The following is a 104215-nucleotide window of genomic DNA, read 5'->3' on the forward strand; positions in this document are numbered from 1 at the left end:
AATTGAAAATACTAGCTTACATTGGGTAGACTTAAAATACTGCTCAAGAAAAGTGGCTTTTCAGCTTTTTACCTTTGCATTTTGGAAATCTTCTCTGCAGTCCAGAGATAGGCAATGGAGAAAAAAGCAACTCCAAAGCAGGTGGAATGAAGAAAGAGGCACATTAGTAGAAGAAACAAAGGAAACGCAAATCAAACGAGAAGAGAGATGCTCCGTCAATCACAAAGTCCAAAGAAATGCATTTTGTGGGATTTTCAGAAATGCATGCTACTGTCTGTCCATCCATCCTAGCTGGGTACACGAACCACACTCCACAGTGTTTAGTAGTCTACATTTATACTTGCAATATAGAGAGCCCATCTCTTGTACGGTACAGTATTCCTTGCCCCAAAGAGCTTACAATCTAAGTTCATATAAAGAATGCATCAAGTAGCTGGATCAAGATCAAATGGAGAAGACAGGGAAATAATTTTATAGAGGATTAAAGTTGGGTTACATTACTAAGTGAGGTAACTTCTGAACATCACTGGCAGTGATGTTCTTAAGACGTAAGTAAGTTTTCAGTTAGAAGCTCTTCTGATCATGAAAAACTGGTTTAAAACGTACTGAATGATGCATTACAAGTAATCCACAAAAATTCTTAAACAGACTTGTTGACAAGACACAAAAATGTTCAGATTGCCTAAGTTCTTCACTTGAGACACTAACTTGTCATTCTACTAGCAAGATATGGATGTTACAGAAATTCATATGTACATGTCACATTTGAATGTAAAAGGCTTCTTACATTTAAGCTTAAAGTGTTAAATTCTAATTTAAGAATCCTGCTGCTGTAAACATAGGCTTAATACTTAAACATTAATATGAAAATAGTTCTACTTTAAAAATGTATTTTTAACTTTAAAATAAAGTACGGACAAGATACAGTTGGTTTGAAATCAGCATTCTGACTACAGTAAGTGACCCACTTTTCCCACTTTAAATTTTAAACACTGGTTTTGCTACTTGGCAGTTATAATAGAAGAGATTAGTCCAATTTTAAAGGTTTTAGGGTTTTTTTGGGTTTTAGTTTGGTTTTGTAGGGGTTTTGTTTGTTTTGGTTTGGGGTTTTTTTTGCATTTCCCAAGCTTTATCTTATTTTTGAAGTCAAAGTCTTGCACTTTCTACTAACTCGCGAAACATAGTTGAAATGTAATTTATATGTAACTTTTGTGCCCATTTAGCTGTCATTTCTTAATCCCTTTACATGCAAATAGAAAGTACCATCTTTCATGCAACTATGACATTCGTGTCTTTCATACCAGGGAATCTTGCTTTGGATTATACACATAAGCCATCTGCAACACTTCCATGACATTTGAAAAAAATGTTGGAATAGTTATAGCAATAAAAATTAACCATAATAATCCAGTTTGTGTATGATAACAAAAAAGAGAAATACTTCTTTTTCACTGAACAAACAGCATATCCAGTGAAAAAAATCTGGACTTTAGCTATCCTTTTGAAAGGGAAGCAGATGTTAAGAGAATTTCATTTAAGCACAGAAGTGAGACAGTGAGGATAAGGACTGCTAATAAGCAATCCATTTAGTTTTAATTTGGAAAGATACTCTCAAGGAAATCAAACTAGAAATGAAGACTGAAGAACTAGACATTTCTTTGACCCAAGTCAATACCAGCATTTACTTTTTAGAAGTTACAACTATATTAAATTTGCTTATTGGAGGATACAAAAGGAGTATAGCCACAGATTACCAAGAGAATTTGATCACTTCTGATCTCCCCTAAAAAATGAGGGAAGAAAATGATGAAGGGATTATGATCAACTGTTTCTCGTATATGCCACAAAATTACAAAAATTTCCTTGTAGACCTGTAACAAAACCCTCCCCCCTACTTGAATTAGTTTCAATTCCCAGGTAAAGATGAATCAACAAAATTAAAATATTGTGCTGTTTTATTGGTGTAAAAATCACACAATTGCTAGTTCTGATTCTGCAGAGATACATCCATGCAGTTAAACATCTATGATCCCACAGCCAGAAGAAGCCATTAAATAGAATATCTGCTGTTAGTCAGCAATTAATGCAAATTTACATATGAGATCAAAAGGTGTGTATCATACAATATACAACAAATCCTAATACAGTACATCAACCTGAATAGCAGGATACACTCAGGGAACTCTGTTAATTGTGAAGCCTGTCTATATGCCAGAAAAATAAGGCCTGGAAACAAGATGACAAAAGGTACCCCAGAATTCCTAAGAAGCAAACTGTTCATTTTTTGTTTTTGTTTTTTTGCTGGGAATTAAAAGTTCATAGAGGTATTGACACATTACTTGACAATACAATCTGTTATAGTGAAGACTGGTGGATGTGATCTGTTATTAAAAGGTAATGTGTGAAACATGCAATTACAAGTGGTGCTTAGGTAACGTGTAATTAACATGTTGGGGATTTACACCCAACTCTTTTCACAAAAGGGAGGACTGAAAAAGGTCTGTTTGATAGACTACCAGTTGTACCATAAATCTTTATATGCATGCGGCTGAATCAGGATCCTGAACGGACAAAATGTGAACACCTGGCAATCTGTGGTTACATACTCTATAATGTATGCAACAAAAACACAAAATCAAATCCAGCTGATATGGCAAACAGCCTGCAAGAACTCTGTCAACCTGAATAAGTTGGTTTATTGCAAAGAGGCAGGCTTTCTAGAATTGTGAACAGTTTTCCAATTGTGAAAGGCAGCTTGGGAAGTAACATTGGCTGATGACAGATTACTAGTTTTTCTCCTTTCTGGCGCAATAAAATGAATGCCATAACAAAAGAAGGGTTTATGTGCTTAAAGTTTAAAGTCAACTGATTAGCAATCCTCTTCTGCAAAGATGTTTCAACAGGAAAAAAGAAACCACTAAAAAATTCCAGTTGGAAGTTTTGGCGACAAACTCTGCAAACTCAAGTCCAACAAAGAGCACGGATGCCCACAGAAAGTGATGTGAGAGGCAGTGTCACATTCAAGGAAAAAGTTTTTTTTTCTCTCTGCACTGAAATTAAAATACTTAAATACAAAAGTGAACAAATTGACAAAACAGAACCACAACACTTAATGTAGAATAGAGTGCACTGAGCTAGATGCATGGATCTTTAAACAGGCTTTGAAACCAATACCCCTTTCAAAATTAGTAAATTCACAGTTAACGGCAGTAGGCTTAGAGGTGAGAGAAGGGTCGAAGTTGTTCCAGTTGGACTTCCAGGGAGATTCTCTCTTCAAGAACATCCTACAAAAGAAAGATTTTCTACTGACTGTCCACAGAGAATGAGCACAAAAATTTTCCTCATCCGATCAAAGCTGGCAAGTGTCAGCTTCAGTTCTAAGAACTAACATTCAAGTCTCTTCTAGAATCTAGAGAACTCTTCCCTTAATCTGATTAGAAGATTGGATAGCTAGTAATTACTCATAAATGAAAAGCAATACTTTGTTCATAGGTGAAGCCATTTAGTATTTCTTAATTTCTTTCAAATCACCCAAACCCACAAAGTTGTAACCAGCTGCAAACCCAACTATAATATTTTCAAATGAAGTTTAAAATATTAAGGGGGTAAGCTCTCATCTCGGTTAAAGGATTGGAAACTCCCAGTTTTTCTTATGTGAATTTTACACACCTCAACTCTCAAACAGTAACAAGTGAAATTCAGGCTTAATAGTTTTTAAAATGGCCTATCTTCCAATATAGACAGTATCACATTAATTCATGTTTACATTTAAGGTGTTTTTTATTAACATGATCATTAAAATTAGATATCTGAAGGTAAGAAAAATGGCAAGAGAAAGATGTTAAGATGGTGCCTACAGGTAAATCCAAACCAGTAATAGCTGACCTAGACAAACAGATGACTATCGTTGTTCTTATTAAGCTGCAAGTTTTGTATTCCAGATTGTATTTGTTTAAAAATATTAATAATTGTATTAAGACTTTAAGGTTTGTTTTTACCTTCAGAAGAAAGCAAGCCACTTCAACTGCTCTCCTCAATATTGCTTTTAAAGTATCTGATGACCACAACAGCTACCTCTAATTATTAATACCAAGACTTCTGCTTTCTTATTTTTAGTGTAGGTGAAAGCAAATCAATACATTGAAAAGTGTGGTTTGTAGAAATAAGTGTTCCTTGTAATTTCACAAAGTTTGTCACAATTAGGGATATTCTATGATCTACAAAAACAACCAATTTTATATCAATATCCTCTGCTATGTATAGCATTGGTTTGCAGAGATGCCTGTTACATCACCAACATCCTACCCTCTCAGGCTCTTCTCGTAAACAGACAAAGTTTGTGGAAATACCTTTAGTTGCTGCTGTAGTTCACTATTCAATCTGGCCAAAACAGTGTTGGTTTCCTTGTTACGTCTGATTGATGCCTGAATTGCCTTCTTGTCTTTCCCCACTGATCTGAGAATATATTAGAAGTATTGTAGTAAGTCATTTCGTCGCTTAGTTGAATATCTCATTTATAGTCCCTCTTTTTTAAATGAGCAGAATCTTCTTTTCAAATTTTAACTTGTTACACTGTTTATTTTCCCTCTTCTACTCCACTGGCTTAACCTTGTGAAAGCTACACATACTTAGTTTCAATGAAACAGCAAGCAGCACATTTTAAAAACTTGTCATAATCAATTTTCTGAAGTCCCAACACACCGTACCACATTCATTTACCTCAAAGTGACTAATGTAATAGTCCACTTTCATGCTAGGATACAAAGACTACACATTTTGGACTGTTCGTAGCAACCATTATTTAAAATTAAACACTACATCTTAATACTTCCACCACTTATTTCCAACATACTTGCAGCAGTTAAAAAGAGTTCACACTCCAAAATTCAAGATCTCTAAGAGGTCTCCCAGTAGTAGAGGCTTTGGGATGATCTTATTTAAAAAACAAAAACCTTTAAACTGTTAAATTAATCTAATTCAAACACACTCAAATTGTTTGCAACTCCTGGAACAGAAAGCATGTATGCTGTTTAAATGTAAACTTTCCAGTAACAGATGTATTTATACACTTCTTGGGTTACCTAGGAATAGATGGCTGTGAAGCAAGAACAGCAGCTATGACACCTGTTTTCTGTGTATGTTCCTCAGCTTCAGGTCTTAGCTCATCTTCTGATTTTAATCTTCTGCGAATAGGCTTTGGTGGTGGAGCAAGTGGGGTAGTGCCTTTACCCTGAAGAGGAAAACACAGCTTATTAATTCTCACGAACTGCATTTTTACTTGTATTATAACCTGGTAACTGGTTTGCGTTATATATTCTTAAAATCATTTACTGACCTAACTGAATTTACAACCCATCAGACATTTTCTGACAGACATCTAGCTGCTTTCTCATATGGTCTGGAAAAAAACTTCACCAAATCCTACCCCCAGTGAAAGGACAGTAAGTTGCTACGCACTGACAAAGAACTGTGCAAGCAGAAACACCATGGTACGACTGACAATTGCAAATACACATCTCAGAGCACGCTTCCCCCCAGTAATTATGCATCTGTAACAAAAAGAAGCTACTGTTAAGCAAGCTCTGCATTAAAGTTTTGCTCTGTTTCAAAAATTTGAACACAAGTATCTTAATTTTCTGCTATCTCAAGAATACAGCTAATCATGAACATCTGATACAAAAATTCACCATACATGTGCCTATTTCAAGCACATATTTGACCTAAGAAAACTGAGTTCAAGTGTACAGCATACAAAGTTGCTGTTGCAAATCAGAACAGATGTATAATTTCATATACATTAGACAACTGCGCTCTCCTTCCAAGTGTACTTTGCATACCGCACTAGTGGGGACATTAGCAGGTGCTTTGTCTTCAACTCTTCCATCTGCTTTGGCAACTCTAAGAGAACTCGCAGAGTCAGTGGCCTTTTCAACCTAAACAGATATAAAGTATGTTTAGAAAACTACTACTTAACAAATATCTCATTTGGCAACAGTTGGAATAAATACAAGTATGCTGTGTTTCTGATACATGAATATAGTTAACACCTAAAATTCCAGTTCAAGTCTTCTTGAGAAGCACAAGCTGGAATACAACACCACTTGCTTTGGAGCAAAACCATATAAAACTATCTTGGTCACAAACACTGTTTGGCCTCGGAAGAGCTTACCAAAAAGGCATACAAGTAAAAAGCTGTATGTTCAGAATCAAGTCAAGCCTGTCTTTTGATAGAGAAATTAAGATTCGATACAGAATCTAAAATCACTATAAAAAAAGATGAAATAGTTACTTGAAAGTACTCAGCTCTCAAGCATTGTACTCTGGATGTTGGAAGACCTTAGAATAAAATCAAATCCCCGATGTTATGAGGCACTGTATAGTACAAGAGAGGCTGTTGCCTGATGATAAACTGCTACAGCTGTTTCTGCTATTACATTACCACCATTATCTATTTGTTACTGCCAAAGGTTAATCCCTCCAATGAAACACAATGCAACTGTTCCCCATCCACTTCAATGCAAAACAATCCTCAAGCTTAAGCAGTTTTCAGTGGCAGCTTAAGCTAACATAGCTGATTTTGCAATGAGGTACATGGAGAGTGCTCAAACGGTTCTACATCATCGACCTTCCTGATTAAAGGAAGCAAGAACATGCTGCTGATAGCTGGGAGAACTTTAAAGCACTACAGGTACTTTTGCAACAGAGGATGCAGAAGTGCCCCAGACAACTTACAATCTGGATGAATGCTACAAATTATGAAAGGAAAACATGAAGTAATCCATATAATAGCAGTAAGCTATTATGACATTAATAGGGATAAACTCTGAGGCTTCCAAACTTTTAAGTCCTGTGCCTGTAGTAGGAAACAAGGTTTTGTAAACATCTCTAACGATCTATTAGGAAAGGATGCCAGAACTCTATTCACTTTAGCTGTCTGTCTGATGGCGTTGAACAAAACCAAATTAATGGAGTTTTAGCAGATGTTTACAATACTTGACAGTCATCTCATTTATTAAGACAAGACTAATTTAAAACTTACCAGCAAGTCATTTGAAGGGCTGGCAAGAGTGAGCAGAAGAAAAGTTTTGCCTGTGCTAAGTCTTAAATGCACCAATACAATTATGTTTGTGCTCATATATGCTAATAAGTACAAGGTCTTTTGAATTACAATCAAGAACTGAGAAAAAAATTTCTTCTGCCTAGGTGTTTGGCAATTACTAAATAAGTGTAGCAGTGCATAATGTAATTGCTTTCTAGCAATGGACTGGGACACCACAAAAAAGCCACTGAGTTCAAACAGCAGAAGGAGGTTTTAACAAAGTCTCCGAAGTGTTGGTGGTATTAAACAATTGACAAGATCTTAATTTCTTCTCACCTGCAAGACTTCTGAGTGCATTTCAATTTCATCTTCTTCCTCTTTGTTTACACCTGAAACAGCAAATGCCTCAAACTGGCTGAAGTCTGCAAAATTTGGCTGTTCTGGTATTTGTTGAGGTGAGGTACTGGTATGAGCTATTAGGCCTTCAGCATCTACTGGGCGATGCACGTGAGGACCTGCACCCTGCAATAAAATAACAAAGATATTTAGCAACATGGTTCTTAACATAGTTATCTGATGCAAAGAATCTCACCAAACAATGGTTTGTGAGAGAATGTTAAAAAGATTATTTGCCCTTTTAGTGGACAAAATTTATGTCCTGTCAGTAGGACGCAGTGCATCCCATCCAAGACACAGACAGACCACTCTGTGTTTATAAAAATAGAGAAATACTTAAGAGAAAAGGAAGTTCAATCAGATGTGCTATTATCCAGAGAATGAGACCAAAGATGGATGCATTGTACAACTATCTAGACTCATTGGACGGTAAATGTTTCTGCTGTTATACAGTCCAGCTTGGCTCTTTCAGGCTTAATACAGATTTTTAGTCTAGTTCCATAGGGAAACGTGCTTATGTGATCACACTGCATGGAATATGCCAGTCATTGTACCCTCTTTCCTTGCAGATGATTTCTGGATCCACTGACTTCAATTGCTGGTAACTCAGATTCTAACCAGCAGCTGCTGCTGAAAACCAACTGAAAATCAGTTTTATCTGGCCCAAGTCAGATCTGCACAACAGTTGAAGGATTCAGCTGGTTGAGACAAAGAAAAAACACTTTTGCAGGATTTGTTTACTACTAAATCAGCCAACTGAACTGACTCAGACCAGGACTGCAAAGATCTCCAAGTCCATGACAAAGTAAGAAGTGCGATCACTCCTTTTGGAAGCAGGCATGTTATGTAAAACTATACCCTGTGCTAGACACAGATGGAAGACAAACACTTATTTTGCAAAACTTTGAACAATTGGTCTCAGTCTGTGTTATGGACTATCAGCTACACAGGGACAGGTAAAGAAATGTGGAAGCGTAACTTTCCTCTCTTTCCTACAACTCAGAGCTCCAGAGCCACTTATTCCTCCTCAATCTCTAATCCCTTCCCATGGTTCCACCAGAAGCAATTCTTTATTCAGGAAAGGTTAATATTTGGCTGTAGTCTAGGTTTTGCTATCAGCCACATCATGGCAGTTTCAAAAAAATACCAAGCAATACTACTCATTTTAGAGGTAAGTTAAAATTCAGAGTTAGATAAAAATGATGCATCAAGTTAGAGTATGATTTTTCAAAAGTGACATCACCTGCGAAGGCTGTGGTCTTGGAGGCACTGCAGGGGGATAGGCAACAACTCCAGCCTGTTGCTGTCCTGTAAAAGAGGCATCACATTTGGTCAAGATTGTTACTCTTCACATTATAGTGCTATCTAATTTTTTGACTTGTCAACATGAAGAAATCTTGCATTTGACCTACATGCTAGCCTGTCATATTGAGGACCACAACTGTAATGTCATCTTTCAAATCTGCAAACAGGCAAAACAAGAAATTGGAACATGGATCTTGCCCTTTGTTCCAGCTCAAAGTACAAACATGGTTATACTTTCCTGATCTTAGTCCTTTTTTTCTTTTACCCTCATTATACACTGTTAACATTCTCATACTTTGTGGTCCTGAACTGAAAAGTACTGATGAGTCAGAAGTACAATAAAAACCCTTAAGTAGAGCATCAAAAGTGACCTTTAATCATTTCCTCTGAAGTGAAATACTTAACACCTGTCTCTAATACATCTGACACCAGAACAACTCCTCTTGAAAATTTACTGGCAGATGCAATTCATTGCATGTGGGTGCACTACCAAAATGTTATTTCCTGACTTTGCTTCCCACACTCATCCAAAGGACTACAAAGCCAGCATTTAGAATTTACTTCTAAATAACCTGTTTAAGCAAAGTGGAGTACAAATTTTAATAGAAACAGGAAGATTGACAACATTTTCAGCTTTCTCATTCAGAAGCAGTATTTTAAAAACAGACTCTAAATCTTTCTTCAGAGGGAAAAAAAAAAGTCTGCTTCAGGAATATACAAGCTGAAAAATAATATATACTAGGAACACAGTATATCTACCTGGGGTAACCGAAAAAGACCTGTTCATATCTAAAGATGATGATCGAGAATGAGAAGGATGAGGCCTTGGAGGGGGTGGCGGCGGCGCAGTGTTATCTGGAGATGTTCCTGAATGTGATCTGCAAAACATATAAGCTTCTGTAGTCATTTTAGGCAGCTACAACAGAATTGAAATTCAAAAGTTCTTCAAAGTATGCCATTAAAAAAAATAAAGTTTGACAGATGGAAAAGAGCCTGATTGTCACTGACTTTGAAGATTGCAAAATCAGTTTTAACCTTCTGGTATTCTTTGATTTCACAATTGTTTTTATATTTCTATTTACTTAAATCTCTGTTATCCAAATTATTCTTGTATTACCACGAGTAATTTATCTTTGGAAAACCAATAGCTTGACACACATGCCAAACAATGATAACTCAAGAACAGAGAACCCTAAATATGGTAATTCCATCCAGATGGTAGTCACTATAATTTGCGAAGTATATAAGATGTAGTAAATATCCTGATCAGATTTTTAAACCGGTTAAGTTCAATGTCATTGAAGAAGAATAATATTCTGCTGGACCTGCCTCCATGTATATTGAGCTTAAGGAGCATCTCAGCGTACAAGATAGCTATTTAATTCTCTGCCTGAAATTTTCCAAATCTGTATACTTGGTAGCACCTTCAGAAATTTTAACTCATTCTTAAGTAGGATCACCATCTAGTGGATACCTGTTGTAAGTTCATTGACCACACATTCAGAAAGAAGGATGAAGTACTGCACTGAGTGCCATTTCAGTGGGATTTATTGTATACAGAATGTTTGTACAGCTTTCATTTAAAAACAGCTTGCAGAAACTTCCTAACTAGTCCAATTTGACCAAGACAGACTTAATGAATCACTGACATGAATACAGCTACTCTTTTATTCAAGTCATAAATAAGTGATAACATCTTTTCTACAACTGACTTCTGTAACATTCTTCTATAACTATCATAAGAGATAAAACTGGGAGAGGTAAGAGGAACCTAAGTTTCACACAAAACCTGAAATTCCTCAATGGATAAGTCCAGATGGAAAATTGAATTACTGCAATAAAACACTTCGCTTTCTCAATATAGTGTCCAGGACAATGCTTCCGTAACACTGTGTAACCCTCCAGCTGATCAAATACAAATGTAATTACACTGACTCCTAGGGTCATCCCTCTAGCTAGTCTAGTATAAAATGCAAAAGTAGGATTACGAAAGGGAGAAAGTAGTTTAAGGATACTCCTGAAGTATCTGTTATCTGACAGCCTTGTCAGTTTTTGCTTTTTGAAAATACAAAAAGTACTCTGGACTAATGGTAGGGTTAAGTAAAAATGTCATTTCTATAGATAAAGTTGCAATTGGTGGAAGAGATATCAGTGGAAGGAAGTAAAAGAGGAAGTGGAAGAAAAAAAAATCCTGTATGCACACTGTCAGAATTGCCAGATCTGGACTGAAGCTACCTGTGCTGTAAAGCAGCAACTCATCAGAAAGCTTCACTCATCTACACAAATTCAGCAAGAGAACTCAACTGAAAATCAGAGATGAAAAGAACATGTTGGAACCATCATGTTGACAGTGCAAAAACATATGTGGAAGCAGGACATACAATCAAACTTGCCATTAAGTAACAACGGAGGAAAGAAGTTTTCAACCTGCTGTACTGAGAGGCAATTCCAAATCCTTCTTTGCTATTGAAGTCACCCTCATTATTTTTGGTTTGAAACTTACCTCTGAAACTGACTGTAAGATGGTTAATGGCATAGTTGGTTTTTAATCCTGTTCAGGCAGATTTAATGGGAACAATTAGCACCAGCTAGTACAGCACATTCTCTTACATGAAATGATGCTGCTGTTGGTTATGTGCTGGCATAGCTTCCTCCAATCCCTTTATTTATGTAGGGCCTATGCTCTTCATTTATAAAAGCCCATTATTAAAAGAGATTGAGTTACTGCTGTGATATTTCCAATTTATGTTTTATTCTTCTTTTATGCTACAAAGTTACAAGGTCCTTCTCCATTAATACCTAATGGATATTTTTAAAAATACAAAAAATTGGTTTCAAGTAACATCATGATCTCCTGTGCTTACATTCCCTTGTGTTTAAGGAGAAAGTCTTCATCAAGATTTCTGACTGAACGTGGAGTTTCATTTCATTGGTCAATCCCAAACAACTTTTTAGACTACAGTATTTTCTGAATTTTCACTTTACACATTAACAGGAACAACATACATTGTTAATACATAAGAAAACTGTCTCCAGATTCCTGAAAGTTCAAGTTAAGAATCCATTTAGCCATCATTTTATTACAAGCTAGTTGTCAAACAACCAGAAGCTCAGAACAGGCTTCTTTAAACACCTTTTATTTATTTTTTTCCAGTTGCTACTCTACTGACCGTTGCCGTGTTACAGTGCTTCCAATTTGCTCTGGATCTGAAGCATAGGAGTCCGAACTGCTGTAACCATCTGCTGGTAAAAGAAAGTATAAAGTTTCATATTTGTTTTGCATCATCAATATACCCTAAAAGGTATAGGTAATATATAATTTCAAATTTCGTATTTCTATTTTTAAAAAAGATTTATGTCCTTGTATTGCTTCCCTGTAAGGTATCATCTGGGCAGTATTCAAAATCCTTGAGTCTGAATAATTGAAGGATCCCACACAAAACTCCCCTCACCCAATATTTGTTTGTATTTCAGTTTGGAGGAAGGTAATTTAGATTATCCTTTTCTTCTGATTGCAGTATTCATGATCTTGTTTATATCATTTAGCAGGAGTTTAAAATAACATATTCAAAAATTGTCCTTAATGACATATTGAAGTAGCATGTTGCTTTAAAGTTAAAACAATTTGGGAAAACAGCAGTTATTTTTGCTGCTTTTATTTTTACTTGCATAATAACAGTTTCAACACTGTGGGCGTCCAGCAATCAGAATTATTGCCGAACTTCAGTAGTTATCACTTTCTGAAGTTATAGATCCTCCCTCCTTTGTTCCAAATCACACAGCTTGCACAGAAAGACAATTGTGCAGTTCCTATGCCTGACTTTTCTTATCTCATGCAATGGAAAAGTTTGTCTCTGCTTCTTGGCTTAGGTCTGAGCTGCTATTTACAAATTCATAACTTCCATGCTGACCTACTGTTGATGTAAAGCGTGGAAAATAAAGACACAACACTAATTCCTCAACATCAAGATGAAGCTTATAAATCTCCACTGATTCTCAGTTCAAATACCATTTTAATATATTGATCCATAAGCAGTAGAGTGTGAGAAGTAAAATAATTAACCTGCATCTAAATTTTGATCAATAAAACACTAAGAAATCTGTACTCTTCTGCACAATGCAGAAAAAAGCATGTGAACATATGAACAAAATATTCTAGAAGAAATGTTAAGAACATCCATTTACGAAACACTTCCAAAACAGCGATATATATTAAAAAAATCAAAACCAAAACCCTCTTAGAAAAGGATTTGCTTAACTTGAGACTCCCTATTCTCAAATGAATTCTGGCATGGCAATTCAAAACCAAGCAACTAAAGCAAACACTGAAAAATGACTCCAGCCCAACAGCTCAAGGAAGCACACTACAGATGTCGTCACTGATTTAGAAGGTGCTCAGATACACTATTAAAGTATGACACTAAAGAACATTAAGAAACATAATTACCAAGACAACAAGTCTGCACAAAAAAAGTCCTGTTAGATTTGTAGTGGTTTTTTAGGCATCAGAAATTAATTTTCTAGAATTAGCTTGTATGACATGATTTATTCGGGATTCAGCTGAAAGGTGTTAACCATCCAAATTACTTACAATATTGACAAGAGGCATTTCTTCAGAACAAGGATGGGCATCCCATGGTAACTCCAGTTTGAGATACTACAGAGTGGCATTACATTACACTGCAATGAGGTTTGTTTTATTTCACTACCTTCTTCCTCTGAGGGAAGAATACTTATTGGTATAGTTACAGGCCCTTTATCAAAGGTTAAGATATACTCGGATAAGGAAAAGGGAGTACAGAAGGGCTCTCAGAACCTAGATCCTGCATATAGTAGTAGTTTCCCCACTAAAAGACTATGTTTGCTCGTTCTTTCTTTTGCATCAGAAGACTACCTAGTAAAAACAGAACTCTGCTTGAAAAGACAGACAGGGTCAAGACATTGCTCAGAATGAAGAGTACCACTGAAACAGACTTTGCGAGGAAAGCAAAACACACTGCAAAAGGCACTTTCTAAATTACTCTTGTATTACAAACCAAAATACTTCTGTCTTAATAATGCAAAGGACTCAAAGTAGAGAGCTCTTCAAACCTTAGTTTTACCGAAGAGAAGTTCCCAGCTTAAAGAAAACAAAAAAATCTCAGAAACAGACTCCCGAGATTCACTCAGGCTACGTATAATCTGGAACCTCTCTCAATATTAGACAAGTAGACTAGTCAAAATAATGCAAAGTGTTTTGGACACAGGAGATAATGAAAATCAAAAAGGCTATTAGAAGCAAACAAACAGTTGAAAAGGTGTACCTGAAAAAGAAATCTAGAAGTCTATCACATTTTCTTAGTAGCTAAACCAGATGAGAATTGCCTGACAATTTTGTGGTCAACAAATTTTCACTTTTCAGAAAATGTGTGGTTACACAGTTCTGAGGAAATAGAATCAAATGCTATTTAGTCAATTCCACTTTCCATACATTTCAATTTCTCATTCTAAGATTAGAAAACAGGAAGATGGAAAAGAGCTGACAAAAAATGAATTTTTGAACACATATGGTAGGAAATCTCCAGTGACATCAGCAGAACTTTCTTAATTACCATTTCTAATATATACTTCACATCAGAAATGTCTCTCTTAGCAGAAGCTCTAAAATGAGATAAACTTATCCTATCTAGCAAGATTTCATTCATTGAAGAATATATCAGATCTACATTTTGTGTAATGTAAAAAAAATGAGATCAGAAAGTACTTTGGTACTTACTAACTGTATTTCCAGCTGTAAATTTTACAGATGAACTCATTTTATTTTCTTCTGAGAGATCAGGTGGTTTCACAAGTAGTGGGCTAGTAGGGTTAGCATGATCTAGATGGAAAAACAAGTTTAAATAAACAAGTGTATTTGAACTAGCCTTTACTTCTGATGCCAAAGCTTTACATTAGTTTTCAGCCCTTATCTGAAGGGCTGTACTCAAAACTAAAATTGTTGTATTTTAACACTTTTGATGTATGAATTGTTTTAACTTTGAAGTTTTACATTGTAATAGTGTTATTTCTATTTCTCAGTTTTAGGAGTTGGGAATCTTTACCTATTTAAAAGGCTAAAGAAATTTTAAAAGAAATGTGTTGTGGATACTTGCTTATTCTTGTATGCCGAGTATTGTGCATGAGTTACGGGACTTTAGGAAATATTGGCGTATTGGGACACATCTATAGATTGAGAACTCCACTGTTCCTCAAGGAAAATTATCATATATCTTACTTATCATTGACCAGAGTATTAAAAAAAAGAAGAAGAATTAAGAAAAAGGCTTGTCAATACTCCCAAAGGCTGTCAGGTTTCAAAATAATAAACTCAGTATTTCTGACCACAGACACACCTAGCTTTATCAATGCAGGCTATGCTCTCCATCTTCACAGTCCCCTTCAGTATTTAAAAAGGAAACCTAGACATTCTCCTGGAGGCTCAAATCAAATCTACATTATGATGCTCCTAAACTACTCCAAGCAATGAATCTCCTATAGATGGCGAAATCCTCACTGCGCCAAATGGCCATTTCAAACTCTGCACCTGTCTGAACAGTAGTCTAATTCTTAACTCAGAGAATCACATTAATTATGCTGGTTACAACTCCAGATATATTCATCTAAGGTAAAGAAAAAAAGGCAGCATGGTTAAGGAAGCAAAATCACCTCTGATTATACAAAACTTTCCTCTTTAGCAAGAGAAAATATCCTACCACTTCCAGTTCTTTTAAGCTCCATTTCCTGCATGTGGATTTTGCTTGGAGTCATTCTTATGGGAACTGGGTGCACAATTGCAGTGTCCTGTGGAGCAGATTAGAGTTAAGTGATGTTAATCTAGTTTTAAATTCTTCTATTAAGAGTCTCTGACACCATGTGAAATGTCATTTCTGAACAAAATTTCATAGATTTAATTTTTTACGCAGTTCCAGGGAATTGAATATACCCATAAAACCAAAGCTGTATAAGCTCAAGTTTCTCTAATGATTTATAAGGTGTAACCTGGCATACTACTTTAAAAAGGCACTAGAAATGTTTCTATAGATAACTGCCTTGTAAACAGGACCTGAATTTTACCAGCTTTCTACCATTTTTGGTATACCAGATATCCATTACTTCAAGTGCATCTTCCAAAAAAAAAAAAAAAAAACACCAAAAAAACACCCCACAACAAAAAACCCACAACCAAACAACCAAACCCAAACCAAAAAAAAACCCCACCCAAACAAACCAACCAAAACCAAATCAACAATTTCAAAACCCTACTCCTTGGCTTGACTTATGATGCCTCAGAAAGTTAGAGAATCACAGAATGGTTTGGGTTGGAAGGGATCTTGAAGATCATCTAGTTCCAGCCCCCCTGCCATGGGCAGGGACACCCTCCACTAGACCACGTTGCCCAAAACCCCATCCAGCCTGGCCTTGAACATTGCCAGAAAGGCCTCTTTAAATAGTATGAGTGATTCTCTATAAAATAGGTACTTCATAGTAGTTTAAGACAAATAGTTTCAGGAGTCTTTAAAACAGTAAAATCTGCTAAACTTCAGGATAATAAACCCTCTGGACTGTATCTCTAGATAGGAATTGATCTTACACTTAGGCATTTTCTTTGTAGTTCAGACAAGGGACTCCATTTTAATGTACTTTATAGACAGCCCTTTCCATCTGGTTTGGAGACTGAGTGTGGATAGCTTAAAAAAATCTCAGGAAAGACTTATGTTTGTTCACAAGCAACCTAAAAATATGGACGTAGCTGTCTGAGGCTTTTTTTACTGTCATCTATATTCAGAATATATGAATGGGTGGGACAATGACAGCACAAAAAAAATCCCAGAGTATATTCTGTCCCTAGAAATAACAAGAAGTTTCAAAACTACCCTTGTATCAGAAGTTTATTTAATCTGTTCTGACTACTCAAGTAGATCAAATTTACAAAGCATAATACATTTACATTAATATTTTCTAAAATTGTTTGAATTGACTTGCACTACTCTTGTTGCAAATATAAACTTTTAAAACCACTTTCTAGTAACAGCTTAAACACTCTTGTTGCACCAGGCTGGAATTGTCATGCGACAATCACTCTTGCTGTAGGTACTTCAGTCCTCCGCTGAAATCTAATCTGCAGCTACCCCAAAAACCATGTCTCAAATAGTTACATGGATTTTTATACAACATATTAATTCAGATCATGAATCTAATTTTACACCAAACAGCTTAACATGTTATGAACTTTCACTTACAACAGGCAAATTATGCTACCATACCAGGGGATGAATGTACTGTTTTACTCTTTCCACTTATCTTTTACCACCAAAGCATCTGCTTTTCCAACAAAAGGAGAAAAGAACTGGTCTAAGAACTTACTCTTTAGTTAGTTACTAACAACTGCTTGAGAAAGCTGATTCTCTCCTTTTGGAAAGCAGGAGTTGTTCAATAAATCAGTCGTATGCATCACTAAAATAAGAAGTCTGCACACTGCTACTGAAAATTTGCTGTCATTTGTTCCTATTTTCACAGGAAAATAAAAACTTTGAAGTATCTATTCCCAAAGTCTGTTACCTTAGCAAAGCATCAAAGATGCTCAGCATTCTTTAAATTTTTTCTCAACTACAAGCATTGTAAGAAAATGACTCAAGAATGTGATCTCCCAGTAGATTTTTTGGATTTTTATTGAATTTCTGTTTATACACATATGCATACACACACACACATATCTATGGCTATATATGAGTTTTCCATATATCATCACTGTTCTACTTTTAAAGTTATAAACGTATGGGAAAAATTTCAAACTTCAGATTTCTGTCATCTACTAATGTGTAAAAATAATTTACTATCTTATTGGGAAAACAAGACAGTGATAGCTCTTTACTGCCAAGCAATTATAAACAGTAAGAAACAACTATAAACTGATTTCTATCATGTTTACTTCATTAAAACATAAAAATGCAGTATATTTAAACAAAAAATGTCTTTCAGATGAAAAAGGGCTGGAGCACTGATGTATTTAAAATATATGTATATTTGTACTGTATCTTTTCCGAAGTGGCCTGTTTTAAATCAAAAGCAGTTAAATGCTTATTATGTACACCTATTATTTTGTTATATAATCAAATGGACACTAACACCGTAATTAAATAAAATGGACACTAAGAGTGGTAATTAAATCTGTAAGAAAAGCAGGATGAAAGCAGCAGCTAAATACTGAAGTAGTTTTAATGCAGTTCAGAACTGCTTCAATGTCCCATACTGTGAAGTGTAAAACCAGCAGAACTTGAAACACTGTAGCGAATTTCTGGCTCCCAAACTTGGCAAGATACTTAACTACATAATCCTTCAGAGCACTCCTCACTGGGTAAAGCACAGAGATTTAGCTGGAGAAACTCTAAAAGCCTTATTAATAAGTAACTTGGTGAAAACATTAGGAGCATGAAATACCACACCCACTGAAGCCCGGCAGGTTTTTTTGTTCCAATAAAGTTGGCATTGTTAACTCCTAAGACTCTGCAAGCTCAAGATCAAGCTCTGCAACTTGAAAAAAAAAAACCAAAAACAAAAACAAGAAAACACTGAAGACAATCTGAAACAGGACTGGTTTATCACTGGGAGTGGCCCTTGTGTTGACATATACCTATTTTCAAAAAAACTTCATGTTTACAAACTTTGTGTAATACAGGTTTTGATAGCAGTGTCGCATTACATCAAAATCAAGGGGAAAAAATCATTCTTTGCAGTCAGATATTAAACATGAGTACTAGAGAATTTATATTCCTAATATAAGCAAAAAAATTAAGAAGCCTGCCACCATTCCCCCAAAAGCAGTCCATGGAATCATGCATAACAGCTAAATACAATGAATGGAAATTCAGTGTTAATAAAATTAATTTCAAACAAGCAAGCTAAGTGATTGACTTACAGGATCAGCTGGTGCAATGTTAGAATCAAATTGGGTCAGAGTTTGTGAGCTTGAAGAGCGTTCGCTAAATGTCTCCCACTGCTGAACAGACAGAGGAGAGAAGTCAGCATGATGAGAAAGATGAGAGTAAAAGATCACTGAGGAGATTTAGCATAGTAGTTCGGAGGTTGCACTGGAAAGTCCTACATTTGCCCTGGGCAGTACTGGACTTGGAAAGCACATTAATACACATTAAGTATTTCTATTTCAGTCAGACTGTGTGCAACCAAGTTTGTTACCTGTCAATATTCATTTTTACAGTCACATTCCATAATGAAGATACAGGTGCACAGTCAACACAAAAGTACCTTCAGAGTTCATGCTTGCCAATGAAAATCATACAAGTAAAAAAACTGGTTAAGGCATTCAAATACTGTAAAGATATAATCAATGCCACATGTTGCATGTATTTTTAATTACAAAATCCACAGAAAGGTTCCTCAGCTTTGTAGCTGCCGAGTTTCACATTTATTTTGTAAATGCTGATTTTCTTACAAAATCCCAGACAAATGAACAGAGTACTCCAATTATACCAGTTCAGCTTGCCAGTGCAACCCCTGAGAAAGGTTTCTATGCTTTAAGAGTATTTTTACAAGTCTAAATCAATGACAAGGCAAAGAATTAAATTCAAACATACTGTTGATTGCTAAAAGCAAATAAGTCAATCTCTGAACAATTTTATAAGATATAGGCATGCTGTATCAATACACGGTTGTCAAGAGTCCTCATGCTTGGTAAGTCAAGCTACAGCCACAACTGGATCAACAAAGTACCGAAGTACATAAAATTAGTCTGTGATCCAGAAACCAGATTACAATCACAATAGGAATGCTAAACTTGTTATATTTTGATAAAGTAACAAGTAAATATTAACCAAGTTTCAAACACTACAACAAAAATTACAAATACAAAATTTTTAGTGCTCATAAAATTTGACAAAAATGGCATTAGTATAGTTGTGAAAACAAATCAGTATTTTTGTCCCATGTCTATAGGCAAATCAATGTAAATGATTCCAGAAGATATAGGACAAACTATGTGGTGTTAGTCAAGCTAATCTCATGTGCTCCTCTACACTGAGCTATATTGGGTGAATGGCCTGTACGTGAACCTAGTCTAAACCAGTTATTTCAGAAATAACTCTTTAACTGTTTACAGTCAGCTAAAATTAAATTCAGAAAACTATTAACCAAATTTCTAAGTGCTTTCATGCATGGTGGCACTGCTCAGAGACAGAGCCTTACCTCCTCATTTCAAACTTTAAATTAAGGCAAAGATTATGGGATACTGTTTATATGGTTTTTTGGTGGTGGGTTTTTTCCTGCTTCTTGTTGTTAGGTTGTTTGTTGTTGTTTTTAAAACACACAAAACTGCTGCCTTCATGGACAGAATCTAACAAAATCTTTTTAGTAAGGATGAAAGGTTTCCCTTCCTAATTGCTCTGTCCCACTCCCTGTATTAAACAGTTCACCTCTGCATCACTCCACCCCTTCATGAAGAGGCAGCATTGCAAGTAGTTTGGAGCTATACAAACCTGTTGAGTGAACCAGTTTTTACTAAGTCAGAAACTTAATGGCCAAGTTCTGCCAGCCTTTCCCTTCATTTGGCCTCTGGCATTTACACAGCTGCTCATTTTCATGGAACATGCCTTAATATTTATTTTAGGACTACCACTACCCTTTTAAACTTGACTTGGCCAGTGACTTCAAAGTTACTGGTGAGACTGGCAAACAGACCTTTTGATTACAGAAATATTATCTTAATTTTTCAAAACTTCCAGCATCTGTTACAGTTAACAGTTAAGATCAATGCTAAAGTATTGCTGAATTGACTCTTATTCCACTTCTCCAAAGCCAAACTGCAGGACATTTATTAGTTGTCCTCAGGGTCCCTAGCTGGGTACAGACAAATGAAGAACACCTGACTGCTCTGGGGAATATGCTATTTCTGCTCCATCCTGAAGTACTATGAGAAGCTAGTTACTGCTAATTCCCTGGTTAACAGAAAGCTACATGTATTAAGGATCTACTGGACTTCATCTCAAACTGTGCAAAGTTTAAAGAGCATTGACAATACAATGGATTTGCTGGGATAAAACTACTAGCTGAAACTAAAACACTTGTCTTCTAGACTTGCAAAAATGTTTCAAAAGGTTAATTACTAGAAACACAAACTCACAGCAACCTGAACCATTGCTAAAAGAACACCAAGACATTTGAAACAAGGTGTAACAGTTGTGAACTCAAAAAGCAAATCTCCATATCTGTGTCAAAGCTAATATGACCACATGGCACTAGACCGTTTTCAACAAAAATTTAGTAGGCTTTTCAATTTTTTTTAAGCTCTCAGAACATAGTGCTCAGCCTTGAGACTGGATGGAAAGGATGTCTGAAGTGAGAAAGAAGTGATGAGAGAAGAGAGGAGAATGTGAAGCACATAGTATCCAGAGTTAGGTGGGTTGTCACAGTGCTCTTTATTCTGAACTTTGAGATTCATGCCTTGGTCCATACTTGTGAGCTTACAGTAACGGAGCCTGGTCTAAAAACTAACTGCAGTCTAAAAATCAACTATGAGCTAGAAAGAACAGAGGAACCAACAGTTTTGAAACTAACAGGGATGAAAGTGCCTGGAAAGGCAGATGATCCAAAGATGCTATTTCAAGCAATTAATTTGTTGATGACAGTTATAAGAGGTTCAAAGAGGAAACAATCAGACTGGTGCCTGCAATAATACCAGAAATTTTTTCATGGCATTAAAACCTTGAAGACTTTGACCTGACTCACGCTGAAAAGAAAATGCTGAGGAGCAAGAAACATGCACAGCACTATAGCTGAAAACTCAGAAATTCCTTTATGTTAAAACAAAAAACTGTTAACATTTAATAAATGTTATAATATTTAAAAAATAAAAGCTCTTAGTATAGTTAGTATCTGGTAGTATATTTAGTGTGAGAACTTTTCCAAACCTCTTAAAATTTTAGTAGATTTTCAGAAAAAATACCACATTATCTATCTGAATTGACGAAGTCAGTTTTGTAAGACAAGATTTTGGCTGACAGAATTGTCATTAAGTTTGTTCTACTAGTGCAATTATCCTATTCAATTGGTTTGAGCTGCACTGGACACGGAAGGAATCTGTTCAATTATGATGCAGCTTATCAAATGATTAGCTTCTTAAATCTGTATTGGAAACATGAGGGCATGTATCAATGCAAGCTTTAATACAGTTGCAGACATTTACAGCTTTTTTGCAACAACTGAATATCTGCTCACCTCCCTCCTAAAACAGCTTCCTACCAGCAGCCTAAGAGTTGTTCTGTCAAATACAACTAAGAATCACTAAATCATTTCCTACATTTTTTATTTGTTAAGGACATCACTATGAGGCTAGCATTTGCCCTTAAGAGGAACAGCAGACTTTGTAAAGTCCTTCCTCCTGAGAGAGGAAGAAAATTTCCTCTGCTCCTAACTTTAATCCTCAAAATTTGCCTATTTTCTATTTCTCATCAACTCTCCTTTGGTTTGTCTAAATATTTCACTACCAATCTTCTATTCACTTGAAGTCTAATGAAGAAAGAAGCAAGCCACAAAAAACTCTTTCAATAAGAGAAGCAGGTAAGATAATAGCTACTGAAAGAACTATCTTAGATGCTAAAACAAGTTTTAGATTCTTCCTGAGAGTCTCAGATTATTAAATGAAGACAGTTTTCAAAAAATAATTCAATATTTTCCCTTTTTTTCCCCCCTTATAATGAAAAATTAGCCTACATTGTTTTTGTAGTATGGCTGCAGTCAGGAACTCATTCTAAGAGCTACTTCAGAGACTCAAACAAAACATTGGTTTATTCTAAGCCAAAGGCAAAAAAGTTAAAACAGCAACAAGAAGAATTCTAGGAATCAAACCCTTACAAGCTTTTTAAACAATGGACATTCATGGGGGCAAAAAAAAAATCCTGTTTGGTAACTTCAGTTTAAATTCTGATAAAAGACTGCTTATATAGCAAATACGTATGGTAAAAGATAAAGCAACAGTACATAACAGCAAAAATTTAAAATTTAAAAAGATTTAGCCAACAGTTGGTTTCAGATTTAACTTCGAGTCTTTACTTTTGAAACAAACCCAGAGCTATGACTTCTCTACGTTACTGGTGAGATATTTTATATTTCAGCGTAAAATCACCTCCAGAAATAAGTCTCAATGTCCACATCTGTCAGAAATTCATTCTGAAGTTTTGCAGAAGTGTTGGCTATAATAGCCTTTCAGAGGTAACAAAAAACTCCAACCAAAACCCCACCCTAAATGAAAAAAATCAGGCATGAATTCAACTCTTCCTATAAATGCTAGGAGATAATTTTGTGATTAATATAAAGCTTAATCACCTTTAGCAACATTTCAAATAGTAGCTCATCTCACAATGAAACAGAAAAATCAGAAGGAAAACATTACCTTTTTTACAATTTAACATGTGTAGAATCTTCCTGTGTCTACTGTCGTGCTAACTCTTTCACAATTTGTGATCAACAATCCACTTATGATGAATTAAAGATGCATACACAATTCAGTTATGACAGGCAATGAAATAACTCTTAAATAAAAGTGCTAACCTCACTGCTCTGATTCAGTTCTGGCCAGGTCTGGTTTAGGGATGGCATTGATGGAGACTTGCTTGGAGGTGCTTCTGCTGGAGAGCTGGAGTAACCTACCTCACCAGTCTGTTCCCCAACTTCTGAAATGACAGGAATCACTATAAACCAAAATCATGAATGGCATTCAGTTTACTGTCAAGAGCTGCTCACATCTCACGGAAAGTGCAAAGTATGCTTTGACTTCATCTTTTCCAAGTAAATACTTAGCAGCAGACAAAAAAACACTCATTGAAGTCCAGTATACTATTTATCAGGTGCCACTCCTATTCTGAGGATCTTTCTGAAAATTGAACTTTGAAGATTATACTCTGTACCGTACTATCTCCCTGCACTTTGGCTTTTAAAGTGTTTTTAGATTTTGATTGCATGTATAAGTAAATATAATTCTTTCTTACATTATGAGAAAATAACTTAATTCTAATGTTTATTACATCAAATTCAGCACTGAGAACTTTATCTTACAGAATAAAATACTTCCTTATAAGAAACGTCAAAGCAAAACCAGTATATCAATGCAAACACAAACAAAAAATGTGAAAGATGAAGAAAACCATTCCCTTATATTATTCCCCAAAGAATATTTTAAGTTTTAAGCCTCCTTACTAAAACAATGGTGTTTTCATTCACTACATTTTGCAAATTGAACAAGTCTAGCAGCTGTCACATTGCAACTGTACATAGTTATTTCAGTTTTCTCTGAGCTTTCAACAAATACAGTCCCTTGCAGAAATACTCCTCCTTCAGAGTTGTACAAATTTTCACGATGCAGCACACTGATTTTTTGTTCTGTTCAAACTACAAGAGAATTGGGTAAAGTAAATCCCAACAGTAGATCAAGTATTCTGCGTAACACAGTAACACTCCTCACAGTGTCTTCTATTTTGCTAGATACCATAATACGAGCTAAAGCAATACATTGAAAGCCTCAAAAATCTGAAGTTCAGATTACAGCTGTATAATCTGACAGGAACAGTTGAAAGTGTGACTGATAAGTAGCTAGACATATTAACAAGATGTTTGTAGTCTAAAGAATTAAAAAAATCTGAACAAGACAAAATACTGCACAAGAGGAAAGATAGCTTAATTAAAATTACCATTTAAAATGACTGCTTGATAGATATGGGACTGAAGACAACTGCAACAAGAATGTGCGATATGCTGTACCAAAAATTGATTAAAATTTATAAAAAGGACTGGTTTCAGACTCTTGAAGAGCTGAACTCTGCAGCCTGCTCTTCTGCTAGAACAGCTCAATATACTGTCTCCTGTCTTCCACTCAGAAGAAACTCATAACAAATCCAGTGTCAAACTGAACTGGAAACACTTGAATAGCCAATGGTGACCAACTGCACCTTTAAAAACCAACAATTAATGTATTCAAAGTGCTGCTGGGGACAGCAAGAAGCACAGCCTAAAAAGAATAGCAAAAACACTGAAGTCCAGAAAGAAATTACTTGTCCTATCTTGAGGACAGGACTGACTGAAGTGCTACTGACTAGAAAAGCCATGCACAGAAACTCATCAAAATTTCAAAGGTCTTGTAAACTTCCCATAAATAGTCAGACATCAGGTTGAGATTCAGCGTTCCCAAAACTGCGTCCAGCACCAAGCACCTCGTACTACTGTCTTTTAGGGGAAAATGACTTTACAAATTATTCCAAATAGAAACTGCATCTAATATGTGCTTCAGGCAAAAAGCATCTGGCAATAAAAAACAGGCTACATCAAGCTGATATTTACAGGTGTAATGATGTCACAAAGTAGTCAAGATGACATGATGTGGTCATTGTACATAAAATAATACACTAAGTTCAAAATATACCGGGGTAATGTTTTGGGAATTCAACTTGCATATCAATTGCTCTGAAGTGTAACATGCATAAAAATTTTCTGATGAGTTAAAAAACCACTCAAAATTGTCATTTCAACAGTGGTGCACTAGATAACTGAACTAACTACTGGTGTTAAACACAAGGTCAAAAGACAAGGCTGAAAACTGCTGTGGAAGGACTATGCAGCTACCTTTAATTCAAGCAATTTTGCAAATATCTACATGAAACATGCATGAGACACCTATGAAAAACTTCAGAGGTTAAAGTAATTAAGTTGTGTAAGACACAAAGCATGGCAGATTCTTTTTCTTACAAAGAAATGGCATTGTTGCAGCAGCTCGAATAAAAATTCACAGAAAAGCAAAACTTGCTTTGAGTTTTGTAAAAGGTTGGTAGCTTTTACTAACTGAGATAAAATTTAGTTTAAAGAAAATATTCACATTTATTTACAGAACAGGAAGTGAGACTAGTACTCTTTTCAGCTGCAGATCATAAATTCCACCACGACAGATACAGTTGCTATGAACAGTATTCAATTCATAAAATAAGTGTATAAGGACTTAGAGAAGTGTTTGTACAACTGCCTGACTTCATGCTGCCGTTTTCATTCACTGCAGTTTTATCCTACAGGTTGTTCTTATGCAGACAGATCTTGCTCATTCTGAAGAGCTGACATTACCTACCTACAAATACCACAACACAACGTTAAATCTTAAGTGGAGCTGCTGCAATCCAAATAATTCTTTGAAGTATACAATCCAATTCAAAATACTAAAAACATTCAAAGATACTGTAGCATTACCACATTATTCTGAGAACTTAAACCACCTCATTTCTCATCCTAGTCAGCAGAAAGGTATTAGCACCTCATTTAACATTTTTTTCTATTAAAATTTTGCAGAGGTGTAGTGCTGTAACAGAAAAATGACCAACTATATAAATGCTTTATTATACAACAGGTCTATGTGAGAGAAATAGATATCTCTGGTCATGAAACCAGACATAAGACAAGACCAATACGTTAATGGGTTTGGGACACCTGCAGCTGGTCACATAACAGATTCCCAAGGGCTGATGAGGGAGAACCTGCCAGAGTAGACCACAAGAGAAGAGTTCTTCCCTCCCTCTGTCTGAACAGAGACATAGGGTGCAGGGAGCCCCCTCTTACTTTTCTTTCTGCTGGCCACTAGTTCAAAAGTCAAAATGAAAGAAACAGCAAGCTTCAAGCACAGAGCAGAAGCGCGGCAGATCAAGGGGAAAGATTCTAACAAAAGGGTATTGTTAACACTCTTGAAATAAAGTTTACCATCTTGCACATTGGTTTAAAAAGACATTCAAGTGATTCACCTTCTTAAACAGTTTGAAAGTATGTTATTCACACTGAGGCTTGACTAACAATTTCTTTCTTTGAGAAAGTCGTATCCCATGAAAAAAGTGCACTCAAAAAGACACTCCAGTGCCACACTTTACAGTTTCTACTTCTGATAAGGCTGTCAGAAGCAAGCTTTATCAAAATACAGCTTTTATGGGAACTAAAAGGATTTTATTTAAGGCTGATTTACAGTCCTTAAATTGAACCCATGTAATTTAACATTAGGCTGCACACAGAACTATGAGTTAACTTTTAATTTAGATTAAAATAGTAAATGTATACTGGAGATTTGGACTGTTCTAACTACAAGTAAAACTATAGCCATGTCAGTAACTTCTCCAAAAGTCTTTTATTCAATATACAAGCTTTGGTGATAAATCACATTAGGTGCTAGAAAAGATTAGTTATTTCCAATAGTGTTGGCCCAAATTAAAAAAAAAAATCTAGTTAATTGGATAAAAACCAACAAGTTTGCAAGCACTGGCACTTTTCATTGTAGATATTAATAACAGCAGAACCAAGTATCAACCAGAACTTTTTTTTTTAAGCATAGCTTACACAGCGTGGTAACCTTTTAACATTCACTACAACAGGGTATCTTCCCTTCCAGAGGGAAAAACATATTTTTATTTTTTTTTACTGCTTTTAAAAGTAGTTTTTCCTCAAATTTAAAAACCACTTTAACTCATGAAAGTAAGTCAAAGTTTTATATTAACAAAGTTGCCTGTAAAACAAGAACAACAAACATACACATAACACTTTTTGGTTTGATGTCTAATTTATAGTTTCCAGACAACTTCAGTTAAATCATAAAAGTCTTGAAATCTACTACCAATAAAGGCAGTAGGTCAGGTACAGATATAGTAGTAGTAGGTTTGGTTTTTTTTAAAAAACAAAATCAACAATGGTTTACACAAATAAATGTTACTCCATTTCTTATCAAGATTTTTGCTTGGCCATCATCTTAACACAAAAATAGAATGGTTGGTTTAGACACTTGCTAGTTATTCACCCAATTAATTGTAGATATTTCTTATGAATGTCTTCATCATAGCAAAATGCTTACACCTACTGAAAACACTTCAATTGCAGCTGACTGCTGTTGGAAAGGTTCTTTGAGGAGCCAAGCTATCCCCACAAAAATGGTTTAATTATTAAAGTAGAGGTAGTAAGAGCCACAGTATCTCGTTTAAGAACTTGTCAATAATTGTCAGATGAAAGTCTGACATCCTACAAACACAGTATGAAGGGACCCCCTTTGAAGTATTTAGCAAAAAGAAATAAAATTCTAAGAAATTATAGCACCCGTGCACCCACAGGATAACCTGACTTTCCAAGCAAAGACTGCTTGTTAAAAAGTAATCTAAAGCAGTTTTAAAATATTCAGTTTCTTTTATCTGTTTTAAAATAAAAAAGGAAGATGGCCACAAACATCCACTTTTACATGGAACAGTAGTTTGCTTCTCAGTTATGGGACTGAGGTTTTGGCACATATTAACAAGCAGAACTCACACTCAATAGTTTATCTAGGAGCATCCCAAGGTGAAGGACTATGCACAGAAAGACTAGGTGCCAAAGCAATGGAGGATAGATCCTGCTGTCAAGTCAGGAGAAGAATTTAAAAAAAAAATCTGTGCTACTGATCCTGTACTTTTAAACTACACAGTCCTACCTCTAGCAATGAATCTGGAAATATTTTCTAAGTATCCTCAAGACTTAGAAACTCTTGTTGTATTTTCAGAAATGAGGGTGAACAGAAAGCATATTCATTTGAAAGCAAGTCTGAAGTACGCTGGATTGGGAATTTGGAATACAATAGCCGATTGTGAATAAAATCCATATTGTGACAATTTTGTTTTCCTTAACTTTTAAAGGACACGGGCAGTATTTCCAAGTGTAATAGTCAATGCGTGTACTGTTCCTAAATACCATGTCCCTGTACAGAAATACGTACACGCCGAGATTAGCTCTGAGCACTGATCAAGATTTCTAAAAACTGCACATTGCTTTACTTCATACTAACGCGTTATGCTCATACAAACCTATAAATATCTGCTGATATACTGTAACAACTATGCCATCATTCAAACATAGTGAAACCTGTGCTGAAGCATGCCTTACCTGTCGAGTCTTCCAAATCAATGAGTTTGGGCATTAAACTTTCAGGTAACTTTTCTGGCAAATCATACCCATTCTTCCTAGCAACTACAAGATGAAATGCAGCACAGAACTCGTCCAATGTCAGTGCACCATCTTTATCAAAATCGGACAGTTCCCTAAAAAGGAAAATTTAGTATAAATAAAAATTTTTAAGGTTATTTTATTTCCAAAAGGCATACCTCTGTTGTGCTACTTGGAAGATCAAAGAATGCAGTTTATAGTTCATTTTATCCTTCACTTCACATTAGCACTACATGTTTTGCTATTTGAAGAAGATGAGCCTTCATTAGTAACATTTCTTAGAGCTTAAAGATCATTTAAATCCACTTTTATCTTGCCAGGTTTTTAACTCATTTAAGACAGTACTACACAGTATTATTCGCCTCAGATTTTTGCAAAGTATACTAAAGAAACAACAGTGCTGAGGCAATGTGATTTATTTTAAATGGGAAAATACGTGAATTAGAAATCATTACACTGAAAGAAAGATCAAATCTAGCAAGGTAAGCCACTTAATGATAGCATGCAATGATGCAGTACAAATTCCAGAATACAATGAAATACATTTCAAGCTTTGCACCAAGTCAAAGCGAAATTTGTCATCAAGTCCCACTAAGTGCATTTAAGCACCTGCACATTTCATTTAAACTTAGACTTGAATAAATAAATAAAAATAAGGAATTATTTAAATGTAAATGCATCTTTAACAATAAAAACCTCAAATAAATTACTACTTACTCCAAAGTATTTGAAATTTCTGCAAATGCCCAAAATGCCTTGTAAATAGTGTCAGTCTAGACCACTAAAGCCCACTAAAGTAATATTAGCATAAATGTGAGTAGGACTGAACATACTAGAGTACCAGTGAAATTTCACTTAACACCTTCTAATAAGTAGAGTATTAGATGACTGCCAGATAGCTGTCATCTTTCTAAATAATTATCTGGACTAAAGACACATAACACTTACCAAATATGAGAAAGTTCAAGAATAGGTAGTTTTGACTTAGTGAAAAATTCTTTAGCTGCAGATCCTGAAAAATTACAACAATCATTCTTAATATTTAAAGCAAGTTAAATCATTAAAAGACTTAAGAGTTATGGTAAAGGAGATGAGGTATTTAGCAAAGGTTTTGGGAAAAATGGCACTAATTACTAGGGTTAAATGAAGGAGAAAGGCAAATTAGTTTCAAGTCCTTTCTTGAATTACACTGGAGTTTATTAGAACATTATCAGTAAAATGCAGAACTTTCTTCAAAATGGTATGCAAACCTAAGTACACAACAAAGTATTTGTAACACAACTGCTGCACCCACAATTATATTTTTTAAAGAGTAACTTACCTGGTATAAATCCATTTAGATCAGGTTGAATGGTTTTAAACTGATTAACATAATACTGCCTTTGTTCATCAGTTATTTTCCAGGGGTCATCATAACTACTTGATTGCCTACGAATTTCATTTGTTGTAGCAGCTGATGCTACAGTTCGTACTGTTGTCTGGTCCTGAAATGAAATATTTTTCCTCAGTATTATCCACCTAAAATGCTTCTATGAATTTTCAACTTCTTGCCTTCAAAAAATAAAGCATAGTTAAATCTTGCAGTAGTTTAAAAACTGCAGGAAACTATCAGCAGATTGCATCTACAGGACAATAACAGGGTATTTTTGCACACTGATACATATGGATAGGAATGACTGCAGGTACATAAACAGAAAAAAAGTATGGCACATATGCAAAAAAGCTAAACACAAAAGTTTTAAAGTGATAATTGTTGACATTTTTTTAAATTAGCAGCTTTCAGTTAATCATTCCAAATGTAGTCAACTCAATGAAACAAGTATCTGTTGCGTAAATAGCACTGAACAGACTACAGCACAGATACACAGTAAACATCTGCAATGAAAATTATTTAAAAAAAAAGAAAAAAGATTGCAACATTAATCTGAATGAAGCAAATCAAATACCAATAAAGTGTCACACCTGGACAGAAGCAGGATGCATGGCTAAAATAGCACTGGTTGGTGGGGTATCTGCAAAACTGACCCAATTTTCTTGATGGGGTGGTGGTGAATGGCCAGACCATATGGGATCACTAGAAGTAGATGAGCCTGAAAGTAGAAGAAACATTTCCTTTTCAAAAAGACAACCTTGAAAACTGAGTAAGAACTATGGATATGGAAAGCAGTCAAAAATAAAAAAAACTCCAAGCCAACAACAAAATCATCCTGAGACACATGCTCCTGTCGGAGATATACACTTGCAGAACAGTGAAGAAAACGAAAACCAAATTGCACCAAAGGTGACAAAAGTTCACCTCCTGACAACTCACTCCTGTAGATTTTTACATTAGGTCAGCTTAAATCTGTACTGAAAAGACAGAAGTGAGGAACTAGCTTACTGCAACATGTGTAAAATGTAAACTGGATTTTACCCATTTAATGGGTTTTGAATGAGTTAATACTCCACATTTTCACTTAATTGAAATCAGCAACAGTTGCATGGACAAACAGCTATTTAAAAGTGGCATATGATAGTTGCATGCTACTTATTATTATTAAACTTTTTTCTTCTTTAGTTTTTATTTTACCATTCAAAGAACAAAGCCTTGGAAATTCCTCTTAAGAATCAGGCTTTTTGGCACAGATAAGTTAGTCTAGAAATAATTTAGAAAAAATTTAACTCAGTTGCTTAAAAACAGGCCATGAATAATAAAAGGCATCCATATGGAGTGCTGACATCTGCTATGTATTAACTATCTGGAACACAACAATTGAGATTCACCCAGTGCCCTGTTATAATCTACTTCTGAAGTGCTGCCGATGTTCAGTGTCTTTTAATATTAAAATAATGATGAAGCAACTATCGAAAGATTTGACCACCCACTGCTCTATATACCCTCAAAATCCTCTTAAATTGCGGTTGCAAATTAAAAATTTAAGGAACTCGGATCAGAGGGAAAACAAACCATCAAGAACAAGTCTAGAAGAATCCCAGGACTCCATTCTACTCCTTGACTCCTAAAAGAAATGCTGACTTCCTTAAATTTAAACAGCAGTTATGAAACTGATTAATCTACTCTTCTTGCACAACTAAACACTTTCTCTTGAAATATGTTAAAGTAATACTTAGATAAGAATTTCTGCCTCATATGTAGAAGCAGATTTCCTTTTAAAAGGCAGGCCAACTTCTTGTGAGTTTCTGTAAGCCCTCCACACAACCCACAAACAAGAAATACAACATTAATGTCATAATTTTAGTCCTGCCACTAAGATCTAAATTGAAGCAATAAAACCCAATAATTTATTGTCAAGATGCTGACTAAAAAAATATTGCTATGAGATGTCCATTTATAGATAGGTAATCTATTTATGAAGCTGACAGATATCAGCAATTTCAGGTTCCTGGAGACTGATGACACTAGTAATACACAATCTGCAGTAAACAGTCAAGGAAATCTGAGAATCAGTGAGGCACACCAAGGGCTAACATCTAAAGTGACAGCAACATTGTTAGTATACAAAATTTCTATTTAATATTTGGCAGTATGCAATTACTTTTATTCCATAAATGATCCTTTTCCTAAGATAAAGTAATGAGAGAAATGCTTAGAACTAGCTTATCTTTGCTTTTCTCCTACATACGTTTGAGTGTGCCCTCAGCAAGTTTGCCAACAACACCAAGCTGCATGGTACGGTCAACATACTGGAGGGAAGGCATGCCATCCAGAGCAACCCAGACAGGCTCGAGACATGGGCCCATGTCAACCGCATAAAGTTCAACAAGGCCAAGTGCAAGGTCCTTCACGCGGGTCAGGACAATCCCAAACACAACTACAGGCTGGGTGGTGAATGGATTGAAAGCAACCCTGAAGAAAAGGACTTGGGGGTGTTGGTTGATGAGAAGCTCAATATGACCCATCAATGTGCGACTGCAGCCCAGAAAGCCAATCACTTCCTGGGCTGCATCAAAAGTAGCGTGACCAGCAGGTCGAGGAAGGTGATTCTGCCCCTCTACTCTGCTGTCATGAGACCTCATCTGGAGTACTGTGTCTCGCTCTGGGGTCCCCAACATAAGGACATAGAACTCTTGGAGCGAGGCCAGAGGAGGGACACGAAGATGATCAGAGGGCTGGAGCACCTCTCCTGTGAAGACAGGCTGAAAGAGTTGGGCTTGTTCAGCCTGGAGAAGAGAAGGCTCCAGGGAGACCTTATAGCAGCCTTCCAGTACCTGAAGGGGGCCTACAAGAAATCTGGAGAGGGACTGTTTACAAGGACTTGGAGTGATAGGACAAGGGGTGATGGGTTTAACCTGAAGGAGGGTAGATTTAGATTAGCTATTAGGAAGAAGTTCTTCACTGTGAGGGTGGTGAGGCCTTGGAACACATTGCCCAGAGAAGCTGTGGCTGCCCCCTCCCCGGAAGTGTTCAAGGCCAGGCTGGATGGGGTTTTGGGCAACCTGGTCTAGTGGAGGGTGTCCCAGCCCATGGCAGGGGCGTTGGAACTAGATGACCTTTGAGGTTGCTTTCAACCCAAACCATTCTATGATTCTGTGATGTTCAAGCTAGAGGAGAAGGATATAGAGCAGCCACAGGAATTCAAGTTATGTCTTCATACTAAACACAGCACATTAGACTTCACCAGCTAGTTCAAATCTGATAATTAGTCTTTGGCTTACTGTCCATTTTACGTGCCATTAATGGCGTTCTCACTGATGAAAATGCAGAGACCACTGAAGGCTGTTTCTTCATTGGCTTACAAATCATAAAATAAAAACACACTGATTGTTCCAAGTCTTCTCTGTGACTCAGTTTTCTTCCACCTTCCCTTTCTACCTCAGTGTTCCCAGTCTGGTTTTGTAGTGCCTCACCACCCTCATTGTACAAAATTTCTTCCTTATGTTCCTTCTACCTAAGGTATCTTACTAACACATTGATAACTTGTGGAAAATGATCTCATTTCCTGTAGGAGAAAAGTTAATCCCTCACTTTAAGCTACAAATGTAATAAATGGTCTATCTAGATAACATTTGAGTAGCTTGTACTTTTCAATAACTATACAAATGTGGGTTTACTTACAGAGAACCAAATCTTCAACTAACTTTGTAAACTAGCAAGAGCTCGCCTTACCACCTATTTGTGGTGAAACAAAACCAGAAGACGAGTACAATTTTGGTAGTAAGATAAAATGCTGCAGAGCTCTTCCCTCCCTTAACAATCACGTCCAGGTAAAAATAATCCTTAACTTGTAATGAGGCCCAATTATCAACAGTTATTGAAGTAGTAACTAGGAGACAAAGGACTATTCAGTCCCCTGCAAGCACAGTAAATATCTTAGGACTCTAAAGATGCAAGTGAACTGTTAGTACAGTAGATATGTTCCACTTCCGTCCATGAAGTTTTCTGGTTCTTGATTTCATGAATTGTAGCAAAATCTCTCCCAGTGAGGAAAAGAAAGAAGTGTGGCTTAAGGCTGCAAGTTCTAATACATATTCAGACATCAAAACAGGACTTTGATGAAATGCCAAAGAAAGCTAACAGAGGTCTTATGACTGAAGAAAAGACCTCAGATTTTTTTACTAGTTTGAAATCATTATTTGGATACTACCAACATAAATGCTCTGCTTTGCTTCCAGTCCAAACAGCCTACAAGGTAATAAAAAATAATTTCTAACCCCTATTCTGACATGCCACTCAACTACCATTTGAAGTGGGGAAGGGGTTCTTTCTCCCAAGGTTGTTGCAGTCAGCACCCTTCTAGCAGCTGAAGCTGTAGTGCAAAATGAGCTGAAAAGGTTAAAGTATGAAGCATTTTTTTTCCTCTCTTGTAACTATAGGAACAGGAGGTTGTCACCTCATATAGATTTCTGTTTCCTACAAGGGGTTCAGTCATCCACTGTATTATTCTATGAAGACTGATCCAGATCAGAGATGCAAGCCAGCACTGAGACATAACAAGATTTTTGAACAATTTTATCTTAAACTGTTGAATCAAAGATACCTGGAAGACTTGAGAGACTCAGGTTTTAATAGAATTGACTGTGACATTTAAGGATGAGACTTGAACTAACTATAAACTTCATTCTACACAGGTGATCAATGTCTGTCACCAAACTTTTAATTCCTGATATTAAAGTAAAATACATGCACACTTTGGGTCTCTCTTTACAAAAAGGCTTGAAGAAAGATGATAACAAGTCTTGGCTTCTGATTTCATGTGGGTAAGCACACCGACCTAGTGATGACAGTGCCTCAGAGTCCAGCTACTTATGAAGCACGACTAACACTATCCTAACATTTACTGGACAACACAGTGGCAAAAAATGTGTGAAATCCAAATTGTTTTGCTCAGTTGAGATGAGAACAGGTTTTCTTCCTCAAGAAATTGAGAACTACTGCTATGAGTTATGCTTAAGACTTCTGATACAAGACAAAGTGTAAGATTTTAAAAACAATTGAGTCACTATCTAACAATCATTCTACAGCCCAATTTGATACAGAAAGCACTATTTAATTTTGTTCATGGTCGGAGTATGACGATGCAATGGAGTGTCTTTACTATGCATAAATCAGAATCTTGCTGTTTAAATACATCTTTCTCCAAACAAAAAAAAAGTTTTGATTTTTGTCCTTCTAGTTTAAGGCAACATGCTGTTTATTATTAAACCCATCAGAAACACTTTCACACTTGAGGTTCCATGCTTTCAGCTGACAGCCACATTACCCTCAAACAATGTTTCACATAACATGAAATACAAGCAGGGAGACCTGGGTTCTTATTTTTCTTGGATCACAAGTGAAATGGCATAGTCCTGCCTTAAATCCTACTGAAATAGTATCACATACTTGCAAATTACCTGATTTCTCAAGAACATCTTGCACTGGAATCAAGATGAGCTTGCAGCACTGATTTTAAGAAACATAACCAACAGTCTATCTGGTTATACCTAAATGTCATCAGAACATTGTTTTTCTACAAAATATTCTCCTTAAAAAGTAGGCTCAAGAGAGGGGAAAAAGAAAGATGAACTGTCTACAACAGCTGAAATTCAAAGGAACAATTAATCATCTACAGTGCAAAATAATCACCCACAGTGATTCACCACAGTGAATCTGGATGACAATTTTTGCTAAACCAATATATGAAGATTCACTCTATCCTTAGCACTGGCAGAACAGACAATCTTTCTATAACAGTATCTCCAAATTACTTTAAACACACTATGAATGTGTTTCAGTATGAAATATAAAATCAACGAATCTTGTGCTAGTTCGGAAATATTTTCAGACTACTAAATTTATCCATTAGCCATCACTTGAAAAGCATTGCCAAACTGAAATATTAACATGCTATTACAACTTTATTTTTAAGAGGACAATATTGAACTCTTCAAGAGTAGGAATAATTTGCATACTTTCCTGGAGTCCTTGACTTCGTAAGTTAGAAAAGCTTCACAAGTTAGAAATCAACCACCAGACAAATTTGTATTTCAGATTGCAAGAAAAGCAAATCAACTAAACTATGCAAGAAAAAAAGCCAAGAAATTGACTGCCTGGACTAAACCTTTAGAAGTGATTATATATGCAATAAACAGACTAATAAGCTTTTTTAATCATTCCAAATTGACTGGCACTAGCAAACAATGTTCAGGACACTGGCATAAACCTCTGCATACAACCCATTTCACTTCTAAGTTTTATTTCCTTATCCAACCAATTCTAACAATAAAATCCCTGGTCCTCCATGGATATTTATAACTACAGAATGATGACAAATTGAAAGGTAACAGATCAATTTTGGAGTATCACAACTGAAATAAACACACCACGGTTCAATTAAACTACAGCCTACAAAATGCAAGATAGTATTTAGCAGTATCATCAAAACCAGAACCTAAATTAGAATTGCTCCGCTGTTCCCAAATTTATTAAGTCTATCGGATATCACGAAACAGAACTTTATGAAATATGAGGTATTAAGGGGGAAGTTTTTTAAATCTGAGCACAGCGATACAACAACAGGGAGGTTCTTCATGTTAAGTGAAGAACAAAGTATGGAAAGCTTTACTGAAATAAGTGGTTCTACCTTGACAGATTGGAGATACAGTAGCTTCAGTTTTGTTTACAGAAACTTGAAAGAAAGAAAAAAAAAGTTAAGAAAATTAGGTGTTCTGACAATTCATCTAATCTACCAGAAACATAATTCAAACAAACAAGATATTATCTGCTGCTTTCCCTTGAGCTCCCCATGTTTTTGGGTATACTGACAGTTCCTGTACAATTTCAATAGGATGTCAGTTTTGTATCAGAAAACTTTCCACTGTGAAACTTTCATGCTCTCTTTCCCTCCCTCCAAACACTAAGCATTTCCCATACAACACCAAGAGACAGATCCACCACATGCAAGACCACAGTGCTGCCATCAACATGAACATTTGAATCTGCAAGAAAGTTTCCAGGATTGGAAAATGCAAAGATAAACTGCCCTAAACTCATTTAATATACTTAAAGAATTCCACAACTTTGGGTTACAGCTGAAGCATAACAGAAGACATTTATACCTGGTTGTGCTTCACTAAATGGAGCCCAAAAAGGCCCAGGTCCAGCAAGAGGTCGTTCATTATTCCCTCCGCTGGGATGGCGGTTGTGCTTCCTCCATGTATGTGGAGAGGTTGGTGGGGATTGCTGTGGTGAAACAACTGGAGATGTGGACTCCTAATAAAACAAAGGAACCTTTTAAGTTTTTTACTAAATAACTAAATACATAAAAGCCTATCTAAAACCATTATTTCTAGGAACAACCATGACTGAAGTTCAAGTCTCATTTTAGAGAGTAAAAATTTTAGTACTTATTAAAATGAGGGAATAGGACAAGTCAGGTACAGTATGACTGGCACTGGACACATTCACTTCAAACACCGTCATCTAATATATTTTTAACTTGGCATTCTTAAGACAACAGCAACGCCAATCTGAATGACTTAGCTACAAAGGAAACTAGATTATAAGACTCACTTTCACTTGTGATAAAAGTTACATTTGAACCCAGGTCTCAAAACAAAACATTACTTATTGTATAAGTTATTATCATACCTAATTTTCATCAAGTGATTCACAATCAGTCACTTTCATTTAAAAAACAAACCAGAAATAAACATTGAAAAAAAAAATCACTAGATAGGCCATGTTTTTTTTTTTTAATATGCAAAAACATAAATTTAATTTTTCAAAGAATGATGTCATCTAGGCTATATTTCTCTACTGTACAAATTACAAGGAAGTTTTGCCCTGATGTTAAGGCTCAAGCTTCTCTTTAATCCCATATCGTACTATATTCTCCCTGAACAGGTAGGAAAATGGAGAACCATGCGTGCAGTTTCAACTTGTCTCACGAGACATTCAGGTTACCACATCATTCCATTTCAAATAAAATATAAAGGGAAAATCATTTATATTGTACAAAGTATTTATATAGTAGAAAGTATTTTCCTCCCTATATCTAGATCTTTTAAAACGCCCGTTTGCCAGATCTAAACCCTATTAATGAAAACAAGTACAACAAAAAAGCAAAGCTTGAACTCAACTTTCCTGAAAAGTAAAAACAAACCTAAAAATCTCAAAATCTGTTTCAGCAGTACACCAAAAAAAAGTTTGGTACTCTATGTTAACAGTTCACATACCATCAAGTACCAACAGCCAGACTGACTGTAGGCATCCACATGATTGCCAAAAGTGAACTGGTTTACTTTGCCAAATATTCAAATGTTATAATGCTTTTTAATCAATATTACTCCTGCAAAAGTCTAAAAGTCAATGAGAAAGTGCCATAAACAAGCTTTTCTCCAAGCAAGGAACATACTAAAACTACACGCATCCTAACAAAAATGTTTGAGGGACATAACTGGTTACTTTCTAATGCATTGATGTAAGTTTTCACTCCCCTCTCCCCCGCCCCAGATTTTCATAGTTCCTGGCATACAGGGCCAGCCTGGTTGATTCTGCAACTGAGGTATCTTCTGAAAGTTCTGACCACTGAGTCAGGTTTACTTAAGTAAGTTCCTAGGCCACAAGATTTTTGAACTTCCCATTCAAAGCATTTAAATGATGCCCATATGTATTGGTTGGATGGGGCTTTGGGCAACCTGGTCTAGTGAAGGGTGTCCCTGCCCATGGCAGGAGGGTTGGAACTAGATGAACTTTGAGGTCCCTTTCAACCCAAACCATTCTGTGATTCTATGATGCATCACTAAAATCAATGAAAAGCTTCCTCTTCCATTGGCTTTTATACAAACCATCTTTTACCAAAAAAGATTTGAAGGATGTTTGAATTTTTAGACAAAATATCATGAGTAAACCTAGGGAAAGCTATGCTTGGTCACAGACACTATTCATTCACTCCAGTACTCTTACTCTGATAAGTCAGATGGTCCAGAAAGACACAGAAGAAAACCTGAGGCAGACAAACGTATGATAGTCTACCTAAAGGAAACCACTCACTACTTCTAGTAACCGCATGTGAACACTAAAACTGTTGACATAAAGTCCTCGTGAAGTAGCCTTGCCCTAATGAAGCTGACCACTGTCAGTATTCAGTAAGCCTCCGTCTAACTTTAGGCCTTATGCTCAAGACATAGGAAGAAATTGTAAATATGATCCTCAACTTCAATTCTTCTAAATGTTTACATGTGGTTCACGTGATTCTGTAAAGCATGTAATAATGGTAATCAGATCATCAGAAGTACAAGCATAATAAATAATTAACTTGGTTCTCAATGTTCCAGTCAACGTTATATCAGAATTCTGAACACTAACAGTTTTCCCACAATTTATTTGGAGCTTCAACTTACAGACTCCAAAATTATTAGACAGCAAAAACATGTCACCAGCTCTGATGTCAAAAAGATTCTGAAAAAGGGAGAAGCCGTATCTTCAGCTTTACCATCATTAAAAGACACACATTCCCAAAACAGTTTAAACCAAATTTAGATGGCATTACTGTGGCAGCATCTTTTCCATGTGCAATCCTGGTCACACTCATATACCACTCATGGCATTCATTGATCCAGCTTACTAGAAGCTTAGGAGAGCTAAACTCCTTTTTTTTTTTGTTAAATGTATATTTTTGTATACACACAGACATGTATATAAAAATAAAATGACTTAGCCAAAATATTAATGGCTCAATGCAAGTGTAAAGAAGGAAGATGCAAGGCAGAAAAGATTGGGGAGGAGGCAGGACTGCAGAAACATTTGATTCGGATTCAAAAGCAGTCATGGGAAAACAATGAGTAAGGATTTATTGAAATTGTACTTACATACAGGTTCATTAACCCTTATATATAGGTTAACATCAACTATGTATCTGTCTTTACAGTGGGTAAGAAATTGCCATTTTCATATAGTCATGCCTAGAAAACATGGTTTGTTGTACCAAGTTTCCACTTCAGTTTTGCACTGAGCTTCACATTTTAGTAAACAGACGCAGTATGTTCATTAAAACCACCTCTGCTCCTCAACTGCAACATACACTCTCACAAACTGACAGTGTTTTGAGAGTTTATGAGAGTGTATGTTACAGCTGAGGAAGTAGGGTTGTTTATTTTCATCTGATCTATTAATAAAAGAAACTAATTTTGAAAGCCTGAAATATCCAGGATCAGGTTTTTCTGAGAGTATTAGGGTACAGAACCTAACTTAACTGTTCTTCAAAATCCTAACATGTAACAACTAGAACAGTTTACCTAATTTGGGTTACTGATACCTCAGCAATTTTGAATTTCACCAATTTTCACAGAAGTTACCCGCTTAATCTCTTTGGGAACTTTGACAATTTTCCTTCCATCTGCATACTGTAGTTGATGTACCATTTATTAGACCAGCTACTATTAAAATCTTATTTTGATTAATTTTTTTAGCACTTTCAGTGCAATTATATGTAAACATTTAAAACACTAGCTTTTAATTTCTCTCCAAACAAACCTCAATAAAAATGACAGCAATTAAAACATTCTGGTTTTTACTATCTTAAGACATTTATTTTTCCTCTTTGCATTATTCCAGAAAACAGATCTAAATAAAAGCATGTTGACATAAATAGTTAATAACTATTCAACATTTTCACGTTAAACTCCTGAGAACAGTTATTCTTCTTCTTAATAACTCATAAAAAATGTTATAACAGGCAAAAATTAAGTAATCCATCTTAATAAAAAAATACATTTAAAAAGTTGTAAAAAAGCATGATTTTTGTCAACTGGAATTATGAAACCAAGACACTATGAAGGACTCTGAAATTGGACATTTTTGGACTGAAGTTACTAAAAACAGCATGTTCATTAAAAAGGTGATAAATATATGGCTCTAAAAAAAGAGCCTTAGTGAAGATAAGTCAAACAAACTGGTGTAAGGCAATGCAAGACTGCGCGCTAAAGCAACTCTGGAGAGATCTCAACCTCAAAAGAGCATTGCAAGCATACATGAGTCAAATGAGATTATAAACCTGGATCTCACACCTCAGGCCAGAAGAAAGCCTCCTAAGGAGAATTCCAGACACAATGAAGCCAGACATGGTATCCGAAGGGTAGCTCTAAGGGTGTTGTGATCCAGGTCCTGATACCACACAGCCTGCATAAGAGTCAGGGAACAGATCCATCACGAAGAAAGATTATGCTAGAGATGGTAATTGCATTGCAGAACCCATGTTTTTGTAATCAACTAGCATTCATACTGCAGAATAAAATAGTCCAAGGTTCAATGTGAACTTCTCCACATGCAGCACTACACATTTTCAGAGAGGAAGGGTGTGTTTCAGCCAATTACAAATTGTTAGTCTGACCTCAACAGTTTGAAAGAGTTTAGACTAGGTTTTGAAGAAAATAATAATTAAAAACACAGAGACAAATGGAAAAGGGATCCATCACAGCATGGGAAATTTTACTTAAGTTGACTGATACTATTTTTGTGATTTTCTAGACAAAAGAACTACACTACATTTAACCTGAACCTCAGCATACTTCAGTGGGGTGCCACACAAGATAATTCCAACAACGTGGAGATTAATACAAGAACCTAATGTGCAAAAGAACTGGCTACAGAAGGAACAAAGCTGGATTGTATTAGAACAGGAACTATGGGATTGAAGGGAAGTTTCTAATAATGCTCCCGAATGGCTGATTTGGGGAATGACTTAATTTGATACTTTAGGTAACTGTTTATGCACACTAAATAGCATGCTGATGAATTCTGACAACAAATGTAAGGAGGCATCAGACAGATGGACTCCTTTCAGGACATAGGTTAACATTTAACATCTAATATTTTAAATACAGTTTCTTGCATAGTGGAAATTAATACCAAAGTGCATAACGAGAATCAATCAGCTAAAAACAGAAGACTGGATGCACAAGTCAACTATCACACCACTACAATACGCCAAATATGACAGATTTGCTTTATTCACAGCTGCTAAGGTATATGAGGTGAGATATATTAAGCAGAAGCAGGGAAATATCCTAGAAAATAGTATTAATAGTGGTGAAATCTCATTTGGAACAAGAAATACAAGTCTACTAAAATATTTTCAGCAAGAACAAATTCAAATTGGTTCAAAGGCAGAGAAGGACTATGAGGATTACTGGTAACTATGAGACAAAACTGAGACTATGGACTGTTTTGTCAAGCAAAACAAAGCTAAGGGGGAATGCAAAGGTTTTCTAGTAAATACGGGTGGTGTTCTGCAGCAAATACTAAGGACAAAGCTGTTAGAAAAACAGGTATTACCTGATCTAAGTAAAGTTTAGCGGGAATTCCCACCATATTCCCACAAATATTCCACTATATTCCTACTAAAACGCTGGAATAGTTTTCCCCAACATGGCCAGTGTGGATAAAAGGTTGTGATTTCAGGAGAGAACCCTGACTATTTTTTTAAAACTCATTATCTAATACAATTTCTCAAGATAATAGAGGGTTAGACTCAATGCCACAAGAGGTCTTTCCCAGTTCTATGCTCCTAAAGAATTTATTTAATACCAGATATATTTTATCTGGAATTATCTGTTCAATCTATAAAACAGAAGTGAACAGAAATGGACTACTGGCAAAACCTTAAAGTCACACAACTTCTCATGTAGTTAAAAAAGTTGAAATCAAATTTTGACTGGTACAGGTACCAAATTTGAGCTTTCCCTCCTAAGGCTGCACTGGTATGGCAATAAATCAACATGATGTAGAATACCAGTATTATGCTTAATGCACATATAGATAGACAAGTACTTTTTATTTTCACTCATATAGCAAGATTCAGCCTATGAGCATTTGCCAGATACATGTTTTTCAGCTGTTAGAGCCTCAACATTTATTGAAACTAGATCCCCCCCTTTCCTGGAAAAGGTGGTAAGCCAGGTGAAAGTATTCTAAAGCATGCCTGATCAACATCTGGATCACACTTAAAAGACAGTGGAAAAAGTATTTGCTTTTTGGCTTTAACAAGAAGACACAAAACATCCAAGGGCAGTATCTAACAGACTGATATGGAGAACATTTAGTCACTTGTAACCTACTTTCAGAAGACAGAAAATACTTTCTAATCTCAACATTGCTGCTGCTGCTTCTAAGAAACTGCTTTCAGTATATTTGTCTTATTCTCTTAAAAAAAAGCTTTCATCTACAATGACAGCTCCTAATTCTACTAGGAGGATTTCTTTTAAAAAAAGCACAACAACTCAACAGAATCTAGATTCTCTAGACTGGCCTAAATTAACATTTTTAGTAGCATAGCTGCTACTACCAAATCATAGACAAATGTATATACACCATGGTTAACATACATATGTCAACAAAAGTGCTCGTATAGATATTGCATTGTCAGCAGAAGTTTTCAAATCTACTTAGCCTCTATTATTTAGGAAGAAATTACGCCAGCAGAAAAAATATTTTCCCCCCAATTTCATCTCCACTAGGATGTGTTGTCAACATGCCATCTAGCGAATGAAGGCATCCTTCATTATTTGGCTTGACTCCTAGGATCAGTTCTGCAGCTTCCATGACTTCAGGCATCTTCTATTAACACTAACAATATTAAAAAAGATATAAACTTCTGGCCAGTGCTATATTTACATAATACTTAGCCATTATAAACTAAAAATGCCACCACAAAAATGGCTAGAGATAGAAAAAGGATGTTACGGAACTTAGCTCATGCTTACTTTAAAAGATGACCTCATTTATAGCTACTCTTTGGAAACACAACCTGATTCTATTTCCTGACGCCTTGCCTCCAAGTGAAGCTCATTGAGGGGAACTGCCAAAATAATGCATTGATAAAGAAATAGGTTTAGCTAGGACATTTCAGTAGACAATACTCTCAGTATTAACTCTAAGTTAAATTCTTCTACATAATTTATTTGTAATTATATAAACGTATGCATGACAAATCTCACCAATATGGAAAGCTGCACATGAACAAACCCAGTTTTTAAAGTTGAAGATTAAGATATCTCATGATTTCATACAAATAATATTTCAACCACAGTATTTTATTAAATCAATGTATTTTGAAGTGCCAGGTATATTATCAAAGCCAGGAAACAGTTTAAGAAAAAAAAAATCAAAACCCAAACTCACTAATGGAGTATCTAATACCTACATGACAAGCCGTACAAGTGAAATATCCAAGTAACTTTGATGCTTAAATTTCTCCAAAAAGAACAGTGATCCCTAGGAAAATGACATACTATAATTTACTTCTCAGACTTCAGCTCTTCTCATCCTCATCACTGAAAGCGATGATATATAATGAGGATTCACAGTCTGAACCTCTTTCCAGATTTCGTAAATCCGAGCGGTATCTCCAGGTGAAGACAACTGGATCAGCCATTTCTACAAAACAATGGCTAAAAGCTGTATCCATCTTTTGGAAAATATCCCAAATCGAGTATTTATTTGGTTAAGCAAGAAACCTGGGCTCAAGCCCCTTTCTCAGCCTAAGGGAATTCAAATTCTCAGCTTATTTCTAACATGGTGTCCAAATCACTAACTATTAGACTGAGACAAGAAGCCTGTTTGAATGGATTCATTGTACAGTCAGAAATGTAGAATTAGCCATGGAAAATTCAGTTTTACAATAGGGTGCAAAATCAGACAATACTTCCCTGATGTTCTAGACCATGAATACAGCTTAAAACTGCTGGACTCAATACCTCAATGCTGTGTTGTCTGTTACATTTGCTCCAACAACTCTCTTTTCTGGGTCAGATGTCTCGAAGGACTTATACACAGACTTTATTCTGATGATCCCATACAGATTCGTGTGAAAGAGATACCAAGCTGTTCTGATAGAACAGCCAAGATGGAGAAATGAAATTTGGATGCTTATAGACCTTTGTGAATATGTGGCTTCTTTATCCAGAACTTGAAGACCTCAAAAAACAGATTTTTTTTTTTTTGTTATTTCAAGTTACACCAGCACAGATTCGTGTATCAAATTACAGCTGTTCACTAAATAAACTCAACACCATGTTGGAAGCATACAAAATATTATTTCAACCAAACTAAAACCCCATCATCAGATCAAGGAGATCTGCAATTGTTGATTTCTTCATGAAGCACTTGGGAGCTCTCTCAAACACACCTATCCAAAACTGAACAATGACAAGCTATCTTCAGATCTACTGCCAGCCCTCTCCTTTCATTACAAGTCCCCATCTCCAGTTTGGGAGAAAAGTGGCAGCCAAACACTGATTATGGATGGCCTCTGCTAAGCTGCTTTTCCTTTATATTGGATCAGTCTGGGCTAGTCCCAGAGAGATTAATAAATGTTTATGAGCGATGCCTTGATTCCCAGAGAGATTAAGGGATGTTTGCAAGTGCCTCAATTCTTTACAAAACAAGCCCAGAAAAAAGCATACCATGGGGAAGAAAACAGGTCATTCAACAGTTATGCACAGACATACATACATCCAGCAAAATTTAGTATTTGCACTCAGCGTTCTTGCTTGTAGAAAAGACAATCAGAAGAGATTTCCCCATGGGAAGAGTGTAAAGACTTATAAAAAAAGAAGGAATTATGAGGAGATAGAAAGTTGTAAGCCTTTGCAGTTTTGATTTATTCAGATATCCTGTAGCTGAAGATGAAAGAACCAGTGAGCAAAAGGAAATCTGTTTTCTCGTTATTAGAACAAAATAAAAAACTATGTAAAAACTTCTGTCTTATTTCTGGTTCTCATTGTCTCCACTTAACAATTAAATAGTTGAACAAGAAAACTTAAGGCAAAGAATAGTAACTGTGAGATTTAAAAAAAATTCTAAATAAAGTATTTCAGATTTAAAGGTATTGGAGCATGTTGAAGGACTAGAAATCCAGTCTTCCATAGCAATCAGTATCGCTGTTCCAATGACCAGGAAGCCGATGTGAACTATCTAATAAATAGGTATTAACATTATAATGATTTCAACTTGATATTTGCTATCATATCTTACACATTAATTTTCTTTTATGTCTCAAGTCTTTGTCCTTTACCACCAATATTTAAAACACAGATTATAAGACTTCATAAAAAATACGTCTCCTACATGCTAGTATTTCAGAAGAATATGTGGTCTTCACTTATAATATACACCACTATGATTTTTTTTTTTTTAAAGAAACTATATTGAAAGTAACAAAGCTTAGTAAATTGAGACCTATGCAGCAAAGTAGTGGTTAAGAGTCTCATTTAATCTCTTAAGTTAAATTACCTGTTGATCAGTTGATGTACGTTGCTGAACTGCATCATGGCTCACAGAGCCTTTTTTGACTTGTATCCTGCCAGGGGGAGGAGGAATCACACCTGAATATGAAGCTGGGTTATCAGCATCTGAAGAATACAAGGCTGTGTGTCTTGATTCTTGTTCATTCTTTGACACAACAAATCTGGGAAGAGGGAGGTCCTTTACTGTTTAAAAAAAAAGTAGAACAGGCCATTTACTGTACAGAAGTATGATGCTTAAAATTAAAAATAAGGTTCTATTTTGTAGTTAAAATTCCAATTACTTAAACGCTGAGACTGCTGCTATAGTCAAGCCAATATTTGCCAGTTGAAAAAAAGCCAATACCCTTTCTGCATTATACTTCTTGATTCTGCTACCCAAGTTCTGGTTTTGGTATACAAAGAGGACTTCACATAACTCCGTAACAGTTGTGCACTACAACTCTGCATTAAATGCAGCAGCAATCAGGTAATCTCGATTTAGCTGATTTTTTTCTTAGTTTTGCCAACATCTAATTATTTAAGTGTGATTTTCAAAACTTATCTACTATTTCTAGCACATATCTAAAATTAGAGAGTCTTCATACATAACAGCTCACGAGCAAAACATGTTAAAATACTGCAGTATATTCAACATCTTTTAGTAACCTCATGCCATGTTTATATTTGCAAGAGATAATGTAATTAGTCTTATTGAAAAAAATGCAACTACTGCTAAACACATCTGTGTACATCTTTCTACAACAGAAGCTAAATTATCTGTTTTACTGGGACACAACTGGGAGCACTCCAATATCACCTCACTTTGTTACAAACACCTGTAAAGCAAAGTTTCAACAAAACACTAGGAGGTCCTTAGCTTTATGTACCACAGTTCAGAGTAGTCTGATGTAAAAATGAGGCTATGCAAGTCTTTAATTTTTCACTGCAAGATTGCTACCGTTTTTCTGAATCCCAACCACAACTTTCTTACTGGTCCACTGTGAATACAAATAAATTGTGAATTTGCTGTACAGCTTGCTTGGAAATTATTTTTCCAACACAAAACAGATTTATAAGCATGGCTCAAATTTAATTTCTCTTGTTGACTGCTTACATTGATTACTTTTGGTACTGAGTCAGTGATACTACCAACCATATGAAATTGCATACAGTTTATTACATAAAAATTAAACATTAAACTCATCTGTGTTTGAAAATTGTCATTTGAATCCATAGCATTCAACAACTACAGACACTTTTACGTATCCATAGATACCTTTATGTATCCAGTATTAAAGAACAACACTCCAGCAAGAACTTAAATCATTGATTTAAGCCCCTGTCACTAAGCATGATTCAAAGCACCAAACAGCTTTCATCACAGGGAAGGAGCATGCAACAGTATCTTTGCTAAATTTGTGGTTACCCATCACGTGGAAACACCGTTAAAGCAATTCCTGATGCCTTCCTCATTTCTGGATGCCCATTTTCACATTAGCATTGTACCCCATGTTGCACAAGGAAAGTTATTCACGTAGCTAAACAGTGAACTACAGCCAGCCAAACAGTGAAAAAGTCATTGCATACAAGTGAGAATTTGTATGCTTGCTAAACAGGATAATACAAACACTAGAGCATCCAAGTGACACAGGGGAAGTCTATGCAATCAGCTGTTCCAACATGAGGCTTTGGCATGAGATATCTAGCACTGTTTCACAAAATAACATAGAAGGCTCAGAAGGAACACAAAATGCTCTATTCTTGTCTTTAAAAACAAGACTAGATAAATATAGGTTCGTTTTGCTGTACTAAGTTTCTACATGGCCAACTGAAATCTGCCATTTTTACCTCTCTCCTCTCTGCCTTGTCCCCATAACAGCAGAAAAACCTCATTTTAAGACTACAACACTTGCTACCATTCAGAAATCCCCCAATTATAAATGCAATAGCTGTTAGGAATCGAGTTAAATCTTGATATTGAATAAATTAGAAAGTTCTCTGTACTTTTTATGACCACAGCATTGTTAACATTTTCTTCCACCAAAACCTGTATTCCATACTTAGAAAATAAACATTACTCTGAAATAGACACTGGTCATTAATGTCTCAATTTTTAGCTTCCTGGAAGGAAAATTTTCTGGGACAACAAAGGAACAACAGATTTAGAGGCTTGTAGTATACTAACTAAAGCCAGTATTTTTACTACACTGCACATCTGAGTAATCAAAAAACCACTTAGTTAAATAAAAATCAACTGGATGACACTTGTGTTGGATGGACTTAGTACTCAAAATTTTACTGTAGTCTCCACTCAGCAACTCACATAAAGCAAGCTTCCTGTTTACTGAAGACACACAAAGACCCAAAGAGCAAAAGAAACAAGAACAGCAGTGGAGAGAAAATACCAAGATTAAAGAGTGAATAACATTGAGACAATCACTGAATGAAATGTGCATAGAATGCAGAGCTAAAAAGTAGATGTCTTAAAACAGAAGCTTTAACTAATTTTAAATGTTTTACTTTGAAGAGAGGAAAACTATACAGTTTAGTTTGGTACGGCTCTAACAGTTCCACTTCAAGCCCTCTTGGAGATGGACTGTGGACAGAACCCAGCTGGCCAGGCTGCTGAACCCCAGTTTTCAAAGGAAGGTAACCCAAGCTCAGACCCATTTTATGGGTCTTCAGCCTGCTGTATTTTAGCTGTTTAGTAGCTGCTACACCACCACTTGAATCATCCTAGGAGCAGGAACCTCATAGACAGGACTGGAACCACTGCAACCAAGGCAACAGACAACCAAAGCTAAAACCAGTTAGGGTAAAAATAAATGTTCTGTCAGTTGTACTTGTATTTTGTAAGTTTGGAATCACTTACAGAAAATTATTCCTAGAAGTCTAGACACCATTACAAGCATTTCTAGTATTGTCATGAATCAAGGAAATGTATTCCATTATAAAAGTTCCAGTGGCTGCTAATTTTACAGCAATATATTTTATATTTTGAATTAATTCTGTATCTTCATTTTAATTCCTTCCTTCAAATTTCTTCTGATAATTTTTCTTTTTTAAATAGAAAAGCTCCTTCTAGTTAAGGTATCTTGCATTAAAATAAAACCAAGCATATAAAAACCCTGGAGAAAGCTACATACACAGATTTTAGTCTTTGCCTTCTTCAACAGGCATTTGATGAGAAATCTCACAATTGTTACATCAATTCCCAGTTCTATCAGATATTAAGAGTTGAAGGTCCCTCTTCCAACCTTCTAATTCTAAGGCATTCTGCCACAACTTGCTGAAGCTTTAGATTTGGGAACACTCATCAGAAAAACTAGGGAAATAGTTTATAAACATAGGGTGTCTTATGAGCAGAAAGGAACTTGAATACTAGCAAAACATTGACTGAAACCATGCACTTTTCCAAAAAGCTACAAAACAACATGAAAGCAGTATATACTGTTTGTACCAGACTAGCATAAACATAACTGTAAAAGTATACATGACAATTCCTTTCTTTTTTATAGCTTTGTCAAATACTTCAGTCCTATCAGATTTTAGCATAGTCTCTATCTACTCTGTTTAATCTTTGTCCTTTAGACACAAAAAACTCCTAAGCTTTGTTTTAATTACTAGCATGTATAAATTAGATCATAGTATGTATTCTACAGACATAAAATCTACTAGGGAAGTCACCTTAATGCAAAGCTGTGCTCCAAAGATATTTTTAAGCTGTGAGTTGTGTACTACGCTGCAAAGAGCTACGGTGGCTTGAAACTCTGTACTTCATCATCTTAAGTTTCTTTTCATCTTACAGAGCAACAATGACATGGATCCACTTATGTCACTCAGAAGCATCATATCAAAGCTCTTCCTGCTGTTCTGAACCATCTTCCTAGAGTGAGCCTTCCTCCTGTTCCTATTTCACTACCCATACCACAGCTGACCTTTGGAAAGCAGGATAACAGGTGTTTTGGCTGATAACAGACTTCAAAGACCTTTTACAGATCAAGTTTTTAATTAGAAAAATCTTAAACCACTAATCTTCCTATTTACACTAAGGGAAAAAACTGTCAAGCCAAAAGTGTGAAGGAATCTGACTTCAGAAAAGATGACCTTTCATTTGTTGCAATCAAGGCTTCAAACTCAGCAACTACAAAAGCCTGCAAATGTTGCATTCTTCTTTTCCTTCCACTTTACGACTCCTATTAGTACTTTATTCAGACGATATAACATGCAAGTTCTCACATCAATAATCTATAGAACGAACTTGTACCTACACAATAGTCAGTAGTAGTTGTTCATTTACCTCATGATGAACACAATACTTACTCAATAAAAGGTATTTCATCTTATATTTATTGCATAACAAGAATATATTCCCTCGTAATGTCTCCACAATTTTTTTTTAAAGTTAGCAACATACAGAAAAATGCATATCACACTAGTTTACAAGGTTACTCTACAAGAATCCGTGAGCCAAGTACAATAATTCTGCTTAGCAACTCAATTCCCCCATCCAATCCTGTGATTTACCTGTATTTAAGCTTTCCACTCTTAGAGGGAGACCAGATTGGGCCACAGCAACAAGTTTCAAAGCAATGTAAAACTGACTTCTTCCAAAATAGCCAAGTCTTGTTGCACCACAGAGCTCCATAATCTGAAATAAAACACATAGTTACTTGCATCAAAACTTCAAACACAAACTGCTCTACAGAGGCAATTTCATACATTTAAGAGCAGCATGCCTCGTATTCAATGTTCACAACAACTTACTATTGATATGAGTTGATGTGAGAGAGTGAGAGAGTAACTGGGTTCACCTTCCTTTAAAACAAAAACAAACACCCCCCCAAACCACCAAGAAAGCACATAATAAACATCCTAGGTCACTCCTAGTTATTCCATTAGCAGCTATATTGTCTGTGTTCAGTAATTGCAACAGAAAAGGAATAGCATTCAACATTTTTAGTATTGTCAGATGTAATCCAGAAACACAAAATACAGACTTTCAAATAATTCTCACTGTGTTACTGCTCAAGGTCGAGAAATGGTCTGCCTCCTGAAGAATTCCAATGACGAGGTTAGGATTTATAAAAAGTGAAAAAGCTAGACAATTGCAAATGATACCTTCCAGCCTTTTCTCATATAGGCTTGCTACAACTCAACTTTTAACTTATAAACCAAAACTTTAAAGCATTCATTCAGAACACAAGTATCCACACATATGCATGGATTTCAGCATTGAAGGAGGATGCAGAACTTCAGGTTCTCCAAACAATGCACCACAGATGTTGTTTCATTTAAGAAATACAACAAAGAAGTGGTATTATCTTTTATTATTCCCTTTTCTTTCCCTGGCATTCTACATAACAGAAAGGTAGTTTTGTCTTTTGTTATGAATTTTGAAAAATTTTGGTCCCTCCAGACAGCAGCCATTTATTCAAACATACTGAGCGCACACCCCTCCACACTGAAGCCCTGCAAACTTGCAGAGGATGCATTCCTGCTTGTGCCACTGGTAAGATCACTAAGGTCACTGAGATACGAAGCATAACATGTTCCAAATCAGACTCTCTGAGCTGAATGATCCAGACTGTCTCATCTAGACAGTAATGTTCCAAATGAGATACAAGGATGCTCCTGGACACCATGGTGAAAGCCTTGCTGAAGTCAAGGTAGATGACATCACTACTTTTCTCTCCTCAACCACAGTTCTAGTCTTTACATCACAGCAGACAATCTGGTTGACAAGTATCCTTGGTAAATCCATGCTTGCTAATCCTAATCACTATTTTCACCTTTGTATGCCTAGAAATGGCTTCCAAGCAGACTTCCTCCACAGTTTCTCAGGGACCAAAGTGCACCTGACCAGCCTGCAGTTCCCCAGATCAACCTTCCTGAAGACAGCTGCAACATGTCTTTCTACAGTCATTGAGGCCCATCCCTATCTCCACAACTATTCAAAGAGAAAGCTGGCTTGCAATGACATTAGCTACCTCTCTCACCACCCTCAGAAGCATTCCATCTAATCCCATGAACGTGATACTTCAAGAGATCCATCTATCTTCTTGCAGTACTACTAGTTTCTCTCCTGCTTCAATCCCATCTCCAGGCACAAAGGCTCAAGAGACCTTGCCTGTGAAGATCAATGCAGAGAAAGCACTGAGAATCTCAGCCTCATCTACATCCATGGGCGCTTGTTTCTCTCCTTACCCTTGCCACCACAGCTCAGTTGTAAGTTCCCTGTTTGGCAAATCTGGTCTCCTGACACACACATTCATTTTCCTAACTACTGGGATGGACTATCTCTGGGCTTAGAGAAAGCTGTCCTGAAAGATTTTCCAGCTTTCAGAGGACACAATTCTGAAGGGCAGAGGAACCCTGCTTGTAGGCAAGTTCCAACTGAAAAGTCAACCACACTTTCACACAGCAGCAGCTGAACCACATGATCCACAAGGAGTTAGTCTGTATGCTTCAGCACTGCTGAAACAGGAAACAGACTTTGGTAACTCCATACAATCAAACAAAAGGATGGGTTTATTAACTACAGCTGAGCTAGATATGGTTCAACAAAAAGCTGCTTTGAGTATTTCCTTACCATGCACAAGGATTCTAGGACTTCATGAAAATAAGCTGTTGTAAAACCTGTCACAGGAAGATGTGGGAAGTTGACAAACACTTAGTCCCAAAAGGATCAGCAGGTCTAGAGCTGTGCATGCAGCTCAAATCCTGCTGGACAGAAGCTAGCTGCATTAAATCACTTGGCTATGTCTGCATTACACTTCTCACATTGTCCTAAAGCACCTGTGTTATTTGTATTTTCCCAATATAATAGTTCTGCAGCGTGATGTCTGGACAGAAGTCAGGGGATAACAGGGTATTTTCTAAAGTTCATTAACTAAAAGAAAATAATTCAATACAGTTGAATATATATACACACGCATTAGTTTCAAGAGGTTGGACTACAAAAAGTGCCACAAGGAAAGAAGCGACAGTGTAAATTGACAGGTGACAATTAAAACCGTAAAAACTCTGAGGCATCAACATCTAAAGTAAATTGCCTGTACCCAACCTAATGCCAAAAATAATTACACTAAGTTTAAATAACTGGCAGAACTAAAGCAGTGGAGACTCAAGAGACAGCTAGCAATCGAAATGAGCGTGACAGCAAGAGCAAATTCTTTTTTAAAAGCACTATATCCTAGAAGACTGATGAACATCCATGTACTTGACTACACCTAACACAGAAAAAGCTTGTGGATACAGTGGCCTAGCACTGACAGATGAGTAACTCAGCAGACTCTGGAAAAGCTTCTTATGAAAGGAAGCACTGATGCAGGGATTTGGAGCCCAGGGAATCATTAGGCAGTAATGGCTTTGGGCAATACCAAAGCCAACGCTGGACTAGAAAGTACCTTGTTCAGAGCTACTGAGTAATGCCAGATTGAAAAAAAACTTCAGTTAAAAACTGAACTAATAATTAAGGTACCATGGCAGGTAAGTATTAGAAAAGAAAGAAAAGCATGGATTCAAAATAAATAGATATAAACATAGAAAATACACCAGATGTAACGCCGTGATTTAACCCAGCAGGCAGCTAAACAACCACACAGCTCTTTGCTGACTCCCCACCCTCCCTGTAGGATGGAGGAGAGAATTGAAAATGGAAAACCAAAATAAAAGTCATACATTGCGATAAAGTCAGTTTAATACGACAAAAAAAGGAAGATACTACTAATAATAGAAGAATATACGAAACAAGTGACGAACAGCACAATTTCTCACCACCCAAAGTCGATGCTCTGCAAGACCCTGAGCTGACCCACCTCCCAGCCCACCCCCCCAGTTATATAAGGAGCATGACATCATATGGTATGGAATATCTCTTTGGCTAGTTTGGATCAGTCAGCTGTCCCAGCTGTGTCCCCTCCCAGCTTCTTGGGCAACTCCCACCTTCTCGTTGGCAGGCCAGTATGAGAACCTGAAAAGTCCTTGATTGCTTGGCAACAACTAAAAACACCAGTGTGTTATCAACATTATTCTCATCCTAAATCCAAACCACAGCACTATGCCAGCTGCTAGGAAGAAAATTAACTCTATCCCTGCCAAAATCAGGACATGTAAGTATTGAGAAAAGGAAAGAGCTATGGATATAGAAAAAACTCAAGCCAAGAACCAACAAAAAAGAATGCCCTTATGCTACTGAACAAGTAGCTATCAAATCCACCCATAGATAGCTAAAAGTGTCCTCTATTTCAAACACAGAATATAACCCAATCAAAAACATGACTGAAGGTTGAAGTAAAATCATTAAATGCCAACATCTAGTGGAGACTCCTCTGCTGACTGACAGCATGCTTGAACATACTCAAAACAGCCTACCTATAATCTCCTTGAAGAAGGATTTAAACATTCAACAGGTAGTAAGCTATATTGACAGGGTGGGAGGATGGGATAATAATAAAAAAATAATCAAGGGATTGGTTCTTTGAGATTAATGTTTATGGCTTTTATCTTCTTAGGAAGACAGAGGATAAGAAATTTCCTTAAACTCTTCAAAGAATGCAAAGCCATCTTCAAGACAAATGCTCCATGACTGTTTTCATCTCCTTAGATATAAAGAGTAGTCACACTACTGCAATTAACCAGATTAAGTTCAACAACTCTGTGAAGCTCCAGAATTGCTGGCAGCTGTTGATACAAAGGAAAAAAAACAACTTGGTGCAGTAGCTGTAAATAATGAAATTGCACACTCAGTCATCATACTGCAAAGGAGTAACAGCAGCATCAACAATATCAGGAGTTGGTGCTTATCAGACATGCATAGGAAGCAGTATGTTGACAAAGGGCACCATTTCAAACACATACTTTCTAGAACTCTTATAGGTTCCAAGTAAGAGGTCCTTGAACCTGGAAAGGTTTGCAAACCAAAACTAAGACTTGAGAACCTTTAAAAGTTCCAGGTGAAGTGGAACAAATCACATCTCTCTCAAATGTGGTGAAATGCACTTTCCAGAACTCTCTGGAAAACCTCTCTGGGAGAGTCTTCCAGAATATCACAGTTCTTCTGCCCCCAGGTTCTTCTACAAGGCGAATCAAGTCCATTATCTGCAAACATTATTCATGCAATACAACAGTATTTAAGCAGAGCTAACTTCAATGACAAAACAATAAATGAAACAACATGCATTCCACCTACATAGCAAAGACAAAAATATTTCATCTGCTTGGAAAGAGTTAATAAAGTACCTACTGTTCCATACCAGAGGGTGGCAAGAGTCAAGATTTTAAGGCAACTTTTGAAGGCTGGAAGTTACAACACACATTGTGTATGCTGACAGGAGTGGGGAATGAACAAACTCAAAAGACGACCTTTTGTATCCAAACTAGGACATTAACACAAGTCTATCCACTAAAAAAAAAATTTAAAAATCACATATTGATACGAAGCAAGAAAGAACTTGGATTCAGAATATACATTTTGGTCCTGATTTTATTAACACATTCTTAATTTGAGGTATTCTAGTAGTCCTGCTGTGACTTGGCAAGAATTTTCATGTTTGTATTGTTAGTGTAAGACTTCTTTGTGTTTATTAATTAAAGAAAGTAAAGCCCTACAAAGAATTACAGAATAGTTGAGCTTGGAAAGGTCCTCTGGAGATCATCCACTCCACTCCCCCGGTCAAAGCAGGCTCAGCTACAGCAGGTTGCTTAGGAACATGCCGAGTTGGATTTTGAGTATATCCAAGGAGGGTGACTCTACAACCTCTCTGACCAACCTCTTCTAGTGTTTGATCACTCTTACAGTAAGAAACTTTTGTGTTTAAATGAAACAGAATCATATAAACCATGGACCAAAGGTGCAAAAAAAGTGCTCACATTCATTATACAATATTTGATACAAACTTGAGCTAAACCAGATCGTGTTAATATACTTGTGCTTCAGTATTTAGTACATGTTTTTTCAGTTTTACTGTGCATATTGACAATAACCTTTTAATGAAAAATAAACAATACATTAAAAAAGCCAATGGTTTATTTCAGATTAAAAACGCAAAAAAATTAAAGATAATAACTTGCATTCAGTTTTAGGTTAATAAAAATGTAACTATGATTACAGATTGATTTTGATTCGCAGTTTAAAATGAAAAACATTATCATGCCAACAATGTTATTTCTGTATCCCATAGCAATTCATTGATGAGAATTCTAAAGATCTTTGCGAACTTAAACAAATATGACAGGATGCTTTCCAAATGAAAATTTTATTGGAATACAGCCTCGAATTGGGCACTAGAATATGCTATCCTACAAAGGTGCTCTCCTGAAGTCATGTAATCCACTGACCTCAGCTACAACAAAAATTAACCATATCTCTACAGTGTAATGTAATCTGGGGATATGTAAGGGAAGCTGAAAAAATGTTTCCTCATCATTGCCATGCTAGCAGAAAAAACCCTAACCATCACTACATACCAAAGACCTATGAAAACCTTCTTTGTGCTATTTTTCTAGACTGAATACACTTCTTTCCTCACAATTTGTTACCTTCTAATCTTGTTATTCTACAACCACTGTTCAATAGATCAACTCCTGTCACTTCATTTATCTCAATCTGTCTCACTAATTGCAGACACCAGCCTAAAAGTGTGTCCTGGTTTCAGCTGAGAAGGTTAATTTTCTTCATAGTAGCTAGTATGGGGCTATGTTTTGGATTTGTGCTGGAAACAGTGTTGATAACAGAGCGATGTTTTTTGTTATATGGACCTGTTGTTGTTGAGCAGTGCTCACACAGAGCCAAGGCCTTTTCTGCCTCTTGCACCGCCCTGCCAGCGGGATGGCTGGGGGTGCACAAGGAGTTGGGAGGGGACACAGCCGGGACAGCTGACCCAAACTAGCCAAAGGGGGTATTCCATACCATGTGACGTCATACTCAGCATAGAAGGGGAGCTAGTCAGGGAGGGGCAGCTCCAAGGTGTGTGGCTCGGGAACAGTCCAGCTTCGGGATGAGTCTGAGCATGCAGTCTGAGTTGTACAGTCATTGGATGAGAAACTGCATTGTGTATCACCAGTTTTGTATATTCTAAGTACTGTTGTTGTTCTTTCTCCCTTTGCTATCCCAGTAAACTGCCCTTACCCCAACCCACGAGGTTTTGCCTTTTCCTTCCCATTCTCCTCCCCATCCCACTGGGGGATGGAGTGAGCAAGTGGCCGCGTGGTGCTCAGCTGCCAGCTGGGGCTAAACCACAACACACAGTTTTCCAACTACAGTCTCTTACCTATCATCAACTGGACAAAGCAATACTGATTAGTTATTTGTCAAGAATTTTTAACATTTCTTCAGAAAAATCTCACTTGACAGGTAGCTTCTCAGCTGCAACAGTTGTTGACAGCACTGCGTTGCAGGAAGAAGACAGAGAACTGACAAAGATCCTTCTTTTGATGAGTTATTTTTAACCAAGTCAAGTCTCTGACCTAGTTCTCCGCAAAGCTCCACAAACCTTGGCACATCGTGGTACTCAAGAAAAAAAATTGGACAGGACAAAAAAATTGCCACTAAAAACCAGTTCAAGTATTGCTCTGAATTCTGTTTCAGCACTATTAGCAGTATATGACAAATATGTCAACAGTCTCAAATCTATCTGAAGATCATTCACAAAATGTATTCATGGACATCAAGAACTGCTGTATTTAATTCAATAAGTGTGAAGTAGGCAATGTTCATGTGCTGAACAGCAAGTATATTACCACCTCTAATACATATATTTATCTTATTAGGTACTTAAGCAGCATAGTAGTAAATATACTTAATTAGTTGATACTAAGAATTCCCAGGCACAGGGTATATTTGGGACATTGTTGCACTTTGTTGCACAACAAATAGTAAGGTCTTCCTTTTAAGTCTTACTGACTGTTTCATGAAGATGGATCTCAGTCAATGCCACAAACCTGGATTCACAACACAGGCCTTTAAAGAAATAAACCCAATAGTATTGGAGGACTTCCAAGACAACACATGTTCTCTGGCAATGAACTATTTAGAGTCTCCTGCTGTCTGAGCTTCTCCTAATACTTCTCCGCCCTTGATTTTCACACTGCGCATATCCACAGTGGAAGCAGACAGCAAAAATACCAACAGGAGGAAAAAAGTACTCATCAGCTCTGACAATTAATTCTCCATAGATACTTAGAACTAAACTTTCCCATTCCACAGGTCATTTCAGGTTCAAACATACATATGTTTCATCAAATGAAATTTCAGAATTAATCACATCAGAAATAAAGAAGTTAATTAGCTGGTCAAAAAATGACCCAGTATTATAAGCCTTAGAGGAATGATTCTGCCCTTGTACTTTGGGATCTGTTGTACAAGAGTGTCTACTCCCTGAGAAAGGGTTAGCAGATTCGGAGTCATGCTTTCACCCTGTTAATAGAAAAGCCACAGACAAAATAGCACTGAAAATTTAAAAACTCTGCTTTATAACAGATGCACATAATAAATACATATCTTAACAAGTGAATATGTCGAACACCACACACACAAAAACCGACCCACAGAATTTTCACTTACTGTAGTACTTTTTGAACCAATTATATTTGTCACTCCTGACTTCAACCCATTCGAAAAAGTGATTCGCAGCATCTCCTATTGTTCCTGGTAGCATGTATGTTCCTGGTGGATTAGCCTCACTTATCAAAGACTCTTCCTAATGCAGTAGCTTTGATTTTTCCATTTGCGATCAAAGTTTGCGGTCTTGCTAACAGCTCCTGCAACAGCTGTTACAAGCCATATATATGAATCTTACCTGCAGAGCAACACAGCTCTCCAGAGGTCAGTGTTTCCCTTCTTGATTTGGTAGTACACGGTAACCACCATCAATCAATCCACAAAGATGAGGCAGATGCACGCTACATAAAACTACAAAAAAGTTCAAGATACTGATTTAGAAGGGCCATTTCTCCAAAGTTTTAGAGCCACAGACTCTCCTACTCAACTATAACTTTCAAACAAATTATTGCCAAATACTCTCAAAAAGGACAGAATAAATAGGCGTATTCCTTTCTGACATGTTCAATAGCACCAACCAAGGAAAATCCAGAGAGCCAGATGAACACTCACTTAGAAAGCAACTACTATCATCCCAAGTAAAAAGTCATAGCTGGAAGACCTCAAGGCAAAGTCACTCTTTGCTTACATTAAGATTCTCTCTACTGCTGTTCTTCTGGCAGAGCAGGTGCTCATAAGAAAGGTACCTTATGATCAGTAATGGTAATAAAGCAGCAAGAAGAACTGGAAATAAAATCTGAAGCAGCAAAAAAACAGCCTGGGGACCTACAAGAACCATTCTTAATTCTTGATGCATAAAGACAGGTTATTTTAAAAGGAGATATACCTGTCTCCTCTTCCTATGCAATTTTACATTACTGCTTAACCTAAATAGCTCCTCCCTCCTCTGCTCTCAGCTGCAGTTCCCCGTTCCTGAGCACTGTTGCTCATCTATGTGATCACACCATATGATTACTCCACTCAGTAAGCCAGCAAAAAGTTACTGTGTTATAATTATCTGCTCTTTTATCAAACTGAATCTGTCTACTGTACAACCAACGAACACCTCAGCAGCTACAAGACACATGGAAACATGCAGCTGGTAGCAACAGTTTGTTCATTTGACTCTGAACTTCTTGTAAAGCTGCAGCCTCAAGAAAGTTGTGTGCTTTGCATGTAGGAGAAGCAGAGAAGGTTGAAATGAGGCAAGTGAACAGAACATCACACCAAGAACACTTGCGACTCCAACTTCTTTGCCTTGCCCAAAGAAACCCTCCTTAGAAGGGAAGACATAAATTCATGTATTGGGCTGCTATGAATTGCCTTCAAAACAAGGGTGTCTCCTTTCTCCTGGTGGTGCCATGAAGAGTTCAAGCAATAGGAGATAAAGAAACACACTTTAGCAAGAACTCTCAATGCCTGAGCCCAGTCTGTGACGATTGGAGACTCTAGGATGATTCTACAACACTCAGGTGATTGTGTTTTCTGGAACAAATGGTAGCAGCCACAGGATCTATATAAGCACCAAGATAGCATCTAGCTTCAGCAGGCAGAGATACTTTACAGCAATAATATATTTAGTATTTCAAATTATTACTCCAATAACAAAAAGTGCAAGGAAGGTCACATGAATGTTCTAATTGTGGATGTTCCTGCCATGCAGCATTAACTTGAATACTTTTCCTGCAAAAAGTGCCGAAGTGCTAAATGCTTAAGAGAGCAGCATTTATATAGACATTTTGATTCCTTTCAGATCTCCTTTATAATTGAAGCATTCCATGATTGATACTCCTTGCTAAAATTATTTTCTCACTTTTTGATTTTAGTATTTTCTCCACATATCACCTTTCATCACTATGCCAGAACAAACATAAGACAGAAAAGCCTCAAAGAATGAGCACAAGCTTCTGGCTTTTTGCTAATGTAAAATGAAGATGAAGGCATTCTCTTGATCCCAGAATTAGAGGTTGTGCTGTGGCCTGGCCAAACAGGACTGGTCAGATCTGGTCTTATTTCTGAGCACTTCCATAGAAGTTTACTTGAAGCTACTGTGCCCATTACTTTACGCTGCCTTCCCATCTCAATCTGTTTTCCTCTGAGCATCAATCTGATCAGTGTTAATTAGTACCTAGCTTTGCACTGCTCTCTTCCCAATACGGCCTTTACAAGAGTTAACAATGTGTCTATGTGTCTATCGAAGTTTAAACAAACCGCAGTTAAAATTCTAAAACCTGCATGTTTACAGAGCTACATTTGAGACTCAAAATACAGCTGCTAATGCTAGGTTTTAAATTATTTAAGACATTTTAATTCAGAATAAAACAAGTTGTACACACTATTGCAATAAGAACGGACATTTCTACAAATTTCACAACTAATATAGTCTGAAGCAGGAAGAAGTTAGCACCTAATGCTAAACTTTACACAGCTCAGTCCTGGTCACTGTGTTCTGGGATTACTGAAGTTGAAAAATGTTATTTGAAACTGAGTCTACTAATTGCTCTGTTAGCCTACTGCAGGAGCATTTTAGATGTCAGAAGTCAATCATTCCAGAAGTTCAGGTCAGATTGTCATCTTTTCCAAGTCCTTTAACCTATGAAAACATAGTTCCTGCACACAGACAGGCACGCCTGAGTTATTATGTATTTTTTGTATAACAAGTGCAGGGGATAATTTAACTCTTTAGACACCAACCCCAGTTGGAAAAACAAGCAAGTCACAAACATGATCACCAACTCAGTATGTTAGTTTAGAAAGAATGACACTGCTGGCTTAATAATATCCCTATGCTCTAAAGAAACGGTAAAGGAAAAAGAACAAGCGTGAAATATATTCTTACACTAATTGTTACTGGAACTCCAGCAAGAAAAATCTGATAGTCAACATATTGCTCCCACACTCACTTCTGACTTGAAACTCATTTAAGCAAAGAGCAGAACTCCAAGGAATTCTACAGGAAGGACTAATCTAAATGGCAAATACTTATGACCTAACAGGTGCGAAACTTGTCTGTAAGGACTAATATTTTGAAAGCTAGGAAATATAATTGAAAAGTCACAGAGACTGCCAGCAAAGTCCTTTAATTTCACAGTATCTGCAGTAATATTTATTGAAGATTAGACTAAGATGAAGGCATGTTTGCAATTTTTCACCAAGAGTGGGTGAAGTGCTTACAACTTTTAATACAAAAGAATCATCTTTACAGGAAAAAGATCATGTTTACAATATGTAATTTTGCATATCTAACTTGAGTTGAAGACAGCTGCATTCACCAAAGGCCCTGATATTTCTGAATAATTTTAAAATTCTATCCAGTCATGTCAGAATGGATATTAATCATCCCTGCTGTCATCTGACAGCACATTTAAAAAGAAAAAAAATAAACTGTTTTCAAACAAAGCTGAGCTGTGATACTTGAAATTAGCTGAGTGCTGTGCTGGCATATGGAATTAAGAAGGAATTATTTACTATGTAAGTGCCTATACAGTATGAATGCCAGTCAATCACACTGAGAAATTAGCTGAAAACAAATGTAAATCTAACAGACCTAATCTACACTCCTAAAGTTTTGCCATTAACTTCCTGCCTTTCGTTTCAAAACCAGTGATTATTCTCTGACTAAACGCTGCTGAGATATGAGACTACTCAAACTAATTAACTCTGAAAAGAAAACAATTTGCAGCCCACTATAGTCTCTGTGAAGGTAACATCATTAAAGTAAACATTTTTACCAGAATTCTGCAGAAAACTCAAAGCACAATTTGCAGGATACAAAGCAGACTAAGAGCCATTTCTGGCACTAACACAGAGTAGACTGCTTATATATCGCATCATTACAGAGAAACAAAACTAACCTACTGCTTAGCTGAGAGGAAAGAAAAAGACTCAATTACAATAACATTTGAGGGGAAAAAAATACGTAATTCACAAATTGAATATTCTTAACTGCAGATCCAGGCACTGTTTGTATTTACAACAGATTTCTAACAATTCTTATTTCCTAAACGAGAACTGAGATACAGCATAATGTATGTACAAACATCCTTTAAATATATATTATAGATAAATGTTATATATAAATTACATATATATTATAATCCTAAAAGGCTACAGACTTATCAATTTTATTGTGCTCAGGCTAACAAAATATTAAGAACGAGTAAGAAAAATGCTATAGTTACACATTTCTACACTGGAAGAATGCCTTAATAATGACTTGTTGTGAATATTGCCTCAGAAAAAAATCTAAACTAATTTTATTTAAAAGTGTCATGTAGAAAAGTTGTAAACATTAAAATAAAAAATATAAACCCAAGATGTATGGGTTGGATTCAATTAAGTGATTTCTTTTTAAAATCTGGGCTTGTTTGCAGATTAGATAAAGGTCAGTATTAGGATAAGAAAGCTTTTTACACAGTGTACTTTTTTGAAAGATCTGGAAGTGCTATGTATTTTTAAACACACTCCAAATCCAAGTCACTGAAAGGAAGCCGTGGGATTTGCGGTGTATAAGGAATTCTAAGTTCTTACCCCACCAGTTCTGAAAAGATAATAAATTCAGCAAATTAACCAGAACGAGGTTGAGTCTTCTGCATGTCTCCAGCACACAGGTAATCCTAAGCATGCCTTGGCTCAGCTTCCATTTACAGTTGGCATTTAGTAACTTCTACTGATTTGATAAATAGGTAGTCTTTGTGTAGGAAAATTCACTGAAATACTAACTGTAACAATAACATCACCTGTGAACAAGTTTTTATTTTCTTAGATCCCTTTCTCTCTGCATCCATTTTCCAGCAAAGAGGCCAACATTTTAAATCAAGAACCTGCAACTTCATTTTGCCATGTTCTGCCTATGGATTATAATTCCAATTATAATTGCACCGCATGCCACAGATGAGCTCTGGCATCTGAGGAAACTACCATTCCAGTTCTCTGTTCTCTATGTTTGTCAAAAGCTATCACCCCAATAACAACAGAAGACAGCATATGCCTACACCTTAGCTGTTTTTCTGCACAGTGCAGAAATCGTAGCTCATGAATAAGGCTTTATGCTAAAAGTCTGGACTTTACAATGAATCAGCCACAACACAGGTATGCACTTTCTCACAACTTTTGATGTGACGGCAGCAAACTCTGACAGAGAGTTGAGGTAGACAGAGACAATCAATGACACAAGAACAATCAAAACTAATCTGTCTGTAAAGATTCCTTAGAAATTAAAAAAACCAAACCAACACCTCGAAATTGGCTAACAAGAGCCAAAAATAGGCTTTACACTAGGTTTTTAACAGGTTAATGCAAGAGTACTGTATTTGAAGAAACTGGGCATAATTGTACAATTCATACATTATTTCAAAGACTTTCTAACACTGAATTAGAAGTCAGGCAACTGCAGAATGCCAACACTGAAGACGACGATTCATTTGTTTTAGAGAACACACATGCAAATGCTCGCATATTTGTTGTTTTATGGTACTGTTGTATTTTAAAGCAAGATGCCTTGACTCACTAATTTCAGACAAGTATCACACATACAACTGATTTACTTCTTGTCTTGTGAAGTTTCTGTAATTCATAATCAAAGAAAAGACTGCAAGTTCATAAAACTTTCTGTGATTAAACCACCTAAATAAGAATTCTCCAAATTGAACAAATAGGACAGCTCTTGTATTAATCCCATGCACAAGTAATGAACTTCACAATACATTTTTTGGCTGACTAGTTTTTACAAGCAATCTCATCACCAGTGCAGAGGCACCAAGAATTGATTTTAATAGCCTACCTACGTTAGTGTTTTAGGTCAGACGTGAAATGTTCTTTTGAAACCAATTTCCTGATCACCCTCACTGCTCTGGTTCATACTGTGCAACCACTGCACAAGAGGCAACTAGATTTCTTTTGTATGAAGCTAACCTAGAAGATACACTCCAGGGGTGCACGTAATGAATCTCAGCTAGCATTCAGTCTACCAGACCAGGCCAGAACTTTGTATCAAAGGAAAGCTTCTGAAATACATATACAGGGTGGATGGCAGCTTCTCAGCATCACTTATGTTGTGTCATACTACTTGCTAGCACAAACACCAATGCACATGCAAACAAGCCATGACCTCAGGCAGCTGAGTCAAGTGAAAAAGAACTTGACAAAACCCCCTAACTTTTGGCTGAACAAGCTTCCTGAACCAGCTCACTGTCTGTCCAAATGAACATCAGTGACAGCATAAGGCAGCTCCAGCTTCTAGTGGTTTAAGCTACCATGAAACCCATACTAGGTCACAACTAAAATACCCAATCGGTCTAGAAAGAGGAAAGTTCTCCTCTTCCCTTCCATCAGCAAATGGTTTTCCTGCCTCCTTCCTTGTGCCAGCACTGACATTCGTTCAATCCTACTGTTAGCTGATACAGAGTTAAAATCAACAAAAAATTGTGATTAATTTTCTGCCTGCATAGCCCCTGATGCCAGCGTACAACAGCATCAGACAGGCATTGGCATCTCTGCAAGGAGAAGCAGGAGCACATGGCTGGGGGAAGACTGAACCACCTCCTTCAGTGGCAACTCACTATTAGATTGATTTAGCTGCAATGTGAAACCACACCCTGAGAGCCATTTAAAGACTCATGTAACCATTGTGAAGTAGCTGTGCTTGTTATCCCATCACACCTACTTTTATTCACTGTTTTATGCAAATCTTCTACTTAATGCTAACTTCAAGGATGTGCACAAAAAGGCAGAAATATGGGTTAATAGAGGCTGGGTTTCTCACACGTGCAGTTAAGGTTGTAACACAGTTCGTGGTACTTTTGTTCTGGTAATAAGTCTGTCCTTTTGTGGACTTGTACTAAGTGGACATACAGCTTCTCTTTTCCAGGGTTTTGTTGCTTTGTGAGCATACGATTTGTATACTGTAACTGTTTCAGTCTTCTATACGTTAATTTATTCCCATTCAATAGGGAGCTGATAGTGATCCTTAGAAATGAGAATGATTAGGAACAATTAGCCACATGTATTAACTTTTCCTGTTGCAAGACAAAAATCTCACATAAACATAACTCTGCAGGAAGGGTTGCATGCGTATCCAGCCTTTGAACAACAGATTTGCAAGCAAAACAAGTTACAGGACTAAAAACGTAACTGGCACACATTTTCATTTCCAATGGAATCAATTCTGAATCACTCAATGGTATCTATAGACCTGTAATACTGAAGATGAAAAACTTCGAGGTAGTTCCTCAGGACTAGTTGGTCCCTGTGAGTTTGAAGGGTGGTAATTTTGTACCATGTTCTGCACACCTACAAAGGCACTTAGCATTCACATGACTAGTACTACACTTGCATTCCAGGATTATATAAGAATTGGGTAACTGAATCAAGCTCCTTTCCCCACAAGCATCAGGTGCTTCAAATGAACAGATAAGAACACAGCACCATGTGGTCAAAAGAAAATTCTATCTCCTTCACAGCATTTCCTTACTTCTTAGCTATATCACCTTTGTGTTTTAGTTACATAGTCACAGCCTCCAAAGCAGCAAATGCCATCTCCCTTGGAAGAACCCCCATCTGATGCCTGTGTTAACCTGATGTACAGCCATACCTCAAGGAGAACATAAAATAACTAGACAACAAGTACAAGGTACTTTACAGGTGACCAACAGTAATTGCATAAGATATTCATAATGACTCAAACTGCTAAGGGCATTTTGACTTACTTTGTATTATTTACAGTCTCATTCCTCATGCAATCTAATATCTTGTTTGCCATTTTAACTGCAAGGTTTTCCTTGAGATCACTACAGTGATAAGCCAGGTCTGCTGCTTGAGTTAATTTATTTAGAACCCATGGAATGATGCCCGAGTAGTTTCTCTTCTTCAGATGTGATCTCCTTTACAAGAAAATATTCGACTTCCTCTGCAACAGATAAGGATATCATCTCTGGCCGCTTGTATTTAAAATTCCAAGTCTTTCAAGTTCTTGCACTAACCTGCATAATCCAAAATCTCTAGCACTAGCCTACTTTATCTTTACAGTGACCCAGACAAGTTTTATGGAAAACAGATTTTAAATACAACAAATGCGTAAACATTCACTTTCCTGGGATGATTCTTCTGAAACTGGCTGGCCACACACAAAAAGCAGTAGTGGGTAGCCCTTGAGAAACCTCACTCACAAAACTGAGCATGCAGACTCTCTTACCATTAAGTCCAGTCTAGCAAGTCATCAGAGATTACTAGCTTTACCAGTAAGAATCATTTCTTACTCAGCCCTCTTCTACTTCTTTGCATCTTAAATTCATTTTAGCTAACCAAGTTGTTCTTAGGAGCCCCAAACACATGAACAGTAATCCTAAAATCTGGTACTGAATTGCACAATGCTGAAATTTGTGTAGTGTATTTCCAGCTACAGTAACTTTAATGCTTTGTTAAAAGGGCTGCTTATCTCACTAGGCTAAGGATGAAACTGCATAAAAGGCAGCATGGCTTTTTTGACAACAGTTTTATCCACTGCAGCTCAAAACACTAGATAAACTTTAAAGCATTGAACAATGACAGAGGGAACTGCAGAAACAGCAAATTATTACAAATAGCTGTTTGTAAGAGCAGTTCACTGGGAATACTTTCCTCAAATAATTACATATGGCACATCAGAGCAGACTTTCCCTTTTCTGTGTTGGTAGCTTGGCAATACTGCTACACCTTTCAGATGTAACCCAGCCAAGGAAGTAAGAGCTAACACTGTGGACACACATATTGCAAGTATGGGCCCATGTTATTCTTAACACCGCATTTTTCATTGTTAGAAATGTTTTGATGACTACAGGTAAGTTAATACCTGCCAGGAAACTGACATCCACAAAAAAAGACTGCATGGGTTTGGTGATGTGGATCAGCACCAGTAGCACCCAACAATACAAACCCAGATTTCCTTCTGTGTTGCTCTTCATCAGCAGACTGTAGGACAAATCTCCCTCACGCCCCCAAAATGCTTTGGGGTTCTCATGCTTCGGATGGCCTCTGCCGACACGAAGCTAACAAGACACTTTCCTACCAGTTGCTGGACATCGCCAGCAGAGATTACCAACAGCCCCTTCCCAGCCTTCCAGTCAGCCCCACGAGTACCTAAGCGGGGGCCTGCTCCAGGCATACTCAGCGCAACACCTCGCTGCACCCCCCCGCCCTTCCCTCTCCGCCGGAGAGGCACAACCTTCCCCTCCTGCCCGGGCTCAGGTAGACGGCTCCTGGGCCGGACAATAGCTCCCGAGTCTTCTGGCGGGTCCCGCTCCCGCCTCCCCGCCCTGGCCAGCCACCGCCCGCGGGACGACCCCCGCCAAAGGGCTGCCGGGCGGGCGAGGGGGCGAGGGCCGAGCCGAGCGCTGCGGAGGGGAGGGGCGGCAGCACCGGACGGGGCCGTCTCCCCGCGGGCAGTAACAGCGGGGCGGTGCCCGGGCCCGCCGCCCGCCGGGGGCCCGCAACGGCTACCTGCATGACCACGTCGTTGGGCAGCTGCGCGGCGCGGAAGAGCTCCAGGACCCGCCCGTTGGACGCCACCTTCTTCGTGCTCTCGGTGTCGCAGTAGGAGAAGAGGTCGCAGTAGTAACGCTGCTCCGCCTCGCTCAGCGTCAGGCCCTCCATCTTACACCCCGGCTCCGCGCTGCTGCTGCTGCCGCCACCCCGCATCCAACGGCGGCGGCCTGGCCGGCCGGGGAGGGGGGGGGAGGTGGGGCGGAGGGTGAGGCAGCGGAGAGCGCGCGGAGCTGCCTCGCGCCGCCCGGCCCGTCGCGGGGGGGGGGGGGGGGGAGGGGGGAAGGGGGCGGGAGGAGGAGGACGACGACGACGCCGGCCGCCGCGCGCTCTAGCCAACCGCCGCGCGCGCGGCTGCTCACACTTTCCCCCCACCGGCCGCCCTCCAGCCCACACGGCGGCGCGCCTTTCCCCGCGCCTGCGCCGACCGCCCGGCGAGCGCGCGCCCCGCAGAGGGAGGCGGAGGGAGAGCACCCGGCGCCGCGCGCCACTCCCCCCACACTCCGCACCGGGGGGAACCACCCCCCTCCGCGCGAGCGGCGGCGGAAACACCAGGCCCGGGGCGGGGTTAGCGGGGAAAAGGGCCAACAGCGTTCCCCGCCGCCTGCGGGCCCGCCCCCTCCCCGCTTCGTCATGCCGACGCCATCGGCGGCCCCTTCGGGAGGGAGGGGGTAGCAAGCCTGCATGTGCGGTGCGGCCGTGCGCGGCAGCGCCCCCTGTGGGTCTGGCGGTGCGGCGGCCCAGCCCCACGCGGGCCCGGCGTTGCGGGGAGGGGAGGCGGGACAGAACGGGCTGCAGCGGCTCCGCGGTCGGAGCTGTCCTCAGGGGACACCTGAGCTCTCCTTGGGGCTGCCGAGCCCCGCAGGCACACGCTTCCCCCAGCGGGGGAGACCCCGCTTTCCTCGAGACAGCGGCGCTGGCGGGTCGCTCGCTGGCCTGGCCGCGACCGCCGCCGGCTGCTCAGGCCCCCGAAGAAGCTCCCCAGTAAATCACGCGGGGCAGCGCTGCCCACGCAGCCATCCCAGTCCCGCGAGGCTCTGCGGGTCGCCTGCCGTGCTTGCGAGCTCCACAACGCTCCGTTCACCTCTTGCGGCCCAGCGTGGAAAGCAGGCGGGGGCAATCCCCCCGCCTCACGCAGCGCCAGCCGGAGCGGCTGCGGCGGTCCCGGCAGCTCCTTGAGCCTGCCGCCCAAGGGGCTCGGGGCACGGAGGGCCATCACCAGTACAGGTGTTCCTGGTAACTGGTGATGCATTATCCGTTGCTACATGGTTACTTTCCTCAGCGTGCTGTGTCTCTCCACCGCCAACACCTTCCGCAGCAGCACCACGCAACGCACAAGACGCAGTGGCCTGTATAATAACGCCATACGTCAGACTTGTGAGAAAGACTAGAGAAGAGCTCGCTTATCTCTTAAGCCAGAGCTCTTGCTCTGCTCTTGGCCGTTTTCCTGGATTTCGTGTGTTTCTCTGGGTAAATCTGTGCTCTCGCTGCAGTACACCAACAAAGTTAGTTCCCTCTGAGCTGCTTTGGCTTCTGGAGGGAGTCTGACATCCCTGACAGAGTAAATCAACCTATGCAGAATGCCGTGGTCTCCTGCTAGACGGTTTTGACTGATTTTGATCTGATATAAATCCCACTCGGGTGGCAGTACAGTACTTCATACTTAGAGGCATCCTCTCATTTTTGATTTATCCTTCCCTTTTCCCACTTCATTTTCCTTCACAACTCTTCCATTTCTTCTCTTTCCCAACTGCTGTTGCTGACTGCTCAACTTCCCTTAAGCACCTCATCCTTTCTGCCTCTTAACATAGTTATGTTCTGGACTTAAAGCAGAGATTGATATCCTTTTGCTGCTAACTGAAGTTTCTGAAAAACACCGATGTGTTAGCTTATAGTTAAAATAAAAAACAAAAGGATCTTCCCGGAAATGTACCATTACCAAGCTTTTGCAACCCCTAATTATTTCAGTGAGGAAACCACACAGATTCTTCACATTTCTCAGTTAAAATTCCTCAAAAATAGACTATACTGAAGAAATAATTAGCTTTTTGGTATTATATCTAGTTATTATGATTTTATAAACTGAGATAAGACCAACTTAGCATTGTAGGTCATTTAATTGGAGCTATTGTCACATCAGTGTTTCTGTAAGTAAAATGAATGTAACCTTTTCTCCACAGCTAAATTGCATACTGCAATTCTATTAGTTAGAGCCATTTGTAGAAGAGGGTTTTAAATCACTTATTAGCAGATGATTGGGTTCAAGTGCCTTTGCTCCGTACATGTTCAGTGACTGTATGCTAGTTTGGTTACTGGAGTTTGAAAGATTAATATATGTATGTATCTGTAGCCAGAAAGTTCTTCATAAGTTAGTGTAAGGACCCCCAAATACTTTTATTGTCAACATAATTTTGAGTTTTATGTCTAAAAGTAATCTGAAAATATTATTTTAATTTAGTTGCTATTTTATTTGCAGTTTTGCAGTGGGAGCAGTCTTTTGACATTAATGGGGATCACCTGGCTGCAACAAGTGCAAGACACACAGAGTAATACAGGGAGGGGGTTCCCTAGAATGGAATGTTCCCACATGTCCAAATGCCAAACAATTCTGAAGTAAGTTTAATAACTATATGTTTCACTAAAACCATGATGTGTCATGCGAAAATGTCAGGTCATTGCTTACTGGAGAGTTGAATGCTTTGGGGGAATATGCTGGGCTTTTCACTGTGTATAGCACCACTCTGAAGCCATTTAGGTAGCTATTTTGGACAACAGGTTGTTGAGTCTCATTTCCAACTCGCATGCCATAAACTTCTTGCTTTGTGCTAGTTCAAAGACTGAGCAGAAAGAATAAGAATGACATGACATGTAGAAAATTAATTTCTAATTCCAAAGATGTACATGTGGGAGAAGCATCTTTGCCTCAGAGAGACCCAGTACAATGTTTCTGTATTTGGCTGTGGGATCTCCCTTCCCCTGGATTGGCCCCTTGCAAACCTCCAGGCTGAGGAGAGGTCTGCTGTTCAGAATGTTGCCTGTTCTAATCAGGTCAGGCTTAGCATCTACTGAGATTAAAAAAAAAAAAAATATTTCGGTGCATTCTCAATATGGATTTGTTTTGTTTAGCTGGGGAATATGCTGTTTGCTCCAGGATGAACTGAGGAAAATAGTATTCCTGCATGGTTGTAAGATATATTAAAACTTCTTTGTATTTGCACTTTTGAGTGCAACTGACCCAAACAATGAAACCCTAGTTCTATTTTTAGTTCTTTTGTTTTGGAAAGATCTGTATCACAGCATTTTCCAGAAATCAGATAGGCAAAGAAGGAAATTTATGGCAAAATACCAAAATGTATCATTAGTGATACATTTTTTATATAGTAGATTCAGCCTTTAGTACATGAAAAGCTTGATTTAACTGCCTTGAATTATGATTTAAACATAGCAGAGGAACTTTTCTTGGGTTTTTTTGGTATTGTACCCTTTATTTTCTCTTTTTAATGTATCTCCTTAGAATGCAAAGCTCTGAATTAGCTAAAAGTTAAGCTATTCTCCACATGGTGCCTAATTTTACTGTATTCTATTTTCTATGAAGCAACTATTAGATGACATACATTGATATCAAAACAGTCATCCTTTTAAGAGATCAAAGCCAGAGAAAATCATCATCGTCATAGGAAGGCCAAGTCTAATGACCCAAATGGAAGGAAGTGCAAGGTTATTTTGCTGCCCATAATAACTCTTAGAGCCAAATTATATATCAATAAAACATTATTTTTTCTGATTTTTTTTTTACAACTTGATAAGTGCAATATGTATGTTCATAGCTACTAAAAAAGTAATGTTTTATTCATTTAAAGGAAATGCAAGTTAAAACTCTGCTTAGGTTTCAGTATCTTTTATCAGCTGTGAAATTAGTATTGGTTTCTAAAAACTATTTGTTACACATGCTGCTTATTTCTAAAAAAACACACAGCATACACATATGTGGGGTCTACTCTTCATCAGGTGTCATGGGAGTGCCATGCCTAGGCTCTACCTGCTTTTGGTGGGCCTCTGAATCTCTGAGTTCTTATTACAGTTCGCGGGTCTCATGTACTACCTGATTTGCACTAAAATTAGTATATGCTCAGTTTTGGTTTCTGGTTTTGTTTGTTTTTTTTTTTTTTTTTTTTTTATTAAAACACCCTCAAATGACTCAACCTTATAAAGTATGTATTTGGGTCCAACTTCCATCTTGCACCTGGTTCCCCAAGTTTAGAAAATGGCCCTAAGGTTATTTGTCATTGCCTTCTTACTAAATTCTTCTGCATACATAATGCTGTGGAGCAGGTTTTACAATGTCTGTCAACATACTTCTTTACTTGCAGCTCATCAGGAGTTATGGGAACTTGTTCTATCCTGATTCTTTAGTGAAAGACAAGTAGATTAAGGCTAGAAATTAATGGGAGATGTTTAAAAAAACCCTGCTGTCTCAGACTTTAGAGCTGGTTTATTGTTACTGCCTGATCTTTTAAAAAAAGAAGATACTTTTAGAGGTAGGGTACTTTATTCCCAGACATAATATTTTTGAGAGTGGTGTTAACACATGAAACAAATACATGTAAAACACATGAAAGAAGTCCCCCTTCTGTTTTTTCTAAAAACATCCTTATTTCCTTTGTAGAGAAGCAACATTTTAATGCACATGTAGCCACTTTGTAGACGTTTGTACCCATACTTCTGTAAATTTCTGCATGTGTTTTCTGTGTATCACAGTTTACAACCTCTTTCCATCCTTGATGTTTACGTTCTTGCAGTTTTGTCATATGGTCAGTTTTAACCTGCACCCATATTTCAAAAAAACCTACCCTCTGTTCTAGCAGTCCTGCTGAGATTGTTTCTCTATCAAAAGGGCATCCCCCGTTTAAGGCTATGAGATTTTCCATGGTGTATGAAAAAGCCTTTCCACACAGAGCCATGTAGCAGACAGTTACAATGAGAGGGTATCGATTTGTCCTTCTGTACAAGGAGAGCGCCTTTGCAGAAAGCGTTCAGCAAGCAAATGGTGGATCTAAAGCGATGTTGTTACTCACCACAATGTCATTCTGGTCCCTCCTGCGCTTCTGTGCAGGCACATCCCGTAAGGGAAAATAATAACTTCTTTCTCAGCAGCCTCCCTGGTGTGTTGTGTCACCACTGAAATATGTATGGGATCCTGGCTGGAGACATCTGCTATCTGTGGAGTATTTAATAATATTTCTCTGTGTAAATTTCCTCAATGGAGGATGAATAATACCTTTTCCATATCACTCACCATTTTGCCTGCTCAGTTGTCCCTGGTCTCTCCTTTAAGCTTTTAATTTGTATATATCTATCATGGTCCTTGTAAAAATTGCACATATTTAAAAAATTGCCCCCTTTTCTCTTTCATCCAAATACATCAATTGATGGAAAGGAGTAAGCAGTCAAATGAAAGCCTCTAAAGGAAAACTTTTTTGATTAAAAAAAATCAAAGTGGAAGATACTGGAAAGGAGAAACCTTTACTCCTTTATGATTCTGGCAGATTTCTACATGAGATTTCATCTACGCATCTCAAAAGGTGGGGGGCACGTACCTGCACCCCAGCACAGCTATATGTGTTTGATAAGTTCTGGAGAGGAATTCTTTTAGAGAATGAAGGGAGAGTGACTTTTCATTTACCTCAGCACCTCAAAAGCCTGAGCAGCTGGTCAAATCCTACCTCTCTTTAGAGTTTAAAACTATCCTTGTTTCTTCCAAAAGGAGAGGATGTCTCCTGCTTGCATAATACTATCAAATAAGTCTATTCTTATAGAATTAAAACTCCTTTTTAAAGCCTTTCAACATTTAACTATAAATCCATCTGGTCTTGCTGCCGTATTTATTTACAGATTATTCATGACAGGGTCTACATCCTCTTTTATAAATATCTTCTCTATAATTTTGTAGAGCCAGGAGGGATAAGATAGTTCTTTGTACTTTTTGGCACTATCTAACATACATAATTCTTCATAAAATTATTTATATATTGATAACAACTGCCTTGAAGTATGATACAGTTATATTCAAATTACTTTTACTTAATGATTTGAGTTACCTTTGTAGTTCCTCAATAACTTCCTTTGTTTTGCAGCCCTAAAATTTACATTACTGAAACCCCACCTAGTCTGAAAACAGTCTTATACCTCCTGCATGACCTTTATTTACTTAGCTTCCATCTCCCTGGATTCCTGAGGAGTTCTGATTGTTCTCGTAGTTTTTGCTCTTTCCTCTCATTCCCTGAATGTGGAAGTGCACTATAACTTGCTGATGAAAGAGGATGTTATCCTTTCCTAATAGATCATAATTCCATTGAATAATGATTTCCACCTGGGAGGTTGTTAATGGCTACTTCAGGAAACTTCTGGCACATTACTGAATGTCAGAAATTGGTTACAAGGTGGGAATAAGTCCTGAAAGCAAAATTTGACATCTCTGTTTCACATATTACACACATACTTGCCCCCTCCTTCCTTTTCCTACTCTGCTTTTAGCTGTATGTATAAATGGATCTTTCCTTTTCCATTTCACTTATATTTTAGTTTCCATCTTACTATTTTTTTCCTTAACCGTTTTCAGTTATAAGCAGTTACTCAAGGATTTGAATTTCCTCCTTTAACCTTTCTTTCTCCATATTTCTTCCTCACACTAGCAATACAATCCTCCACAATATTGATAATCTTGGGATTCAAACTCCAGCTTGCCTTTTCCCTGTGCTTTGATACCTTCTCTGTTCTGGATTCACCAGTTTGTTATTTCACAGTGTGATTCTGCCTCTTGGTCAGATTTTGACTCAGCCTGTTCTTTTAGCTGTTTTCCATTAAGATCAGTTTCCCAAGGATTTTAATCCCTTCCTTTTTCTCCATGGTGATGTGGGCTGCTCTTGATATGTTAAGATAAATAAAATGTAAAACTCCTTCTGTGTCTTGTATTTGTTTAAGATAGAAATAATCTAGTTTATTTCTTTTTCTTCAAGTCCTCTAGATCAAAAACGCCCCAGTGTGCTTCAAATCTTCTGCTTTTGTTAAAAACATCACTGTTATGACATTTCTCTGAAGTTTCAGTCAGGTATAGAAAGGATATTAAGAATGCTGTATGCTCCATCTGTGGTGGCTGTAGGAAGGAGTCTAATAATTAAAGGTCTCTCTCCATATGCAGCTTTGCTTTATTATGTTTTACAGACTCTCATTTCTTCACACTTTCTAATTTTTATGGGTTTTTTTCCTGTCCCCTGTCTTATTTTTTTCTTTTTTTTCCTTCTGAACATCTTGACTTATTTTGAAGATTTATTTCCAACTATATCTCTTTATCCACACTTATTGTCAGGGACGAGCAAGGGAAGCCGGGAGCCGAGCGTGATGACAAGACAGGCAGTGGCCAACTTTGCCGACCCAAGTCCCATCCCGCCACCCCCAGCCCCGGCACCAGCCAGGGCCAGGAGGTCTGAACTTGCGGCCCGTGGCCAGGGACAGTCAGGGCTGCAACGCAGTGGGGCTGCAGCTCTGGCCCGGCCCCAGGCAGACCCTTGGATGAAGGCAGCTCCCACAGGACAAGGTTGGTTCTGGCTGTGACTGCCCCTCTGGCAGCCAGCTCGCAGCTGGCCCAGACCCCCACTTACCTTTAGGTCATTGACCGTACCTCCTTGACCCCAGCTTACAGATATCATTGTAAAAGCTGGAATAATTCAATCACATTGAGGAGTATAACTTTGCATTTACATTCATGTACTTGGGAGCAGAAATGGATTTTGAAATACGGTGGCGTTTTTATCGCACTACCATTCCTATTCACAGAAACCCTATTTTTTGAGTTAGACATACACAGAACTGAAACTTCTTCTGTATGCATTAAGAGACTCAAGGTGTCAGAGAAGAAAGATGTACTTTTCCTGTTAGTGTATAAATAATTGCTGAAGCAAAGCTCTTACCATCATAACTTCCTGCTAAACTTGACTCGGTTAGCAAATGCTAATGACAGTCCTGTAATGTAAAATAAAAAAATGTTTTTTGAGCTAAATCTATTATTTGAGCAGAGTAGAAGTATAATTAATTATCACACATTCAAATGTTCTAAAGAAATTACAGTTCTTTATTTTTGAAACATCATGTTCTGTTCCAGTCATTTTAGAGGGACTATATTTGGTAGCGTTGGGGCTAAGCCTACGTAGTGCTACGGCTCTCTGAATCTAAGTGGAATCATTGCCAAGTACTTTGTTTCTCCCTGTTGCTTCTAGAAGAAGGTTCAGCTCTTACAGTTCTTTAATCATAAAATGAGCATATTAGAAACTGGCAGGATGGAATGAATATACTTGCATAAATACAGAGAGACAATTGCATCTTCTGCTCTCTATGTATTTCTTCATGTAACTGTTAACTTGTGTGTGCCCTTGTGTGTGCTTCCCACCAAAGTATTTTGCCAGGATTTGTGTCTGTGACAGGCCAGAGAGAATACTCTGAGTGCATGTAGCACGTATCTCTCTTTTACTGGAGGGTGATATAAAAAGTGAAGAAAAGCAGCTTTTTGCATCATTACTCTTCCCATGCACCTTTTCTTTCAGGCTAAGAGCAGTTTGGCTCTCGTATAGAGAAAATAATTTCATTAGGAAGGGATTCACCCCTCTGATTGAAATGTCGTGTCCCAAATTGGTACCTCTTCTGTACTCCCCAATAGATCAAACAACAATTGTGATAAAAGGCAATGCTGGTTCTTTGGAGGAATCCAAGCACTGCTGTTACCTGGCTAAGGTGGCAGCCCAGATCTCCTAGCTCAAACAGGTGCTAGAAAGTAGCAAGCTATCTCATCCTTCTCCTCCTCTCCCAACCCAGAGAGAGATGTACTAGTAGGTTTCTTCACTTTGGGAAATGTCTGGGTAGCGCTTGTTTTTATAGGTGTCTTACAAATGGCTGAGAGACGGAGAGGACAAGCCTCAGGTAACGTCCCTGCAATTCCTTTGCGGAGGATCTCGTACAGAAAGAAGTAGCACTGGAGAGCAAAGCAGGGCTTGCTGGGAGCCTACAGTGGGCTCATGCTTGCTTCCCCAGATCTCCACTCACAGCTTGTTACTGAGTGAGCAGAAATTTCTTGTGCCACTTCCCAGTTCATTCCAATGGGAATTGTTGCAACCCTGGCAAAAAGCCTGGGAGTAGGTGTCATGGTTTGGCCCCAGCTGGCAGCTGAGCACCATGCAGCCACTTGCTCACTCCTTCCCCCCAGTGGGATGGGGAGGAGAGAGTAGAAGACAAAGGTAAAACTTGTGGGTTGGGATAAGGACAGTTTACTGGGACAGCAAAAGGAGAGGAAAATACCAACAACAATACTAATAACAGAATATACAAAGCAGTTAATACACAATGCAATTTGCTCACGGCCTGGAACCCAAGCAGCAACTCCTCCCCCCCAGCCAGCTCCCCCCTTATATACTGAGCATGATATCATATGGTATGGAATATCCCTTTGGCTAGTTTGGGTCAGCTGTCCCAGCTGTGTCCCCTCCCAGCTTCTTGTGAAAATTAACTCTATCCCAGCCAAAAACTGGCACACTAGGGTAGCCAAGAGTGGGCCAAATGTAATTCACAACTCAAACTTTTGTTTATGTTTGATCATCGTACTCCAGCCATTCAAATGACTGAAGACTTGGGAAAAACAGCTGAGAAAAAAGAACCCCAAAAATAGTTTATTGAGGTTTTGTGGGCAGGTTATTTATTTGTATAGTTTGATCTTATTATCTTGGAAGAGAAAGAACAGTTTGAATGAAGAGCTACTATATTTTATATGAAAGAAAAACAGAGGCAGCAGCTACCTTTGACGTACAACCTTTTTATCAGTAAAGGCTTTTCTGATATTGTCTGTGTACTACAAGAGCCATATATATCTTTATCTATATCTGTATCTCCAAATACACTAAATAGAGATGATGCAGTCAAAGTGGCAGACCCTTGCTTTTTTGAATGAGGCATAGTGAAAAAGGAGGCAGGAAACTGTAAGAACAATAGGTCTGGTCCCATTTTCCTCTTCTCTTTATATAGAGATTTTGAAGGAAGTGAAATGGCTCTGTTTCCTCACATCTGACCTGTGAGAAAAATAGCCTGTGCAGTCAGTTTTTAGCTTGGGAACACATACGAACTCTATTTCCCAGTAATGAAATAAAGGATGTATATTCCTTAGAAAGTAAGTGAACAAAAAAATGCCTGCATTTCTTCTGGTGTGAGATACCAGTCTTTCCACCTTCTGTTGGCCTCTGTGATAGAAACATTCTGATCTGTAGAAACCAATTAACTGACATACCAAGTCTTTATTGATGACTATTTGCTATTGTGAGAACCTGTTAATACTGAGGACAATTTGTGTGTTTGCTTAGAGAATCTTTGGTTAATTGATAGAATGGGGTCAACAATACAGCCTTGGTACTTTAGTTTATATGTCTCTTAGCCTACAGCTGTGACCAAAGAACTATTAATTGTTCCATGTGTCTTTAGCTCCTGAAAAGTTAGTTGTCATCTCTGACCTACTTATTGAAGCTCCCTCTGTAGTGGTGCTTTCCGGAAGGTGATGTATTTAACTCTCTTCTCTACCATAGAAACATAACTATGTATACATGCAGAGAGTTAGTCAAGTAACTTACTTAAAATAGACACCTTACTTTCAGGTAACTAAAGTCTGGTGAGATGAATACTGATGTAGGGTGTATGCACAGGTAATGCAGTTTAAAAGCCTGACTAAAAATTACGGATCTTTCAACTCCTATCCAAGCCACTGTGCTTTACCCAATGATTCCTTAGAGGCCTGCTGGCTTTTCAGGGAGATGATTGTTAATTGTTCTCTACGCAGTTCCTAGCAGTCCTACTTTGCTAGCATCTGCAGATAAACAGTTTTCCATGGCTGATGTACATCCTAGTGCAACACCAGCCATTTTAAACAGTGCGCATCGTGCTTGGTCTTTCTTCTGAAAGGTGCACTGAGAAAATGCCAGCTGAGGTCCAGGAAGTCTTCTAAAGGATGACAGTATGAAAGGTCACAACCCACCCTTTTAAGAAAAAACCAAGAGGTTAGGCTCTCACTACATTTTCCCATCAGATCTCTTTTCTCCTTTGCTTCCACTAGCAAGTGACATAATTCAATAGGAGGGAAGAGGAAGGGTTGGCTGGCTGGAGTCTTTGGCTTCACGTGCCTCCCTAGTACTAGACAGAACTGATCCACTGATAGACCTAATGATCAGTTGCCTTAGTTTTAGAGACTGTTTCTCCAGTTTTCCTCCACCCACAGGACTTCTGTCAACTGTTCTCTTATGGCTCCAGCTATGTGACTCTAAAATAACTGAGAATAAGTTGCTGTTCTGTTTTTTATTTCCATGTTAAGACCCCACCTCTCCTGAAGGTACTCCCAAGGAAGATGGCTACTGTTTCCTCTGTACCTTACCCCAAATACTGTACCTGTGCCCACATGTACCTTTTCCCTCTGATGCACATGTACACCTTGTTTATGTAGCTGGGAAGTTCCTCATCTTACACTGATTTACATTGCTTACTCTATGATGCAACTGATCGTCTAAAGAAAAAATAAAATTACCCTTCCCATTTCTGTTTTCTGCTAGCATTGTAATTACAGTTATTTATGGTTTTTAGAGCAGAAAAACATACATAAATTCTGGAATCATCAGGCCCCCTCCCCCCTTGTTTCTGCCAAATTTGCAGAGCATCAGAAGCATACTTTCATGTCTTTTAATATTATTTTATAAGCTTCCATTAAATTCAAAATGCAGATGAACTTTTTTAAATGGAGTAATATGCTAATTCCTAACAGCAGAAGGAAGTTGAAGCAGGTCTAAACTTATGTAAGGAAGACTTGGATTCAGAGGAAGTGCATTGGGAAGTTTCTGTAACAGTTCACAAAGAAAACACTTGTCTGTGTGCAAGACAGCTTTTGTGCTTCCTTCAGGAAACATAAGGGAAGTGAGACTCATTTGTGCTATTCGTGTGACAGAGAACAAATAACATTTGCTTCAAACTATGACATCACAACGTCCTGAGAAGCAAATATTATTTATATACATGTAACAGAATTACATAGGATAACTGTGAACCAAACAAGAAGATGGTTATACTTAATTCTCTTAACTATGTTTTTAAATCTAATCTTCTCCAACATGTCATAGATGCTTGGACAAAATTTCCTCAAGGAAAAATAAAAAAGGGTAAGACTTATCACAGAATTTTGGGATTCGCAATTACCATTAACTTTGCAGACACAAAAATAATGAAAATTCATAAAACTTAGGTGTTAGATGAAGGAGAAAACTGGCACATCATCTGTAATCAAACCATATGGTGTGTTTGAAAGCGTAAATTAATTTGATGTTCTCATAGTACTTCCCTGGTAGATATTTGTCTACTATTTGAAATCAGCATACAGTTTGATCTTCTACACCATGACAGAAGTTCCTCATAGGTGATTAGGTCAATAGGTGAGACCATTAGTAGTGCTGTGTGGGAAGCTGCGATCGGAGTCTGATTGTCGTTCTGTGTTGCAGTTTCAAACGGGGTGAAATCAAATGATTTAGGATCAAAAGACTTGTGGCTGCAGTGCCAGTGAAATTAATAAAGTCTGATCAGTTACGAATTTGAACCTCATTTAGATTTCAGAGCTGGCATTACATCTTGAAACCAGAAAAGAATTCTTAAAATTTGACCCTAAAAATACACTTCCCCATATGCAGAAACCAATAAAGTGCTCCTGTACTTGACTTCAAAATATAGTATAAATTCAGGGTAATTGCGAAAATTACCCATTTCAAATGATCCAATGTGCACCTTAAGAACCGCCTTTGAGTTGAGAACCTGGAATGTAGACTAGCAAAATTACAGATTATCCCTAAAAATGCTTATAAACAGGATTGCTGCATTAAATTATTATTAACTGTCATTAATACAGTGATAAAGTTGTCTCACGTTTTTTAGCCAACTATAAACTTCTGTGAGCCATACTTGCATGGCCAGCAGGAGGTCTTGACATTTCACTGAAAAAAAATTTAATGTAATGACTTTTGCCATTACAAGATTTCATACATTAAGTAAATGCATTCTGACAAATGTCAATCCACAGTTCCATTTCAATAAGATTTCCTTCAGGAAAAGATTTGATGTACTTCTGTCGTGAGTCATTATAAATGCCTGAGCTTTAGAAAGGAAATTTATATGAAACTAATAAATAAAGATATTACACCTAGAGCTGTATTTGATGTGGATATGAATAGTAATATTATATTAATGTAACTGTCATCTCTGCTACCATTATTTGACATCTTTATGCAAAGCCAGTATTTTTGATTTCCTGAAAAAGTCTCCAAAATGTCAGTAAGTGTATGTATATGTGGAGAGGGAGAAGGGGAGGTGATTTTTTTTTTTTTCCCATGATGCATACCAAATAAGAGGACAGAGGGACTGGATGATTCAGCTGATATCATGCTGTCTGGAGATCAGGAGATATACTGCCGTTTCCTTGCTACAAGAGATTTTGTGATACCAGGAATCTGAGGAAGTAATTAGTCTTCATGTTCCTCTCACAAATATGCAGCTGCTATAGCAAATAACACCATAAAACACATTAAATACAGTCAGCTATTTATATATTTCTTTTTTTCTCTTTGTAAACTGTCTCCAAACACTTTTTGATACTCTGCTCCCTCAAGACATTACTGCACATCCTCTTTACTTCACATCCTTTTGTGTAGAGAAGCATCACCCAAGCTCAAAATATATCCTCTATGAATTCTGACTTTGTGCATATTTAGGGAGGTTTTGAGTTCAATCTTACAGTTTTCAAGTTGTTGTCCCACAAGTGGGATCATTTACCCAGTGTGTAGTACACCAATATATACACAGAGCAGAGGTATTTTATTTATTTCATGTCTGCACAGAGATGGATGCTAGGTGGTAATTCCGCAAAGCTAACACAGTATACACAGAATCTACAACATATTTATCTTGTTACAGGATTAGAAAAACCCATCTAAATTTATGCTAATTGGTTAGTAATGACCACATCACCTACTATTGGTCAAGCATATTTAAATTAGCACACATGCTCCTTGAGGGTGTGTGTGGGTAATTTGCATAGTCCTTTAATTGGGTGGGTGGTCACAAACTCTCCCTGCCACCTTTACCTTTCCTCTAGTTACTGCCGATTTTTGTTGACTTCAGGCCTCTCTGGCAATCACCCAGCTCTCAGTGCCTACTAGGGCAGGATGTTTCCTTTTTATCAGTTTTTCAGCTCCTCTTCAAGGATATTCTTTAGCAAAGCATGCTTTTTATCAGTCCTTTGGCTCTTCTTCAAAGGTATAGTCATTAGCAAAGCAAGGTAGTGCATTTAACTCTAAATTAAACAGTGTTTAAGCATTAACCCAAACACATTTCTGTCCCTGTAAAGTGGAAAATTCCACTTTATAGATATCAAAGTAACTACTCTCAGACACATGGTTAGGGTCACCCTGTTCTTCTTCTTACAGTATGTGCTGTACAACTAACGTTATGGGCCCGCTCTTTTAGCCTGTACTGATACACCATCTTTCTGTCATTCTGTACAGATGTTTACTCTTGGGTTAGGTGTAGAGCAAGTCATTTTGGTGATTTACACCAAGATTTTAAGCACTCCTCCTCTTTTCTATTCAACTGTAGTAAAGATTCACATACTTAATCTGGGAAGAAGCAACATTATATTGTTTGGGGCACCTAGTGGATAACAAGAAGGATACGATGCCCTGAGGCTGTTGTTGAAATAAGTCCCCTCTCCTGGACAGACATAGGTGACTAACAGCATAAGTGAGTAACGGAGTTAAGTGAATCATTCCATTTACCTCAATGAATGTGCTCATTCAAGTGCCAAGACTATCAGCAGTCGCTGCATTTGTATTTGTAGTCTCTTTTGTTCTGAGGCTGGTCCTCATGTTTCCTTTTACATTAAAAGAAATGCCTTTGTTTTGCTGGGTTCCTTTTTCAACTCACTGAGAGAGGAAAAAAAAAAGTAAGTGGGTTTTTTTGGTTGTTCTGTTTTGGTTTGGGTTTGTTTGGTCATTATAGGAAAAGTAAAGCTAAGAGTCCATACAATTAATATTTTTAAAACATGGTTTTACAGGAAAATTCTTGGAAAATTTTCCAGAGCATCACTATGCTTTTAATTTTGGTAAAATAATTTTCTCCCTTGAAACAACTGCTGACTTAAGACAGAGTGGCCAAGTAAGAGTAATGATTGGACCAAAAATTATGGAGATGCTTTGGATACGGAGGTTGTAAAAGAAGAGAGTGCTATTTTCCTGGTTGATTGGCTTGTCTCAAACAATATAGTTGTTGTTCTGACTATCCCTAACAACCATACTCTCTGAATATTGCTTACTCCCCTCAGATTTCTACAACAGCACTGCCTCGCTGTGATTTTCTTCTTTCCCGTTGCAGCCAAGGACCTCGTCTTGTTCTTGAAAAGGATGTCTGTCTTTTTCTGCGATGTTACAAAGTCCACGGGAATAAGGAATGTAGTCAATCCTCTACCACATGAAATCTTTAAATCCTGCAAAGACATATTTTTAAAGACCTGTTTTGGCCTGGGCTTTACGACTTCATGTTGAGTCACAACCCTACAGTGGGTTGTATAATATGGCACACCCATGTTGAGAAGTGACTCATGGCACGCCAGTGGCACAGATATGTGATGGAGCTGGGCTAAGGCAAGACACATATGCACACTCCTGGTGAATCACAGCACTGTAGTTTCTGTCCAGCTTTGGGGAGGGTAAGGAGAATCTCTGGCACTTTGCACGGGTATAAGTTGCTGGTGTTAAAGCAAAGAGATGGGATGCGGGCACATGCAGCAGGAACTCGTGTCTCTACTAAATCAACAAGTCAAACAAAAATGTGTTGCAAGAACAAAGTAAGACCTGGACTATGTAAGAAGACAGATAATACCATCTCTGCTAGCAGTGAAATCTGCAAATCACAGTGGCAGTTCTAATGGTTTTTAGCTGGGGAGGATCTCAACAGAAAACTGTGTGTATGCATGTGTGGTGCATGTATCTGCCTATTCACAAGCATGTATAATTATCATGGTTTAACCCCAGCCAGCAGCTAAGCACCACGCAGCCGCTCACTCACACCCCCCTGGTGGGATGGGGGAGAGAATTGGAAGACTGAAAGTGAGAAAACCCGTGGGTTGAGGTAAAGACAATTTAATAGGGAAAGCAAAAGCCATGCACACAAGCAAAGCAAAGCAAGGAATTCATTCACCACTTCCCATGGGCAGGCAGGTGTTCAGCCACCCCCCGGAAAGCAGGGCTCCATCACGCGTAATGGTGACTTGGGAAGACAAACACCATCACTCCAAACACCGCACCCTGCCCCTCCGCCCTTTCTCTTCCCTGAGCCCCTTATAAGCTGAGCATGACACCATATGGTATGCGATATCCCTTTGGTCAGTGGGGGTCAGCTGTCCCGGCTGTGTCCCCTCCCCTGTCACTGCTGGAGGCAAAATGTTGGGTTAAATTGATTGTTTGATGAGATCCAATGCATCCACTGTGGTGTTCTCAAGCTATATTTTTTTTAATCTTGCATTACATAATTCCTCTGTTTGGCTGCCTTGATGTAAAACTGTGCATCGGGAGCGACAGTAACAGTACAGTGAGATGCCAAGGAAGGTCAAATTATAATAGTCTGTTTTAAGGTAGAATCTCATGACTTTTGGGGAGCACTCTTAGTAAATCCAGCTATAATGCATAATGAATTACGAGTCCGATGATGACCTTAACCAGTGATATGAAATATGTATAAGCAATATTTCCATGTCTGTCCTGTGTGCTTGTAAAGGACAATTCTGCACTTTTTTTTTTTTTCCCTGAAGTATCTTTTTGTGGAAGCAGAACGACCGAAAATCACCATCTCCATAATTGTCACATTTCCTGCTCTCTGTTGCTGCCCCTGACATAATCTATCACTTAGTCCTGGTGCTGCCCAGCTCATTTTCATACTTTGGCAGCACCACTGTTCCCTTAATTGTCAGGGTAACAGATGACCGATTTACCTAGAATTATTTTAACATTACACAACAAGGAAGGGCCACAAAAAAACCAGTAATGAAAGCATATTGCGTTTCAGTACTGTCCTGATGTATTCCTGGGGGCCAATACTCGGGTACGTAATACTTTCTTTTCAAAAGACAGAATTTAAAAAAAAAATAAAAATTGTACTTCCTCAAAAAAAAAAAAAGGTTAAAAGAAAATAAAATAAGGAATTACAGATTTTTGTTCATCTTTCTCAGATGTGTAGTTGATCTGCTGCTTATAAATTAGGGGCTATGATTCAAAACAGACTTAGAAAAGAGTTTCTAACATAGATTTCATCATCATCATCATCATCATCATCATCATACCTTTGGTCTGAAAAGTCCCAAACTATTACTTGATCAAACATAAAATATCCATAACAACAATCAGATTATGCAGAGCAAAAGCCTACATTATTTGTGCAAATGTAATGGTGTTCCGATGATTAAGAAATCTAGCGTGCATGCGTGATACAACAGAAAGCCTGTTGGTAACAATAAAACCAGAAAATAAGCACTTTTATTCTATACTGCTGAATAACTGGAATATTTCCCATATTTGCTAACATACCAATTAGATTCTCTTGTGAAAGGTTTATCTCTGATTTTCCTTAAAAGTCTACCCTTTTTACTGTAATATGCAGCACTGTATTGGCCAAAAAACTGAAGACCTTAGGAAAAGATGTATGCCTCAATATAAGTGCATATGCCATCATATGCACAGAGCATCAATGCTTTTCAGCATTCATACACTTTTCTGAGAATTCTCCACCGTCTTTTGATTCAGTTCAGACAGTTCTAAATGTCGTTCATTTCATTATCAGCTTAGGAATATAGCCCTTTCAATCGCAACTTGTTTTCGCAACTATCAGGGTTTGTTTTTTGGAAAGAGTGCTCCTTACTGATGTTAAATACAGCAAATCTGTTGGGAAAATGTCTTGATATGCTATCACCTGCTGAATATATAGCTTCTTGAGCAGAAAGCACCATGGGTTTGGTTTTTTTTACTAACCAAAGATTCTATTACTGATAAATATTGGCTATCCTAAGGAAAAGTTAATATTTTAATAAAAATAAAATATTTTAATAACAATATTTTAATAAAACATTTAAAAATATTTTAATAAGAAGTTAATATTTTAATAAAAACACCAACATCAAAAAAATCCCTCGGTAAAGGAAAAGGTTTGGACTCCAGTTATACATCCCTGGAGTGATAAAAATGTGATCTTCTTGGCATCATTTCCACTGTGCAAATCAATTTATCTAGCTTATCTATCTTATTTATTCTGCCAAATGAGCCCTAGCAGAGCTTGCTGTAGTGGCTCAAGGTGCTGTTAGCTATTTATTCATCCTTACGCCAGGGATGGGAGAATGTAGTAGGGGACCAGCCTGTGGCACAGCTCACAGTCTGAGAAAGTATCACAGCCTCGCCTTCATCAGCTAATGCATGAAAATGTGAATTGCAAAGGCTGGAAATAGCTTCTCATGTGAACTGTGCTTCAGGGGCAGTCATGCCTGCTAAGGAGGTGGGAGAGACAGCTGGGAATGGCAATGCCTCGAGCTGTGCCAGTGGGAATTTTCCGGAGACATTTGGCGTGAGCCTTGCCTCTGACCGGTGGGTTGGCAGCAGCCTCATCGCTTTGCAGGAGTTAATGCCGCTCTCGGTTTTAATACCTGTGTCCTTGAGAGAAGATGTAAACATTTCTGTGAGGCGAAGAGGAAGCAAGAGACACAAGAGCAGTAGCGAATACCATGAAACAAGATGGAAAAAAAATAAATTGCACTCTCTCCACAGTGTAGAGTGCAAGGACTTGGCTCTGAATGAAAAGTTAGATAAACCGAAACATGACTTTATTGAAGATAAATTATGTTAAACTAGCTCATTCACTTTCTTTGGAAAGATAACTTTTTTTCTAGAAAACAAATGTGGGGTATGTAAGAGTGTGCAGCATGGTGTCACCCGGGGAAGCCTGTGGAGATGGGAGAGTACAAGGCACAGTGACTGGAAGGGCACAGTGTTGAGAGCAGACCTCCTGGAAGAGGGGGAGTTACTGAAGGGCCTTGGAAGGCGTTTTACCTCACGAACTCACTAATGCCTTTGTCACGAAAAGAACGAGTCGCGCTGGTGGAACCTGCAGCTGGCACAAAGTGGGAAAGAGCGACGTCTCCGCAGGGGGAGAACAGCACGGCCCTTTAACTGGGAACGCAGGGCCAGCACTCGGCCTACAGCTCGCCTGCTGCGAGAGGCCGAGGGACAGCCGGGCCTGGCGCAAGACGCAGCGTGCCCGGCGGCCGCTGCCGCGCAGCAGCCCTCGCACGCCACGGCGAAAGGGATCCCGGCAGGGCAGGGCCGGGCCCGGCCACTCCTACTACGGAACCCAGCGCGGCCGAGGGCGCCGCACCGGGGCGGCGGGGAGCTCAGCGCCGGGAGAGGCAGGGCCCCCGCGGCGACCGGGCCGGGCGGGGCGAGGCGAGACGCGGGCGGAGGCCGGTTAACTGCCGCCCGCCCCCTCGCCCTGCCTCCGCCTTCCGCCTGCCCCACCGGCCCAGCGCTGCCTGACGCGGCTCCCGCCGGCGGCGGCCCCTCGCGGCGAGAGCGACGACGGCAGCGGGTGAGTGGCCGCGGCGGCGGGGAGGGGGAGCGGGCCCGAGCCCGGGCCGGGAGTGCCGCGCCACGGGGAGCCGTCCTTTCCTCCGCTCCGGGGAGAGAGAGGTGCTGCTCGGGCAGCCACCGGCAGCTGCAGGCGGCTGCGGCTGCCCCTCGCCCGGGCGGGGCCCGTTTCCTGGTGCGCCCTGCGCAGGCGGCGGTGGGAACCCCGGCCCGGCCGTGCCCTGGGCAGAGCCCGGCGGGGAGGGGGGGGGGTCCTACCCGGAGGGTGCCTCGGTGGGAAGGGGACCGTGCTCTGTCCCCAAACCTGGGCCCGCCGAGGAGCCATCTCCTCAGGTGTTCGCAGTGTCTGCAGCGGGAGCGGTAGGTGCGGTTGGTTAGAGACGTGTTTGTGCTAAATAACCGTTAGGTGAATTTCCAGCAAATAAAGAGAAGTTTAGTTTCCGTACTGCGTGCTGGAAAAAAATCGTGCTGGCTTGCAGCGATGTATTGGCATCAGAAATATTAGTTTAATAGCTGGCATGTGCTACTGATAGTTGGTGTGTCGAGTATATGACAGTATAAAGTAAATATTTAAGTGTGCTTAAAATACCTAGAATCCCTTTTTCCTCAGTCCTTACACAGCCATGGTTTTCTGATTGGAAAAGTGTTGCATGACAATATAGAATTATTTTTTTATTCTAAATCTTGCTTTTTAAATTGGTAGTGTATGTGTATGAGGGAAAAGAATTTTAAATTAATGTGAAATTAAAGAGTTAAAAGTTAAAGTAAAATAGCATTTGAAGTTAAAAGAACATTTTTAAAGAGAAGCTGATTATGCCATTGTAATTACCAACATTATAATTGGCAATTTGACAAATTAATAATGATAGTGTAAGCTTTTTTGGTAGATGGGTCCTTGGTGACTTGTAGCAATGTGTTTAGTGGTCAGTTAAACAAAATCTGACAGTGTAGAAATCATCCAAGGCAATTACAGTTCTGCAGCCCTGCTGCCATGGCCTTTTAAGGCAGGGTTTTTAGAGGTGGTACCATGGCAGCGCATCCTGTTGCAATGTTACGTGTTAGTCTGTTCATATCCACTTGAGTGTTTGTTCTTACCATGCCTTAGCGATGAAACTGGGGCATGGATGGGGCTTTGCCTGACACCTGTGCTGATACTAAACCTGCTCAATTTTGCATGTTAAAAAGACAGATTTTGCAAGTAAATTTAGGATCTGAAAATCAGACTCTGTTATAAAGGGGTTTTGCCTCTTGGATAAATCATGGGGCGGTCAGGAGGTGGAACTATGTCACACTTCTCTATTTTAACTTAACAAAAAAAAAAAGAAAGGAGGGGAAGCTTTTCTCTTAGGAAGAGTTTGTGATGCATCCAGATGTCAATTTTTTAACTCCACTTACTTACCAGATCTGTGCAGAAATCCTGGTTTCTTGAACAATAGAGAGGGTCTTGGTGCTTGCTGAGCCCCTTTTGGACAGTGCCCAGCTCCAGAAGCTCTCTCTATAGCTTTTGTTCCAGGCTGCATTGTTAGCACATGTGGAAGCTGCATTTGACCTTTTGTCTGTGGGGCCCAGTTTCCTGCACTTACCTTGATGCCAGTTCTTGCTTAAGGAGTTCTGATTGTGTTGATGCCGCTTTGCACAGCAGAGATCCCAAAACACCTTTCAAGTGCCAAAATAGTATTTTGTGTGACTGTAGCGTTGCGGTCTACTAAGTTGCACATGGCTAAACTGTTGCAAGGCATTGGTGCACATTGGTGAAAACGGCCGTGTTTCACAGCAAAGAGGTGCACGGGATATGTGTGGCGGTGTAGTCGCTCCTTGGGATCACTATGACTGGAGATAAATGTCGGCCTTCTTAGGACACTTGCGTAGTTTGATACAATTGCACTCTCTGTAGCAGGCGTGCGGTAGCTGCTGTATTTCCAGGCTCCGCATGTGTAGACCTGCTGTAACCGGCAGGATGTCTGCAGGATCTTGCCAGGATAAGTGGAAAGCTGTGGTGTGGTTTAAAAGAACAAATCTACCACATATCCCAGAGGGGAATTTAAAGGAAGGTGTTCCATTTTTATTGAGGGCATTGATAGAAAGTTGCAAAGCCCCTGAAGACCTGTGACGTTACCAGGATGCTCTGATTCTGTGGCAACCTAAGCTCATTCTTTAAAACAAACAACCCCTCCCCACCCTGAACTTCCCACATTTTTCATATTTGTGTTTGGAATGTACTGGGCTTGTAGTTTCTGTTCACTTCCCCTCAAATGTGGAGGCTCTTTATCCGTTCAAGACTGAAATCTCAGATTATCCGGTAGCCATGTGTCTTCAGGCTACTGGGCTTTACAAGGTGCTGTGACATTCCTGATGAGCTGAGGACAGGCCAGGATGGCACAAAAGATTTACAGGTCTCCTAATAACTTTGTCAAAATTTATTTTACTTTTTAGACCACAATGAACGTGGAACATGAAATTAACCTCTTAGTTGAGGAGATTCGGCGGTTGGGAACCAAAAGTAAGTATCGCAGTATCTCTGACCGTACAGATGTAGTCATGTTATACATACATGTATGTATATGACATGCATATCATACAGATGTAGTCATGTTACATCAACCTATGAACTTGGCAAGTTTAATTAAAGCAGGCTCAGGTAACCTGAAAACTTTCATATATATACTTAATGTTGGACTGTATGGTATTCCCTGTGTCCCATGCTTTGAAGTAGTTCTGTTATGAAGTAAAATGTTTAAGCCTCTGCAGCACAGAGGATGTAGGCCTGAAATCCTGCTCCCACTTAAATTGATTGCAAAATTACCCTTTTTTTTTTTTTTTAGACTTTCAATACTTGCTACGGCCATCAAAGAAGAAAGTTGCACCTTTTCCTTCCACATCCTTGATAGCTTCTGAACCTCAGAATTCATACACTTCAGTTCTGTTCATCATAGTCTTATTTGGAAGGAATTGATCTGGGAGCCTAAAACTAATCCAGGTGTTATAGGTGTAGTCCCAACCTTCCTTAAACTTGCCTAGAAGGTAGCCTTTTCTCTTAAGATTACTTTTCATTGTGAAAACTCCTCTTTCTTTACAAATATTTATTGAATTTGTGGATATGCTGCCTGCTCGTGTATTTCAGTTCTGATGCAATTTCATTCAGTTCCGTTTTTCAAAACCTAAACAGATGCGTACGTTTTGCATGTTGTATGACTGCATCTGCATTTTAGGAATAACCTAGCTGAACTTAACATATATTTTAAAATTCTTGCTTTGTGTGAGAAAGTAATTCATGTTGCAGCTTTTTCAATGTGAACCTTAAATATTAGTAAGTGAAAAAAATGATTTGATAAAATATTTTAATATTTTAATTATTTAAAACTTAATTTCTTCCTTATTCTTTGAAGAGGTTCAATAGCCTGTGCTGGTCATAAGTTTCAGGAAGTTATCAGTAAAAATAAACATAGCAGATATGTGGTCCTTGATAGGAGTCTCTGGAAAAAAGAGAGAGTCATACCAGGCAGGAGTTCTGCCTACTGCTTATCATCAGCATTCATAGTATGTTCCCCAATGAATTGGGAAACACCATGGGGTTTACTTGCAACATTCTGACTGCGTGTCACTTTGTTTACCCCCTAATTTCCTAACTGGAAGAAAATCTGCATGTGTTTTCATGTTATATCTTTGATTTAGATGCTGATGGACAAGTGAGCGTGAAATTTGGTGTGCTCTTTGCTGATGAAAAGTGTGCCAACCTCTTTGAAGCCCTAGTGGGAACTCTTAAGGCTGCAAAACGACGGAAGATTGTCACTTATCAAGGGGAGCTACTTTTACAAGGTGTTCATGACAACGTTGAAATCATGCTGCTGCAGGACTGATGCAGTGTTTCAGCAATGCATTAATGGAATTGTTTGAGACAGTGACTTGCAACATCCTCTGAATAAGGCTGACCATTCTAAGGTGTTTTGATGTATTTTCTATATCTTTATAGTCAAAAGGAAACTGCCCTATTTTGGAAAACATTCCCTTTTATAATTCTTCCTGAAATGGTACTGTATGTGACTAAGGTAAAAGATGCCAGATCTCTCTTTTCTCTTTTTTTTTTTTTTTTTTTTTTTTTTTTGAAAATCTCAGGTAATGCTCTCAAATGTCTGGTGGTTTTTTTCAACATTGAAGGAGACTGGTAATTTAATGTTTACAAATCAAAATGTTCCATGAAAGTATAAAATAAAAGCACATGCTTAAATTTATGTAATTCTTATTACTGTTGTTTCTTTTTTTATTTGCAAACTGAAATGAAAGAAAACAATTCCTGTAAGAAACATAGTTAAGTAACTGTACAGAAAGCATGACAGTGAGATAGAAATAATTTTGTAGCACGATTCAATTGAAGAATGACCATCCCTTGGAGTGACCAGATTGTGCAAAAAAAGCCACGAATGATAGATGTACTTTATTCATCTCTGGCAGTGTAATATGCTTTCTATTTTTTTTTTTGTCCTCTAGACTTTTGAAGAAAGTGGGTGAGGAGCTCCCTGTGTGCTTTCATGCAGTGTTAACCAGAAGATAGTACAGCAGCTTCAGGTTGTGATTATTTTCCTCACAGAAATCATACTTTCTCTAAATCACTCCAGGCAGAAAGCAGGAGGGGAGGGAAAAAAAGCTCTTTTGATTTTCTAGCTTACTGCTAATTCTTCTTAGCAGGTAAAGATGCTTCCTCCAGTAAGGAGAAAGATTTGCTGCATGAGGAAAGCAACAGTGCTAAGCAAACTGCTTACTGCTCTGTGCTTCCACTTTGCAGCTGCAGCTCTTAAAGTTGCAGGATGGGTGAATTTCCTTTTACTTAGCAGCCTTTTACAAGTGCAAAATGCTTGAAAAGTGTCTTATTTCCAGATACAGGAAATGCACACATGGTTATGGAATCTCTACAAAGCTGTGCAATTCCAGCTGCTGCTTCTTTCATCTTTGTTTGCTCTGCTTCGCGCAACAGGAAAACAACTTAAATCCTGTGTGCAAACAGATCTGGGCTGCCTCTGCCTGTGCTGGCCTCGAATCTGGAGAGCAGGGAAGTGATATGCAGAGAAAATTGAGCTGTCTGGGTCCAAGCCAGCTGGAGCAGAGAAGCAGAGCAGGAGCTCGGCACAGCTTACTGTGCCCTGTCACTCCAGTGCAGCTATCCTGCTTCCAGACCTGAGCTGACAAGTGCCTGCAGCCCTGCGCTCCTCGAGTGGAAAGAAGGGGGACTGAGACCCAGGCCCTCTCCATGAGGGGTGAAACCAGGCAGCTCTGCATTACCAGATAACTGCAGTTGTTTTTTCCTCTGTCTCTTGTTTTGTCAAAAGCCTGAGTCCTTGTCTGGGTTCATAGGATAGCCCAAGTATGCCGACAGAAACCCAGTGCTTTTTCTGAGAAGCTGGTTTTGGTATGGGAGGGCACCAGTCCACCCCAGCCAGGATATAGTTCTCTGTGTGTGTTCACGACAGCTCTTTAAGCACGGAAGGGGCCTCGGTCTTGAAAATTTAGTTTTAAAAAAAATCCCAACAAACCCAGTAAATTTAAGGCTCAGTGCTGAGTTGGAGCTCAGATGGGACTATGAAGATACCTTTATCTCTTTCTGGCTTTGGGCAACCTGGTCTAGTGGAGAGTGCCCATGGCAGGGGGGTTGGAACTGGATGATCTTTAAGGTCTCTTCTGACCCAAACCATTCTGTGATTCTATGAATCTCTCATTTTGGATTTATCTTCTTAACAATGCTAATAAACGTATTCAGGGCTCCTGGGAACACCGTGTAGAAAGAGACAGAGAAACTTGGCACTAAAATCCATAACAACCAGAGGGGAATGTGACTGTGTACTGCTTTCAGAAACAGAGGGAAAACAAATCTCAGCTCCTCCAGGCAGAAGACGAACAACACGAACAAAGATATATATCCAAGAACTTGCCCTCAGTGCAACGCTTAATGTGTCTGCTGGCCCTAGAATTGTGTAGGCGTCTTCACGTCAGGTTATATACAAGAACTTTTGACTTTGTTTTGCTTTTTTTTTTTTTTTGCAAAGAAAATCTAGTACTAACATTGCTTCATGTGCATGAGACCACACCTCTGTTAAGCAAATAATTACCACAGCAAATGGACTGGACACAAGATGTAGTTCCTGGAGCACTTAACAATAGAAAAGTTAACTATGGGGAAGGCATTACCTATTTTTGTAAGCAGTAGGGCAATCAGCAGTCCCCTGTGACGGGTTCATGACCTTGCCAGCCATGGGTCTGAAGGAAGCCAGGAGCACCAGTGATTCCAAAGCAGCAAGTCATTCTCCTCGCTGCTGGGAAGTAGGAAGATACAGAGGTCTTTGACAACAGTATAGAAGAGTTGTCAGTAGGGCGGTTACCTGCCTGTGATAATGCTGGGAAATTAGTGAAAGAGTAGCTTAGCTAATTCAGTCTCCATCTATATAAGATCCAAGAGCATGGTGGAACCTTGAAGAGAGGTTAGGTGAGCTCCAGGCAAATCTAGCTGGTACAATTTAAGATGTTACCACTGTATGACTTCAGCAGGGACTGTTAGAGTAACTGATGGAGTAGAGTGTATACACTTACCTCAGCTGCTTCCATGCAAAGTCCAGGGACTGAAGGTAAACGTGCTTTTCAAAACGGTTTTGACTAAGCTGTGAAGGTGCTGAGATGCAGGTTTGCGTAACCTCTGGCGAGGGGTAGTAACATCTTAAACTTCGCAGCTATTTCTCTTGTGCACATAGGTTTTTGCTGGGCACTTGAGCAAAGGAAGGGTTGAAATGTATGTGATACTATCTTTTACATGCCTCTCTTATGTTGGAATGAATTTTAAAAATGTGTGTTGTGTTTTGCTTGATTCTCATCTCCTCTCCAAAGCTTTGCTGGAGGTTTTGTTTCCACTTCAAGGGATTTCTTTCAGTGACAGCAATGTCACTTTGGCCATTCATATCTGTGTAAAGTTGGTTATCTTTACTTAGTTTCTTTGTACACAAAAACACTTGAAGGACAGAACAAGAGTAAGAGGAGCAGGAAGTTCTTACATGCTCAAACTGATTATATTGCCACTGATACTTAGCAGTTTTATTTAAAAACAGTTGGATGTTGCAGAAATAAAATGAGACTATTGCCTGAAAATCCTCTGTCTGATAATCATATGGTGGGAATCATGGTTTCAAGGACTTTAAAAAAGCAAAAACCTAACGTGTTTCTTTTGGAAGGTGGCAAAGTCAATTATTTTGAAAAATTCATGTTCTTATTCATGTCCTTTTCAAGCAAATGTGGGATGTTTGGTCTGTAATGGATATTTTTTTTCTGATGTGTAAGAAAGTGATTCTTTCCAAAGCCAGCCATGAAGGGCAGAACTAAATATGAACAAAGCAATTTGAAGGAAAATGAACCCATAGACCAAAAAATATGTTTCAGTGCTCTGACAGCTGTTTGGAACAGGTGATCTGTCTATGTTGAAGAATGTGAGTTTGGTGACCCAGTGATATATTTAAGCCTGAATACCTTTCAGGACAAAAGTCAGTGTGACATACTTTGTTTTGCAACCCAAAAGATGATGATATATGCCAAAATACTCTGTTGGTTTTTTTCTGCTTCCCTATGGAGCAGTCGATTTTTACTTTGAAAAGTCCAGCCAAATTCTCCCCTTTGGTGTGTTTATTATGTACCAGAGAAAAAGACAAGGACAAAAGAACTGCTTAGTGCTCTCCGATACATGCAGACAGGATCCAAGTCAAGACCGTTAATGTTACAGGTGACACTTAAAAACAACGGTCTGCCTTTGCTCAAATGTCTAGCACCCATACCAACTTAGATCTCCTAAGGATTTGATTTTCAAGGCAAGATATCTTCAGCATTTTGATCTGAAATCGCATTCTCAAAGAAAATCGATAGCAGATTGAAGAGTTGCTCCAGTACAATGATTTCAAGGAATCTGTATGGTCAATTTTTCCAGGTACTCCTTCTTAAAAAGAAAAAAGATGGATGGGTTGGTTAAGTGCTTGACAGTGTTTCTCGAAAGCTGGTGTATTTAAGATCTAGTTACATAAACTGCTTAATGTGAAATTGTTCTAATAAAGGTTTCCTGAGGGTGGCAGTTCAGTTTAGTTCTGCCACTCCGAGTACAGCTTTAGCCACAAATGCACTGTAGATGCATATTTAAGCAGCTGAAGCTAGTCTCCTGGCAGGTATTTTGAATAACGCACCAGAAGCAGCATTATCTTGCGGCGTAGCCTAGAAGTCATCGCAGATTATGCTTATCTCTGCCAGAGAACCTGAGCAACTCGAGGAGGTTAAATACCAGGCTGGTAACCTGGGGAGGGAGTAGTGTGGTCTACAAACACGCTCCAGAGTCTTGTCAGATCAGATCCAGATCAAACCTCCTTTCTGAGAAATGCTTAGAGTCAGACGCGAGCATTTTCCAGTACAGCATTTTCACACATGTAGCAGCACTATGTCCGTGACCTTGCTCCTTTTTGGAGCTTGTTCCTGCACAACCACTGGAAGCTGAGTGACACTAAGACTCTTACGGCCACCTTGTCATGCTTAAAGGTGTTCTCCAGAGAGGACAATAGTACGTACTATTTGTATGTGCGTATCGTGCATCTGTATTGGTACACCAGGTACTCAAAACCTGACTATTTTTTCCCAGTTGGGAAACATTCAGTGAATGACAGTTGTGTTTGAATGGGAATATAGTGAGCTGCATTTTCTGGTCTTTGTTAAGTCTGCTAAATGCCACAGAAGATCACATCAGAATAATTGAGAATTAGGTCTTTTGTGAAGCTTTGGTGATAGAAGATATATTAATGCCAAGTCTTTATTAGTCAAGAGGCCTTGGTCTGTCTCTGCAGCTAATGTTCTAAAAAAGCTTCCTTTATAAAGTTGTATTTTGGAGCACAGTATGATTTTCTTGGAAATCTGCTTTCAGTTAGTTTTCTTAGAAGAAAAAAAAAGACATGATGGCAACAGCAGTTGAAGACACACCACTGTTCAGCAGGACTTCAGCACTATGTAGCTGTTGACACTGAAGTCAAGATCCAAACGTGGAAATAATTGCATTATAGGTACCTTCAGTGGCATTGGAGTACTTAAATTCAAGTATCTGCAAGGTTCTCAGGTAGCTCCAAGTCTGCAGGCATCTAAGGTTTGACTGTGTGTTGGGAAAACTTTGCTGGGAACCTAAAATCACATGAGCCTCCGTATACCCAGAGGCATCGCCACCTTGTCTGTGCTGAACACCAAAGTGCCTGTCCCAGACTTAACGACCACAGGGGTTCAGCACACGCTCATGCCTGAACTCCCCCAGGATCCGTACTGGGGAGCATGGACCCTGAGTAGTCCTCAGCCCGGTACAGAAATACCTGCAATTTTCTTCAGAGCCCCCTAAGAGACCTTTCAGTATCTTGGCAGGTTCTGGCTAGAAGGGATGGGAGCATCCACAGCGGGTGGGTGCTGGTTGCTGCTTGGCTCTGCGTGCTTCCTCCCTGCGTGGCACGTGCTGTGCTGAAAAACATGTCAGCAGATGAAGAGAAATCACTGTGTGAAAAACTGTGCCTTGTGCTCCTTGGGAAGTTAGTCTGTGCTTCTGTGGTAGCGAGACCGAGGTTGAACGGTTTGCTCAGAGCCAAGAGTGGGATTCCCTAACTCGCATCTTACTTTGTGTTGTGGAAAACAACACACACTCTGTGTGTTTATATTTGTATTGTGTTACACTCAGGCATGCCCAGCCAGCTGGCCCGACAGTGGGGAACTGCCGTAGTGGGACTTCTCAGAATTGTTTTCTTCTCTACAAACACATTTGGCAGTTTATAGAATCACAGAATATCTCGAGTTGGAAGGGACCCGTAAGTCTGTAGCACGTATCAGCTCGGTTCCCTCTCAAATACCTTGCACGGTGAGAAAAAGAGCTCCCAGTCATGCTTGGGATCCCATTCATAGATGTGCGCCCTCGTAAGGGTCTTGACAACTTTGTTGACATTACTGAACACATCTCGTCTTAAAAGTATAATGATATGGGGCCCAGAAAACGAAGGGTTAAAACCACAGTCCCACTGTCATCACTAAGTTTAGGCCTGTACCCAACATGCTTCCCTGACATTTTTAAAACAGCAAAGAGAGCAGGCTTTGCGTTTGGATGTAAAAGTCAAACCTTCCCCTCCGCGGCAGGATGTGGCGGTGGGTGACAGCCAGGGGTGAAACGCACCCTGGACTTCTGCAGAAGGGAAAACGAAACCAATTCACTTCAGCAGAAGCAAGAGGAAGTAAATTGTATAAATAGTGCAAAGCAAATGATACTGCGAAGTTTTGTTTTATTGCAGTCCAGGCTGCTAGTGATCATGCAAGCACATATTTTAAATTGCTATGTTGATAATCTCCATTTTAAACAAAAAAAAAAACATCGCTGAAACAGTCTAGAAAAATCCTGACTTGAGCCATACCTTGCAAGCTGCATGTGTTGCTGTCAAGTCTTATGACACTGTCCTTTAAATTTAAGAAACAAAGCTAATCATCTTCACATTATTTGTTATAGACGGTGGCAATAATCTTGGCCAGTTAATGATGTCTTGGGGTAAAATGCTGACAGTTGGCATTTTATCTATTTATAATCATTTTTAAAATGGCAGTGCCATCCCTTCACTCCCACTCTACCTCTCCTACACACACTCAGCATTTTATGAGTCAGGCTGCAAAAATATCGAGAGGCTGATGTAAAGATGAGTTTTCGGAAAGTTCTCCTGTGAAGAATGCTTGAGGTGCTTTTATTTTACTTTGCCTTTACTTTTTTCTGGCTCTGAATGGGTCATATTTCCAAGCCACTGTCTGCAGTACAAGGGCAAGGTTTTTATTAAATCTAAAATCTGAGGGTATTCTATGGTTAAGGTGAGGCCACAAGAGAAATACTTTTTTCCAATCAAATTTCTAAGAATGTTTCTGCATTTCATAGGGCCTTTATTTTTGCAAATGTTTAGGAGTCAATGGAGCCGTTCACAGGCAATCAAGCCATGTATATGGCTGTGGCTATAGAAGCAAGGGGGCAATCAGTGTGAAAATCCTGTGTCTCATCACTGCACTCACTATTTATGCACGTTCCCATCCTCAGCAGAGGTCGTTTGTGAGCAATTCAGGCATCACATCATGGTCTTGTGGCCTCATGACTGCAGCAGTTAGTGGTACCATACCATTGACCAGATGGTACCAAGGCCCCAGCTTGAACGTACAATCATATTCTAGATACATTTGTCTCATGAGAGAGGTTTATGTTACCTTTTTAACCCATTAACATTACCGTTTAAAAAGATACACCTGGCATGAGATGTGTTTCAGGTTTAAAGGTTCACTGGGGTAGCACGGGTGTGAAAGCTGCTGGGTGACCTGGTCCCTCAGCTGTGGGAAGCAGCAATCCTGGGTGAGAAGCCCAGGCTGACACTCCTGAGTGAGCCTGAGGTCCTGCTGGGTGCTCAACCAAGTTCTGCCCACGGCTGCAAGATGGGGCTCTGCTCTGGGACATCGCTGTCTCTTACCTGGGAAACACCCACATAGCTGCTCTTTACCCAGCGGTCTGCAGTGTGAGGGGTGGGCATCCTGCCTCCACCTCCCACTGCTCTGAGGTGTGGTTTTTCGGGTGACTACCCAAAGGATGACTGTCTCTGCCATCACTGGAGAAAGCAAACTGTGAGTTTGTGTCTCTGTAACAACACCAGTCCATTTTTTTCTTGTTTAAGGTTAGATCTCTAGGGTAAACATTTAAATTAAACAGAATTACATCCCTCCTTGTTCTCTTCCTTCCCCTAAAGCCCAAGCAGCGTAACCCTACCTGTTATATTGCAAAATATCTCCATCTTTGCATAATGGGTAGACAAAATAACCTTTTGAGAGGTCTTAGCCTAGAAATCCTAGAAAAAGTTCTTGTAAAGGCATCTGATCACAGAGCCCATCCTTGTGGCTTTCCAGGTAGCACCAGGGCTGGTGGAAACTCTCCAGCGTAAGTATTGCTTCTTTGAATTTGTCCATGCATGTTATGTACCACTAACCTAGTCCCGACTGGAACGTCTGCTTTACTGATGTAATGGTGCAAACGATAGTATCATCTAAACCTACATTTAGTAGCTTTCCAAATAACTTTTTCTTGTCAGAATTTGTTTCTCACAAATACATCAAAAAGTAAAAAAAAAAATATCCATATAAGACATTGTTTTGCACCGGGGTGGTGGTGAGGTGAGAGAGATGGAGAGAGAAAGATGGTGCAGGGTTCTTTCTTGATCTTAGCAAGAAAGGCCCAACAACAAAGAGATTAATAAAATAGCCATTTTAATAAGATAGAACAAAGAGATGAACATACATAGTGTGTAATTCTTATGTGCTTCAGATGCTGGGCACCCCACGTTTGTGCAGCATCGGACAGGCCACAGACGGATTTTCCCATGGCAGATACCCCCAAGGAGAAGTTCCTCCTTTTTGGTCCTTCGAGCTATTAAGTAACTTCCTTAAGAAAATGACTCTATTCCTAAAGGATGTTTGCAGGAGAACTTCTCGCTGCACTTTCAGATAACGGCAAGGCCAGGCGGGTGGTACCATCACGGGTACCAAGCGGGAGCTGCCCGCAGGCTCCTCCGTTATAACAAGGTGGCTGGGTTTGTCCCGTGGCCAAGGGATCTGCGCAGCACGACGCAGGCTGAAGCCGCGCTGGACGCACGGCATGGCACGGCACAGGCCTGGGACTGCTCAGGTTCGCTGTGATGTGGATGACCGATTCCTCGATGCACAGCGATCTCCTGGTCAGGATCACTACGCAGATGCTTTGAAATCTTTAGTTTATTCTTTCTAACAAGCTGCTAAGCTACTCCTTGGCTCATCCCCAAAATGAAGTCATTTAACGTGCCGGTGGTAACGGGGAGAAAAATTGGGGAAGTACTTTCTGTTGTTGTTTTCAAGTTGAGTAACTGGTCTTTCAGAAAACGTGGGTGTGTCACGTGTTGGGAGTGGAGCTTAAAAACTGTCCCAAGGAGAATTTTGCCAAATGCAAATTTTCTGTTACAGAAGAACTATATCGTATCACCCAGAGTTAGGATATTAATAGGTACCTAATCCTACTGGGTGTCACGTCCTGTTTCTGTGCCTTCCTATTCTTACAAAGACTCGGTCTTTTCTGATTTGCAAAGCTGCCAGGCACTCTAATGTCAGCCCATGTCGTACTGACCCACGCACTTCTTTTCCACCCTGTCATGTCTAAACTATCAATTCACCATCCACGAAGCAGACTGAGGGAACTGTGGTTACGGTCAGGGAGGAAATTTGTAGCAGCGTCAGGGACATGACTGAGTTTTATTTTGTAATACTCACTTGCTTTATTCCAGAAGACGTGCTCGCTCCTGCAGTCTCCTGCCTTTGCAGAAATTTCATTTCCTACATGGTGAAGCAGATGAAGCAAGGATCCTCATTAATTCCCAGTCTTGCTTCTTTTTCTTATCGCTGTTCTCACCATATGACAAGATCCCTGTGGAAAAAAAAATAAGAACAACATTTAATTAAAGGTTATCTTCTATTGCACATATACAAGGAACCAAATTAAGGCTGCATGGAAGGTCTCATTTATAATTCTGGAGTGTTTAACCTCAGTCTAAAGCATATTGTGTAAGTGCTGTATGTAGGAGCATATATACATATTGATAAGCATTATCTCCATATCGATAAGCATTACACATTCAAGTCCTCCGTGAGGAAGATGGATAAGCAGGGTCTCACTCTGGATCCATGTATGAGTTGCTCCTGGTAGCACACTCCATCGTCCCCCTTTGGAAGGGCTCGAGCTCAGTTATTTTGGCAGGATCTTGGCAGTGCAAGTGCAGATGGCAGAAGGACCGCAGCAACCTGAAAAACAGTGTTTGTCGTCCAAGCTTGAATGGAGCTCCATGGAAGGCAGGCAGAGCACTTGTCACCACTCTTCTCCAGACTTGCAAAGGCTTGCTATGAGGCAGAGGTAGCAACTGAGCTCCTCCAAAGAAGGCCAGATATCTTTTGCAACAGCAAATATTAATCAAGCTAAATATGTAACTCTTCACGACCTGTGCATACAAGTCCAGTTTGCTCTCTCCTATCGTCTTTACTGCTGAACTAAGTCATGGCAAAAGGCAGGGAAACTTCAGAAGCAGCAGCATTTTGGTATGCTTAGAAATTTGGTAAATGTAGAAATATGTTTTATTCTTTTCTCTGTGGATACAAAATGGCTTTTAGAAGCCAGTGTAATGTTTAAACACATCCCGTCTGATCCAGTAACGCTAATTACATCTTGCTGAGCATCACCAATTGACAGCTGTTTTTTCCTAAATCCTTTTTTTAGAGCTTTCCTTTCTTAACATTTCCTATTAGCACAGTACTAGGTCTCAGACAGTGCAGGTCCAGCATAAATAATACATAAACTGGATGCAAGCTGTGTTTTCCCTCCAGTCCTCGAGACTGCCTGTGAGCAAGGTTAGAGGACAAGATGGTAAAGATGATAATGTTTTCCTACTCCGGGGCCGATGCTGCTTGTAGGAACGAAGCTGCGACACTTCCATTCTTTTTCTATTTCCATTTTATGTAACTTCCACAGTTTTGTGGGTGTCCTTCATCTTTCCATCTTTTTCTGCTTATTATAGGCTGGCAGTCTCGTGGAAGCAAGAAAATTCTCTCTCCAACTTCTTTCTCCTTGCAGAATAAAACATTCATTCACTGTGGCTTTGCATCTCACAAAGATGGCAAAATGATGTACAATTATTACTAGATCAGAAAAGGTGTTTGTGCTCAGTTTGCACAACAGCAGGTGATTACGCCAAGTGCAAACTGCTGTACAATTAGGCCCAGTGTTTCTAAATATATGCAGAGCTAGAAAGGGTGAGTTTTACTGGAAGTTTTCCAGCAGGAAGTATTTGATCTTGCAGCTTGTACTTTGATGTTTGTTGAATATGTCTCAATCATCAGAGCTGTAGGACTGGGCTCAGCATATTCAATGCAGTTTGAATCTTTCAAGATCACGTCTTTTTTCCATTTCCAAACCTGATGGTTTCAAATCATCACATTCCACTGTAGCTGAAGTGATTTATATGTCTTTGCAGTGCTGCAAATTGCAGGCTTCTAACCTGGAACTCTCCCCACAAGGTATTAATGCTCCCCAATGATTTCAAATCACTTCGCAGACTGTAAAAAGGGCTATGTGATTAACACCCTTAAAAACTCCTTATGTTTGACAAAGATTTACATTTAAATCCTAGGCATGTAGAAAGCCAGGCTGACACAAACCACAAGATGTATTATTTTGTACATTCAAATGTGAAAGGTATTTCCCAAGCTTTTTGCTCTATCATTCGGCTAAAGGTGTCAGAGTCTGTAAAATTACTCTCTGCCTCTTAACTTCAGCAAGTTCTAGTAAAAAAGTCGAGAAAATCAGTGGGATTTTTTTTTGGCATAAAACACAAACTTTACCACTATTACATTATGCTTCCCTAGACTATATACTGTCTTTGTTTCTCACTACTCTTTCTTCTCTCCTTTTTCTTCTCCATGGGCTGTACAAAATCGCCTGTTCAGCATGGGTTATTGTTTATATAGACAAGGGGGTGGCTCCGAGACCATAGAAAGCAGATCCAAAGCTGAATTCAGGGATTAGAGTAAATCCGCTGGATTTCTCCCTCCTCCTCCCTTTCTGTGATCTAGTAAAACCAGGGGACATAGAGTAAGAGCATGTGAGGTTTGATCAGTGGGTGTTGGTGTGTTGGTTGGAAGCAGATGGACCTTCCAGATTTGTGACCAATGGATACAAAGGTATTTGCACAGGTGGAGTAAGAACGGTCCAGTGTGGAAATTCTCCTGTTTTCCTTTTTTTTTTTTAAACAGCTATCCTTTTTCTTTCTGGAAAGAAAAGGGCAGAGCTTATTGCCTTCCCTAACCATGTGCAAGCACAAAATCTGTCCCTTCTACACATAAACACCACCTTCACTCATG

At 38.7% G+C, this 104215-nt stretch overlaps 2 protein-coding genes across 13 annotated transcripts; one reads left to right on the forward strand and one right to left on the reverse strand.

Moving 5' to 3' along the window:
- Positions 1-1940: 1940 nt before the first annotated feature.
- REPS1 (RALBP1 associated Eps domain containing 1) lies at positions 1941-69010 on the reverse strand. 11 transcript variants are annotated; one of them, XM_054821890.1, is made up of 21 exons: positions 68466-68577; positions 66698-66897; positions 50978-51101; positions 46458-46654; positions 37283-37436; positions 30707-30834; positions 30066-30228; positions 29693-29756; positions 28685-28839; positions 23318-23457; positions 18675-18755; positions 15472-15559; positions 14496-14597; positions 11911-11983; positions 9500-9618; positions 8679-8743; positions 7376-7561; positions 5838-5933; positions 5082-5230; positions 4350-4455; positions 1941-3284 (listed from the first exon to the last, which is right to left on the reverse strand). In XM_054821890.1, exons 3-21 carry the CDS (start codon positions 51096-51098, stop codon positions 3216-3218), a joined length of 2256 nt encoding a protein of 751 aa, XP_054677865.1. In that variant the 5' UTR covers positions 51099-51101; positions 66698-66897; positions 68466-68577; the 3' UTR covers positions 1941-3215. The 11 variants fall into 11 exon arrangements, with proteins under 11 accessions (XP_054677865.1, XP_054677864.1, XP_054677859.1 ...); XM_054821889.1 differs by lacking the exon at positions 66698-66897 and having other exon boundaries at positions 5125-5230; positions 68466-69010; XM_054821884.1 differs by lacking the exon at positions 66698-66897 and having other exon boundaries at positions 30770-30834; positions 68466-69007.
- An 18835-nt stretch (positions 69011-87845) lies between these two features.
- ABRACL (ABRA C-terminal like) lies at positions 87846-95359 on the forward strand. Of its 2 annotated transcripts, none has more exons than XM_054822448.1 (3): positions 87846-88241; positions 90674-90740; positions 91913-95359. In XM_054822448.1, exons 2-3 carry the CDS (start codon positions 90680-90682, stop codon positions 92095-92097), a joined length of 246 nt encoding a protein of 81 aa, XP_054678423.1. In that variant the 5' UTR covers positions 87846-88241; positions 90674-90679; the 3' UTR covers positions 92098-95359. The 2 variants fall into 2 exon arrangements, with proteins under 2 accessions (XP_054678423.1, XP_054678424.1); XM_054822449.1 differs by lacking the exon at positions 87846-88241 and adding an exon at positions 88273-88600.
- Positions 95360-104215: the final 8856 nt, after the last annotated feature.

This window comes from Grus americana, chromosome 3, assembly GCF_028858705.1.
Source record: "Grus americana isolate bGruAme1 chromosome 3, bGruAme1.mat, whole genome shotgun sequence".
NCBI classification, from domain to species: Eukaryota; Metazoa; Chordata; class Aves; order Gruiformes; family Gruidae; genus Grus; species Grus americana.

Excerpts from the sequence above, each read along its gene's own strand:
- REPS1 (XM_054821879.1), bottom strand. The coding sequence starts at position 68,663 with ATGCGGGGTGGCGGCAGCAGCAGCAGCGCGGAGCCGGGGTGTAAGATG. Across the intron at positions 37,437-46,457 it reads GTACATCAACTGATCAACAG|GAGTCCACATCTCCAGTTGT; the intron begins GTAATTTAACTT and ends TTGTTTTATTAG. Across the intron at positions 23,458-28,684 it reads TGATTTGGAAGACTCGACAG|TGATTCCTGTCATTTCAGAA; the intron begins GTAAGGCATGCT and ends TTTGGTTTATAG.
- ABRACL (XM_054822448.1), top strand. The coding sequence starts at position 90,680 with ATGAACGTGGAACATGAAATTAACCTCTTAGTTGAGGAGATTCGGCGG. Across the intron at positions 90,741-91,912 it reads TCGGCGGTTGGGAACCAAAA|ATGCTGATGGACAAGTGAGC; the intron begins GTAAGTATCGCA and ends TCTTTGATTTAG.